This window comes from Sphaerodactylus townsendi, linkage group LG06 (genome assembly GCF_021028975.2).
Source record: "Sphaerodactylus townsendi isolate TG3544 linkage group LG06, MPM_Stown_v2.3, whole genome shotgun sequence".
NCBI classification, from domain to species: Eukaryota; Metazoa; Chordata; class Lepidosauria; order Squamata; family Sphaerodactylidae; genus Sphaerodactylus; species Sphaerodactylus townsendi.
Genome location: NC_059430.1, coordinates 103,931,055 through 104,072,359, shown reverse-complemented (window position 1 = coordinate 104,072,359; position 141,305 = coordinate 103,931,055). Strand labels below are relative to the sequence as shown.

Below are 141,305 nucleotides of genomic sequence, written 5' to 3'. Positions count from 1 at the left end.
TTTTACTTACACCAGAATTGGTTTATCTGACACCCAGTCTGTGTTTCTACCATTATTAAACCTATTGTAGGGCACTGGCAGGTACAGTGGATTTTTTTATCTGGAGAGCACTATTCAAAACCTTCCTTGGGTGAGTTACTATTTCTCACCAGAATTCCCATCCCAAGTAAATCATTCCTAGCCCAGCTATCTTTCCACCCAGCATTGCAAAGCGTGCTGCTCTTAAAGGCCCAGCCTGCTTCACAGCCTGGAGATGAATTCCAGTTTTGGTGGGCCAACAAACAGGTGCTGGAACACCTGTATCTATTAAAACATTACAGAAGTTGGCAGGTTTGGCCTTTTTTAAAAATAGGCTCAAAGTGTCCTTCCAGAGTGATAAGTTGTAATCCCAGCTGTCAGCAGGTGAAGATGGGCTGATTTTATAGACTCGGCAACCTTCTGGAGAGAAGTTTGGGGCAAGGTGTGTGTTTGTCAGGACCAGAGCGTGGCAGGCACCATGTACTCCGAAGTAACCTGCTTGATATGTTACCAGATCGATATGTAAAATGGCTCTTCTCTCTTTCCTTCCTTTACTTTCCTCCTTGATGTTTATGGCTTTGGCACAGATTGCAGATAGCTAGGCAAATGACCATGAGGAGCCTCTCTCCCCTGGAGAAACAGGATGTGCCTGTGGAACTGGGGAGGGGGGAGTGAGGCAGGTGGCTACATCTATCCCTAATCGTGACCTTGAGACACCTAGGCCTCCCAAACAACTCTCTTCACACTTTATCTGGGAAAGCAGGATGAGGGTAATGGAACCCCAGAAAGTCAGGTCGAGCAGAACTGGCTTTCTCAAGCTAGGTCCTTGCTGCCTTTCAGTAAACACTGCTGATCAAGGATCTAGAGTCTGTTTATTGGCTTCAGGTCCGAGACCAAATAGTGTTGAGCAGTGTCCACTGCCTACAACTCTGCTTAGCTTCCAAGCTCTGGCAAACTCAGGCTAGTCTGGGCTACTCAGGTGGCTAATTTAACAATTACGGATTGTAAAAAACCCTGCTGTGCTGGTAGGGGGATCAATTTCAGCCACAGGGACTAGGGTTAAAAAAAAACACACACATCTGGCACCAAGGGCAGGATTTTCAGAAATGTGTGCCTTCATTTCCACATAGGATACAAGCAGGCTTTGACTGTGATTTTCCGGGGGGGTGGGGGGGTGGTCATTCCGAAGTAGGTTTAGGAAAGATCAAAGCAAAGCACAAGAAAACATAGAAAGTGGACCACTGAGGCCCCTTCCATACAGGCAAAATAATGCATTTTCAAACCACTTTCACAACTGTTTGCAAGTGGATTTTGCTATTCCGCACTGCTTCAAAGACCACTGAAAGCAGTTTGAAAGTACATTATTCTGCATGTGCGGAATGAGCCAAAGTGGATGTTCCAGAAAAGCCAAACTGGGACAAACCATCCCTGTGGAAGTAACGTAGTTGTCGCAGTGTACAGGAGCGAATGTTGCATAACTCCTTGGGCAAAGTGGTATCCTTGGGGTGTCTGTGGCTTTTTCTTACCTAAAGCACCAAACAAGCAATAATTTCTTATACAAACACTTCTCTAGCTGCCTGCCCCTTCTGTGCAATTTGAAGGCTTGTTCTAGGAGTCTGGCTGAGCAAAAGACACTTCATTAGATTAAGTCCTACCAAGCCTGTTTGAATCAATTAGAAAAGGGAAATCCTCTTCCTTTGAGCCTATTGGAACACGGGTTGGTTGAGAATGCCTCTGATTGTTCCAGCCTCTCTTGCCCCTTGCCATAACTTCTGTGCAATGAGGCACAAGGTGGCAGCTGCCCAATTGGGCTTCTTTCCCTTGATTGCTGGGCAGATTTTGTTTTCCACTACAAAATGCCACCCCATTTACTGTTGATCTGCTCAAAAAGGTCACTTGTTGGTTAGAAACGCTTATTGAGAAAACATCCCTGCTGTCTCTCTAGAAAACCTGCTTTAGATAGCACATGATATAAAGCATGATAGAAGAATGATACAACTGTCAAGATTAAACAACAGATTATGAAACTACAGCTAAGAAGGCAGTGGTCAGGTCTAAGAGAAGAGCAGGAGGAATAGCTGCCAGGCGTGCACATTAGTGTCTCGGAAATGCCTGCTCTTGGCCTTTGTTCCGTATCTTCAAACAAGCTGAGCGTAGAGAGAAATGCTTCTAGATCACGTGCGTAGATGTCCCACACAGACCCGTATCCATTGTGTGGCTAACAGTTCCAGCAATACATTGTGTGGCTGGATCATGGGCCAGTTCTTTCTCCCCCTCTCCCCAAAACAAGGATCTCTTATTTACTGATTGGTATATCTGTTATTTAAAACATTTATTAGCCACCTTCCTACCTTGCAGAACACAAGGTGGCTTACAATGTAAATAAAACAGCAGTGCTAAAAAAAAACCCCACATAAAGTGCCACAATTTAAAATCTCAGGACCGCTATCTGGACTGCTAATAAATAAAAAGCTAAATTAGTTAAATGTCCTAAATACAACTCTTTTCAACTGCCTCCTGATGATCAAAAGTAAAGGGGTCAGGTGCAACTCCTGGAGCAGGGTGTTCTATAATTATTCTTCTGAGTTAGCGGACAGGTGGCTCAGCAGGCAGACCACTGGCTACTGTCCTTGTTACCGCGCTACCCGGGTAACTTTAATGCTTTCAGTGTGATTTCAGCTCTCGGTAGCACGGAGGAACAGAAATCGGGACCCAACACAGCGAGTATAGTAAATAAATAAAGATTCTTTATTGCGATGCTGACTTAAGTGTCAGCACCCTCGTTGCACAGCAACTGCGCTGCCTAGCAGCTTTACAAGGCACTTTAAACACTTTCTCCCGCCGGGAAAACCAGGAGACCACGGTACAATCCACCACCATTCATTAACAAAAGGAGAACCAATCACATTCTAGAGGGCAGTCCGTTCTTGAATTTTGCAAAGGTGGGATTCAAGGAAGCGAAGCGGCTTAGCTGGACGTGAGGGCGCTGATCCAAAATCCAAGGTAGGAGAAAAACACAAAGGATTTCCACTGGAGTGGATGAGATCAGGAAACGAAATCCTAGGGTGCAGCCCTCCCTATATCTGCTGGGTGATGAAGGATTAAAGGCAGACTGATGATGTCCATCTTCCTGTGGGTTTCGCTTTGTTACAAAGACTGGTCTCTAGCTCTTTGTGGAATGAAAAGGACATATACCACAGGTTAGGGCGGGGCTGGACTGTCACCGAAAGCATTTCTTGCCTTTATGCGCGGAGAGTTTATACCAGGGGTAGGGAACCAATTGGCCATGCTGACAGAGGCTGATGGGAATTGTAGTTCCTGAACATCTGGAGAGTCGCAGGTTCCCTACCCCTGGTTTATACAAACACAGAACAAATCCTATCTTCTATCTAATACAGCAACTGTTTCTATTTAAACTACAGAAAAATAAAATAAAGTTTCATATTATTTGGAAACAAAGATCAGAAATGGATTTCTTTATTTCTGACACCACTATCATCCTTGCCAGCTAATAGAACCACCAGTCACAGTTGTGCTAGCTTCTCTTGGGATTAATCTCGCCCCCCGCCCCACTATTGATATGGCACCAGGCAATTTTTTCATGGATCATTATTTCAGCTTGTGTGATGGGGGAGCACCAAGTTGCAGCAACTTGTGGCAACCCTGGAGGGTTTCCAAGGCATGAAATGAACTGAGGTGGTCTGCCATTCCCCAGGGATGGAGGGAGAGGGAACTGCGAGGCATGACCTGCCCGTGCGTGCATCCCGCCCATGCCCCGCCCCTGGGAGCGGAGTCTGGGGCGATTTTCCACCCCGTGACACCAATGATGCACACTTGGAGCACGGCACTCCCCCCATCCCGTCGTAGCTTCGCTATTGCCATTCCCTGCCTCCAAATAGCAGTCCTGGGCTTCCTTAGTGGTCTCCCATCCAAGTGCTAACTACAGTGGATTCTCTAAGCTTCCGAAATTTGAGGAGATCAGACTAGCCTGGGGTATCCAGGTCAGGGGTTATTTCAGTTACTGGCATCTCCCCCTGGCAGGTCTCAAGGCTTCCTGTCCCCATGTGTCTCTGCCCCCAGGAACCTACCACCCAAGCTCTGTCCCACATCTGGACACCCTGCCTCCCCTCTCTGTAACAGGACATTTTGCGGCCAGAATTTGGAGTATAGAGATAAACATGGTCTGATTTGGACTGTATGGAAGTCTTATTATGGGACAGTTTTGATGCATAAGGAAAAACTACGATCCCACTAGCCACTGAAGATTCTGCAAAGTTAGACTTATACGGGAATCTGGCTGCTTGTTTGTGGGTTTTCACATTAGTTTAATGATTATGTATTGATGCTTTCACATGAATGTTAAAGGGGCATGGTGTGTAGTAAAGCCCCACTGAAGACACTGTTCACGTGTTTGAATAAGTAAATCATACAGTTATTCAGCCCTTTTACTGCTATCCATTTTTGTGCAAATTGCTTTGATGCTGTCATCTCTCTGAAATGGCAGGGAAGGTCAAATGCAGCCGCTTTCCTGCTCTTCGCTGGTTCTGGAAAGGGATGAAAAACATATGAGATCTGGCACCAGCGCAACCCTCGCGTTCTAAATTAATGAAACGGCACCACTTTACAGTTTGTTAGTTATGTGGGTGAAACTGGGGGGAGAGACCAGGCCAATGAAGACCTTATTTTCCAAAGTTCAGAACTGCATGAAACATTTGTTCATTTACATAGAACCCTGGACTTCTTCCCTCTAACCACATCACTGCTTCTTGCTCTGCCGGAGAGCACTATGGCCTCTCCTTACTAAGCTTTGACCAAGGAATGTAGAAGGCTCTGATGCTGCTTTGCTCTTTGCCCGATCTTGCTCTGAGACCTTTGCCCTCCTGTAATCTACTGCCCTGACCTGGGTAGCCCAAGCTAGCCTTATTTCATCAGAGCAGACCCTGGCTAGTACATGATACAGTGGTGGCGAACCTTTGGCACTCCAGATATTATGGACTACAATTCCCATCAGCCCCTTCCAGCATGGCCAATTGGAAAGGGCTGATGGGAACTGTAGTCCATAACATCTGGAGTGCCAAAGGTTCGCCACCACGGTGATATACCATAGAGCAGGGGTAGGGAACCTGCGGCTCTCCAGATGTTCAGGAACTACAATTCCCATCAGCCTCTGTCAGCATGGCCAATTGGCCATGCTGGTAGGGGCTGATGGGAATTGTAGTTCCTGAACATCTGGAGAGCCGCAGGTTCCCTACCCCTGCCATAGAGCCTAAGAGACATAAAGTTCTAGAGCAGTGGTGGCGAACCTTTGGCACTCCAGATGTTACGGACTACAATTCCCATCAGCCCCTGCCAGTATGGCCAATTGACCATGCTGGCAGGGGCTGATGGGAATTGTAGTTCATAACATCTGGAGTGCCAAAGGTTCGCCACCACGGTTCTAGAGTGACATCACATTCCCACCGAGCTTCTGCCTTAGTCACACTCTACTCTCCCCAGGTGCCACCTCCAAATCCCCAAGAATTTCCCAAGCTGCAATTGGCAACCTTATCGAAAAGAGAACGAGCCAGTTTCACCTTGTAACTCAAGCAGCATTTTCTCTTGCAGCAACTAGTAGGTTCCCCGGCAGGGTTGCCGGAACACAAACCCTTTTGATGCCCTAAGGATGTCGCACCAACAAAGCCAGTATGAGCAGATACCACCTCGTACCCATGTAAGTCAGTCAAAATCAAGAGAGATCAGCTTGCAGGCAAGATTAATTTCTGGATGCCAGAACGACCCTGGCCATTGTGGGTGGGGGTGTTGCACAGTTGAAACCTTGTCTCGGCCCCGAATGATGTTTTGAGGACAGCTCACAACTCCTGAATGGAAACAAATGTAAAAAATTACAAGTACATTTGTAACTTATTACTGCCCTGCCTTTATGAAACCCTAACTGCCCTGGCAAGGAGAGGGAGGCAGCCTCCCAACTATTTCCTTTTAAAATGAGAAAGTCAACTTAGATCTAGTCCGTGCTTATGCAGCTGCCTCTTTCACTGAAGCTGAAAAACAAAGCTTGCGCTGCCCGCAAAAAACCTCATCGCTCACACGCCAGACACAGGCTTCCCTGCCAGAAGAGCAGTCGTGGTACCTTCCTAAATGCCAGGGCACGGGGCATGCCCCAGGAGGGGAAGAGGGGCTCTCCTATGGGTTTATCTTATCTCTGAACAAATGAACAAGGGGCCGGAATGACTGGTCAATGTATTAAGGGTCTCAAAAGATGGAAGGAGGCTGCTACCTTACTCCTGCTGATCACAGCCTTCCCAGCCCTGGTTGCAAAGGGATTGTGTAAACTACACTGCTACATTAATTCCACAGTCTTCAGGGTTGCCAACTCCAGGGTGGGAAATTCCTGGAGATTTGGGTGATTGTGGAACCTGAGGAGGGCAGGGTTTGGAGAAGGGAGAGAGACCTCAGTGGTGTTTAATTCCAGAGTGTCCACCTCCAAGGCACTCATTTTCTTCCAAGGAACTGATTCCTGTGATCTGGGGATCAGTTGTAATTCTGGAAGACCTACTGGTCCCACCTGGAAGTTGGTAACCCTGACTACATGGCAGGTATAGTGGCCCTGAGGGCCAGCAGATGAGTGAAAGGGTGAAGGGGAGCAGATGCCAGAATCCATGCCCATGCTCTTAAGAGCCAGCATGCTCTTGAGAGTCAGCGTGGTGTAGTGGTTAAGAGCAGGTGGATTCCAATCTGGACAACCGGGTTTGATTCCCCACTCCTTCATCTTAGTGGCAGAGGCTTATCTGGTGAAACAGATGTATTTCTGCACTCCTACATTCCTGCTGGGCTAGTCACAGTTCTTTGGAACTCTCTCAGCTTAATCTACATCACAAGGTATCTGTTGTGGGGGAAAGGAAGGGAAAGGAGCTTGTAAACCACCTTGAGTCTCCTTTCAGGAGAGAAAGGTGAGGTATAAATCCAAACTCCTCCTCCTCCTCCTTCTGGTGTTCCTCATTGACTGCTTCTATGGCTATGATATGGGATTTCATGAGATTACCATGAGCCAGTTGTGAGTCTACAGTAACCTTTACTTATACTTGAGGGCTCTGTGGTTAGAGTGTTGATTTTTAGAAGGGGGAGAATCATAGAGTTGGATCCCACTTAACACATGCAAATTACACTTGCAAGTTGCACCCTTAACACTTGTTAACCAATGCAAATGGTTCTTTCTCCCACCCTGGACATTCCATAGGTATAGATACTCCACTTGCTTTACTACCATCAGATCATCTGAAGATGCCAGCCACAGATGCAGGGGAAACTTCAGGAGAAAATGCTACTGGAACACAGCCATACAACCTGGAAAACCCACAACACCCTAGTGATTCAGGCCGTGAAAGCCTTCGACAATACAATGGGTGATTCCGCACATGAGTAAAATAGGTTTGACCCAGTTCCCTGAGAAGGGTACTGACCTAGGTCGAAGCTATTGTTGTTCCCCACTGCAACCAGCTTGATCCCAGCTTGGAGGGCGGAATCATCCTGTGCCTCTTCGCTGCTCCGTTCCGATTGGCTACTGTTCTACGGCCATGCTCCGTCTATCCCCACAAACGTTATTTAAAAAACTGCCACAGGAATGGAGGGACGAAGGTGGCATTTTTTGATTGGCCAGCTGTATGCATGCCCGAAACACTCAGCTGTGATTGGCTGAATGGGGGACTCCTGGCACCAGAGAGTCTGCACTTTACTGGAATCGAGCTGAGTTCAAGCGTGGTTCCCTGAAAAAGTAGTAGTTCTCAACTGGAGTCAGAAATTTGACCGTTACACGGGGCGAAGCTGGTACAAAACCACGTCGATCCCAGTGGTTGTGCGGAGCACTTAGGTCGAACGCAGCTCGAACTTAGGTCGATAACGCAAGGGCGGAATTGACCAATGTCTTATTTCCTAACTGCTATTTAATGCTACCCTTTATCAGGCAGCCCTTCCTCCAGGTTACCAGGCTTCATTAGGGAGGCCAAAGTACAGCTTGAGAAATTCCTTGACTTTGGGGGGTCGTGCCTAGGAAGGGCAGAATTTGGGGGGGGGGGGCAGGGAGGGAGCTCAGTAGGGATGTGAAGTCACTCTAGGAATTGTGTTTCCTCTGGACTCTTTGGTAAGCCACGGAGTCTGCCCTGCAAAGCTGCTGTTTCGTATGTAGCCTGGACATCAATTGTAATTCTAGGAGAACTCCAGTCGCCACCTGGAGATTGGCAACTGTAGGCGCCACACTTCTACCCAATCAGGAGCACATGCAGGGCCATGCTGATGGGGCCATTTTCACTTCCCAGTCTGCCCTTGGAGATGACTTTATCAACAGGCCTCCTTTGTAGCCCTGGACTGGTCCCCTGGGGCATGCTAAAGGCAGCCCTTCTTGAGTATCTAGCAAGGGTTATGATGAAAGGCATATTTATTGTACTCCGTTGCGGCAAGTGATTTCAGATGTTTCCAATCACTGGCTGGTTTGGACATCTGTTCCTGGTTGGATCAAAAAAAAAAGCTTCACTTACAGGGAAAAGTGTTTACTTTGGAAACATTTAAGCCCTTCCCATAATCCTAGTAAATTGTTCGCTATTGCTCTTGGGCAGGTGGGTGACAGTGAGAGCTGGGCATATTAGGCCAGCCGTTGTGTGTCCAACTGTTTAGTATAAACTGTTTCTGACTTGCCTCCTCTTCCAGCTGAATGGGAAACCTGGTGCCTTGAGCTTTTAGGTGCAACAAATGCTTCAAATTCTGTCTGCACAGATAATTAGGGGCACGAAAAAGGAATGCAAAAGGAAGAGGATTGTCATTTCAAACCCAAGGCCTGCTGCATTCCCATTCTGTTGAGAGCTAGGGTTCCACAGGTCACAGAGGCCTCCCCGCCTCTGGCAAAACCCTGTTGGGAGCAGATTGATAGTGCCGGGAGGGCACCAGTGGCTGGCCACTTAGACACAGGCAGTTGCCAGGATTGAGCCATTATGCTCTGCCTTTCTCCCGTTCAGGGACACATTCTCCACTCCTTCATATTATCTTCACAACAGCCCTATAAGGTAGGCTGAGTGACTAGCCCTAGGTCACCCAGCAAGTTTTGAGGGCAGGGTGGGGAGTCAGATCCTAACCCAACACTCTGACCCAGGGATCAACAACCTTTTTGAACCTGAAGGCACCTTTGGAATTTTGACGCAGTGAAATGGAGGCAACCACAAAATGGCTGCCAGAGGAGGCAGAGCCACAGACAGAGGGGAAGCCCAAGTGCAGGGGAGAAGAAGGGTAATTAAAAATACACTGGAAAAGAGAGGTGAGAGACAATAAAACAGACGCTGTGGTGCCAGCTGCTACTGAAACAATGTCATTTTAATCTGCATATCCAGTTCGATAATCAGTGGCAAATTATAAGTCCTGCTATGCAAGAGCCCTAGCTTGACCCACTCACTGAAAACAGTTGTGGGGCATCAGAACAGGTGTTGGCAAGCACCAAGGAACCCACGAGCGCCCTGTTAGGGAACTCTTCTCTACCCATTACGCCATAGTGGCTTGTTTTTTTTTTTTCTGATTGTAAGCCATTTTGAGCAGATGCTAGAAAAACATGTATTTAAGTACTTAGGCATAAAATAAACAAGTTAATGTGTCAGGGAAGGGAGATCAGGAAGTGGAGGGGGGAGCAAGAGGCTCAGGTCTGTCACTCACACTTCCCATTTGGCACCTGTGTCCTGGCTCTATCCTTTAGGTGCGGACAAGGCCCTGTCACTGCCAATTCCTCCTGGCCGCACTTCCTGCCCTGCTCAAGCATCCCGGCACTTGCTACAGCTGCTGTGTTGCTTCCAATTAGCTCACATCTGTTATAGTTCCAGTGCACACACCCCCCCCAGCACCTCCCCCCCCAGCAGAGAGCTGGGCCGCCTGCAAGTGATTTCATGTGGCAATAACGGGAATCACGAAACCCACAAAGAATCTAAACAAGAGAATCCATTCCAATTAACCTTTAACCTTTGAAAAGCTGGGCCACACCCACTGCTAATTAGGCTTCAGGATGATCTCAAGGAGCTATGGGGTTGGGAATCTGGGGCTCGGAGGTATCTGCTCCCAAATGGCTGTCTGCGTTGCAGCCACTGAGGAGGTCATGGGAAGATGGAAAGGGCTGCAAACCCAAACTACGAGGATGCACAGGCCAAACTGCCACCATCCTTTTTCACCCTTCCCCATAGTCCAACGGCGCCTCCAGTTAGAATTTATTTTATTTACTTCTTTGATACCCAGCCTTTTTCCCAGTGGGGACACAGAGCAGCTTACATTGTTCTCCTTTTTATTTTATCCTCACGTCAACCTTTAGAGGTAGACTAGGCTGAGAGCATATGACTTTTCCAATGGTGGCGTACCTGCAGAAAATGGCACCTGAGGCAAGTACTGCAATTGTGTCTTCCAAAATTACGCCCTCCCCCTGAAATTTCACCCTTTCCCCAAAATTGTGCTCCCAGGGAGGGGCAAAGGATGCTCTCAACTTCTTGCCTACCTCTTTAGTGGGTGGCGGACAGCGGGTGGGCAGAGGCTGGCACCCCCCATGTGATGCTCGTAAGTGGTGCCTAGGGCATTGGCCCCCTCTGTTCCCCCTAGGTACGCCACTGCTGTCCAAGGTTACCCAGTTAGCTTCCACGAAAGAGTAGGATTTCGAATCTGGGTCTCCCAAATTCTAGTCCAATAATCTAACCAACACAGTGGCTTGTGAAGAGCCAAAATTGGCTGCAGATCCGTGAAGGAAACACTGACACCCTACTTTATGTTACGTGATGACGCATCAAGTGTCTCCAAAGAGTCCAATGATTTTTATATTGTAGATTTCATTTCTCAACAAAATAAGGACATGAATGCAGACAAAAAATTCCTAAAGGTTCCAGTGAGAATTTCTGGCTTGGGGGAGGAATGGGGAGTCCATGTAACTGCTGATTTTGAACATGGGAAATCCTAGCTTCTCTCCAGGCCCAGCCAGATTTCAAAGGGCAGGCACAGTGCCTGGATAGAATCTCCTCCTTTTTCTCTCAGTCTGATAGAAAACACAAGGGGTTGTGTGTTCAGAGTCTGTGGCATTTTGAAGAATTAGATTATCAAATATTCAGGGTCCTGATTTAGATTGGGACCATACTGTGAGGGGATGAGGTAAACCTTCCCCTCTTGCTGTTTTTATGATCTCAAATTACCCCAAGGGAGTCATGAGTGTTGGATAGTAGATAAGCTTATGCATTAAGCTGGTCAAGATGCACCTGTGGTGTTTGCATCTGTGGCACCATTGCTCACCTGGTTGCCTCCCATAGGAGGTCCACACAGAGCAACTAACCTAGCCCGAGATGGACACTGAGGCTTGCAGGTGCCCCACCACTCCTGATGCAGGAAGTGGAATCCACATTGTGGAACTCAGAAATGCAGCAAGGGTTCCCTTTTATGACTCTGTCACAACCCATGAAGCAGAAAACATACACTGTAGAACCAGAAGCCACAAGACATTTGGCTTCTGGCAGCACTACTGCAAGGCAGCACTTAGTGCTTTTTGCAAAAAGGAACTTGATAAAGCAGGACTGGGAAAGGGTCTTGAAGGGAAGGCGTCATGGTGTAGCTCAATCTCATCAAATCTTGGAAGCTAAGCAGGGTTGGTACTTGGATGGGAGACCACCATAGAGCTTAGTAGGCAATGGCAAACCACCTTTGCTTCTCCTTTGCTTTGGAAGACCCCTGATGGGGTCACCATAAGGCAGGAGTCTGCAACCTGTGGCTCTCCAGATGTTCATGGACCACAATTCCCATCAGCCCTGCCACTTGGCTATGCTGGCAGGGGCTGATGGGAATTGTAGTCCATGAACATCTGGAGAGCCACAGGTTGCAGACCCCTGCCATGAGGTGACTTGATGGCACATACAGGAAAAGGTCTTCTCAAGAGCCATCATCAGCAGTATTAGGCCAGAGGACACAAAAGCCAGAGAGATACTCATTTCTGTTTCTTTCATCCACTTGAATTGCTTTCACTTGTGGGTGGATTTATAATATACTGCATTTGGGACTACACCTCATTTCAACATGGGATCTGTTCTGGAGGCACCTTGATGATGTTGTTTGTCCCTCAGTTTGTCAATCAATGAGTTTTAAATGTCCTCAGATGGATGAGTGCACAGACTTCTAGCCCTATCCACATCTTAATCTGTCATGCACCTGAATCTATAAACACTCACGCCAAAGTATCTGGTTTGCCTCGGAGTGGTCAGGGCTGATATTTCAATTTGTATCTACAAGGGGTCCATGCACAAACTCTCTTCAGTACCGTAGGAAAGACTGTGTGTTAACTTTCCATGCCGTAAATTAAAAATAGCATTCAAGTGTTTTTTGATCGTACGATATGTCAATAAAATGTTAATTGAATGGTGTAGGGCAAAAAAAGGAGGAGGGAAGCACATTGCAACAGATGTGGCAAAGAAAAACAAACAAAAGCAGACCCATGTGTTTCTTGTCAGCCACAAGAGTCATCAACTTGAAACCTCACTAAGAACGAGAATTCAGATGTCGACTAGCCTTTCTTTGTGAGGAGCTGCTGGAGGGAACCCACCTGGTTGCTCGCAGCAGCAAGAAGGTCTGTGGAGAGCAGCCACAGCAGCGGTAGAGGAGCAGGTGGCCACGGGCCAGGTCTGTCCAGACAACTCCTGGGGGCAGACATTCAGCTGCCAGCACTGGCCAAGCATTGCATTCACACAGCTTCTCAGGACAGTGGAGAAAGCAAAGGCAAGGGAGAAGATTGAGTGAGAACAACTAGAGAGGGCAGCAGAAAGAAGAGTGACCAGAGAGAGGGCTGGGGAGCAGGCTGCAGTAAGGAGAAGGACAGAGTGCAGGGGCGTATCTGCCAGAGGAACATGGGGTGTCGCATGGCCCTGGGCACACAGCGTCTAATTACGTGGAGGGGTGATGGGCTCAGGCCATGCTCGCCGGCTTCAGGCAGTAGACCTGAGCGCTGTCACTGGCTTCGGGCAGTAGACCTGGGTATATTGCTGGCTTCGGGTGGTTGACCTGGGTGTGAGATCGTGGGTGGGGGAGAGAGCCCATGGAGGCAGAAAACTCAGATTTTTGTCCTGGGCTCCATTTTTCCTAGGTATGCAGTGGAACACGAGGAAGAAAGATAGAAGAAAGAGTAAGGAGATGCTCCAAAGAAACTGCCGCCTAAGGACAAGGCAACAGAGGGGCCCTCAGCAAGGAAATTCTTTATGGGGGAGTTCTAATGGTCAATAAAGAGGGACATCCCTGGCTTGGCCATCTGCAGAAGGGGAAAGGGTCAACTGGACATGAAACCATGAAGAAATAATGTGCTGGACCCAGGGTTGCTGACCTCCAGATGGGGCCTAGAGGTCTCCCAGAATTACAACTGATCACCAGACTACAGAAATCAGTTCCTCTGGAGAAAACGGCAGCTTTCCAGGGTAGACTCTGAGGCATTATATCCTTCTGAGGTCCTTCCCTGTCCAAACCCTGTCCTCCCTGGGATCTAACTCCTAATCTCCGGGAATTTCCCAACTCAGAATTGGCAACCTCAGCTAGACGGAGACAATGGCCTTTATGTGCTTACCCTGAGGCTGTTTGCTCCACAGTCGGGTCCCCTGATTTCTCCATTTACACTCAAGGAAGTGTCCAGCTGATTCCTGCTGAGCCATCACCATCATGCCCACCCCATTTCCTCCATTTGGGAAGATTGCCTGCTGCCTTTGGAGAGGGGGGGCTAATGGTCTTTGCCCCTGTGATAGACATACAGTGTTCTTTTTCTTTTTAAAAAAGGAACCCCACTAATCTCAAAATGCCATCCCTGAACAGTGGATGGAACTGCTCCTGTGTGGATGAGGAAAGGCGAGGAGGAATGGAAAACCCAAAAGAAGCCGAACGCACACAGGTCTCCTTCGCTTTCCTTGTGAAATAAGACAAAAAGTTGCACTGGGGGGGGGGGGGGTTCGGAAACCCTATGTGGAGTCTAAACTGAGAGCGTGGTGAGTTATGAGAGACCTATTCATAACTGAGAATCTATCCCAAAGGGAATGTATGCTCACAAGTGAGTAAATGGCCAACGTCTTCGGCCTCTTCATTGAGCCACGTGTGGTGTTCTGTGGGCCTCTGTTGCTCAAAGTGTTATGCACTGTTGAGTCATTTCTGACATGGCAACCCTATGAATGAATGAATGAATGAATGAATGAATGAATGAATGAATGAATGAATGAATGACCTCCAAAATGTCTTATAACAGACAGTCTTTCCCAGGTCTTGCAAACTGAAGACTGTGGCATCCTTTATGGAGTCCATCCATCTCATTTTGCGTCTTCCTCTTTTCGTGCTGCCTTCAACTTTGCGTCTTCCTTTTTTCCTGCTGCCTTTTCAACTCAGTAGAAGTTCCACTGAAGAAGGCTCGCAGCGATTGCTGTCCACTTTCAGACGAAGCCTTGTTCTAAGTATAATACGTTTCTAAAACCACAAACAAAACAACAGTACCACAAATGTTATTAGGGTCTGTATCTCAGATACCGATTGGTATGGCTGTATTGGTTGTGGTTTTGGACACGTATTGTACTTATAACAAGACTTTATCTGAGAGTAGACAGCGATTGCTGCGAGCCGTCTTCAGGGTAACTTCTATTGGGTTGAACTGTGTGCACTGATCCCCACTTAATTCGCATGGTGGATTCAACTTTTCCTAGCCTGTTGCCCAATCACATCACAGATGGCAAGCACCGTTCCATGGAATGGCACCTCACATCGGCAGAGGGGCCCAAAACTAGGCAGGCACAGTTAGTAAAGCACCAGCTGTTCTAAGCACAAGAACGAGCACAGATGTGGCAGTGACTCACCGCCCAAATGTGGGACCAGATGTTGCAGGCACAGCAGTGCTTGCCAATGTGTCAGTGGGACTGGATGATCCAGAATCTGTGCCTTGTTTCAGTTACTTTTGGGGGTGTGCAGAAAAAGAAGCCATCGCAATTAAAGTGACCTCCAGGGGCACTGCCCCTCTAGGGATATCAGCACTGTGGCTCTCTGGTGATGAGGCCTTTGAGAGGATAGCTTCCACAGCATCCAGGCCAGAGGCTCAGTGATCTCTGGTCTTGATGTCCTGATCCTCGGGGACAGCTTAGGAGGCTGTGTGATACCCAAGTGCTTCACAGGGGTTGGAGACATGCTTGGAGCAAGCCAAGCCCCACCGGTGCTGCCAGAGTATCAAGGATTTGCCTTGGGCTCAACTTGGACAGGTTTGGGAGATGACGATGCCCGAGGCCTTCTGTCATACCGTTGGCACTAGATCTGGCCTTGGGTGGAAAAAATGCCCTGGTGTGCCACTGCCAGGACACATATCAAGGGTTGCCCATCCTGGATGCAGAGGCCATTATGAGCACAGGAACCATTATGGTAACTTGGACACTATTGACCATCATTTCTCAGTTGAGATTTCCTGAGATGATTTTTGCAGAGCAAGGCACAAACTTCATGAACAAAGTGGTTCAAGGGTTCTCAAACACGTTGAAAGTCACACAGTGTCAGACTTCACTGCACCAGCTATCTATGTACCTTCAGGCACAATTCAGAGTTTTGCTTATTACCTTTAAAGACCTTTGCAGCCAAGAGCTGTCAAACTGGAAAGACCTAGGTTCCTGGAAAACCATAGTAGATCTCTGATCACATCCAGACCAGGCTCCTGCAGTGTGTTCTGTTCTGTGCAGTACTGCCTTTGAAGGCTGCTCATAAGCTTTAACTGGTACAGAAAGCTGGGGCAAGACTGTTGACAAGCCCCCATTATCAGGAACACATCTTCTCTCTTAAAAGGCCAGCCCTGGCTTCCAGTTTTCTGAGCGCCAATCCCTGATGATAAACTTGAAAGCCTTGAACAGTCTGGGACAAGCTTAGGCCTTTTCCCTCATGCACAGATTACCACAGATTTCCCCCGTGGTCTGACCTTGTGTCTTGGAAATGTTTTCTGTGAAATCATTCCACACGCCTCCTTTCTCCCTGTTGGTTTGGGTTTTTTTCTCCATTTCTCTTCAGTTGCATTTATTCCACACACTACTGCTGAAAATGTATTCTTTCCGATGGTGGTGGAATGTCATCCACAATTCAGAAGAACACCCCCCCCCTTTTCAGGTTAGCTTCCAACAAAAATGCCTACAATTAAACAGTATAACTACCATTAAAAGCCCAATTTGTAGAACGCAATGGTGCTTTAGCACAACAGGGGGACCAGTCAAAAAGGGAAGGGCAGGCCAATTAAAACTCTTATAGGAAGGAAAAGAACTATGGTATAACAATATATAATAGGGAAAGGCAAGGGAAAAGTGGGGTGAGACCAGCAAGAATTCACTATCCTCAACTATAGGATCGGCAGAATATCTCAGGCCCCTTCCGCACATGCCGAATAATTGTTTGCAAGTGGATTTGGCTATTCTGCACAGCTGCAAAGTGAATTGAACGTGGATTGAAAGTGCATTATTCTGCATGTGCGGAAGGGGCCTCAGTCTTGTAGGCCCTCTGGAATTGCATCGGGTTGGCACTGGCCAACGACAGCCGGATGCTTTTTGGGCCAGGGACCACACACACCAGTAAATTGTTGCCTGCTGAGCAAAGCAGACTTTGTGTGGTATATTGGGGTAGGTGGTTCCACAAATACGAAGGCAGACAGCTGGTCCCGCAGATATGCAGATACCTGGAGATTTTGGGGGTGGAATCTGAAGAGGGCATGGTTTGGGGAAGGGAAGGACTTCAATGGGGTACAATGCCATAGAATCCACTTCCAAAGCAGCCAGTGTCTCCCCTCAGGGGTCTGGAAACTGCAGCTCTCCAGATGTTCATGGACTACAAATCCCATCAGCCCCTGCCAGCATGGCCAATTGGGGCTGATGGGAATTGTAGTCCATGAACATCTGGAGAGCCACAGTTTCCAGACCACTGCTCCAAGTGAACTAATCTCTTTAGGCTAGAGATCAGTTCTAATCCCAAGAGATTTCTAGCCACCATCTGGAGTTAACAACCCTAGAGGTAGGCATTAATGGTAACAACGGGAGCCTGGTTTTTTCCCTCTTTTGCCCCTTCTACCAGGGAGAATAGGGCCATTGGCTGCTGGGAGCCCCCAAGCAAGAGGGCCCTGTTGCCCATTGGCTAAAATCACCCGTGGAAGCAGGACCTTTGCTTCAGTTTTAGAATGTTCCCCTCACAACTGTCTATTTTGTGAATACCACTTTCAACTGCTATATATTGGTTTAGCTTGTTTCTATGTCCCTGGATTGTTTTTATGTCTTCTGCCGGCCTGCCAACCTCTATTGTTAGAGGAGGGGGAGTGGATGCCTGCCGCAGGCTGGCCGGGAGCCCCTCGAGTCAAGGGGCATTTTGGAAGACTTGTGGCACACTGCCAGCCCGGCACTGGCTTCTGCCAGCCTCTCCATGTCTATCAGGGTGGGGAGTGCAGGAGCCGGCGTCAGGTTCTCGCTGAGCCGCTCGCTGCCTCCTGAGCCTCCCCCCCGCCGGCCTCCCTGCAGGCTTGCAAAGGTAAGTGGCCTGCGGGGAGTGGGGGGGCACCCAGAGTACGTGTTGCCCCCGGGCATTACCCCCCCACCCCCACCCACCCCGATATGCCTCTGCTAATAATTGATCTGTTCTGGCATTATGTGGATTATTTTGGAGTTCCATAGTATTAGAGGGACAGGAAGTTTTAGGTATAGGCAAATCGTTTGTAATTTTATGCTGTGCTAATTGGTAGTTTTGCATTCATTTGTTTTTAAGGTTATTGTTGAATGCCATCTTTTCTTTCTTTCTTTGCTTAATTCATATATGCTTTCCCATTCCACCCAAAGTGACTGATATCATTCTCCTGCCTTCCATTTTATCCGAACAGTCCTGTGAGGTGGGTTAGGTTGAGAGAATGTGACTGGCCTCGGGTCACCTAGCCAGCTTCCATGGCAAGAGTGGGGATTTGAACCTCCGTCTTCCAGATATCAGTCCAACACTCTTAAAACACTCTACCATATTGGCTCTACAGCACTGGCAGATGTTGGAAAGTCATGATATCCTTTTTAAGTAAATACATTATTTTTTTTTTTAAAAAAAGCTTTATTTCATCTTGTCTGGTTGATTTATCTTGTGTTGGGCAGGGAGGGGAGCCGGATTCCTTTTAATGTTGATTCTGGCTCTCCATTTTGATATTTTATCAGCATTCTCTCTCTTCATGAAGTTCATTTGCTAGAGTTGGAATGTAATTGGACACATTGGCATTGTGAGATTGCTATTTCTTTAGTGTTTTACTGATGAGGAACAGAAATAATGTTAGAACCTGGGATCCCTCACAGCAGCCAAGCCAAATGCCCCTTTTTGTTCTTATTTTTTTAAAAAAAACCTTGATAGGAAAGTGGTTGGCTGGACGCCTCAGCCTCTCTAAAAAAGAATCAAACAAATGAAAAGCTGGGGTTTTTTTTTACAATACAAAACTTATCAAAATACCTCATAGAGAGGGTTGCCAATCTCTAAGTGAAGCCTGTCGATCTCTTGGAATCACATTCACAACTGATTTCCAGATTACCGTCCCCCTGGAGGACATGGCTGCTTTAGAGAGTGGATCTCTGTGGCATTGGCTGAGGTCCTTTCCCTTCCCAAACCTTTCCCTCTCTGAGCTCCGCCTCCAAATCTCCAGGAAATTCCAAACCTGAAGTTGGCAACCTAGGTCATACGTCACTGATGGTATCACTTGCCTTGGCCAACTGACCAATGTCCTTGTACAATTCCTGTCAAAAATGGCTACTTTAAGAACATCAGAAATTCTGGTGGAAAATGCCATAGTCACAACAACCCTGTAAGGTTTTCAAGGTAAGAGACTTAATAGAGGTGGTTGGCCGTTGTCTTACTGGACTTTCTTGGTGGTCTCCCATCTAAGTACTAACCAGGGCTGACCCTGCTTAACTTCTGAGATCTGACTGCCTGGGCCATCTAGATCAGGGCAACAGAAATACTAGCTGTAAACAATATTGTGTTTTCCAGCTTTGAGGCTCTAAAATCTGGGTGACTGGAAAAAAGATACTTTGAAAAACTACAGTGGATGTGTAACCTCAGCTTGTGGGTTCTGTGGGGCAGCACTTGGAATGAGTTGCAACAACAATTTTTAAACAACAAAATGGTTTACTTTTCTTTACAATTTACACTTTTAAAACATCAACATTTAACGTTACAATTCAAGGTCCTGTTCAGGTTGCATTTCAAGTCCTTCTATTTACAGTCTACTGATATTGCCAAGTCCAAATTCTTCTTTGCAAGTTGGCTGGCTCCTGAAGACTCCAAGGGCTTGATGAACAGGTTGCAACATGATGAAGGTCTCCAGGAGAACTCTCACCCATTACAACCACAAAAGAAACCCTGAAACAATGAACTCCAACATTTACAACATAGCAAAAACAACAACTACCTCCCCAGTAGTTCCCAACAATATTGCAATTACCTTAACAAGGTGTTAAGGGCTTATAGAAATCAAGGTCCGAGTCTGGTAGCCTTGTCTTCTGCAAAGAGCTCTTTCAGCCTTTCTGCTGCTCTGAGTCTCCACCCCCTTACTGGGTCAACCCATTCTGGGCATGGGGGTTACAGATGCACAGGGGTAAATGTTCGGCTTGCTTGCAAAAGACAAACTCTTTTGAAAGATGACTGAATTCTGTGAGAGAATGGCTATTCACCGCGATAGCTAAATGGAACCTCCATGTTCAGAGACAGTGTACTCTTGAGAACCAGATGCTGGGAACAAACAACTGACAAGAACTGTTGCCTTCATTCTCTGCTTCTCCGAAGCATTCAGTTGAGTACTTTGAGGAAACAGGATGCTATAGTACAGGGGTAGGGAACCTGCGGCTCGAGAACCACATGCGGCTCTTCTGCCCTTGCACTGCGGCTCCACGAGCCGAGCTGCCAGCTTCATCCTTGCCTGCCCTGCAGGCAGCAGGGCGGGCGCACCAACTGCCCATGGACGGCTGGGCCGTGCCGCAGGCTTCCCCTCTCGCCCGCCCCGTTGGAGTGGGGCGGGCGCTTTCCCGGTGGATGGCGAGGCCGAGCCGCCGGCTTCATCCTTGTCCGCCCTGCAGGCAGCAGGCAGCAGGGCGAGGCTGCACTTCACCCGAAAGCAGGTGTGGAGCATCTCTTCCTCGGGTGGGCCAGCAAGGCCAAGCCGCTGGCCCCATCCTTGCCCGCCCTGCAGGCAGCAGGGCAGGCGCATCCATGCGCTTCTCAGAATGAGTGGAGTAAAAGGTAAAAAACCCCAATATATACAGTGCTATCTTTATTTTAAATGTCAAAAATTATTTACAGCTCCAAGTGTTTTCTTTTCCCGTGGAAAACGGGTCCAAATGGCTCTTTAAGTGTTAAAGGTTCCCTACCCCTGCTATAGTAGATAGATCTCGTTTATGTTCCTAGTACATTCGAAACACCAAAAGAAGTGGCACACTGATTTTGGTGCAAAATCAATGTTGTTGGTGCTATGTACTTTTCTTCCATATGATCAAGTTTTCTGAATATATAGGTTTCATTTGCGGGATTGCCCAATAGGGCTGGAGAAAAATGTCCTAACCCTTCAATGCAGGCTTACTATGCAGAAATGGGCTGTTAAAACTTGACAAGACAGACAGCTCAAGTACATCACCTTGTAAATAACACCCCATTAAAGGGACTAAACTTTTTTTTCTCTAGCCCTATTAGCAACCTTAGTCACTTGGGATCAATCTACTATAGAGAGCCAAGCCCATCACTACAGGAAACAAAACACTGTCTTTTCCTTGGGGTTGCTACTGCAGTAACTGTTGCTCTGAAATAATTTTTTCTGACTTGATAAGCAATTACAGCACCATCCATTCCAGCACAGACTGGCAAAGTACCTCTTGGTGGCACATGGAGGGAGGAATCCTCTGCAAGGCCGATGGGATTGCTGTGGCAGCAAAGAGGAACTGGCTAATAAGAAAGCCAATCAGCTGAATAAAACTGATTCCTGGGATGATTGGCCCTTCAATTAGTTGTTTCTCGAACTTAGAAGGAGCATAGGCAATAAACCGTGAAAGAGCTGTTCAGTAATTCTCATGGAAAAGACCTATTGAAGGCTGCGATGGTATGGTACTTATTTCTGAGTAAACATATGAACAGCGGGGACATCAATGTGAGACTTATGCACATTATTTGTAAAAAATATTATTTGTAAAAAATAAAGAGTTGTTGTTCATATTTCTACCAATTGTCCCGTCGTGGCTTGGGAGAGCCCCCTCCCCGATCCAGGTGCCAGTACTATAAACCAGTGCTATGGCAGGGGATGATGGGAACTGTAGTCTATAACATCTGGAGGGCCGCGAGTTTGACACCTGTGCTCCAGATGGAGACTGGTGATGAGTTCCTCTGGAGAAAATGGCGGCTTTGAAGGGTGGACTCAATAGGATTATATCCCATAGAGTCCCCTCCCAAACCTTGCCCTTTCCAGGATGCACCTTGACATCTTTGGGAATTTCCCAACCCAGAATGGGCTTTCCTAGGTTCTGTATGTACCATCCTGTGCATATGCTATGTTGTGCAGAGTTTAAATTCTGCTTCCAGCAGAGCGTAGAATTGCAATACCCAGCAGCAGTAAGGAACCTCTGCCTCCCTGGACTGACAACTGAAACAGGAAAAAGGGAAACACTAAAGCTCGGGACATTTGTTGTTCGCTTTGTTTTGATGCTGCCTGCTGGCGGCCAGACTGGGAGAATCTGGTGCTTCTCAGCTGGGAAAATTGGCCCAGACTGGGTGAGTTAGTTGGGATTCAGTCTTTGGCCTCCATCCCTCAGCAAAGCACCTGATGTTAATTAAGTTGCCATTCTGTTCTTTTTAATGTTGTCAGAAGATGAGGGAGTAGCACGCAGCAAGGAGGCCTTGGCAAGTGAGCTAGGCCCAGGCTAGGTGAATGCAGAATAGGCTAAGACTGAATAAGAATCATGTTGGCCCAAGCATAGAGGGTGGTTAGCCTTCAGTTCCGCTCTCACCAGGTGTCAATCAAAGCTCCAGGTACAGGTTTGAACAGGGTCAGACTTGTCCTGAAGTGTACTCAGAATTAGTGTTAACTGAGTTCAGTGGCATTTACTCCACAAGTAACAGAGCTGAGGAGAACTGCAGCTTTACAGAGAATCTCTATGCAGGATTGGCTGAGCGTAAAGTACTATCAAGTTGCAGCTGACTTATGGCAATCCAGTAGAATTCTTAAGAGACTAACAGAGGTGGTTTGCCATTGCCATCCTCTGCATAGCAACTCTAGTATATCTTGGTGGTCTCCCATCCAAATACTAACCAGGGATGACACTACTTAGCTTCTGAGAGCTGACAAGTCAGATCAGGCTAGTTTGGGTCATCCAGGTCAGGGGAAAAAATGTTCGTGTCAAGACACATCTGATTTATGGCGACTGTGGTGGGTTTTCAAGGCAAGAGATGTTCAGAGGTGGTTTGCCATTACTTGTCTGCATCACGACCCTGGTATTCCTTGAAGGTCTCCCATCCAAATACTTGCCAATGGGGAAACCACAACATCCCTTCCCCACATTGAAGACACCAAACTGAAATGTAAAACTGAAATGTGACCAAACAGGCATATTGAATAGAACTACCACTGCAATCCAAACCAGAGTTACCCCCTTCTAAGATTATTGAAGTCAATGGTGTGAGAAGGGTGTAAAATCTAGATCTGAGTTCAATAGCACCTTAGAGATTTTCAGAGAATAAAGCTTTCAAGAGTCACATTTTCCTTTGTCAGATACAAATAAGAATGGAGATCTCTTATTGTACAGTCTTATTGGACAGTCAGAAGTTGGGAAGAGTGTTGCAAAGAAAACAGCATGAAAGGATCTAAGATTGCAATGTTTGCAGTGGGGGAATAAAATTAAAATTATGAGTAGCATTTCGAAATCAAAAGTTGCAGAAAATGTGTACCCACTCCTTCCCAGCAAATCCTTTCCCAAAAATCCATCTGCCACATGGCTCATTAGCAAAGCAAGGTGTTAAAAATACTGAGATGAAAAAAATATTTCTTTTACAAAATGTAAAGTTGTAATCCTGTGTTTACTCTGCCCATTAAAAAAATAAGACAGAAGGTTTCATGTACAAATACATCCCCCCCCCCCCTCCAAATCTTAACATTGTGCTTTCCACATCCTCATCCTGACCCTGATGCTGGGAAACAAAGAAAGGACAAAAGCCCAAAAGACAGACTCTTGTGGTGTCAATTTTAAACTGCTTTGGGAAAATTGCTAATGAACCGGTCAACAAACAAACAAATAAATGGCAGTATACAATTTTGTGGAAGAACTATTTTTATGACCCCAGTCTCAAAGGTAATATTTTGTGCAGAATAAGGCTGCCAACTCTGGACTGAGATGTTCCTGGATATTTTGAGGGTGGAATCAAGGAGGCTGGAAGGGAAGAGACCTCAGTAATGCAATATAGGCCACCCTCAAAAGCAGCCATTTTCTCCACAGGAACTGATTTTTGTAGTCCAGCAATCAGTTGTAATGTTGGGAGATCTCCAGTGCCCAGGTGCAGACTGGCGACCCTATTACAGGGTATTTCAGAACAGGGCTGGAACTAGGGGGAACTGTGCCTGGGGCACGCATACACCCCGCACCCCAGCCACGCCCTGGAATGCCCCTGGAATGCCCTCGCCACAGTTCACTTCTGTGTTCTTTAACCCATTTGTGGTACTCCAGGTCAACTATAGACAGACAGCTGGGTATGGGCTACCTGTTGCAAAGGAATATTTTTCCTAGCATATGGAAGGGAACAACAAAGGCCCATACAAGTAAGATATTCTTAAGTCAGAAAAGGCATCATTGATAATGGATTCCAGAGCTGAATCCAAAAGAAGTCGTCTTCAGACTGAAACGGATAACCTTCAGGTGTGTGGTGACCGCTGGAAATCCGCTTGACATCTCTGTCATGGTAGACACCAGCCAGATGCTTGTTGTTCATGGGGAGCTCAGCCAATGACTCTGCCACCTTCTGACTTCTCAGGCCCCAAAACTACTTCTTTGGGTTGTTGTTTTTTAAATGACTGCCTTGGCAAAGGCACTGAAATGGTCAGAAGAACAAAGTGGTACCAATTGAAATTCCATGGGTCACAAGCAAGTATGTCAGCCAGACGACGATGGCTATTTCAAAAGTTGTTTTTGCACCAGAACTCACAATATTTGAGTGAAGTCAGAAGTGAGCAGTCTACTCTATAGTGTACCACTGATGGGACCACATAACTTCTTCTGCTTCCTAAGACTCTCGCCCAGAATTCTGACTTATGCAGTGGACTTTCGTCAGATCCTGCACAGCACTCCTTTAGTGATGCCAGCCTCCAGGTGGTTCCTGGGGGATCCCTCAGAATTACTGGTCATCTGCAGATTACTGAGATCACTTCCCCTTGAGAAAAGGGAAACTTTGGAGGCTGGACTCTGTGGAACTGTATCCCACTGAGGTCCCTCACCTCCCCAGGTTCCATCCCCAAATCTCCAGGAATCTCCCAACCTGGATCTGGCAATTTTACCCCCTCCCCACATCCACACACACTGGTGGCCGGCCTCAGGGGATCTGGCAATCCTATTTCTTATGTGCAGGCAACAATGCAGCCAATCTTAACACAGCCAATCTGTGCCATAATACTTAAGAAATCTAGACTAGTCTTGCTTTCAAAATTCGAAACCAATCACTGATCCACAGGGATGGCACTTTGCAATCTACAGGGATTTTAAGAGATAGACCACATAAGAACTGTTGGATCAACCCCTGGATCTGGGAAGATTTGCTGGTTACAGCAACAACCTGGCAGTTGTCATAACTGCTGACACTTCCTCACTGGTTGCGCAGGTAGGTTCAGCGTAGATGTCCTCCCTATTTATCACCCAGTGACTCTCTAGACCGGCCATTATAGGCAAAGTCCTGCTCCGCCAGCCCTTGAATTCCTGTACCACTGGTACTTGCCAAAGGACTACTTGCAAGACAAAGCGGCTGAAAGGAAGGTAACTAGTGGGCCAGTCTTCGATTCTGACCCTCTGTTTCTTTGGTGTGGCTGATGCCTCCTTGGTCTTCCTGCCCAGCAGCTGGGAAATGTGGCAGCCATATGTTGGCAGAGACTGAATCCTGGGCACATTTTTCCCCTCTGCACAGGCTTTAAGCTGTGGGAAGCATTTCAAAGGAAACCATTCCCCATAACACGCTTGTGATCTGAAGATGGCTATTTAGAACGCAGCCCGGCATTAATTTAGCAATCCACTACAAAGTTTGGCGTGAGGTTGAAAGCACTAAAATAAATTGTGGTGAAGTTGTTTCCCTCAAACCAGATTGTGTGGTTTACATTATTTGTCAAAGTTAAATACAACTGGCAGGTTTGTATCATCCATGTGCAGCAGAAGAGCCCGGGGCCAGGTAGTCCTTTGGAATTGTCGCTGCTCCTCTTGAGATGTGGTTTACTGGAATACTGCAAGGGGCGGGGTCATCTGGAGGACAGCTCCATGTGCCTTTAGCTCACACAATAGCAGACATCCATCTCCTGGGATTGGTGGCGGAAAGTGCTGTCAAGTGGCAGCCGGCTCATGGCATCCTTGTAGGGTTTGTAAGGCAGAGATAGACCGAGGTGGCTTTGCCATTTCCTGCCTCTGAGTAGCAACCCTGGATTTCCCTGGTGGTCTCCCATGCAAATGCTAATCAGGGATAACCCTGCTTAGCTTCTGAGATGCGATGAGATTGGGTCAGATCAGGGCCCTCTTGGATTTAATTTAAGATTAATAGCATTTTGGTTGGAAAAAGATGGAGCCCAGTGGATTGTAGTATACACCCAACCACCATCACAGTGACTCTTGGGGTGCTAAGTATTACTTGCTGTATGCAATAAACCATTCATTAGAATACTTACAAATACTTGATGAAGTACATAGGACTTCCATGCCCTACTTTTCATAATTTCAGTAAATCTCCATGGTAAACATCATCATCATCATCAACATCATCATCATCATCCAGGACACCCCCTTGTCATGGGGAAGGGGTTTGCATGTTTCAATGGTGTTGAGAGCTGTACTAGAAGTAGTGTATTCTACCAGAAGGATCTCCCAAGCCAGACAGGTCTCAACCGAGAAACCAGACTAAGATTGTCCACCAACAAATACAAAAGAATCCTATACAGCATTGGTCATTGTATGGGTTAAAAAGGGCAACATCACATGCTGAGGTTGCACAGTATGTGTTGACAACTGGACTACAATTGGGCCAACCATCAAAAAGGCAGAAGTATAGTACACAAGAAAATTGTGCAACATGACCTTTTACTACAACTCAAAGCCAGAAAAAAAGAGGATACTTGAAGCGAATGTATGAACTGTGGAAATATCCAGATTCGAATATCACTGAGGAAAGAGTGGCAGATCAAAGGCAGTTCATCATAAGGAATAAAGTATTTACAGAGATAGAACTGGAATAAATTCAGAACAATTGCGAAAAGGAATTAACTGTAACACCCGAAGAAAGAACAGTACATACTCCAGAAACATCAGGAAAAGTAATAGTAGAACTGCCAGATGAAAACGCCAGTACAGGAGAGAAAATAATAGTGCAATCACCAAAGAAAGTCATCATGGAAACAACTGATGAACTGACTGAAAGACAAAAAGAACTGAGGAAAAAGATCCGCTGTCAAATGTAGAAAGACGATGACTGCCAGCATTGACAACTGTGCCCTCAAAAGACCTGGCATCCATAATGAGGGATGCGTACAAGGCACTGATGACAACTGAAATAACTTCCATCAAACAAACCAGTCAGCTCATGTACAGTATGGCTGTACACAAGAACTGGACACTGAAACACCTACACCCAAGATAAATCAAATATCAAAACCAAAGGGGAAATTTCGACTGCAACAGAAAATAAAAAAAACTAAGATCAGATGCCAGTAACCTGAAAAATATGAAGGAACAAAGATTAAAGAATGGCAAGATCGTGAAAGAACTGATTAGATTCGAACAGTGGTTCTCAACCTGGGGGTTGGGACCCCTTTGGGGGTCGAACGACCCTTTCACAGGGGTCACCTAAGACTCTCTGCATCAGTTTTCTCCATCTGTAAAATGGATAAATGTTAGGGTTGGGGGTCACCACAACATGAGGAACTGTATTAAAGGGTCGCAGCATTAGGAAGGTTGAGAACCACTGGATTAGAAGATACTGGCTGAACACTAGAACAATTGAAGAAGCACTGGAGAGTGCCAAACAAAAAATAACAGCCACAGTGAGGAAAATTGAAAATATGAAGCAAAAATCACCCAGCACAGACAAAATCAGCAATTTTCATCAACTAAAGCAGACCTGGGCATTATACAGCCCGCGGGCCGTATCCGGCCCGCCAGATGACCCTGACCGGCCCTCCTGCCTTGCTGGGGAGCACAGGCGTTTTTGCCTAGGGACAGTACCTCTTGTCCCCGGGCGCATCCATTTTGGTCACGTGGGGGGCACCAAAACGTCCCTGCACACAAGCTGATTCAGTAGGCCTTAGCAAGAGGCAGGGACTGTTGCCAGTGCCTGTTGTAGCCCCGCCCACTCTGTACGGTGGCCTGGAGTGTCCAGGGGGCGGGGGAGAAATCCCACTGTGCTCCCAGGAGCAGGACTGGGGCGCTCCGCCTCCCCTCCCTCTGACCCAGTGTGCCTTATTCTCCCTTACTCACAAGCCTTCTGGGCAGACTGGCTCAGATAGGCACAGGAGAGGGGAAGCTGAGCTGGATCCCAGCAGCAACAGAACTGATGATGATGCTGGCATTTGTTTGGTAAACCTTCAGATGGGGGTGATTTGTGAGAGATTTATATGCTTAAAAGTTAATTTCCCCTTGCACTGGCTTGGAGCTGTTTCTCAGGCCAGCCTACCTCACAGGGTTGGTGTAAGGACAAAAATAGGAAAGAGAGTTGGTGGGGAGAGAGCCATGTATGTTTTGCTGGGGGTGGGGGGTGATCTGTGAGAGATATTGCTGACATTTGTTTGGTAAATCTTCTGATGGGGGGTGATTTGTGAGAGATTTACATGCTTAAAAGTTAATTTTCCCTTGAACTGGCTTGGAGCTGTTTCTCAGGCCTACCTCAGCTGTTTCTCAGGCTAACCTACCTCACAGGGTTGGTGTAAGGACAAAATTAGGAAAGAGAGTTGGTGGGGAGAGAGCCATGTATGTTTTGCTGGGGGTGGGGTGTGTTTTGTGCAGTGGTGCAAAAAATCATTGTTTGGTCGTGGTGGGGAAGGGTGGCCGCCCATACCGGGGGAGGGGTCGCCAAATTCAGGTTTTGTCCCCGTGCTCCAGTTTGCATAGATACATCTCTGCTGGGGAGTGAGGCGCCTTTGAAAGCCCCGCAGAAGCCGGTTGCCTTGGCTGCCGGCTTCTGCGGGGCTTTCAAAAGCCGGTTGCCTTGGCCGCTGCCCCTGCTCTTGAGCTTGCTAGGGCGGTGTCTTTGAAAGCCCCGCAGAAGCCGGTTGCCTTGGCTGCCGGCTTCTGCGGGGTTTTCAAAACCACCTCGCTCCCCTGGCTTGCTGGGGAGCGAGGCGCCTTTGAAAGCCCCGCAGAAGCTGGTTGCCTTGGCTGCTGGCTTCTGCGGGGCTTTCAAAACCACCTCGCACCCCTGCCTTGCTGGGGAGTGAGGCGCCTTTGAAAGCCCTGCAGAAGCTGGTTGCCTTGGCTGCCGGCTTCTGTGGGCTTTCAAAACCACCTTGCCCCCCCTGCGTTTTGGCCCGGCCCTCCACAATATTTTCTGTTTCTTATGCGGCCCCATGGAAAAAATAATTGCCCACCCCTGAACTAAAGGCATTTATACCAACACAACACAAGTAATGTTGTGAGCGAAAAAACAGAGCAAAATGCAACATTTCAGTTTTGGAAAGATCTGTGGGAAAACGAGAAGGATTACACCAAGAAGGCATAGTAGATACAAGATTTTGAGAAAGGTGTTGGCAAAAAACAACTGATATGATTAAAAAATCGAGTCAAGAAAGTGAAAAACTGAACTGTACTTGGACATGATCAACTGCATGGCTTCTGGCTCAAAAATCTGACCAGTTTACACCCAACAATAGCCAAGCAGTTCAATAAAACCATGCAAAATGGTGAAATTGATGCATGGCTAACAACTGGGAAGACATACTTGATTTGGAAAGATCCACTCAAAGGGACGACACCTGGAAACTACAGGCCAATAACAGGCTTGCCTACAATGTTCAAAGTGCTCACCGGAGTAATATCAGATAACATCATGGGCTACTTGGAAGCAAATAACATTCTGCTGGTGGAACAAAGAAGGAATAAAAGGAGGAGCAGGGTTACAAAAGATCAGTTCCTGATAGACAAAATGATAACGGAGAACTGCAAGAATCAAAAAAAGGATATACATATGATCTAGATTGATTACAAGAAAGCATTTGACTCACTGCTTCATAGTTGGATTATGAAATGCTTGAAAAGAATTGGTGTCAGCAAAAACATATGAGCATTCACTGAAAAAGCAGTGAGACAGTAGAGAACAGAACTGAACTGACAGTCGGAAATGAAAACCATGGAGCAGTTAACATCAAGCGAGGAATTTTCCAGTGATTCACTATCACCCTTACAGTTTATCATTGCCATGATTCTACTAACAGTGATTTTAAAGAAAGCAAAGTCGGGATATTAAATGGTCAAAGACTCGGAGAAAAAAACCTCACATTTACTGTGTAAGAATGATTTTAAGCTCTATAGGAAATCAGACACAGAAATCCAGTCACTAGTGAACACAATCCGAATATGTAAGCACAGGCATTTCGATGGAGTTTGGCCTGGAAAAGTGCACCTCTGTGGCGATAACAAGGGGCAAGATCACTGAGAGCGATGCCATAGGAATGCCCAGAAAGCTCTAAAATATCGTAAAAACAAATGCAAAGCCCTTGTTCTTCATAAGTCCCTTTAAATGCCATGAAAATGTTTTAATACGATAAACCAGGGTTTGCCAATGGACTACAATTCCCATCAGCCCACTTCCAGGTGGTGGCTGGAGATCTCCCACTATTACAACTGATCTCCCTTTGGGGGAGGGGTGGTATAAAAGCCGATAATAAAAAAAAAGAATCAACAGTCCTGGAATGGGAGGCTCCACACAACTCTTCCAGGCACTGTGAGAGGCGGTGCAGATGGCATGGCAGGGCTGGGCCTGCCTCTGAGTGGACCCTCCAGACCACAGGTGTCAAACTTGCGGCCCTCCAAATGTTCATGAACTACAGTTCCCATCAGCCCTTGCCAGTATAGCCAATGCTCATGTTGGGAAGGACTGATGGGAATTGTAGTTCATGAACATCTGGAGGGCCGCGAGTTTGACACCCCTGCTCCAGACCCTCTCTCCAGCTCACCACCAGGGGAAAACATGAACCCTTGCAAGTGGTTGGATAGCAGCCTAGGGCCTTCACTTGCTATAACCGTGCCCGCCATTTAGGTGAACAACATTGTTACAGCTATTTTGAATCCCAGTGAGTTCAGAGCAGAGGGGAGATGTGTAGCTCAGTCTTTTTGATCTGGGTGTGATGGAGGCTCACAAAAAGTTACTGCACTTCAGTGTCAGTATTCAGAAAGACTAAAAAGGAGGTATGGCAATAATTAGCTGCCCCCCCCGCCCCCCCACCCCACCCCGCCCGGTTGTATGTACTTGACATCAGTCAGTTTAGAAAAAGTATTTGGGAACTGAAATTAATTCTTTCCACTCAGTTGTCCAATATGATCGACAGCGCTCTGGAGGATGCGGCACTAGTGTGCGTAAAGCACATACTTAAAAAAGATAAGTCTGTCTCAAGTGAAAACATTTCTTGTGTATTCATGATACAGGAATTAGACTGCCAATGTAGAAATGTCACATGAATCATTCTGCAGACAAGATAGCCGAAGGAGCTCAAACACACTCAGAGCCTCAAGGTGGAGGACTGCCCACTTTCCCTGGGGGCTGTATGGAGCCCACTCTGGCTCCAGAGAGCACATCTGGCATGGGGAGACACAGTTTGTCTCCCAAAAGAATCAGCAGCCAGTTTCAGGGTTTGGGGGGCCCTGGGCAAAGAGTGCCCAGGGCCGTCCCTCATCCTCAACCCACCATCAGGTCTCTTCCCTGGCATCTCCCTTCATGCCAACTGACTGCTTCAGTGTTCTTCCTCTGTCGGCAAGTTTGCCCAGCATCCTTTCTCTGATGGCACCAGGCAGCATGTGGCAGGGGAGGGCCACTTCTCTTACTGCCAATAACGACATTGCTCTGTCAGAGGAGTAGCAAGGGAGGAAAGCGCCCGGTGCACTGGTGCGTCCTCCGCCCCCTGTGCTGCCCCTGCCACGCCCCCGGAACGCCCCTGCAACGCCCCCTCAGGGGCGTGCGCCCAGTGCGTCATGCACCCCCCGGTCCCCTTGGAGCTACGCCTCTGCACTCTGCCCTTCTTGTGTACCAGTGATACTGGGCAGTCCATGAGGCAGGAAGCATGGAGGTGAAGTCCCAAGCAGAAAGTGCACTGGCAAGTGGCATGGCGGGCACACAGGCAAGTGGTCGGTGGCAGTTAGCACAACTTGGAAGCCCTGGGCTCTGACAGCTGCCCCATACCAGGATATACTGACACCATCCTGGCAACAACTGCAAGCATTGTCTTTTGTTGTGACGGCTTTGTATTTGCATATGAAAAACTATGAAATGTTTTAATCAAGGCGTTTTTCTTGAGCGTTTCTATGAGCTCCCAAATCCTGCCCATGTCGATTTTGCAAACAGCTCTGCATTGGTTCTCTGGGATCTTTGATTGTGAAATTCAGAATGACGGGAGAATGAAAATGCCGTTTCTTTCCCAAGGTCCCAGATTACGGCTTTGTTTTTTCTGTTTCCCACAGAAGAGCTTTCGTTACACCAGACAAACCTCATGCGTTGCATGCGGTTTCCAAATTTTGTTCCTGATGAATACACATTAGATATTTTGCTCCTTGGGGGTCGGGTAGTGGTTTGTCGGGGAAATGGTGAGTATTCCAGGGGTTGTAATATCAGTTGGACAGCTACCACAGGAATGAAGGCATGCGGCCTCCAGAGCCATTTCGCTTCCAATTACCTTCTTGAATTGCAGCATTTCAGATTTCGCCTGAAAATGAGGTTGCCCCCATCACACAGAAAAGGGTCTCTGAGGAGCCACTGCTGCTGTGCCTGACGCAGTGTGCCGCTCGCCTGTCCGTGAGACGGCTGTGACAACCCCTGCAGCCTACACTAAATGTCACCGTTTGTCCTGAGTAGAAGGCATATTGTATTGTCCCTGTTTCTCCTCCACTATGCCTATCTTGATGGAATCGACTGCCAACTTCTTAACTCAAGCCATGTAATGGGCACATTCCGAAACGAATGGCAAGGAAAACACAAAATCGAGACGTAATTTCAGGCATGTTGCTTTTTTGCCGCAGAAGGTAAAAACACCCGGAGGCCAGACTGTTTGGAGATATTCAGACACATGGCTTGCTACAATGGCAACCAGTCTGCCATGACAGACCAGATGGAGCTGGAATGGATGCATGCCTTTGCATGTCTTTATTTAGAAGAAGAAGAGTTGGATTTATATCCCCCCTTTCTCTCCTATAGGAAACTCAAAGGGGCTTACAAACTCCTTGCCCTTCCCCGCTCACAACAAACATCCTGTGAGGTAGGTGGACCTGAGAGAGCTCAGAAGTGTTGGAAGAGAAGGACTTTACAGCTTTTATGCTGTTTCCTGCCTCATCCTACAGAGGGTTTTTTTACTATAGATAGCCAGTGGCTAGATAGGGACCTAGGAATTGACACCTTTACTCTATCACGCTGGCGCTATCCCTTTGATACTCTCAGGGACTTCCTTCCTCCCGGCTTCTTCCTCGACCCCTCTCCATTATCTACTCTTCTTTCAACCATGCCTAGAGGGTGGACGGGTGCTCCGTGCATCCATCCCCATCCAGCTAGATTAGGATAGCATAGTGAATCTATCTACCTACCTTTCTATCCGGAATGGAGTTCACTAATAAATACTCTTTTTATTAGACTGGAAACTACAACTGACTCCAACTTTCTTTTGTGTAAGCTTGCCGCACATTGGGATCCATCACACGCACATACACGAGGTAAGGCTTCTGCTGTGCTGTTTAAGCTCCCTGAGCACTCTGCTAACTACGAATAGGAATAATCTCCAAATACCAGGAGCTCTTATCCCAACAAGAAGAACTGTGACTAGCCCAAGGTCACTCAGCTGGCGTGTGTTGGAATGTACAGGCTAATCTGAATTCCCCAGATAAGCCTCCACAGCTCAGGCGGCAGAGCGGAGAATCAAACCCGGTTCCTCCAGATTAGAATGCACCTGCTCTTAACCACTATGCTCCTGCTGCTCCTGCTTTTATATCCTGCTTCTATATATTTATATCCTGCTTTTCTCCCCAGTTGGGACTCAAAGCGGCTTGGAACATTATTTGCATCTCCTTCATTTTCTCATAATGACAGACCTATGATGTAGATCAGGCTAAGAGTTTGGGGTAGTAGGCCCAAATCTGGCCCTAGCAAGTTTCCATAGCAGAAGTGGAGATTTCACCACAGTTCTCCCAGGATCCTAATCCAACTCTCAATCCACTACATCAGACCTGATCTTGGAAGCAGAATGGGCTGAAGTGGAAGACAAGTACATACAAAGCCCATGACTGATTGTGACTCAGGATTCGACTTAGACAATACCATGTCCCCAAGTCCATTTAGGCTCTTGAAAACAGCACAGGGGAAGGAGGAGAATGGAGTCCTGGGGAAAAGAATTAGGACTAATAAAAGGAAACATTTATTCACGCAATGCGTGATTGGTGTTTGGAATCTGCTGCCACAGGAGGTGGTGATGGCCACTAACCTGGATAGCTTTCAAAGGGGCTTGGACAGATTTATGGAGGAGAAGTCGATGTATGGCCACCCATCTTGATCCTCCTTGATCTGAGATTGCAAATGCCTTAGCAGACCAGGTGCTTGGCAGCAGCAGCAGCAGCAGGCCATTGCTTTCACCTCCTGCAGGTGAGCTCCCAAAGGCACCTGGTGGGCCACTGCGAGCAGCAGAGTGCTGGACTAGATGGACTCTGGTGTGATCCAGCAGGCTCTTTCTTATGTTCTTAGAGTTTGCAAGTGTCTGTCACAACTCAGTTATAAAAGAGTTAGCTGTTTGTATGTAAACAAGTTGCTGAAGTCACTGTTTAAGACCTGATCTATTGATTACCTATTGGTCCTTCAGGCAGCCATTGCTTACATATTAGTGAGCACGTACATCTGAAGTTATAAAGTTAACTCTGTTTGAGCAGACATGACACCACCACCACCATGAGCTCGAGACAGCAGGTAGGTACCAAGATGTTACCAAACATATAGTAAAGTAGATGTGTAACAGAAAGAAAGCATTTCTTATTTTAACTCTGTGTCACCCTTCCTTTATAGTTAGTAAACTCATATATAAAAAGCAACTGAGAATCTGTGTCTTCTACTCTTCTAATACACACACACACACACACACACACACACACACACACACGCCCAACAAGTCCCTCAGCTCCCTGCTCTGCAGTCCCCAGCAAGATGAGGCCCCTGTGGAATTGGAAAATGTGAAAATCAAGGCATTAAAATGGGGCTGTGTCCCCACAGTGCAATTCGGGATGCTGCATTATCTAATTTGGCCCTCTCTCCCTAGCAGGAATGGGACAGCATCTCTTATATTCTGTGATGATTCAGGATAATTTTCTGTTTGCCTTTAGCAGGCATGGACACTTTTGCTCAATTTGGGTTCGACCATCAATGCAAGTATGGACAAAATCAAACTGGGGAGCGGGGAGAAACATGATTTGTGCTGTTCTCTTTTCCAGGCTGTGGCTCAACAGATTTGATGGGTGCTCTGGCCACACCTTCAGGCCTAGTCACCCTCCAGGGGCTGCCTGCATCTGTCAAGATGTTGCTCGAGGGATCCCAACCCTTTTTGAGCAGCGACCGCATTGCTGGGGATGGGGACTCTGTCCTAAGAAGCCCCTTTCCTGCTCAGCTACAAGTTTTTCTCTTGTTTATGAAAGAGCATTCTGGTGGGCTGGACCCCTTCAGAAAGACCCAGAATATTTGCTGTCTGCAAGGGGAGATAACGTCGAGATGGATATGGAGGGTGGCTGGGGTTAACTGGAGGGAGGAGAAGAGGGGGATGTAAAGGCAAGGCACGGAGCGGGTGGTCTTTTTTCCTTCCTTTCCAAAAGCGATGGGTGGTCAGCCCAGGGAAGAAACACACTTTCTGGGGAGAGGATGGTGGGGGGAAGAGATAAGGTTCCCCACCTTGTTGTAGCGTATTGCTTTCCTCATCTTTTTTCCTGCAAGATAGCTGCAGGTTGGGCCTACAAACCCACTTTACAAAAAACAGTGTCCCACTTCCAGTTAAGCTTGCTCTGTTCATGTCTACTTACTCTAATGTTGCCAGTTCTGGGTGTGAAATTCCTGGAGATTTGAAGACACAGCCTGGGGAAGGCAGGGTTTGGGGGAAAGAGGGCCCTCAGCAGGTTGTAATACCATAGAATCTACCCTCCAAATCTGCCATTTTCTCTAGGGGAAATGGAAACTACAGACTTCTCTGTTGTCTGGAGGCCTGCTGTAATTCCAAGAGATCACCAGGCAAGCTGGCAACCCAATTCTACATACATGCGCGAGTACATATTTCTGCACTTGCTCGGAAGATCACAATTAAGAGGCAATCACAATGTTTTGCTATGGTTGTGTATCACTTGCTTCTTCATGGATGTTGGTCATGGGACAATCCCCTCCAAATCTGGCATTGCTCATTTTCAACACCTGGAAATGGGTTTGTGTAGGGATGAGCCGCTGACCCAGCAGCACCGTAGGCAGAGCGCTGGCATGCTGGCCCAACTACGGCCTTCTGGTCGCACCCGCTCCCCCATCCCCCGCCCCCCCGGTGAGTCACAGGTCATGAACTGCCTGGCTCACAGCTACCAGGTGTCCCAGACAAAGGGATAATGGGGCCCTTGCCCCCAGGTGTGGATTAGGCCCAGACACGGACGCTTCCTCCCGCACGTACCAGCCCGATGAGATCATGCATCACCTGATGATCTCCCGCTCTCCCGCTCTCCCGGCCTCCCGCCGATCCACCCCTTTGCCCGCCCCCAGAGAATGCCTAATAAAAGGTGCCAGGAACTAGCACGCGGCAGAGTTGCCAGGATCACGGACCCCCGCGCTCCCGCTGCTGGCTCTCTCCACCAGATGATATCTCCGCGTCTCGTCTCGTTCTTACGGTGACTCCGCGGGCACGACTACAAGCTGGTGCCGAAACCCGGGAATCCTCGAACCTCCACCCTGCTTACCGTCGCCTGGGAAAGGGCTGCGGTACCCGGCGATCCGCTGGATCGGCGGATCCAGGGACTCACAACACCTTTCGGTACCGCCCGTCCCGGCTGAGATCGGGCGCATCCAGGGGACCCGAGTTCTAGGACACTCTCGTCCGGACGTAAACAACGAGCAAAAGTATGGGAGGCTTTGCAAAAGCAGGGCTTATGACAAGCATCGCTATAGCGAATTGGAAAGAGTTAGCGGTGCGGCAGGGATCTCCATAAAGAGAGGGGAGCTGGCGCAGTAATTGGTTGAGGAGATTGAAGCTCAATGTCCCATGGTACCCAGAAAGGGGGACATTGAATCTTTATGAATTGGGAGAAAACATCGGGCGCACTCTTCACAGAAGAGCCTCGCCAGCGCGCCCGATGTCACTGCTACTGACGTGGAGGCAATGCTATGTCGCCATCAGCCTGCAGGTCTATGGCTCTCTTGCCATAGATCGCCCTCCTTTCGACCCTTAAGCTTCAGTTTCACCCCCGGAACTTTCTCTATTCACTAAATTGGACGCCTGTCCTGCTTCTGCCTCCCTTGCTTCCCCGCCTCCTTCAAATCCTCCCGCGGCTGCGACGCCCTCCTCCCTTCGCTCCTCCTTCATTTTCTGAAGCCACTGCGACCTCTCAATCGAAGCGCCATCGTAATGCATGCGAGGGTTTCAAAACCCTGGCAGAGCGATATTATACAATCTGCAAAAAAAGGAAACCCTGACGGAAGATCGCATGCCGATATACTCTGCCATGTGCCCCCGGTCCATCATTACACCCGACTTCAATGAGGAGGATGGCATCGTTCGGGTAGTTGTCGGTCAATACCACCCCCCTAGAGTTACAAACATTCTCACTGGGAAGCTCCATAGCGAAGCAATGCGGGACTTTAGGAATCACCAGTCCCTGTGTGAGAGAGGCATGTTGGAAGCAGTCGCTGAGGAATCACCTAATGGTTCCGGAGGACTGGAAAACCGCCTTCGCGCATGCTCCTAAACCCCGCACAGTATGTGATCTGGGAAAGCGAGTACCCCGGCCAGCAGTGCATAAGCAGAGGAGCAGCCTCTGGCGAGCGCCTACACCGCTGGCGCAGCTTTACGGGCTGCGAAGCCTTCGCTAACCCCAATGATCAGATCGGGTCCTGCCAGAGGCCACCCTTAGAGGTCGCCTCTGACTGTGCCTACAAGGCTGCTTACGTGGAGTCCCCAGTGCCGGGCAGCCGACTCCAAAGTTTCTCTTACTGCATCCGGCTGGGAAAACCCCAAGAGCCTTATGCTGAATTCGTGAACAGGCTCCAGGAGGCCCTCAAAAGGCAAAGGTAGATAGCGAGGTGGCCCAGAACGAGCTCCTTTTTACACCTTCCGGCCAAAGCAGAACGCCTCTACGGAGTGCCGCCCAGAAGCCCGGTATCACAGGCCTAGGGAAGGACTCCCCGAGCTGGCAGCGAACATGCTTAAGGCTTCGTCAGGACATCGGGTCTCCTCCTCGGCCCACCAAGCCAGCCTCCTAGCCAGAAAAGCACTCTCCACTACCAGGGGACAGCCCCAGGGGTGGAGTGCTTCAATTGCGACAAGCCAGGACACTTCCCGAGGGAATGTAGGCTGCCCTGCCGGAGGGGGGCCTACAAATCCGACGGAGACGTGGGGGTCCTCCTCGGAGGCGAAGACCCCCCAAGACAGCTCTAGGACCAAGTGCCCCCCAGTGCCAGAGAGGCTTCCCACTGGAGAAGCGAGTGCCTGTCGGGAAACTCGCGCCCGGGCATCTCCCCAGCTCCAGGACCAAGGGGAGGAGATTACTAGGAACAGCCCCCCAAACACCGGCCCACGCCCAAAACCACCTCCTTCTCGTGGCATTCCTCGCCGCCACTGCACTCCAGCCTATCTCCCCTTTTAAGTTCCCCACAAGATTCTCAAGCGTTGCCCCGACTCCAGTATAATTTATCCCTGGCCCCCACGGGGACCATTGGGCTAGTGCTACTCAAAGGCTTCCGCCCAGCTGAGCAGGGATTGTTCATCATCCCAGGGGTCATTGACTCCCAATGCACTCAGGGACCCATCCACATCCAGGTATGGGACAAACATCCCCGCGAGGAGGCTGCCTTCCAGCGGAACCAGCTGCGCGACAGCTGATCCTCCTGCCCCATGCGCCAGTCTGCCTCGGGCCATCAATTCAGTAAAGGCCACGAGCCCCAGCAGCCATCAAGGCGGTAAGCCAACACCACCATCGCGAGCGGTGGAGACACTCCATCGGAAGCTCGCCCGCCTGCATCTGGAGCCTCACCATAGAGGGGTATCTCGCTTCAAAGGACTGGTGGACACCGGGCGCCCGGACGTGAACCGGGCTATCAAGAGCAGCCGAAAGTGGCCTGATCAGTGGCCAACAGAGGCTTGCCCGCGCATCTGGGGAGTGGAGGGAAAACAAACCGCGAGACGGAGCATCCGCCCGCTCACGGTCTACAGCCCGGGACTCGAGCGGCAGCTCACAGTCCGCCCCATCGTCCTGGACATTCATGTTAACCTTTGGGGAAGGGATCTCATGAGTCAAGTAAAGACGACACTAGTTTGGGATGGATAAATCCACTCCCGCCATGGCTGCACCCCAGAAGAAGAACAGATAGCAGCTGGCCACGTTGAGATCCCCGCCCCCCAGCTCTGGTTGTGTTTCCTACTTTCACCCCAGAGCCCCCGCTCTGGAACGCCTTCCTTCTCTCCCATTTTGTTCTGTCTTTTCAACCAGCAAAGGCGGGAGGGCCAATTGGCTGACTGGATTAAAAGTCCTGGATTAAAATCTGGGCCCATCCTGGTACCGCAGCACTGCCAGGACAGGCCCCAGGTTAGAACTATAGTTTAAGCACTATCATAACTTCTAAATCTATTAAAGACCCTAGGCTATTCCGGCGTCTCTGGCCGAGACCGCCCCTTAAGGAACGGTCTCTGGCCGGCGCCAAGCCAAGATAAACTAATCACAATCTAGCACCCCTACAGCCTTTGTGAGCCAACCACCAAGGTCACGGTAAGTACATTCCCCTTTGCAAGGGAAACCCCCCCTCCCCTTTGTGTTGAAAATTTACTCCTAAGTGCCTGATCGTTTCATTCCCCTGATGCATTCCGTACTCCAAAAGCGCCCTCAAAGTCCTTTTGTACTGCAAATTAAGTATGCATACCCACAATTCCCTAATGGTCCGCTCGCCCCCCCTCCTCCGGGGCTCGGACCTTCACCCCGACGCGCCCTGATGACGTTTTGAGGCCGACCTCCCATCAGGATCGCCTACCCCTTGCCCTCCCTGTCAAAAAATTAAAGAAAGAGGAGTAGGTGGCCCCCTGCGCCATCCACGCAGGCGGCAAACTTGAGCAAACTTGATATTAACAATCACTTAAATTTGATCAATCAAACCTGAACTTGGCCGCCCATCAAGCGGTCGAGACCTTACCCACATGCTCAGGCCCCTCGCCGCCAGCTCCAAGACCGAGCCTGGCGGGACCCATAACCAGGGGAAGGGGGTGTGCTTCAGTCCCTCTTCCTACAGGTCCCTTGTGGATTCCATGTCCGACCAGCCCATGGAATGGCGCCAGGAAGAAACCAACCCCATCCCGGAGATGGAGTGGATCTCTTTGGAGGATCCTGTCCTGCGGCCTCGACGGAACCGCCGCCAGCGCCCGGACGGTCCAAAGGCCCGGATGACCTGGGGGGATGTCAAGGCGACCACCAGCCAAGCTCGGGAGTTGCTGCAACAGCGAGGCTACCCCGAGACACCCGAGGATCTCTGTGCTGCCATATTTGCGATCATCACTGCCAATTCTGCAGTCACCATCCTCTGCCTGTTCTACTGCCTCCTGCCGGTGACAATCAGTCACCCCCTGACGAGCCTTGGTCAGACCAACATCTGGGAACGATTCGCTGCCGCTGCCAACGTCTCAACCTTCTGCCTGGGCCAGTACCTAGGAGTAGGAAGTTTGCTAAGCTCCTGCCTGCTCCCCGTTTGCAAAGCCCCTGGAGATTTCCTAGAGGAATCTGGCCTGAGCCCCTTTATGAACACCTCGTCCATCAAGTACTCCATGAGCGCTGACTGGGGACCCATCGTTCAAACCCTCCCGGCCGGCGCTCTCTCCCTTATCACCAAGACTGTCGCTAACCACAAGTCCAACACCTGCGCCCGCATCGCCGGCGTGGCGGGACGAGAGACCGGCCCGAGCCCATTCACCGGCTCGGCTAGCTGGAACTGCACGCACATGGAGGACATCCCCCCCGTGTACGGGAACATCCTGCTCCCCAAAGGCTGGTTCTGGACTTGCGGGGAAAGAACCTTTAACTACATCCCTGCTCGACTTTCTGCCGGAACCCTTTGCTGTCTCAGCCGCCTCACCATCGTCCTGCCCCAGGCTCCACCCCAGGAGCCCCGGCACCGCCGCCGCTCCGCTCTCCCTCTCGACCCCTCTTGCCGGAGCGACGCGGTCGCCCTCTCCGAAGCAGAGTTCGTCTCCCTCGCGGCTTCCCTAGTGGGAGTCCCTGGACTTGCTTCTTATAACGCTAAGACTATTGGCCGGCTGGCCTGTGCCCTTGCGAAGTCCATTAATTCCACTTCCATCGCTCTGGATGCTCTGGCCTCCAAGCAACAAGAACTTCGCCAAGCGACCTTAGATAATCGTGCCGCTATTGATTATTTGCTGTTGCTGCATCACCAGGGTTGTGAGAATGTACATAATATGTGTTGTTTTAATCTCTCTGATAATTCCCATTTAATTCATATGAAAGTGCATGAGTTGCAAGACGTTGTATCTAATCTGAAATATGATGTATTGCCTCACTGGTGGTCAGCCCTTTGGAGTTGGCTGCCAGGGGGATGGTTAAGTACTATTGTACAGTTCTGCATTGGTTTGATTGTGTGCCTTATCATCGGATCCTGCCTTGTTCAGTGTGTTTCTAATATTGCCTGTAACGTGTGTAAGAAACCCTTTGACTTCCCCTTACGTCGCAACCAAGTTCTCATGTTGCACAAGCAGCTCCATCAGCTCGGGCAGAGTGCTGTGGAGGCGAGCGTCCCCCTGAGTCATCCCAACCAATTCGGCTTCCTTCCTAAAACGTAAAAAAGGAGGAGATGTAGGGATGAGCCGCTGACCCAGCAGCACCGTAGGCAGAGCGCTGGCATGCTGGCCCAACTACGGCCTTCTGGTCGCACCCGCTCCCCCATCCCCCGCCCCCGGGTGAGTCACAGGTCATGAACTGCCTGGCTCACAGCCACCAGGTGTCCCAGACAAAGGGATAATGGGGCCCTTGCCCCCAGGTGTGGATTAGGCCCAGACACGGACGCTTCCTCCCGCACGTACCAGCCCGATGAGATCATGCATCACCTGATGATCTCCCGGTCTCCCGCTCTCCCGCTCTCCCGGCCTCCCGCCGATCCACCCCTTTGCCCGCCCCCAGAGAATGCCTAATAAAAGGTGCCAGGAACTAGCACGCGGCAGAGTTGCCAGGATCACGGACCCCCGCGCTCCCGCTGCTGGCTCTCTCCACCAGATGATATCTCCACGTCTCGTCTCGTTCTTACGGTGACTCCGCGGGCACGACTACAGTTTGTTTTGGTTTCCCCTTCACCACAAGCTCATCTATTTCAGCATCTTTTGGTATTTCTCCCACAGAAGTTTCTGCATTTGCTCATCATTTCCCACTCACTTCCTGTCTCTTCTTCCCCAGACCGTTATCAGTTTGAGAATGCCAGCAACTTGGGGCAATTGGAAGCTGTTTGCTTAAAAAACTCCATTCAGAGGTGTCAAACTCAGGACCTCCAGGGGTTCATGGACTACGATTCCCAGCAGCCCCTGCTAGCATGGCCAATTGGCCCTGCTGGCATGGGCTGATGGGAATTGTAGTCCATGAACCCCTGGAGGGCCTGAGTTTGACACCTGTGCCGGGTATAAATTATCCTTCCAATGGCAAAATAATTTGATCTTATGGAGATATTTCCCCCGCCCCATGTTCCAACACCCTAAGAGAATTCCACCCAGAGAGAGTTCATGCAACCTTTGATAAGACAAACATAGCCCACTTAAGACTCCTGAAAAAGAGACCAGCGAACATCACGCAAGGCCGTATGGAATCATCTCCTGTGCTACTGAGTCATTCCAAAACCTCTCAGTCATCTCTGTCATGGAGGGCTGCTGCCAGTTGATCTCCGCAGCCAACGGAAATGTGTCCAGCTTGTGCCTTGTCCAGCCCCCCGTCTGCTCTTTCCCCAACATTGTACAGCTCCTGGCCTGGCTCACAGACACAGGCAGAGCGGCCTGCTTGTGTTCCCTTCCAAAGCTGCATTACGGAACTTCCGATGCTGTCTTCCTCATGGCGGGAGGCTCGTCAGCTGATTCCGCACATCATCGGAATAATATAATAGGGGATCAGGCTGCTGCCCAGACACATTAATCCCACGGCAATTGTGTGGTGTTCCTGGTGGGGTTAGAAAGCTCAATGGAGGCTCTGCAACTGTCGCACACATTGTAATCTATGCAGAAGGAAACAAATTAAGTCCTCTGTCCCCCCCTCCACCCCATCCTGAAGGGTTCGTGACAAAGTGGGATTCTGTTTTGTAACAGTGGATGGAAAATATTCCCCAAGATGTGAAAGGTCTGGTCGGGGGTGGGGGGTGGGTCTTCACTCACAAGGATCTTTGACCCTGAATAACCCTGAATAATTATGCTGTTGTATGGTCCCTGCTTGCCAGATATCCCAGGGGCAATACTGTCTTGGTTTGGTATCCTCTGGATCAAAGAGTACTGGTACTAAAGTGCTAGGACAAATATTCACACATAGTCCCTCAGGAAATAAGAAGTGCTCATTAAGGATTGATTCATGAATGCTAATTTGTCCTGAAGAGCAGGAAGGAATTGATGGAGCTGAAAACACAACAGAAGGATCAAAATTTAAAGTGCCACTAGGCCCCAAGAAAGATTAATAGCACCTGGACACTCACACAGGACAGCCTGGTATTACAATGAGCTTGACGTTTTGGTTAGTCATATCCCCAGTACAAATCCAGTTGAAGGGGGAAATCAATGTGCAGCATGCCGATAGGATGGGCTCCAGAGATTTCCCAGAATTTCAACTGATCTCCAAACTAAGGTGGATTCCGCATGGGCCAAAAACAGTGGTGTGAAAACGGTGTAAAATGGTTTTAAATGGTGTAAAAGGTTTACACTGTTTTCACACTGCTGTTTTTGGCCCATGCGGAATCAGCCTAAGAGATTGATTCCCAAGGAGAAAATGGAGACTCTATGGTATTATACCCCACTGAGGTCCCTTCCCTCCCCAAACATTGATGACCCTAGGCTTCATTCCCAGATCTCTAAGAATTTTTCAACTCCAAGTTGGAAACCCTATTAAGGCCTCTGGCCAGAAGCATAGAGCAGCAGTACCTCAACTTTTGTCCCAGATCTAGAACATTCCTACAGCTTGGTCTTTTTATATGGAGTCCAAAGTGACGACTGCTAGATGCAATTTTGGAGAATAGCAATGGCATCCTTTCTTCCCTCAGCTACTGTCAGAATTTGCTCCAGATGGCTTTGCTCTGCCATCTTTGAAGTCATCTGGACACTTTTGTGTTTATTTTCAGTGGAACATCCACTTAAGCAGAAGCTGTAACTCGTCTGTAATGAGCAGCAGCCCATTTCTGCCTCTAGGGCTGGTGATGTAATGCTGAGCCCAAGTCTGGTGACTCACCCGCCAAAAACACATTCAGGGAGAGGAACGAAACTGGAAAAGGAAGGGTTGTGGACTCTGTTTCCAAGAGATGGTGAGGTGGCTGCTAGGGTGTTGTTTCTTCTTGCTGTGGCATAAAAAAGGAGAACCACAGCCAGCTGTCCATTTGGCACTTTTCCCCTCACACCTGATAGTGCTGTGATGGTCAGGGATTGCCTTGGGCAATCTCCCGACAGCTAGGTTTCCCACCTACATACAGTAGAGAGACTCTAGAGAGTCAATTGGGTGGGAAGCAAGAGCCCAAAGTCTCTTACGACAAACAAGCAGACACCAAAATCCTCACATACCTAAAATGAGAACCAGATCTTGGAGACGGGAAGACTGTTGCCTGGGCAATGCCTAAATCTAATCCAGAAGCATTTCAGAGCATATCAAGAGAAAGATACGCAAAGGCACTTTGAAGTCACTCTGAACCTTCCAGGATGAGGCCTGGAGATCCCCTGGCATTACAACTGATTTCCAGAAGACAGAGATCAGTTCCCTTGAGAAAATGGCTGCTTTGGATGGTGGACTCTATAATATTATACACTGCAGAGGACCCTCCCCCTCCAAACTGCACTCTCCCCGGAGTCCATCCCCCAATCCCCAGGAATTTCCCAGCCTGGAGTTGGCAACCGTGCTGTAAAACCATGGAGTTGGGATGCATAGTCATGAGCACGTTTTCCTTTGTAGCCCTGACTGCAAGCCACGTTGGAGCTTTCCCAAATGGAGCCCCCACGCACAACTGGGCTGGTAAACCAGTAAGTCCAACTTCCTTTATAATCCGCTTGCCAACCTCCAAGGGGGTTCAAAGATATTCCAGGACTACCATCCTCCAAGGGGGCTCAATATCCTCCTTGAGTCCTCCAAGGGAGTTCAAAGATATCCCAGGACTACAGCTAGTCTCCAGATGGCAGAAATCACTCCCCCAGGAGAAAATGGCTACTTTAGAGAGTGTGGCATCATACATTGCTGAAGTCTTCCTCTTCCCAAAGTCCACTATCCCCAGGTTCTACCCCCAAATCTCCAGGAATTTCCCAATCTGGAATGGCAACCCTAAAACCTGGAAAACTACTTATTTTTTCGCAAAGCTATGTGTAGGTCTGACCTGCCCGTACACTTCAAATTCCACCTGTCAGGCTCTGAAAGCAATGAAATCCTCCTCTTCGTTCGTTGGTGCCAAACTATCCGGAGGTACGACTCAGCTCCTTTTCCCTCCTGTTTTTGCGAACCAGATCTGCCGTTTTGCTGCCCAGCTCCTACTACTGACAGAGATCTCCTTGTAACTTCTCATAATCTCAAATGACTTAAAAATCTTTAAAACAAAACACATGATGCTGATATTATCTTACTGTTTTCTCCACTATTAAATAATAGTTTACCAAGAAAAGCCCGTACCAAGAAACATCTGGAGTATCCCCTTGTTTGCCTCTTTCCTTTCCTTTCTTCCTTAGTGCCTGATTTACTGAAATGCAACAGTGTAAAAGCTTACAGATGTCTGAAGGACACCTAAGCACACATGGATTGTGTCCACACAGCTGGTTCCTGATGTTCTGCAGGACATTCCCTTTTGTCTTTTTAGAAGATGTTCAGAGAGGTCCTTTTAAAATAATCTGTTACGCTTGAGAGCCAGAACCGGGATTGATTCCCACACCTCTGCCACTCAGGTGAACCAGATATGTTTCCCAACTCCTACATTCCTACTGGGTGACCTTGAGCTAGTCTCAGTTCTCTCAGAACTCTCTCAGCCCCACCTACTTCACAAGGTGCCTATTGTGGGGAGAGGAAGGGAAAAGAACTTGTAAGCCACCTTCAGTCTCCTTACAGGTAGGAAAGATGGGGTATAAATCCAAATTCCTCCTCTTCCTCCTCCTCCTCCTCCTCCTCCTCTTCTACTACTACTAAAAAGTAAAGGTAAAGTTTCCCCTTCAGTTGTGTTCGACCCTGGGGTACCACTGCAAGCAGTGACTTCATAGGCAAGCCGTTTTTGTGGGGTAGTTTGCCATTGCTTTCCCCGGCTATTCTTTACCCCCTAGCTGTGTACTAGGTACTAATTTACTGATCAAGGAATGGATGGATGGCTGAGTTGACCATGATATCTGACCCACAGGGGGCTCGAACTCCTGACTGTGTGAGTGGCAGTGCCACTAACCACTATGCCACGCCATTTCTTCTTCTACAGATTCAATAAAATACAGAAAAAACTGTCAATGTACGGCAGGAAAGTTTCAATCTCCCTCCCTGTATCCTAGCATATTTACCTTCTTTTTTGGGAGAGCAGCAGGCACTCCAACTGAGCAAACATTCACATCTCCTTTTGCTCTGATTTCGTACTATGTAAGCACCATCAAGTCACAGCCAACTGATGGTGACCCCAGCAAGGGGCTTTCAAGGCAAGCGAGAAACAGAGGTGACTGGCCATTTCCTTCAGGGGTCTGCAACCTGCGGCTCTCTAGATGTTCATGAACTACAATTCCCATCAGCCCCTGCCACCATGGCCAATTGGCCATGCTGGCAGGGGCTGATGGGAATTGTAGTTCATGAACATCTGGAGAGCCGCAGGTTGCAGACCCCTGCGTCTACCCCATCCAAGTACCGATCCTGCTTAGCCTATGAGAGCTGATGAGCTCAGGCTATACCAATTAGGGTTGCCAGCTCTGGGTCAAGAAATACCTAGAGATTTTGGAAGTGGAGCCTTGAGAGCATGGCGTTAGGGAGGGAAGGGACCTAAGGAGGATATCATGCCATAGAGTCCACCCTCCAAAGCACAGGTGTCAAACTCACAGCTCTCCAGATGTTATGGACTACAGTTCCCATCATCCCCTGCTAGCATCATGCTGGCAGGGGATGATGGGAATTACAGTCCATAACATCTGGAGGGCCGCGAGTTTGACATCAGTGCTCCAAAGCAATCCTTTGCTCCACAGGAACTGATCTTGGTCTTCTGGAGATCAGCTGTGGAGAGTCCGTTGCTGAGTGGCCAACCAGTTTCCTGTCATGGCCAGAACACTGCCACCTAGTGGACAAACTGGCTGCACCCATCCAGTGGCTCAACCCCATCCTTACTGTTTTACGTGTGTGTGTGTGTGTGTGTGTGTGTGTGTGTGTGTGTGTGTGTGTGTGTGTGTGTGTCATTGCCATGTGAAAGAGACAAGGGGAAGTGATCATATAAATATGCATAAGATTTGTTTTATGCATTTCAATCTTCTATATAGAGAAACAACATGTTTCCTCTCTGTTTGAGTTGCTGACACAGAAGGAGAGACACTGCAATGTTTAGATTACAATTAAACTACAAAAAAGGCACTTTTCACACATCAGAAATCTCCAGCTATATGACTGGTTATTACAGAACAGGAATCAGAAGAGGACATTTGTAATGCAAATAAGCATTCTGGCCAATGTAAGTTTTATACTCGCATTAGAAAACTATTAGAGGCGAAAGACATAAGCTTCTTGCATGAAATACTCAAAGGTCGATCTGAGTATTGTTTTCCTACACAATTGCTTTCCCATCTTGTCAGAGCTTGGATGTTAAGCAGGGTCAATCACAGGGTACTTGAATGGGAGACCATTATGGAAGGCAGAGGTTGCATTGCAGAGACAGGCAATGGCAAACCACCTTTGCCCATCTCTTAACTGGAATACCCTGTGGATGGAGTTGCTAGAAGGAGGAGGAGGAGGAGTTTGGATTTATATCCCCCTTTTCTCTCCTGTAAGGAGACTCAAAGGGGCTGACAATCTTCTTTCCCTTCCCCCCCCCCCAACAAACACCCTGCGAGATGGGTGGGGCTGAGAGAGTTCCAAAGAACTGTGACTAGCCCAAGGTCAACCAGCTGGCATGGAGTGCACAAGATAATCTGGTTCACCAGATAAGCCTCCACAGCTCAAGTGGCAGAGGGGGAAATCAAACCCAGTTCTCCAGATTACAGTGCACCTGCTCTTAACCATGCTGACTGTCAATTGTGATTTGACAAAACCTTCTTCATTCAAACCATGTGCACATTTCTTCTCATTTCCATCTTGTGCTTCACATTCAACTGACCCTGGAGGGGCCACAGGAAAATCTCCTCCCCTTCTTTATCAGGGGTGATATATTAAGGGCGAGAAGCTTAGCTAAGATTGGTCACTGAGCTTTTGGCAAAGTGGGGATTGAAGCTGTCTGGGACTGAAGTGCATACAACAGGCAATAAGGATTTGATTTTGCTACTTGATACTGCTGTTTCTTCAGGCAATTCGTGGGTTAGGAAAAGATAGCTCTCTCTCTCTCTCTCTCTCTCTCTCTCTCTCTCTCTCTCTCTCATACACACACACACACACACACACGGCAATTAAATGTCAAGAGATGTGGAATGTTGGTTGGTAGCCCACTAAGCATTCCCTCCACTTTGTTACCATTTAAGAAGTTGATGTGGTAAGATTTATTGGCTACTATGCTAAAGTAAATCGTTTCCTCACACTATAAACATTTGAAAATCCTTTGTCTGAAAGGAACTCAGCTTGTACATCCCACTTGCTCTGGAATGTCAACTTGGTTGTTGCTTGCTCCTCCCATTTTAACCCCTCCTTCTGTTGAGATGGAAAGGGAGGACTATTGCTCACAGATCACTAGCCAGGGGCATGTCACTGCCATCAGCCAGAGTTTCCAGAGGCCAGGTGGCCTCTCCTGGGGAGAAATAGAGGATGAGGCCTCCAATCCAGAAGCAGGGGCAGCTTATAAACCTGAGAAGCACTCACCTTTCCTCAACTCACTCCCCCAGGCTCTGCCTGCTTCCCAGACTGGCTTCCTGCTTCTAGTCTTTGCAGCTCTGCCTGCCTGCCAGCAAGCGCAAGAAACACCTTTGCCTCCATCGTCTGGAGGGCAAGGCAGAACAGGGCAAAAGGGGTTTCGGTGTCGGTTGTGAAGACCTAGTCTCTACCTTGATCACCCTCTCTTAGTTTTCAGTCATGGTGTCTGTTGTGGATTTGGGGGCAGGTTAAACTTTATGGCTCTGTCCCTCCCCCAATCATTCTGCCAGTGGATACAAGCAGGTTTTGACTGCTAGCAGGCCTACAAAATAAAATGCCTCCTTCAAACAAAGGAAACATGCTTATGGAGAATCTGAAAGTCCTTTCAAAACCAATGAAGCAATTGCTTCTGTTTAAGCATCCATGTATGGAAAACACACAGAACTTTCCCCTGTTCATCTCCATTATTGCAGCCTCTTTCATTGCCTCCTCCTCTTAGCAGATCTGTGTTTGTAGAAGACAGTGGAGGAATGTTTTCACTGCCTTGTGCTCTCTTCCCTCCAGCCCTTGCCCCATCTGGCTATTGTTCCGTATGGGCTCCATAATCCCAGACATGATCTTTTCCAGGGCTCAGAACGACAACAGGAATGGAGAAGAATGCTGGGAAATGCCACGTTCCAGGCACAGATGGTTAGATACAGGCCAGCACGATTGGTGGAAAGAAGAAAGTCTTTGCAGAAATGCCAACCAGAATAGTTCTGTTTGGAAAGATGACTGGCACAGGATTCTTGTTGGATGACACCCCAGTCTTCTCTTCTCGACGCCCCTCCCGCATTCCACTACCTGGGAAAATAAAATCAGACAGTGGGGTGCCAGAACAAGCAGAATCTGGGAGCCAGCGCTGGACAAGGCCTGAGATAACACCAAAAGGAGAGTGTGCCTCAATAGCAACAAACCAAAAGAACCACCAGTAAGCAAGTGCCAACAATCTCAAAGCCCACAAATGCCAAGCCATGGCTCCAGCAAGTGATAAGAAAAGTTGTGCACTTCAGCACTTGGCAGGTCTTGGGCAGGGCCAGGCTGGCAACACTGATGATACCGAACTAGCTGTGGGTGTTAAGAAGAAGAATAAGAGGTGGATTTATATCCCCCTTTCTCTCCTATAAGGAGACTCACAGGGGCTTACAAACTCCTTTCCCTTCCCCCCTCACAACAAACACCCTGTGAGGTAGATGGGGCTGAGAGAGCTCCGAAGAACTGAGACTAGCCAAAGGCATGCCACCCAGATGGCATATGTTGGAGTGCACAAGCTAAACTAGTTCACCAGATAAGCCTCCACAGCTCAAGTGGCAGGGTGCAGAATCAAACCAGGTTCTCCAGATTAGAGTGCACCTGCTCTTAACCACTATACCACGCTGGCTCTCTTCTTAAAGGAAGACGGGGTGACTGGATGGTATGACAGGTATGTGAGGAGACATTTGAACCACGGCAGGGCTAGATGGAGGAGGACTCTTCGAATGTGGGTGCTCAAAGAAGCAGGAAGGAGAAATGGGGGATAAAGTGTAGTACAGCAGGCCTCTCCCATGCCCAAAAGTAGAAAGGAGTATCCAAGCAGAGGGCATCTGAAAGCTCCAGGAAGAGCTTTGTTTATTTATTTATTTATTTCATTTTTAAACCGCCCTCCCCCGAAGGGCTCAGGGCGGTGTACATCAACATCATATAACACAAATATAAAACAATCTATAACAATTTAAAATTAATAAAATTTGAACAACCTAAAATTTGCAGATGGCGACTTATCCCAACCCCATTCCATACGGGGGGAGACCAAGATGGTATGGGGTCAGATGGTCATCCCAGCTGGCCAAAAGCCTGGCCGGAACAGGTCATGCTACAGGCCCTGGAAACCTCTGAAGGAGTCCGCAGGGCCCTGGTCTCTAGGGAGCCTGTTCCACCAGGTAGGGGCCAGGGCAGTAAAAGCCCTGGCCCTTGTTGAGAGACCAACCCGGCGGATCTTTTTTTTGGGCCAGGGATTTCCAGCAACGGCTCCTCCAGAGCGTGAGGGGCCCTAGTAGGAGCGAAATGCGGAGATCACGATCCCTCAGATATGTAGGCCCAATGCCGCTAATGGCCTTAAAGGTCATTAAAGGAGGTCATTAAAGGAGGTGTGGCCTCCAAGGTGACATTTCTTACACCGGTCAGACAGGAAACTTTTTAAACACTCCAGATTCAACGGAGGAAATATGGGGCACCTGCAGGTAGAACCGTCTATGCGGTCACTTCACCCTCAACTAATCCAGAGAATGGGGCAGAGCTAGGCCCACATGCACCCAGACACAAACATGACAGGAAGGAATATGAGCCAGGAAATTTTAGTTGAAGAAAGTGACCTCAGAGGAAGGAGTGGGTCAGCCAGACCTCCCGCCATCAGCCCTAGTTGTCTGCTACTATTCTGAGTAGCAGCAGGAGAAAAATAACTTTAAAAACCAATGCTAGCTGCACTGCTGTGGTCACTTCATGCTGTGGTGGGAGCCTCCGGGCCTAGAACCACATTCCCCACCACTGGTCAACAGGGTGGTGGGGGTTGGCATTGCATCAATGTGCGATGTCACTTTTGGTACAGAACTGGAAGTCACATCATTGTTTCAGGGTGATTCTCCAAGATTCACCCCCCAAAATCTATGGTTTAACCATAGTGTTTTGGGTAATTCCTAGAGTGATCCTATCAGTGCAGTGACATCAGTTCTGGTTTCAAGTTGGAAGTGATGTCATGCTTAGCACAGCACTAAATCCCTTGTCTCTCCTCCCCAAAGAACCTGCTGGCAGCCCGACTCTGGAAAGATCAGGCACTTGAGTAATGATAGGCAACATGGATCAGTGTGTGACCACAGTGATAGTACCAATTTTGAGTGAACCTTGGTAATGCCCACACTGCCATGTTGGTTGGTGGCTTTTACTTCCTCCTCTATTGGAATAGCCTCAGCAAAACTTTCTCCTTGTCCTGTACTTGAGGTCACTGTGTGGACTTCCATCCAGAGGTGGGATCCAGAAGTTCTCACAGGTTCCCGAGAGTAGGTTACTAATTATTTGTGTGTACCAAGAGGGGGTTACTAATTGGTGATTTTGCCACGTGATTTTTGCCTTAGTTACGCCCCTCTTCTCAGCAGTAGCATGCAGAACTTGAAGCAGTCTAGCAGGAGGTGAACCGGCATGCATGGCAGCTTGTGCCTGTGTGCATTCGTTTCCACCCAAGGACCAGCACAGTGGCTGCGTCCTTGCCAGTGGCTGCGTCTTTGCCACAGCCCCACCCAGGAATGCCCCGCCCCCGGAATGCCCGGCTACACCCCTGTTGTGCCCCGCCCATCCCCACTGGCTCTATGCCACAGTTTGAATCCCACCACCATGGGAACCTGTTACTAAAATTTTTGGATCCCACCACTTGTTCCATCTTATTTGGTCCTATATTCTCGTCAGCCTCTCCCAGTCTTCTGTTCCTGCCTATTGCTGTCTTGTTCATTTCAGACCACTTGCCTGAAATTTGCTTTCTCTCTGGTTGCAAATTACTGATTTCTTCCAGCCGTTGGGCAACTTGGCACAGCCTGATCAATGGAAACAGATTCCTTGTCTTCCTGGCCACAGTGGCATCTTGCCTGGAATATGTTCCTCTTGATTTGGCTCAAACCCTGCATAGAGCGCCAGATCTGGCACAGCGCCTACCAAGCAGAAGGAGAAGGTGCCACATCCCTGGGACAGAAAAGGCATCGGGCTGTCTTGGGTAAAAGCCAGGTTGGGAAACGAGAATAAAGACACCCTGACAATCAAACCACGGCCTCACGCAACAGGGTGGCATCAATTAATTAAGTACTGTTGCGATAACACTACGACGCCTTCAGAAAAGCCTCCTGGGTTTTTCCTGGCAATTAATCTGATACCAGAGCCCCTGCAATGACATCCAAATGGGAACAAATGAGTTGGCCAGACACCTACTAAAAGTTCCAGCACAAAACCCCTTTTGTTATTCGGAGAACCGGCAAATCTGCGGCGCACTCCAAAATCCATATCAATTAGATTGCATGCGCTCCCTGTTGCTGTGCGGTCACATCCACATTCCTATTTAAACGAGATGTTTTTGACAATTTGTTTTGAACTAGTTACGCGGCTTTGTGCCAAGCAATGAATGAATAGCTCGATGAAGGATGATGAAGGACGTCAGAGACATCCTTCCAAGACTGAGACATGGGGAGAGGACACAGGAATTAAATCCCCCTGCCTTCATTTTTTTCATGGATTTTTTTTTTAATGTTAAAAAGTTTCGGTGCAATTCGGACACACCCTGTACCCCTGCATCCTACATAAATAATTGGAAAAACCTAGCTGGGCAAGACTAACCAGTTTAGCATCTTCAAGCAGTGACCAGGCAAATGTTCCAGTGAGGACCATACAGTCAGGACACGATAGCAGCCCCTCCTTGTTCACTCCCAGGAAATGATACCTGCTATAAAGGACATGCTAATCCCGTCTTTTTATTTAAATAATAAATAAGTGGGTGCTGTCAAGTCACAACCGACTCATGGCTGACCCTGCCTAGCTTAGAAGCTCCGACAGGACTGGGCGAGCCTGGGCCATCCAGGTGCACAGAAGTGGTTTGTCACTGCTTGCCTCTGCACAGCAACCCTCGTCTTCCTTGGTGGTCTCTCAAAGATTAGCCAGGAGTGATCCAGCTTAGCTGAAGCTTTGACAAGATTGGGCTAGCCTGGGCCATCTCGGTCATGACACACAGAGGTGGTTTGCCACTGCCTGCCCCTGCAGAGCAGCCTCTTCCTTGGTGGTCTCCCATCTAAGTACTAACCAGGGTTGACCCAACTCAGCTTCCAGTCTCTGACAAGATGAGACTAGTCAGGGCTATTCAGACTGCTATTTAAACACTTCTATCTATTTTTTCTTGCTGACAACAGCAACTCAAGGGGACTTGCAGAGCCAGTAGTCACTTGCACTATATTATGTTTAAATGCCTTTGAAAATCAGCTGCAGATCTGGTGCTTCAGGGATCAACACATCCATCACCGAAAGGCAACCAAACTTGCAGAGCTTTTGGAAGTGGGTCAGTGAAAGACACGTCTTAACCACCTCTGCAGGCCATTTCCGAGGGCTGATTTCACAGCTGAGAAACACCAAGTTGGCAGGGGCATAGCTGTGTGCAACCTAGGGTTTACCCTGGGTGCTGCGCCCCCCACTACTTCCCCCAGCTGTGCCTCACCCCCTAATTCCACATGGTGTTTGGGGTGGGGGTAGAGTTGAATGCTGGCCAGCAGGGCTTACCCCGCCCCCAAATTCCACCTGGAGTCTGGATGTGGCATAGGTCGTTTGATGCTGACCTCATGGAGGCCAGGATCAAGCTGAGCAACTGGGGTTGACCAGCTCCAGTTTTGCACTGTTCGCTCTCCAAGCTCTACTCGTGGGAAGTGGCTCTAGCTCCCCTATGTCCCTCCCTCGCTACATCCATGCAAGTTGGTTGTAAGTGGGTAGCTGTGTTGGTTCATAGTAGAAGAGTAAGATTTGAGTCCAGTAGTACCTTAAAGATCAACAAGATCTCCTGGGATTAACTCTCAGAGAGTACTGGCAAAGAAATGTTGACTCTCAAAACTTATACCCTGGGAATGTTGTTAGTCTTTACGGTACTACTGGACTCGAATCTAGCTCAAATTAACTGTGTGGAAGACGATCTAATCATAATCTCGCTGAAGGTAGAAGCAGACAGGAGGGACCTATGAAGGATTCACAAAGGTCCATATTAGGAGAGATAGCTTAGGTCAGTGTTTCCCAACCTTTTCAACATCATGGTACCATTGACCTCACTCTTCATATCTCACGGTACCCCTGCCACACACCCCCTTCCCCTCCCAGGGTGAAGGGAAGCACGGGTGTGTGTGCGGGAATTGGCTGCTGACCTTGCGGCAGGCCCTGCCTCCTTTGCCAGCTCCATGTCCTTGCTGGCACCGGCGGGAGACACCACAAATGTGAGGGGGGCCACTAGTGTTGCCGCAGTACCCCTGGAACATGCTCACGGCACCCCCAGGGTACCACGGAACCTTGGTTGGGAATCACTGGCTTAGGTCCTAGGTCATATGTGGCTTTAAAACATAGATGTCAAACTCATGGCCCTCCATGTTATGGACTACAGTTCCCATCATGATGATGGGAACTGTAGTCCATAACATCTGGAGGGCTGCGAGTTTGACACCTGTACTTTAAAGGGAACCACCAACAATTTGAATTTAACTTGGAAAAATCTGGGGAACCAATGTGTGTGTGTGTATGCTGTCATATCACAGCTGACTTACGATGACCCCGTAGGGTTCCAAGGCAAAAGATGTTCATGAGTAGTTTGTCATTGCCTGTCTCTGGATGGGCTGAGAAAGTTCTGGGAGAACTGTGACTGGCCCAAGGTCAACCAGCTGGCTTCATGTGGAAAAGTGGGGAATCAAACCCAGTTCTCCAGACTAAAATCCACTGCTCTTAATCATCACACCATTGTAGGTAGTTCTCGGGGTATGGATACTATTGTTTTCAATGGCGGTTGACATGGGTCTTTTCCTGCGTCTGCACAGTTTTGTAGTGCATCTTTCTGCATTCTTTGCAAAACCTTCTTTTAGAAAAGAACACAGCAAAATGGGGTCACCATTGAATGGATGGGAATGTCTGGATAGTTCATGGTCCTGTTCACATGGGCTCTATTTCCCTCATGATGGCCATTCCCTCTCCCATAACACAAGGGAGATTTTTTAAAATTCTGCAATTGTTTCCTTGCTTTGAAATGTTTTTACAATCTATCAGTCTACTCTACTAGGTCCTATGATTTCCCAGCTTTGATTTTTTTAAAGTAATTCTTCTGCTTGGGGAAAGGCACCTGTCTATAACAAAAAGGGTTATGTGGGTGGAAGGAAGGAAGGAAGGAAGGAAGGAAGGAGGGAAGGAGGGAGGGAGGCAAGCAAGGAAGGAAGCAAGGAAGCAGGGAAGGAAGGAAGGGAGGGAGGGAGGGAGGGAGGGAGCAGGGAGGGAGGGAGCAGGGAGGGAGGGAGAAAGGAAGGAAGGAAGGAAGGAAGGAAGGAAGGAAGGAAGGAAGGAAGGAAGGAAGGAAGGAAGGAAGGAAGGAAGGAAGGAAGGAAGGAAGGAAGGAAGGAAGGAAGGAAGAAGGCAGGCAGGCAGGCAGGCAGGCAGGCATTCATAGGATCTAGCAGATGGACTACAATCACATTTTAATGATACAGTGATGTAGCAATTGCCTTTTTTTAAAAAACACAGATGGCTAAGATGGAGGGGGAGGTGAGCAGGAATGGCTTGGACTGTGATAGAGAAAATGCAAGAAAACCAGTTGCCATTGCACATTTGGAAGCCATGCCAGCAACAAGGAAACTCTGGGAAATTGTTCCCATGTAAAAGACTTTATGGTCACACCTAAGGGCTCTAGTCACCAAGTCACCAGGTGAGCAACTCCATTTTTGTATTAATTGAGTCTCGGGTATTATCTTCAAGGTCAACCCCATGGAGAGTACATGGCAGTAATCAAGCCTCAAAGTTCCGTAAGCGTGGTAAGAGGGACAGAGTAAGAAGGCATTTGCCCCACAAGATTCAGTTTAAAGAAAGCTGTCTTCACCCCCACATTGATTTAATTTGCAACCCACAAAAGAAGGTCTAGTAAAATTGCCACACTTTTTACAGAGTGAGACTGGACACGAACTATCAGCCAGTATAGCTGTTTTAATACAGAACTTATAACGGGCATACCTACTGCATGCACTCAGGAGGTATGACCAGGGCATAGCTATAGAAAATGGCACTAATGGTCAGAACTGAAATTGCACAGCTCCAAGGAGGGGTGAAGAGAAGGGGCACCCTCAACACCCTCCTTTGGCACCCGGGCATGGGAAGGAGCTCTATGATGGCTGGGCTGCTTCACTGGCTTGTTGGGCCAGGGCAAATCAGGTGCTGGTTGAGTGCAAATGGTGGGGTATCTGAGTGTGCCCCCACTCCAGCTGTACCCAGGGTGCATGCCTGGCTTCCCCACCTTTTTTACGCCTCTGGGAGTTACTGCATTTCTGGGTTACTCCAAGGGGAGCCTTATGTGTAGGGTGTCATAATAATCTGTCCTGGAGGTTATGACATCTTGGATCAGTGTGATCAAATCAGCAGAGATCAAAGATTTCCTAATAAGGTGTAACTGATGGAGTGTACTTTTAGCAACCCTGCCAACCTAGTGTCCAAAGAGCAAAGTAGGTCCATGAGAAACCCAAGACTCTCCACCCCACTCAGTAGGTTCAACCTGACCCCATCCGAAATGGGCGGGTCTATCCCCGAGGCCTTCCCGATCAATATCACCTCCATCTTGTTTGGGTTCAGTTTCAGCTTTCGTGATTTAATTTGAATACTCCAGGCCACACCTAGAGGTTGGCAAGCCTGCCTAGTGGGCCATTTGAAAACCAAACACCTATGTATAAGCAGTGGCAGTAGTACAGTCAAGAGACGGGTTGCGGCCTCCCGCATGAGGCCACTATGCTTCCAGCAAGTTCACGTGCTGATCTTTTGGACTGCTTTATAATGATCACAGCAAAATACCCCAGTCGTAGGCTGTTTCCCTCCATTTCTTCCTTCCTTCCTTCTAAGTGGGTAACAAGCTTCACTGAAAGTGTGACACGTTCATTAACACTCATGGCAGTGGCCAAGCCACGCTACGCAGGGTTACTACTAAAATATTAGCATCCGCTCCTTGGCAGCTGGCTCCAAAGGGGACTGTGCCGGCTCCCCCATCCCTCTGCAGGCTCTGGGCAGAACTCTGCAGGCTCCAGTCCAGGTTTTGCAACAGTCGCAATATTTTGGCAGGATATTGTCTTAGGAGGTGGTACGAGTGGGGTGGGATTCCCTTCTGCCAGAGTTTGCACTGGATGCCTTTTGCAAAAGCGGAATAATAGATATGTATGAAGGAGTGATAACAGAGATGCCAGAACCACTGCCCAGGTGAATAGAGGCTGGGATCCACAGCCAGGAGTTCATGAATAATACAAATGGCTCAGATATGATCACATTCCTGTTTTGCTTAGCATACACCGAGAGCAGTGTGGGCTGATGGGGTGCAAACGAGCCCAGACAGTCTTTGCAAGCTGCAATCTGGCTGATCGGAGGGATCGCGTCTGTCTGCAAAGCTGGAGAAATCTTTAGCTCGCCTGGTTTTGGAAGGAGGCAGGCGAACCCCCCTTTTTGTTTCTGAAACCCAAACTGAAGGTACACCCAGAAACGGACAGAGAATAAAACCAGTGGTGCTGGATAACTTTTTTTTTCTCAAGTTGCGATGGCCATCGGATTTGGAGGCTAACCAGAGCAGCTGAGAGAGTTCTTTCAGGCAAGCTGGGAGCAACTGACAGCTCACAGGTAAGGGTTTTGAAGTGCGATGGTTCAGAGGGACCTGGAGAAGCTGGCAGGAGTGCACGCTTGAGGGGGGATGTGCCTTGCGAAACAGGGATCGCTCCTCTGGTGAGGCTGAAAAGCCACTGGGGTGTGCAGGATTCATCTTCTTGCCATCAAAATAAGAGAGGTTTTCTGTTGGGAAGTGGCTGGGAAATCCTGTTCATGCTGCTAGACAAGGGATTTCCAGTGGGAACCACATACAGAGATGGTACACTTTCTAGGAACAGTGGCTTTGACGTGCTTTCTCCTCTTTGCTTATCTAAGGAAACCGTTCAGGCTGACAAACTCTATCTTTAGGTGCGTAAGCGGTAGCAGTCGTAATTGCATGTTGCATCTAATGACATTCTCCACACTCCCCCCCCCCCCCCCCCAAGCCAGGGCTGACTTTTTGCTTTTGTCCCTCAAGCTAAAGCTCAGCAGTTTGCCATCCAAGGGTGGGGACAGACAGTTGTCTGGAAGAGAACTTAAAAGGGCTCCCTGGGGTACAAAGTCATTTTCCTTTTGCCTTCAATTAAATGTACTGTCACTGTACTGAGATAAGGATATTTCTCACTGCTACCTCACCAGCCCTTGGCCACAATGATCCACCTGGACGTAGTCCATTTCCTCCAGTCAGAGGATAAAGGTGAAGGTGGGTAGGGAAGCTCCCTTCCCCAAGAGGGCCGTGCTTGTTTCTGTTCTTCCACTGTCATCTCTGGTTGAAGAGGTTTTTGTAGGAACACACTAGTGGGGGGTATTAATGCCACTTGGCCTGCCTTCTTGCAAAAGAACCCCCAAAACACTATCCTGTATCTCCTGTCTTGCCTTGACTAGGATGGTCCAGGCTAACCTGATATCATCAGATCTTGGAAAGTAAGAAGGTCAGCCCTGGTTAGTATCAGGATGGGAGACCAACCAGAAATACAAGGGTTGCTATGCAGAGGCAGGTAACGTTTCTCCCTTGCCTTGAACACCATATGAGGTCACCATAAAGTTGGATGGGACTTGGCGATGCTTTCCAGCACTGTCTCCAGGTGAAACTGGACAGAGTCTTCATACAAATGTCGTGCCGTTCTCTTGGACGGTAAACGAGAGTGCAGGCTTGCAGATGGCGTGGCTAAAATCAGTCCCCAAATGCTGGGCTTTGCCACCCTCCTGAAAATTCATCACACCTGTGCTCGCAGATGGGGTGTGAATCACAACAATGTGAAACAGACACTGTGGCCCCCAGGTGAACAGCAGGTGTGTGGCTGGCACCAAAGACCCGGCTCAACCTCTCCCCCAAGGGCTGATCTCATGAAGGATCTGACTGCATCCCCACCTGCTGCATCCTAGAACCCGGGGTGATGAGTGAGGACAGAATCCAGCCCCGAAGCGAGATTTCCCACACCCAAAGAACCACACCTTGGAATCTGGGGGCGGGTGGTGAAATATCAGCACGAACTATTTGCAATTCCGCAGCACTTCTCACACAGAGATCCTCCGGGAAAGAGGCAGTCTGGTATTGGGATCGGGAGGGGGGGGGGGATGGGGAAATGGGGGCAGGTACAAAATCATGAGAAAAAAATCAGTGGGAAAGTAAGAATTGGTGGGAAAGTGAGAATTCGTGGAAAAGGAACAATTTTATTGCTTAAAAATGAAAAGACTAACTCTCAGCCATGGGAAGCTTTGAAATCTGTGGTAGTTAGAAAGTGGCTGGAAAGTGCCACCAAGTTACAGAGTTTTCAAGTAAAGAGACAAACAGAGGTGGTTTGACATTGCCTGTCTCTGTGTTGCAACCTTAGACTTCTTTGGTGGCTTCTCATCCAAGTATCCACTGGTCTGATCCTGCTCAGCTGCCAAGATCTGATGACGCAGGGCTAGACGAATGTGTCGACAGCCAACTCCCCCTCCTTCATGCCTCAAATCTGAGCGTGTGGACCACAGGCCACATGGCTTCATTCAGTGACAACCCACACAAACTACCTGCAAACTCTTAACCAAGGAGAACATTTGCCCCTTATCCCCAGCACCACCAAAGATGAATTATCTGTTGGTTTTGTCACATTCAGTCAACCTTGCAAAGCCATCAGGACATCCTTGGATCACTGCACACTGTGCAGAGAGAATCTCTTTGCAAGAGAACGGATGTGTGAACCAGTCCTTAAGGCAAACCATCACTGTTTAGCACTGCTGTGCTTGTGGCCAGACTGGGCATCTGCTTCCCATAACAGGTTTAAGAATAATCGATCAGAGCCCTTTTGAGTTAATTGTTCCTCAAACTACCCCAGGAATTTGGTAACTCTTCGCCGGGTGTCTCTTTAATTTTAGAGCTTTAAACTTGTGTTCGGCAGTCAATTCCTTTGCTGCTAATGTCAAAGAAGAAAGTGCTGGGAAATGTCCTAGAGTTCTCAGCCCTTTTCTCTCCAGGACATCTGCCTAAAATCACAATTGGAAAGAGGCAAATGTGCCCAGAGTGGCATATATCTACAAATCTGAGAACGGAACCTTATATCAAATTCGACCATCTTTCCGTCAAGGCCAGTATTATCTATGACTGGCAGTGGCTCTTCCGAATCTCAGGCTGAGCTCTTTTACATCACCTACAACTGATCCCTTTAATTGGTGTTGCTGGGGATTGAACATGAGTCAGCAGTGTGGTGCGGTGGCCAAGAAAGCCAATGCAATTCTAGGCTGTATCAATAGGAGTATAGTGTCTAGCTCAGGGGTCTGCAACCTGCGGCTCTCCAGATGTTCATGGACTACAATTCCCAGATGTTCATGGACTACAGTCCCTGCCAGCATGGCCAATTGACAGGGGATGATGGGATTTGTAGTCCATGAACATCTGGAGAGCCGAAGGTTACAGACCCCTGGTCTAGCTCGAGGGATATAATTGTACTTCTGCATTGGTCAGACCTCACTTAGAATATTTGGTACAGTTCTGGGCACCACAATTCAAGAAGGATATTGACAAGCTGGAACGGGTCCAAAGGAGGGCAACCAAAATGGTAAATCCATGCCCTATGAGGAGAAACTTAGGGAGCTGGATATGTTTTCTTTGGTGAAGAGAAGGTTAAGAGGTGACATGATAGCCATGTATAGATATTTGAAGGGATGTCATGTTGGTGAGGGAGCAAGCTCGTTTTCTGCTGCTCCAGAGACTAGGATCAGGAGTCATGGGTTCAAGGTGAGGGAAAAGAGATTCCATCTAAACATCAGGAAAAGCTTCCTGAAAGTTAGGGCTGTTCGACAGTGGAATGCATTACTTCTGAGTGTGGTGGAGTCTCCTTCTTTGGAGGTTTTTAAAGAGAGGCTGGATGGCCATCTGACAGAACTGCTTTGATCATGTTTTCCTGCATTGCAAGGGGTTGGACTTGATGGCCCTTGGCATCTCTTCCAACTCTATGGTTTTATGATTTCTATGATCCCAGTACCTTTTTGAATGTCAAGCCGATGCTCCAGTGTTTAGCCATAGCCCTTCCATGCAACGACTGCTCATAGGACCCTTGGAACAAAGTGTGCTGGCTACATTTGCTTTGGTTGCTGTATGCAATATAGTAGTAGAATTGCTTGCATGTTTATTCTGCCAGGTGGGGAAGGACCACAGCTTTGCGCATTCCCAACCCTAAGGCAGGCAAAGAACCACACAGCAGGGAAAATGAGAGAAGAGATGGTGACTCTGAGAATGGATGCCCGTTCAGCTCACCCTTAAAGGAACATTTTGCCTTTTTATTAATCCACATCATGGACCTTGGATTTCCATGCTCCAGTTAGAGATTCTCTAGGAATTACACGGGATCTTCAGACTACAGGGATCAGTTGGTCTGGAAGAACGGAGGGCAGCTTCACAGAATGGACTGTATGGATTCATAACCCTGTTGAGTTCCCTCCTCTACCAGAACTCTGCCTTCCTAGGGTTGCCAGGTCCTCCTTGGCTACTGGTGGGGAGTGGGGGTCAGGTGCCAGCTCCAGGTCGCAGGCACCCTCCACGGCATCCGTTTTCTCCAGGGGAACTGATTTTTGTAGTCTAGTGATGAGCTATAATTCCAGGCAGGGCATATCCAGGTCCCACCCGAAGGTTGGCATCCCTCTGCCTTCCCCAGGTACAGCCACCAAAGCTCCAGGAATTTCCCAAGCATGAGTTGACAGCCCTACCTGGACCAGAGATGGTGGGGGGAAGGTTCTGGAGCTTAGCCCCGGACTCAAATTGAATCCTGTGGATTAATCAGGATAAACTGACCCTGGTTGCCACATGGGTGGCTTGCAAGGATCAGCTGTATCAGCAGATCAGAGCTTCCCGCACCCATCTCTATGGGGACATGCCCTGAAGTGTCCCAACTGATACTGGCAATAAACCTGGAGGCTTCTTCTCTGCTTCCTGATATCAGGGTTGGGGGCTGATATGAAATGCTGCATGTGAAGGATCTCCGGGGGTCTTGAGACCACTGGCAAGGGATTTCCTCTTTCCTTGAAAAAGAGAGAGAGAGAGAGAGAGAGAGAGAGAGAGAGAGAGAGAGAGAGAGAGAGAATCACCGACATGAGAGAGCAAAGCAAAGGGGAACTCACTGGCTGTAAACAAGGGATGAATCATCTGGTGAAGCTGGCCAGGAGCTTGTTTAGTTGGCGGAAATTTATTGAAATCTCTATTTCTGAAAGGGATATTTACTGATGCTGAGGACAGGACTGTTTTGGCAGGAGAAAGATTGCGAGTCTGTACCAAATACGCTCTCTACGCCGTGAGCTCGGTGAGAGTCCGTGGGCTGCAATTCTGCGGCTGAACGGAAAGGCGCAGAGAAACCAGGTCACAGGTGCGGTGGTCAAGGCAATAGTGAGGTCGCCCTAATGTTGCATGTTGAGTTCTCAATGGCACTTTTGTTTGCATTCCTAAAAAAAATAAAAATGGAGGGCCAGACATTCACCTCTTGGGCCAGCCACTTCGGGAATCACCTGCTGTTTCATGCATTTGCTGCTTCTGGTTTATCTCAGGGCTTTGCTGTGACATTTATAGTTCCTTATAATATGCACTTATACACATGGTTAGGCAACAGGATTACCGACGTCCAGGTGGGGCCTTGATCCTCTCAGCCAAGGCCTCCTTCTCAGTCATAATGCATAATGCATCATCACTTTTCCCATGCACAAGTATTTGTGTGCCATGCCTGCTCAGAGGAGCTTCATGGTGGCTGGAAATGAGGGATGTGCTGGTCTTCTTTTTTACCATCTCCATTTCATGAGTAATGAATGCAGCTTGTTTGGACAAGTTCTGAATGCCTACCAAGTGGTGCCAACCTCCAGGTTGGGCCTGGATATTTCTTACTATTACAATTGGTCTCCACTCTCCAGGCAACACAGATCCTTTCCCCTTAGGGAAAATGGCTGCTTTGGAGGATGGACCTTATGGACTATACTCTGCAGAGGTCCCTCCCCTCCTCTGCCCATCTCAGCCTCCACTCCCCACCACCCACCCAATCTCTGGGTATTTCCCAGTCCAGAGCTGGCAACCCTAGGAGAAGACCAGGTCTTGGAGAAATGCCAGGTGGGATTTATGGCTAGTCTGGAATGGACGGGGCTGTCTGAAAAGGAGTTAGGAAAAGCACTTTCACAAAACACGCCAATGGCAAAGGAAAACCCAGAGATCTCTAATGAAGCTAGTGTTGACCATATAGAAAGCCACAGAAGAGCATCGGGCAGGGCCTTCATAGGACATGAAGGTGGGAGAGGTCACCTGGGAGGCTCTCAGATTACCAGTCAGGGCTTTTAGGGAACATGTTGGGAAAGGCAGATCTCAGGCACAAAGAAAGGAGAAGGAAAGAGGGGAGGGGAATGTTACTGGGCGAGAAAAAGAGGACAAAACTGCCCCTGTCCTGTTTTACCTCCACCTTCCTCCAAAAGAGGAACTGGATGCAACCAAGCAAAAGTGGGTGTGCCTAGTGAAGGGACAGGATTCCAGCAGGATTTAGAAGGTGTTGGTCAGGGAATACTTTAAATGAGTTCATTAAAACTTTCATGGCTAGATGTCTTTCATCCTTAGGCATTAGGCTTGCCAACCTCCAGGTGGGGCCTGGAGTTCTCCCAGAAGTGCAGCTGATCTCCAGACTGCAGACATCAATTTCTCTGGAGCAAACGGCTGCTTTGGAGGTTGGATGTTATGGTGCTATATCCTGCTGAGGTCCCTCCCCTTCCCAAACCCTGCCTTCCGCAGACTTCACCGCTCAAACCTCCGAGGATTTACCTACCCAGAGTTGGCAACTTCATGATGTGCTCTGAGAACTTCTGTTGTATTTCAGACATTCTAGAAGACTAAACAGACCAGGAAACAGGCAAATGTTGCCCCGAGCTTTGCAAAGGAGGATCTGAGAAACTACAGACACATCAGCCTGACTTTGATCCCAGGTAATGTACTAGAACAGATGACAAAGCAGTCAAGACTGTAAGCATCTTGATACCCGTGCACCAATTGCAGGAAGCCAGCATGGATTCATCAAGAATGAAACCAGCCACATTAGTTATACCAGGTTTTTGATCTGGTTACTAACCTATATAGATCTTGGAAATACCATCGATGTAACAGATCTTAATTTTTGCAAGATGTTTGACAAAGCCCCCCTGCAGCCTGACAGTAGGACATGTGAAAAGGATCTCTGGTATAGGCATCCATATAAACGCACAACAGCCTCATGCCAGTTAAAGAGTGGGGAGGCATCCAATAATAGGAAGTGATTGCCACTTAGCATCCTTGAAAAACAGCGCCACTTGGCCCCAATGGTTTGCTCTGTTAAAGACAATATCTGTTAACAATATCTGTTAAAGACATGGCGTGACACCCACTAGGAGTTTCCCAGTAGGATTCTTCTTTTGCACACTGCATTTGCAGTTGCTTAAAATAGAGATACGTTTCCAGAGGTTAATTTTATTAAATGTTAAAAGTATGGTAAAAGTGTCTATAGAAGTCCATGTGAATACAGACATGTGTTAGGTTCTCCTGGTCTAGACGTCTTCTCAGGCCTCCCTGCCTAACATTCTCTTTTGTCTTCCCCTTAATGGTGCAAACTCCAAAAGCAAACTCCTTTGGCGATGCCTCCTTAGATTTCTCCGGGCATGAGTTGTCTGCCCCTTCTTGGTTTACATCGTCATGAAGCAGGGAAGGCCAAAGACGTCCAGGCCTTTGATAGGGTTTGCTATGCAGGCTGCCTCAAACAGCTTTCCAAGTCCAAAGCCAGGCAGGATTCAATTTATACAAGCAGCCCTTGTTTACTTGAAGTCTACGAACACACGCTCACACACACACAACATACACACCAGCCGAATGACGCAGTGTCAGCCTAAGCGCAAACATATGCTTGATCCCAACAGAGCACAGCAGCCTTGCCTGGGCAGTGACGGCAGGGGGAAAGGACCTGTGCCCTCACTTGGACGGCCTCTGCCCACAGTGAACCGTGCTTCTTTTGCCTGTAGCTTTCACTGTTGCTGAATTTCCCAAGCTGGAGCTGGCCATGCTAGTTTGGGGAGGGGCCTCAGTGGGGTATAAATGCCTTAGACTCCACCCTCTCAATCCAGCCATTTTCTCCAGGGGGACTGATCTGTGTAGTCTGGGGCTCAGTTGCAGTGACAAAGGGAGGGGGAACTGCACATGAGCTGCCCTCCCACCCCCTCCTCAACATGCCCCGCCCCCTAATGGCAATGGCGGTGCCCGGAACAAGCTGCCCCAGATGTCCCCATTGCTGCTACACGTCTGCTCAGTTGTAATTCTGGGAAATCTCCAGGCCCCACCTGGAAGTTGGCAACCGAAACAACACAGACATCAGGCCACAACAGCAGGCATTCAATTTGGGAGCTCCATGTTTTCCTGGAGGCAACTGTCCGAACCACCTTAGCAGGAAACAGTCCAGAGATCTAGATCTGCAGAGAGGGTGGGGCAGGGACAAAGAGGCTTCACTTTCCAATTAACCCTTTCTGTTTCCCTTCCAGCTTGTCATTTAGCACCTGCAAAGAAGCTCCACCTCACTCTGGGCTCACTGTGTGTGGGCACTCCAGATGGGATTCTCCCACGCAAGCCCTCAGACTCCTTATGGGGACTGCGACCGAAGACTGCCGTGGCTGAGATCCTGGCTTGTGAAGATTGTCTTTTGTCAGGTGTCGTGTACAGACTCGTGCTTCTGATCCACCTCCAAAGACACCAGGGGAAGGGGTGAACCCCCCCCCCTCCCCGCGCCCTCCGCCGCTTCTGCCACTTGTGGATCGCAGTCTGCCAGTCACCACGCTGCTGGGAAGTTACTATGCAGCTAGGACTATTCATAGCGGTGGTTTTTCTAAACTCGGTGGATCTTACAGGCAGTGGCGGCAGCAGCAAAGCACTGAAAGGCAAGAGGCAAAGGCGAAGTACGTATGAGAGCGCTTTTGAATGGCGAGCCACTCTGAAACAGGCCTGTGCTGCCCTGCCCTCCTCCCAATACATTTGCAGGCTTCTTAAGAGTCAGGGTGACAGAAGACACGTGGAGGTCAGCAAGCAACAGAGAATCCTGCCCTTGCACCCTCACTTGTATGGCCCTCACTTGTACGGCCCTCACTTGGATGGATTGGCTTCACAGCCAAGATGGAAAGGGAGCTGTTCAGAAAGCAAGAGCAGCCCTCTTGTACTTAAGGCACCACTAAAAACTACTTTCACATACGTTGGGTCATGCACTTGCCATGCATGTTAGCAATCCTTGGCTGCCAGGTTTTCTTGCATGAAACAAGAGCGTCCAGCTGCAAACAATTGCTGAAGTGTCCTGAAAATGCATCGTAAGTGCATTATCCAACATGAGTGACAGCAGTTGCAGCGTAGTCATGTTTTTAGTGTTTGGCACTTCAACCACTGTGGAGAGGAAAGTGTGGATTTAATACTGCAGTGAGAAACATTGTGCTTGATCAGGCATGGCATTTCTAAGGGTGAGGCTCATAAACCAAAAGGAGCCCATGTCGGTCTTATGGTATATAAACCAGGTGAGGGATACCCTATGTGCGAGTGTATGTGTGTGCAGGCAGCAGCAATAGTTGGACAATCCAAGGCATTTCAGCATCTGACCAATGCACAGGCTGCAGGATTCCACATGAATAACAGGGCTTTAGAGAGCCAGCGTGGTATAGTGGTTAAGAGCAGGTGCACTCTAATCTGGAGAACGGGGTTTGATTCCCCGCTCTGCCACTTGAGCTGTGGAAGCTTATCTGGTGTATTAGATTAGCTTGTGCACTCCTACACATGCCAGCTGGGTGACCTTGGGCTAGTCACAGTTCTTTGGAGCTCTTTCAGCCCCACATACCTGACAGGGTGTTTGTTGTCGGGGGGGGGGGGAAGGGAAAGGAGTTTGTAAGCCCCTATGAGTCTCCTTACAGGAGAGAAAGGGAGGGATATAAATCCAACTCTTCTTCTTGCCCAAAATACTGAAGCCTGGTTTTTTTCACTGGCTGGCTATTTGTAATGTCTGTGGCCTTTATGGGAAGAGAGGGTATAATAAGTAGGGTTGCCAGTTCTGGGTTGGGAAATCCCTGGGGATTTTGGAGGTGGAACCTGGGGAAGGTGAGGTTTGGCGAAGGGATGAAACTCGACAGGATATAATGCTAGAGGACCTGCCCTCCAAAGTAGCCATTTTCTCCAGGGGAACTGGTTTGTGACATCTAGAGATCAGTTATAATTTGAGGAGCCCCCCAGGCCCACCTGGAGAGTGGCACCCCTAAACTGGATGCTACAAAGTGGAAAAAAAGAGGTACGAGGAGAAAAAGAGATGTTTCAGGTCATGCTTTGAGAGGCCTTTTCTTGCCAGCATCCCTTCCCTCTCAGTCACTGGAAGTATTCCAGAAGTTCCTTTTAACATCAGTAGTGCCTGTAACAGCTGGAGAATTTGCTCTTCCCCACCAAAACCATCCTGCCCTAGATCGGCCCTCGTGGAGGCAAGTGCTTCAACAAAGAGTTTTAACCACTGCTCCCCATAACTAGAAGTTCACTTGATGAGAGCCTTTTTGTGGGACTCTTAGGACTCTTTGGCATTCAAGGCAAAAACATCTGTTTAGCTGTGCAGTCATCCCAGACCAATTTCACACCAGCACTGAACGGTGGCAAAGGATTATTTTTCTGCAGATGCAAAAGAGTTGTGTTTCGAGAGCTCAGAAATGGCGACCTTACGTTTGTACGTATAAATGGGAGTGGCTCTGACCTGGATGGGCTAGGCTGCACCGATCTTAACAGATCTGAAAAGCTAAGCAGAAGTTGGCCTTGTTCAGTACTGGAATGGGAGACTGCCAAGGAAGTCCAGAATTGCTATGCAGAGCCCAGCAACAGCAAAGCAGCTCCTGAGCACCTCTTGCCTTGAGAAACCCTGTGGGGTTGTCATAAGTTAGCTGCCGCTTGATGACACTTTTCTGTAAACACTGGATTGGGGGATGACTGTTGAGCAGAAAGAGGAAATGGTGTAGACAGGCCCTGAAAAATCCACAAAGGGGGTGGGGGAGAATTCAGTCTGATATGTGAAATTGCTTCTTTAAAGCATGAATCTGTACAACTGATGTGACCGATCTGGTCAGTGATCTCCAAAGTAGCCTTGAGTTGAAGAAGAGCGCCTGAGCAGCAGTGGTGTAGGAGGTTAAGAGCTCGTGTATCTAATCTGGAGGAACAGGGTTTGATTCCCAGCTCTGCCGCCTGAGTTGTGGAGGCTTATCTGGGGAATTCAGATTAGCCTGTGCACTCCCACACACACCAGCTGGGTGACCTTGGGCTAGTCACAGCTTCTCGGAGCTCTCTCAGCCTCACCTACCTCACAGGATGTTTGTTGTGAGGGGGGAAGGGCAAGGAGATTGTAAGCCCCTCTTCTTCTTCTGATGCTGTGGCTGCTGCCAACTTCCTGGAGATCCTGCAGAATTACAACTTCTCCAGATGACAAACAGATGTTCCCCTGGAGGCAATGACTGCTCTGGAGAGTGGACTCTATGGTATTATACCCCACTGGGATCCCTCCATTACCCAAATCCCACCCTCTCCTGGCTTCACCCCCAAATCCTCAGGAACTTCCCAACCCAGAGTTGGCAACGCTACTTGTGGTTGTTGCCATTCACTGGAACTGGGCTGGCAATTGACGCTGCAGCTGCCCCAATGATGGCGTGTCATGGAAGCCCTTGGTCGCCTTTTGCCTCCAGTAGCCCCCGGCCCCCGCGAAACCACCCTTTGACTCCCAGGAATGTCCCAGCACTTGCTTTAGGGGAATGATAAGTAATGTGTTTAAAATAAAGTTCAAAAGATGTTGACGGGCTATAAACAAAAGGCAATACTTGCATAATTAACCAGCATAAATAACCTGAGACGGTTTGTTTAAAAACTAGGCCGAGTTGTCTGTGGTAATTGATACCAGAAAGCAACACAGACAAAGAAATGGATGTTTTGGTTGGCCGAAACCGAAAGGCCCCAAGCGAGTCTGTGCCTAGAACTGGCCTTGTGCCGCAACGAAGAGAGGCTGGAGTGTGAAGCAGAACAGGAGGGAGCAATGTTATGGCTACACAGCCTCTGTCTGACTGGACTGGCCAATTCTTTCTGGACTGTTGCAGTAACTGACCGGAGAAGCTGGCTCTAGGCGGCAGGGTTGCCTGGTCCTCCCTGGCTTCTAGTGAGGGGTAGTTTTGCCAGTTCCAGGTTGGATCGCTCTTGGAGGGCAGAGCTTGAGGAGCTTGAGGAGGAAAGGGACCTCAGTGAAGTGTGATACCATTTCATTCACCCTCCAAAGCATCCATTTTCTCCATAGGAATTGATCTCTGTAGCCTAAGGTTGCCTTTTCCAGGTTGGGAAATACCTGGAGATTTGGGGGGTGGAGCCTAGAGAGGGTTGGGGTTGGGGAGAGAAGCGAACCACAGCAGGATATAATGCCACAGAGTCCACCATTCAAAGCAGCCATTTCTCCAGAGGAATCGAGCTTGATTGCCTCAAGGTATAATAGTAGGAGATTTTCAGGTGCCACCTTGGAAGTTGGCAACTCTATTCCAGAGAGCTCTGGAAAAAGCTGTGCGTTCTGTTCCACCCTCTTTTTTGCATGTTTACTGTTCCTGGTTAGGGTTACCAAGTTGGTTGGAAAATGCCAGGAGATTCTGAGGGTGGAGGCCAGGGACAGCACGGCCTTGGGAGCCAAAAGACCTCGGTGGGTTTTAATGCTCTGGAGCCTTGCTTCCAAAGCATCCATTTTCTCCAGCGGAACTGATCTCTGGGTCTGGAGATGTTCTAATTCTGGGAGATCTACTTGGAGGTTTGCAGCCCTATCCAACCACCCAACTTTGCCCCTTTCCCATCTTAGACTGACCCCAGCAGTAAAGGATGAGAAGATGCCTTTTCCTTGTTGGGTGGTGGAAGTGCAGTTGCCAGTAGCATTACCAACTTCAAGGTGGCAACCTGGAGAACTCCTGCTATGACAACTGGTCTCCAGATGACCAAGAACAGCTCCCTGGAGGAAATGGCTGCTTTGCAGGGTGGACTCTATACCCTGCAGAGGTCCTTCCTTTCCCAAAACCCTGCCCACCCCAGGCTCTAACTCCTTCCCCCAATCTCCAGGTATTTCCCAATCCAGAGCTAGCAGCCTCTGTTGCCAGCACTGTTTTGAGACATTCCTGGGGGATGGAGCCTGGAAAGGATATAGTTTGGAGTGGGGGGAGCTTAGTGAGTATATGATTCCATAGACTGCCTTCCAAAGCAGTCATTTTATCCAAGATAACTGATCTCTGCAATCTGGAAATCAGGTGTAATTTCTGGAGAACTCCTGGCTCTATCTGGAGAATAGCAACCTCATGTGGATGGGTTGTACTAGAAGCCAGGAGCCTCAGCAAGCTGGCCTCAGTTCATTGGGTGGGGCAGCTGCATCTCCCTAAGAGAGTATTCACTAAATATGATAGCAATAAAATGGATTGGTAATGACAAATCCTACTAACTACAGCCCTATCTATTGTGATTGCAGCAGCTATTCCCTTGGGTCTACCTGGAAACAGTTAGGAACCATATGACAGGAGGGGATGCGGCTGGTCTTCTTCTTCTTCTGCTTCGTCTGCTACTGCTTCCTCCTCCTCCTCTTCCGCCTCCCTTTTCTTCTTCTTCTTCTTCTTCTTCTTCTTCTTCTTCTTCTTCTTCTTCTTCTTCTTCTTCTTCTTCTTCTTCTTCTTCTTCTTCTTCTTCTTCTTCTTCTTCTTCTTCTTCTTCTTCTCCTTCTCCTTCTCCTTCTCCTTCTCCTTCTCCTCCTCTTCCTCCTCCTCACTCCACCATCCCAACAGTGGAATGGGTGTAATACTCCCCACACACAAAGTCACAGGATCCTATTGAAGCATTTATATGCATCGGACATTTTTGTTCTGGCCAGAGTTGGCCACCTTCACACAGGACTGGTGATTTCCTGAAATTAAATTGACCACCACTCAATGTATATCAGTTCCCCTGGAGAAGATGGCTGCTTTGGAGAATGGACTTTGGGCACTATACCCCGCTGAGGTCCCTCCCCCAAACCCCACCATCCCCAGGCTCCACCCTAAATCTCCAGGAATTTCCCAACCCAGAGTTGGTAACCCTGATCCTGCCTTCCCATGAAGCTCAAGGCAACCTGCGTGCAAAACCTCCGTTCCAAAGACTGGCTTCCTCGATCGGAGAGCTGAAGTCGCCCGTGCCGCTTAAGAGCTCCTCTCCCACTGCGCCATGAAAAACAGTCATTGTGCCTGTACCGGCTTTTGGGACTGATTGGTGGCCTTGAAGAGGAGTGGGTTCCCCGTTGCATACTAACTTTCCCGTGTATTCCTTATTGTGTGGATTCACTACAAAGAACTGGTGGTTGAAGAGCAGCCATTCAAGCAAGTGAGCTCAAGGCAGGCCTCTTGTGAGGACTTTGCTGGGCAGCAGTTTTGGCGGCAGTTGACTTCTCTGTCCGAGGATCTAATTTACTTGCTTCTTTTCAGTGAAGAAAAGCTTAGGCCTCCTCAAAGAGAGAGAAACACCAACAGTCTTGTTGGTGTCAAGAGAGGCTGTTTTCTAGACATGATATGCTGGGTTGATAAGAAGATGCTGTGTTCCCAAGGTGTTGGCACGTGTGGTTGAAATGCAGCGCTAATAAATATCTCCCTCTCTGCCTCTCGCTCTCTTCCAGTCAGTACAGAGATGAGCCAGGGCTGTGCCAAAGGATGTGAGCTGTGCTCTGAATTCAACGGGTGCCTCAAGTGTTCGCCGAAACTCTTCATCCTCCTGGAGAGAAATGACATCCGGCAGATTGGAATTTGCTTGCCCTCGTGTCCCCTGGGCTACTTTGATGTGCGCAACCCAGACATGAACAAATGCATCAGTAAGTGGGGAAGCGGAGGGAAGGCGGGAGCGGGGTGGAGGTGGAGGTCTGTTTTTAAGCCAAGCTGGTGGGAAAGGCCTGTGGCAACATCATTGTCTCGCCTGAGTTGAGTGCTGTCAAGTCGCTTGTGACTTATGCACTGTCAAGCCGCAGCAACATATCGCAACCCTTTGTGGGTTTCCAAGGCAGCAGACTAAGAAAGGTAGTTTGCCATTGCCTGCCTCTGCATAGCAACCCTTGAATTCCTTGGTGGGTTTAATCACCCTCAACAATTGAGCCAGGTGTGAACTAGCTAATGCAGTGAAGGCTGCAGAATAAACCTTCTTTACGGCCTTCACTGCCACCTTGTAGAACCTCATAAACACCCTATAACAGTGGTTGTGAACCTATGGCACTCCAGACTACAATTCCCACCAGCCAACTGGCCATGCTGGCAGGGGCTGATGGGAATTGAAGTCCATGAACATCTGGGGTGCCATAGGTTCGCCACCACGGCCCTATAAGATGTTCTTGTAGATTCGATACAAGTGCACAATCAGTCCCACTCTAGTTAGCCTCACGGTATACCAAGGGGCTAACTTAGAATAAGAACGAAAAGGACATCAGGGAGCAATCTCTTCAATGGTTTTAGAGAGATGGAATGGTGGTCCTCTACCTGCACATCTAAGACCGACCCCCCCCCCCCCCGAACTATCAATCTGGGGCTCAGCGTGACAGTACCTCCAATATGCTCGACAGTATCTGTTCGTGCGCTAGGTGGCCAGTACACCAATAAGACATTCACATTCTCCTCAGTGTCCAACCATTAGAACCTCACACTCTATGCTGGAGATGTCTGGGGTGGGGGTTGCTTTGAAGGAGAAAGAAACTGTTTTCTGAATGTCTTTTTGTTTATTTACTCGTTTATACCCTGTCTTTCTTTCCAATGGGGATCCACTTACACTACTCTCCTCCATTTTTCTTCCAATAACAACCCTGTGAGGTAGGTTCTGCTGACAGTAGCTTACAGTCATCCAGCAAGTTTCTAGGCAGAGTGGGAATTCAAACCCAGGTCTTCCAGATCCTAGCCCAGCACTCTAGAGCCTCCACCACACCAGCTCTTTGTAGCAGCATGCCTTTCAGCAGGAGTGGCATAGTGGTTAAGAGCAGGTGCATTCTAATCTGGAGGAACAGGGTTTGATTCCCAGCTCTGCCGCTTGAGTTGTGGAGGTTTATCTGGGGAATTCAGATTAGCTTGTGCACTCCAACACATGCCAGCTGGATAGAAATCCAAACTCCTCCTCCTCCTCCTTCCTTTTCTTCTAGCCTTTCCTTGCTCTCACCCATCTTTCCTCTCTCCTTGTTCCTTGATGACCTTGTATGAAATGAGCGAGTGGGGTCCAAGTAACTCACCCTCAGCCTTTTGATGGAAGCCAAATTACAAGCATTGCAAGCAAGAAATGTTACATTTGGAGGGCTAATTTGAGCTCTCTCTCTTTTTCTCCCGTTGGACACAGAATGCAAAATTGAGAACTGTGAGGATTGTTTCAGCAGAAACTTTTGCACAAAGTGTAAAGAAGGCTTGTTCTTGCACAAAGGGAGGTGTTACGCAGCCTGCCCCAAAGGCTCCTCTGCTGCCAATGGCACTATAGAATGCAGCGGTCCTGGTGAGTCACGTGATAGACAGCAGGGCGCCGTCTATCCATCTGTACTGGTAAATCAAGCCCATTTCATCTGGGAGACAGCCAAACAGGATAGGAAGCTTTTGTTGGACTGCTCCTCTACACCACTTTTCCTGGACCACAATTTCTCAGAGATAGAGGCAATACAAAAAGCTTGAAAGTGCCTCAAGGGAATAGAAGGCCTGCAGAAGGCCAACACAGATTCCAGATAGTGTTCCTAGCTCCAGGTTAGCTGGACATTTTGGGGTGGTGCTTGGAAAGGGATCTCAGTGGGGATCGGATGCCACAGAATCCACCCTCCAAAGCTGATCTCTGGAAATCAGTTGTAATTCCAGGAGAACTCTAGGCCCCACCAGTAGTTTGGGGATCATAGGTGAAAATGCAGGACATTTGGAGCATCATTAATGGGGGCTGCCGAGTTCAATGAAACTCCTTGTTGCAAAGTTGATAATTCTTATACGGGGGCGGGGGGGGGGAGTTAAACATTTTACAAAGTACTGGAATTTCAGAGAATGAAAATATTCCAGACTTTTGGAATGTTGAAGATTAATACCTGGAGTTTATTATTTGTGTTTATTTTCATAAGATTTCACTAGCAGTAGCTCACTTTTCCTCCCATCGGGACCCAAAGTGGCATACAATCCCCCCCCCCGCCCCGCCCAAGGAACTATAATAGAAGTGAACATGAAAAAGAGAGGAGGAGAGGGTTTAGAGTACAGATTAAGCCTGAAGCACCTGTGAAGTAAAAAGAGAACAATGCCTGCCAGATGTTATGCAGCTGCTGCTAGCCACACTAGTGGGCAGGGCAGGTGCTTCCCCCTATTCTCCCCTGCCATGTTGATCTTCCACTGTCCACATCTGGATGGCTATCAGCGACATGGGGAAAAGCATACTTCTGATTCCTCAGAAATCTTATGCATATCTCAGACTCTTTTTCAACCAAGGGTAAGAAGGGCAGTGGGAGCCCGTTGAAGCATCTCAGTGTTCCAGAATGTGGTTCAGGGTATCCCGCTGTTTGGAGGGAATGTCTTCTTCTCCCAAGCAAGCAGGCTGAAAACGAACACACAGTTCTTCTTCTGTTCTTTGGAATAGCACAATGTGAAATGAGCGAGTGGGGGCCATGGGGCCCTTGCTCTAAGAGAAGAAAACGGTGCGGCTTCAGGAGGGGCAACGAAGGGCGTTCCCGCAAGATCCTCCAGGGCCCCGCTGGGGATGCGTCTGTGTGTCCAGCTACAACAGAGCTCCGGAGATGCACAGTGCAGAGGACCCAGTGCCCAGAAGGTGAGTAAGATGCCCTTTAACCCCACTGAGACCCCGTCCCTTGATTGGCAGGAAAACTTGGTCAGACAGACCCAATCCTTGGACGTTTGTTTTGCCCACTGGAAAATGTGGGCAGATATTAAAGTCTCATACATTCTGAAAATGGGATTTAAAAGGCATACCCACAATAGAACTTGTTCTTCCTACCTGCTCATGTAAAAATTTTAAAATGCTGCTGCAGAGGGCTAAGGTAACTGTATCAGGCAGACCTGATAAAGCCACTATTTTTCTTTCCACTCCTTTCATCGCTAAGTTGGTGCAATCAAGGCAAGCCTTCCACCAATCCAGCCCCTCTGGGTGAGGGCAATAGCAGGTCTGCCGTGCTGCCCCAAAGCCCTAAGGAGTCTGTGCTCTGAGGCAGCACAATCATTCTTACTTTTCAGAGCCAGGTCAGATGCAGATGCTATGGTCCTGTCTGTGGATCCAGCTGATGGGCTTAAGGAAGGGATTCCCAATGCAATGGCATAGCTGTCTGCCAGAGGAACATGGGGTCACCCATAACCCCAAGCACCACCTATCTGGTCACATGGGGGCACAAAATTGTTCCCCCAGACCAAAGGCCGGCCCCTTTTGGAGGGCGTCAGCCAGCCCCACCAAACATGCTCCACCTTCCACTGCTGTGGCCCAGCCCGGTCCGGCCCCATCCATGTCTGAGGCCAGGGAACACTTGCCGAGGGCCCAGGAGGAGGCGCACGTCCTGTTGGACCAGCCTCTGCTGCCCAGCACCCAGCTATGATTCTGGGTGTGGTCTCCGATAGAGGTAGGTGGGGAGAGCAGCAGCTGGCGCCAGGCTGGGAGCCTGCTGCGGGCAAGGCCTTGTTTTTGCACCCCCCCATCAGAGGCTTGGGGGCATGGGGGGTGGGGGTGCAAAAACCCGGCCTTGCCCCCCGGCGCTGTTTTATGCCCCTGCCCCAATGTGATGCCCGTGGGTACTGTTGCGCCCGCTGACATTTTTTCTAGCACCTGAGGTTTTTTAAAAGTGGGTGGGCCAGTAGGTCAACCACCAGAGAGCATTATTTCATCTTACCGAAAATAATGGAGAAGGCCGCCTGTCTCTCTGTGTGTCGGCCAGGTTACAGACTACATTGTAGGGTGCTGATCCTACACTTTCACAATCCTGAACATTCTCCTACTGAGCAGCAGGAAAAGTGTTGTGAACAACCATGCGGTTCCCTCCCTTTAGCCAGTTCATCTGCCCCTTTTGCTTTGTTACAGGACAGAGAAAGAAAAAAGATGACCAAGGCAGACGAGACAACACAAACGGGGACCGAAACCGAAAAGATGCCAAAGACGGCAGGTCTGGCAACAAGAGGAGAAAAGGCCAGCCACGGGGGACAGTTGTGCCGGTGACCTCTGCTCAGTAGCTGTCCCACCACAGCGGTGCAATGGCAAAACTTCATTGCTGCTATGTATATGGAAGCTTTATTGAACCAGGACACTGCAACATGACACCACAAGACACACCCGGGCTTGGCGCACAGGCAACAGCCCATATCTACTCAACGTGTACCTGAAACTAGCCTGTGCTTCAGGAGAGCAGTGAGGGACTCTCCCAGGTGACTCTTAAGCACCACAGACTTTCCGCTGGGGCCTTGAGGGAAAATAACATTTCCAGCAAGGAGGGCCTTTTGAGACTGAGCAGAAGATAATTTCCGATGCAGACAAAGAGACTGGAAGCTACTTGTTCGAAGCCTGGAACTGCACAGCAACCGCCTTTGCGTCTCAAGCTCTGTTGTTGATAATATATTTTCAATGTTTGTGATAAACATTCAAAACATTTCAAAAGAATAAAAAAACCCAAAACAGTCAAATCCCGATGTCTGCAGATCGTCTTCCAAGAAGCAAAGCGGAAAAGGTTATGTACGGAAAGCAAAGTGGAGAATTGCTTGAGGCCTTTTTTTTAAAAAAGATGTTTTAAAAAGTAGGATCTTCACCCCTATTCATATATAACGTGGTAATATTGAAGTGGTAGCTGGGGGGGGGAGGGGGTTCATAAACTGTAACATCCTCCTCTGGAAAATGCAATAGATGTCAAATCTAATGAGAGTCACAGAAGGATCAGAAATAATTCTAAACGATAACGCAAAAACCACGGTGTAGTGAAGAGAGTGACAAACTAGGATTTGGGAGACTAAGGTTAAAGTCCCTGCTTTGCCATGGAAACTCAGTGCTAACCTTGCGTCAGTCACTCTTAGCCTAACCCTTCCTCTCCCCACAACAGACACCTTGTGAGGTAGGTGGGGCTGAGAATTCCAAAGAACTGTGACTAGCCCAAGGTCACCCATCAGGAACATAGGAGTGGGGAAACACATCTAGTTCACCGGATAAGAGTCTGCCGCTGATGTGGAGGACTGAGGAATCAAACCAGTTCTCCAGATGACAGTTTACCGGCTTTTAACCACTACACCAGTGGTGGCGAACCTTTGGCACTCCAGATGTTATGGACTACAATTCCCATCAGCCCCATAACATCTGGTGTGCCAAAGGTTCGCTACCATGGCACTACACCATGCTGGCTCTCTGCAAAGAATGAAAGGCCCACATAGATGCTTAGTGTACCAGCAGGGACCCAATTCAGGCTAAAGGACCGTGGACTTCTGAAGCAGCACAAACTCTTTGCTTTTCTTATGGAAGGGTTATGGCTCAGTTGCGGAGCATCTGCTTTGCATGCAGAACGCCTCAGGTTCAACTTCATCAAAAGCATCGGGCAGTAAGGGCCCTGGAATGCTGCTGCCAATTAAAGATTAAAGTGACTGCTGCTGACCTGAACCTGCTCATCAAGGTCAGTGTTATCCACTTGGTCTGGCAATGGTTCTCCAGGGTTCTCAGGTTGTGGACTTTCACACCGCCAGCTCCTTGATCCTTTTAACGGGAGATGCTGAGGATTGAATTTAGGAGCTCCTGCATGGAAAGTAGATGCTCCTCCAGCACAGTGTAGTGGTTAAGAGCAGGTGCACTCTAATCTGGAGAACTGGGTTTGATTCCTCACTCTGCCCCTTGAGCTGTGGAAGCTTATCTGGTGAATTAGATTAGCTTGTGCACTCTAACACATGCAGGTTGGGTGACCTGCTAGTCACAGTTCTTCAGAGCTCTCTCAGTCCCACTTACCTCACAGGGTGTTTGTTGGGGGGAAGGGAAAGGAGTTTGCAAGCCCCTTTGAGAAAGGGGGAATATGAATCCAATTCTTTTCCTTTTTCCTCTTCCTCCTCCTCAGTGAGCCACGGCCCCTCCCTTGGAAACACGAGTAGTCTGGCTCAGGACAAGGCAGCTTCATTTAGAAAGGGGCCCAAGGACAGAGCATCTACTTTGCATGCAGAAGGTCCCAATGATCTGGCTCGGTATGATGCCATTTCACGTGATATCTGAAATGCCTCCTCTTCATTGCATCCGTGGGTTGTTTTTTTACTTTCAAGGGTTAAGAGGGTTATCCACCCCATGCAGGAGGGTTGGAAGTCCATTTGTGCTCCATTTGTTTGTTGTTTTATTATGTTGTTAGCCGCCCAGAGCCCTTTGGGGGAGGGGCAGTATATAAAATTGATCGTAAGTAAGTAAGTAAGTAAGTAAGTAAGTAAGTAAGTAAGTAAGTAAGTAAGTAAGTAAGTAAGTAAGTAAGTAAGTAAGTAAGTCACATAGGCCCAGAGATCCATGCAGAGTCAAACCAAGAGCCAGTCTGATCACCTATCTGGAAATTTCCAGGCACAGTCCTTCTCCCAGCCAAGGGGTTTGACAGTGTCAGGAAAAACCAACCAGATTGTCTTCCTGGCGCTCTGGGGGTGGGTGACAGCGGCTGTAGAGCTGTCTCATTTCAAAAGCTGCTCCAAAATTCCCTAGACTCCTTTCCCCACAAAGGGCTGCCAGACCCATCATCCACTCAGCACATAAGTAAACACTGTGATGTGATCCCTTTCAGAGAAGATTCCATTGCAGCACAATGATAAATGAGCAACATACCAGGCCACAAGTGGGCAAGAGCTCCTCCGGGTTCAGCCTTTGAACTACTTCATGCTAGAGCCTCTCCCTGCTGGGTAGAGAGATAAGTAGCTGACCTCAGCAATGGGTCTTGACCCTTCAGAATTCTCAGCCAGCATCTTTGCTTGCGTAGACGCTCCAGTTGCCACCAGCCTTGCTGGCAAACTGCTGGAACGAGGACCTGAGGTGGGGATTGCTTCCAGCGGGTGTGGTGCAAAAGAGTAAGCTGGCCTTGTAATGCCATAAAACCAATTCTAACATCAGGCAGACCAGCACACCTACTGACAGTTGGAGAAGAATCTACACACAATAGGTGTGAAACAAACAAGAGGTAGCAGTGGTGCTGTCAAGTACAACTTTCATAAGTGGGAACGTGAAATCTCTCCGGTCTTTTGCAGTCAAATCCATTAGACAAAGAGGAACCTTGTCTTAAGTTCCTTGGGGCTTCGGAATTCTAAACCCAACATTTTGCATTTATAAATCACCTTAATTTTATTTTTTTACTTGAAAAGCTTGAATAAATAAATGAAAGCACCTCCTTCCTCCCCTTTTCAGGCATCCCAGCAGCAATCAGAATGAAAAAGGCACATGGGTTCAAGGTAAAGGAAAAGAGATTCCACCTAAACATCAGGAAAAACTTCCTGACAGTAAGGGCTGTTTGACAGTGGAATGCACTACCTCGGAGTGTGGTGGAGTCTCCTTCTTTGGAGGTTTTTAAAGACAGGTGTGATGGCCATCTGCCAGGTGTGCTTTGAGTGTGTGTTCCTGCATTGCAGGGGGTTGGACCTGATGGCTCTTGGGGTCTCTTCCAACTCTATGATTCTATGACCCCTGAGAACACCCCACAGATCTTCTTCAAACTGGGCCAGAACTTTCCATTGCATGTTTTTGTACATTTAGGTAACACTCAGTACAAAAGCAAAATCACACTGAAGTATATTCACTAGGATTATAGGTAAACACATAGGTAAACTAATAAAGAAACAGCAGTCACCAGCAAACTATAGATTGTGTAGCACTCAGCACCTGACACTCACTTCAGCATAACCTACCCAGAAGTTCAGCCCAGCATCTGACCACTGCTCTTCCATCCCCCTCACAGTGACAGATGGAAAGGATTAGCCTCTCCCTTCCCTGTTTCATATAAATCCCACTCTGCTGGCAAGCTGGGGTTAACACACTTGCCTGCCACCTCCCAATAATAATTTACTAGCCTTCCCGCCTCCATAGCAACAACAGGGAATGTATATACCTTGCTCACTTATGTTTACATTAAAATGAATTTTCACTCCGAAGAAATCTCAGTTTATACGTTAAAAAGGCCAAGGGCTTCGTTTCTCAGTGGCCTCAGCCGAGGGGCACAGGAGAAACATACCCTCTCGCGCACACAGGAAGAAAAGATGACACCAAAGCAATTCCTTTTAAGTATCAAAAATCGCTGCTTTGTGCAAGCAATCACCCTTAATGAATCATTCTGAAGGTATTTATGGGCAGAATAAATACACTGGGCCCCACCTGGTTACAGAGAAGCAGTCCCACAACCTGCTGTCAACAGCAAAGAGAGAAAGGGAAAAGAGCTGTTGGCTGGAGGAAGAAATTCATCTTTTCGGGAGAGCTGGCAGTAGTTTGAAAGGGACTTTGCTTCCTGGGTTTGTACATACATTGCTTTTTCATGGCTGGTATTGCAAATAATAGAAGGACAAGTGGGAAAGTGAACATACATTCAATCAGGAACACTCTTCCAGAGTGGCCTCAGCTCCTCTCTAACGTCATCTTTTGAGAGAGCAGAGTGTGGCCATGCCTGCTTCCATTTCCAGCAGCACAAACAAATTGAGTGGGCAAGAGAGCTCAGGCTCACTCATAGGTGTAGTGAGGGGGTGAAGGGGGCTCTTGTCCTGAGCACAAGGCGCCCACCTGCCCCCTGCAAAAAAACCCTGTGGTTCCTAACAGTTGCTCAGCCCTGGAGAGCACACATGGCACTTGCCACAATATTCTACTCCAATTATCTGTAATAGGATAACTCAGCCCAGTGTGGGGCAACTGGTAAACACACTGGGAATTCAGAAGCACATTTTCCACTACAGGGCAAAAAAAATGCTAGTGACAGAGCACAAAGGATGAAGTGGCACAAAGGTACAAAGGAGTACTTGGCACACACACAAGACGCAATTTCCACAATCAAAAGACATGCTAGAATGGAGTGTGCATTTCCACATCACTGACAGTCCCTGTTCCCCATTACCAAGTTTCCTTTGGAACCAGTAGCGGGGGCCTAGCCGCTTCTGGTTGGTTAACCATTCGCCACACTCTGGACTGAATTATGTGGTGATGGAGCAGAACGTAGCAGGCTCTGGTGCCCCATGGTTTAACCTGGAGCACTCTCTGAGCAACCCCAAGGGTCAGTCACTGCTGGGAAATTATTTCCATTTGCTGAAGGAAGGAACACAGAAGAGAAGAGATGAAACTGGAACTGTCTTCAGGAAGAGGCAGAAGGAAGTAAAGGCAGCAGGCCAGCCAATTCTAGGCCAAGGAAACTCTTCCTTGGAGCTGTGGGAAGCCTGGGTCAATGCATTTGCCCTATTTGGAGCAGCCCAGATTCCCCCATGGATGCCAACCTCCAGGTTATACCTGGAGATCTCCCAGAAATATAACTGATCTACAAATTACAGAGATTAGCAGAGAAAATGGCTAAGGTCTCCACTATTCCTAAACCCTGTCCTCCCCACGCTCCATCATCAAATCTCCAGGAATTTCCTAATCCAGAATTGGCAACCATACATGATGAGACAGCTAGATGTTCTCCCCCTTCCTCCCTGCCAGGTGCGTTGTCTAGTCCTATGGCAGTAAGGCAAACATATGACACATGTGTCAAAGGTGACATGCCATGATGTTTTGGGTGACACTAGCATTCACCAACACCAGACAACGCCTCTCCCTTTGAGTCATTCCTGTAATTCTTTGACGTTTCTTTATATAATACATAGCACCACACATGATTGGTATGTGTGTGTGTATACATATATATAAAAACTGGATATAATAAACAATTAAAACAGCTATTAATAATTAAAATAAAATCCAAGCTAAATACAAAACAATAAAAATTTAAAATGTACCTTAAAAATTTTTAAAACAGAATTAGGATTAGGACACATGGGGCAGAATTAGGATATATGGGGACAGTTACCCTGCAGCAGAGTCAAACGAGGCATTGTCTGAACTCTTGACATTCTGAGCCCAGAAGCTCTGCCCTCGCTGCCCGGCATGGCGTCACGGCAGCCGGTTGGGTGATAGGGAGGGTTCGCAGGAAGTGCGTCATGGCATTACCGGAAGTCTCCCTCTCGTTCTTTCCGGCCTCGCTGCTGCTTCTGTACAGCGCCGGAGCCAGGGCCGCCTCCGCCTCCATCATGGTGAAACCGCGATTCAAGGGCCGCGCGACCGTCAACCGGTCGCGGGCGAGCACGAACCCCGGTAAGTGGGGCCCCCGCGCCGCCTGGCCTTCCGCGGGGCTGGACGGGGGCTCGCCTCATCTCCTTCTGTCTTTTCTCCCCAGATCGACCGGCGGAGGCTGCAGGCGGCAACATGAGGGACCGGGCGACCATCCGGCGTCTTAACATGTACCGGCAGAAGGAGCGCAGGTGAGAGGGACGGAGGGAGGGAAGGGGTTTTGGCGGAGCGATCCTCCGCAGGGCGGGGACTTTCCTGCTCCGGCAGGCTTTTCTGTTCGGGATCTGAACCCGCTGAAGTCGGGCGGAAGGCCTTTTCTGACGGTTTCAAGGGCCTTGCTCCGAAAAAGTGCGGTCGAGATGCAGCTGTCAGCCCCGGTCGCTCAGACTCCCCATCCGCAGACAAGAAGTCCGGCCAGTGGAGCTTCGCCTTCCTCTCGCCTGGTGCCCGGGTCGCAGCCTAGGCTGGACGAGTTGCTCCTGCTCATGTGCAGAGCGCCGCAAGCGAGACCTTTCTCCCCTCAAAGTGGGGGGGACATGGGGGGGAACACACATGATATTTTAAGTATTTAAGTATTTAAGGACATGATTTTTAAGTATTTGAAGGGATGCCATGTCGAAGAGGGAGCAGAGACTGCCTCAGAGACTGGGACACAGTAATGGGTTCAAGGTACAGGAAAAGAGATTCCACCTAAATATTAGGAAGAACTTCCTGACCGTCAGGGCTGTTCGACAGTGGAATTCGCTGCCTCAGTGTGTGGTGGAGGTTTTTAAAGAGAGGCTGGATGAACATATGCCAGGAGTGCTTTGATTGTGTGGCATTTGCATGGCAGATAGAAACGACGCGATTGTGGACAACAGCAAGTTGCTGCTGTAGCAAATTATTCTGCGGCTTGATCCACTGTAAAAAGGATTTGTCCCTCCTGCCTTGCTTAGGTGCAGTTTTCAAATTCAAGTCACTTATTGGCATATAAAAAGGCTCCAATGAATTAAAATCTTAATAGAATAAAATCCAATCAATAAAATTCAAGGTTTAGGCATTAAGAGAGTGATATATTACATTCACGACTTCTCGTTGCTTCCTACAAGAACGTATCAACTGAGTTTATTATATCTGTACCCTGGGCAGTCATAAGAAAAAATACCTTATGCTCATCAGAGCGTCATTTGTTGCTCTCAAGGAATGGGGTTATAAGCTTGGACTGGATAACCAGGTAGAATGAGCTGCACAGGAAAACATGTGCCACTGATTCTATGTGGCAGTGGCTGCACAGCCTAGCTGCGAGTGGAATTTTCTGGAATCTCCAATGTAATATTTCTGAGGGTCGCAGATTTAGTCTTGCCCTATGTTGTGTACGCCCTATGTTGTTGCAGACCAGTCCGATGTTAAAAATAGGTTGCCAGTGACTGACTACTTAGCGAGATCCCTAAGCTCCAGTCGGAATTATTCCTGGCTTGATTACTGAGTTCTTGAAACTCAGTGTCTAACAATCTGTGTTTAATTATGTCAAACACTGGTTTTTCTGAAAGGCAACATAAGGAGTCTAGAGAGATTCCTATTGATTTGATTTTTGTTTTAATACATGTAAGCCACACCAGTGATGTCAGCTAGTGAGATGCAGTTCTGGCTCTTTCTGAGGCAACAGTCTTCACACTTCTTTCAGGAGCATGACCCCTGTCTTGAGCTGCCCTTGAGGATAGCTAAAGGGCAGCTCTGTTCTTGCACCACAAAGCTTGGGGTGCCTCTGAAGGCTTTTCAGTAAGTGAAATCCTGTGGAAGTATATTTTGCTGTTGCCGAGTGTGTTCAGCATCTGCTTTAATGCTTTAAAGTTGATTAGATCAGGGGCTTTTAGGACTTGACCAAAAATCCTTTAAATTCTCTAAAGTTTTTGGCTGTTTCTGGATTTTTTTTTTACTTCAGCTGGGCTTTTTTAGCCTTTATATCATAAAGTTGTCTGACAGGCACAGACAAATGGGTTAGCTGGAGAAGGAGCCTTTAGTGTTGTTCAGCTGTTCAGTTGAGGTTGACATCTGCTCCCCAAAAACTTGGATGCTGCTTCTCTCCCATCAGTAAACAAGTCAGTTGCATGCCCCGTTGGGTCCCAGCATGTGCTCTGTACCCATCAGCAGGTGCTAAATGGAAGCAGCTTTGCTGTATTTTCCAAAATCTTTGTGCCTCTGAAAAGGTGCCAACCGTGAAATGTGGAATCTCTTAGCAATGTGTTTTTCAGAGGCTGTGCTCCATTACTTGGCACAGCCTGTGGAAAAACGTCGGCCCTGAATAACAGACGTTCTTGTGTTCACCTCCGGGACCTGTTGCCCTTTTGCCTGACATGCGGCCAAGGAACCCTCATTACTTCCAGTTGTTCACGGAGAGGTGCTCTGCGCCTAGCATGCTTCGGGTAGCGACTGAACTGTGTTTTGCTTGGGTGAGCAGTAGATACACCAGCTTTGAGCCTTGCTCTCTCAGTGCTCACTTGTATGATTTGCAGGACATGCTCTTTATGGTTGGGAGAAATCCAACCTGACTCCTCAAATTCTGTCCCATGTCTCTGACAACGAGTCAGGTAGCTGCCAACCTGCTGGGCAAATTTCCTTCTTGAACCATCTGCCTCTGCAGCATGAGAGGGAATGAAAATGTTCTGCCATCTCCCAAGTTCTAACCTGAGACCTTTAACTCTGGAGATAGTTTATGTTTTTTATAAAAAAAACATTCACCAAATGAGGTGAATGTTGCTATTGCTATTGGGGGGCTGTGTGGTTTCCGGGCTGTATGGCTGAGTTCTAGCAGCATTTTCTCCTGACATTTCGTCTGCATCTGTGGCTGGCATCTTCAGAGGATCTGATAATAGGAAAGGAAAGCAAGTGGAGTATATATACCTGTGAGTAAAGGTCAATAGGTGAGGGCATCTGAATAGAAGTGGCCTGGCAAGTGATCATCTGAAGATGCCAGCCACAGATGCAGGTGAAACATCAGGAGAGAATGCTGCTAGAACACGGCCATACAGCCCGGAAACCACACAGCACCCCAGTGATTCCGGCCGTGAAAGCCTTCGACAATACAAAGCTATTGGTATTCTCAGGTAGGAAAGGTTAGAGGTGGTGCATATTTGATGTAGTTCCCCTTAAGATGGAAAAATGTGACAGAAAAATGTGTGTAAGCTTTTAAGTTGTCTGGAACTATTAATCAATCTGGATGTTACAGAAAAATAATAAAGCGGTGGGGTGTTTTGAATTTGAGGGAGGCCATTGATCTGCTCCTTTTGGAGAGTCATGCAAACTTTGAAGGAACTAGGATACATGGCAGAGTTGGCATTGGTCCCTCTTGGCTGGGAGATCCAACTCATGTGCTGACTGAGGCCCACTGGGCCACCAGTGTCTCGCACCAATTCTGCCCTGTGCTCTAGCACATCTTAAGTCTGCATTATTCTCCAGCACAAGCAGATGAATATCCGACAGATTAACATCTTAGGGACCGTTTCTCCCCTAACGTCCCCACTCGGCCTCCTCGATTTGCAGAAGTCAACTTGTTGGAGACTCCCGGCCCCTCGATGATACGACTGGCCTCTACTCGGGCCAGGGCTTTTTCTGTCCTGTGAAACATTCTTCTCCCTACCATCAGGGCCCTGCGGGACCCTGAGCAGTTCCACAGGGCCTACAAAACTGAATTGTTCTGCCGGGCCTTTGGGGAGGCCGGTTGTTGAGATGCCAACTCTTCATAATGCTATAGTGGGCTATGCAATACCATCATGTCCAGTCCCCCCAGGTTGGAAGGATAGACTATATTTGAGTCGCCATCTTGGTTTATTTGTTGTTTTGTTTTGGTTTAAAATTTTAATCTGTATATTTATTTGTTTTAATGTTGTCGTTATGCATTTTTGTATTATAATAATAATAATTTTGAAAGACTTGAAAAATGGTGCACTGTTTTGTGTCTTTTTGGTTGATTTTAGTAGGGGGTGCTACGCGGATTTTGTTTCCATATTTTTTTTCAGTTGACCAGCGTTGTTTTTGAACTCGCATCTTCCAAATCCAAAGTCAGCTTTGTTTTATCCTTAGGAACAATCGTGGGAAGTTGATCCGGCCGCTCCAGTTCCAGTCCACCGTGGCACCAGGCACAGTGGCAAGAGTGGAGCCTAACATCAAGTGGTTTGGTGAGTCCTGTGTGCCAGTTTTCCCAGGAACAAGATCTACCAGACCACGGCCACATGGCCCGGAAAACCCAGAACCACCAGTTCCTGGGATGTGTTTCTGAGAGGCACTGGGCAGTTTCCCATGTCCTGCAGCTGAATTGGGTTGGCCAGAATGAAGGGTGACCCAGCTGCTTTTGTGCACTGTTTTTCATTATTATTGTTTCCAGTAACAGTGGCTCTGCGGTATGTTGCCCCATGCAGGAAACACTCGTGTGATCAAGCAGTCATCCCTCCAGAAGTTTCAAGATGAGATGGAGACTGTTCTGAAGGACCCCTACAGAGTGGTCATGAAGCACAGTAAGCTGCCTATGTCCCTCCTCCATGACCGAGTTAAGCCTCATGTAAGTCCTGTAGTCATCCCTTGAAACTAGCCACTGGGCCCTTTTTCAATAACATAGGAAGTGTGGGATGTGTCTGGAGGGGACTGTGTGTGTCCTAGGGAAAGCCTCTTTACCTATTCATACATGAGCATCCTCTTGTTGTGAACTTGGAATCTTTGGGAGTACAGGAACTCCTAGTGGAGGTGAGTGACTGTGTTTTGCAAAGGAAGAAATGGACTCTGGGTTTCCTGCTCAGCTATGTTTGCGACATGAAAGGGAAAACAAGCCTGTTTTTATAAAGCTTCATTGCCTGAAAGAGATACAGAGTGTTCACATATTGCCCAGGCGAGTGACACATCTGGTGCAGCCTGCCTTCCCAATGCAGTTTTTCAGAATGGTTTGCCAACAGAGTGCCCCAGTGTGGTTTTTCTTTCTGTAAACTTTTCTGGAGCTCCTTCCTGAGACTTAGCAGAACCTGGTTGCTCTCAGTGCCTCAGGAAGAGGTGGGTGACTTTTTTGTTGGAGTTATTATTTACCTGTCGTATTTCTCTCCCACCTTTCTGCACTGAAGCATTCAAGGCAAATCCAAAGTATATATTGCTGGCACATTTGTATTCATGGCTTTCCCTTGGATGTAAACTGAACTGGGATGTGGCTGCCTTCACTGACCCTCAGCTATGTGTAGATCCTTGCCGGAATTGGGTAATCTTGGTGGCACTCAACTGGTCTTGAGTCTAAGTAACCCATTGCCCTTGTGTTGGATACTAATAGTACACATTTGGGGAGGATTCATTTTCTTGGCAAAGGGACCCAGGAGGGCATGTCTGTAGGTTTCCCTCCAGCATTAATTATGGGGAGTACTTACTTTGCTAGGTCCAGCCCCCCAAGTATGTGTGTCTTCTCTAGCCTGGATTTCTTTATCTTAATTTTTTTCTCCTGGTTTCTTGGGCTCTCACTGTATAACTTTGTTTTCTCAGAAGTTTCCATGTGTCTCTAATAAAAAGAAAACATTCCAAATTAAGAAAAGGGTTCTCTGTAACCCGAGCGCACATCACAAAACAGGCCATTCCTCCTAGCTGCAGAAGATGCTATTCCCAAGAAAAGAGCTGGCACTCGCAGCTGACCTTTCAAAGAAAGAATTCCAAAATGTGAGCCAGATTATCCTTGACAAATCTGGATCCTGACAGGGTCTGGAGCTTTGTTGATGAAACAAAGGAGCCGGCAGAGATAACAGTTGGGTTTCCATTGTACAATTTTGAGGTTGTGGGTTAATGAGAGGAGCAGGATTGCCTGGCAGAGTGAGGTCCTTTTTGGGTTTGCTGTGCCACCCCTTCAGCATTGAAGCCCCTCTTGTATGAAAGTGCTGAGATTATAGTTGCTCATATTGTCTTGATGCAGCGAGCTCAAGAGGCATGGTGTGCAACTTCTCCCTACTCCTCTCCTCTTTCAGAATTCCAGAGTTCACATTCTTGACACGGAAACCTTTGAAACGACATTTGGACCCAAAGCACTCAGGAAGCGGCCAAATCTGTCTGTGAGTGATGTGCAGACATTGCTGGACAATGCTGCAGCCGAGGCTGGCAGCTACGATAAAGCCAAGGACCGGGATTTAGTGGTGGAGGATACAGGAGTGAGGTAAGGAGCTGGAGAACTGGAACTCTTTACTTGTGTCCTTATTTGCAGATTTACTGTAGCTTGAGCAAGTATTGCAGGGGATGGTGCTCAAGGAAATGCAACAACCCCCTCCCAAGGGCGAGTTTTCCACCTATCTAGCAGTGGGGACTTTGTGCCCTGCACTGAATCCCTTCCTCCCAAAGAATAGGAGGAGTTTGGATTTATATTCCCCTTTCTGTCCTGTAAGGAGACTCAGAGGGGTTTAGAATCTTCTTTCCCTTCCCCCCCTTCCCAACAAACACCTTGTAAGATGGGTGGGGCTGAGAGACCTCCAAAGAACTGTGACTAGCCCAAGGTCAGCCAGCTGGCATGTGTTGGAGTGCACAAGCTAATGTGATCCACCAGATAAGCCTCCACAGCTCAAGTGGCAGAGTGGGGACTCAAACCCGGTTCTCCAGATTAGAGTGCACCTGCTTGTAACCACCACACCACGCTGGCTTTCAAGTGCTTTCACCTCCAGGGCATTTTGCCATAAGCCCCTTTCATTTCATTACATAATCTTAATCTCTATGCAGCCAGTTGTGCCAAGATGGACCACCCCAAATGGAAACACATGCCTTATTTTGAACATGTTTTTAGCTGCATCTCCAAGACTGTGTTTATTGCTTTCTGTGGAAGGGCCTATCCTGGAACAGTGCTAGTTTTCTCTGTGTGTGCCACGCCCTATCTGTACTCCCAGGTGAGAGAGGGGCCTCAAACCCAGTGGATGATTGTTTTGACCTGGTGCCCAGCAGGTGTGGGCAAACAAATTTATGTCAAAGGATTGGGCGAGCAAATCTATGTCAAAGGATTTTCTTCCAGTTTTTGTGATAGGAGATATGGAAGGAGTTTTCAAGAAAAAAAGACTCCCTTTGTAATGAACAAAAAAACGTTTAAACACTGTTTTATTCACTTAATGTATGCAATATGAACAATGTATTGTCAAAGGCTTTCACAGCTGGATTCAGCTGACTGTTGTGGGTTTTCCGGGCTGTGTGGCTGTGGTCTGGTAGATCTTGTTCCTAACGTTTTGCCTTTATCTGTGGCTGGCATCTTCAGAGGTGTATCACAGAGGGAAACACAATTCTCTTTGTGATACTCCTCTGAAGATGCTGACCACAGATGCAGGCAAAACATTAGGAACAAGATCTACCAGACCACGGCCACACAGCCTGGAAAACCCACAACTACTAATATACAACGTTTTGGTGGTCCTTAACCCCAGACCATCTGGCTGTCCTTGATCAAGGCAAGAGCCTTTTCAGCTCTGATCTCAGCCTAGTGAAACTCTCTGTGGAGAGACTATGCATGGTGGGACACAGTTCAGTAATGCAGGGGCTGTAAGGCACAGAAGTGCTGCCCAGCATATGGTTGAAGACAGCAACGGCCAAGTAGATGAGCCGGCTTCTCCTTCCCTTCCTGTTCCCTTGTTCCTCTTTTTTTCTCCTTGTTTTCTTTCCCTCTTGTCTCCGTCCCCTGGAGAACCTTTGAGTTTCTTTGTTGTTGTTGGTCTCCTGATTACCATCTTAAACCAACTTGACCATCTGCTAAGTTAAAACTGTGTTCTCCGTGGTATGTTTTAATTTTATATTTTATACTTGTAATTTACTAATGTTGGAAACCTGGCCCGGCTTCGCCAGGAAAGGGCAGGTATAAAATAAATGAGTTCACTTGTCGTTTGACTCGAAGAAAACAAAGGTTTTATTTTTAAATTCTATAAATATGCCAATTAACATAATATAATGCCTAACTAAATTATAAATTTTACATCTCTCGGGTTGGGGAGAGGTTTTTGACATTTTCATTTGCCCCTTTTGTAGGGAAGAGGCACAAGAAGAGATATACAAGAAGGGGCAGTCCAAGCGGATCTGGGGAGAGCTTTACAAGGTACAGTCAGGAAACAGGGCACCGGTGTCTCTTCCTGCTCCTTGAAAGTGTGGCTTATTGTGGAACTGCAGTTGCTGCTTCATATTGGTTGATGATCCTTAGCAGCATCTGGAAAGACCAACCCTGACCTGTTGCCTTCACAGTTGTCTATATTCTGCTGTTTGGCCCTTTTATGAAGTCTGCAGATGGCTGGTCTCCTAGATATGTTGGTGCCTGTGTCAGCTCTGAGAGTCAGTCTTTGGGAGGAGACATGTAGCTTCAGGGAATCTGTCTTCTGAGCAGTTGCTGTTTCCCTTCTGTTGCCTCCCTGCTCTGCAAGATCTCAAGGGAGCTTGCATGGCAGAGAGCGGTTGTGAAAACTGGGTCTTCCAGATCCTTGGCTGACACTCTAACCACTACCTCGTGTTTCACTTCATCAGACCCACGAAGTCTGCAGCAGGGCTGTCTGTCGTGACCCTCTCGCATCTTCCTTCCCTGTTCCTTGCTTTCAATCTCTCTGGGCCATGGCTTCTCTTTTGAGAGAGCTCCTTTGTTGGAACCTGACCTGGATGGTCCAGGCCAGCTGGATCTCCTCAGATCTTGGAAGCTAAGCAGGGTCAATCCTGGTTAGTGACCACCAGGGAAGTCCAGGGTCGCTACTCAGAGGCAGGCAGTGGCAAACCACCTCTGAGCATCTTGCCCTGATAACCCTATGTGGTTCTCATGAGTTGGCTACGGCTTGACAGCATTTGCCACCACACCACTTCATTGGAAGTCTCTGGTTATGATAAAACATCATAAGCAATTCCACAGTCAGATGTCCGGGGAGAAAGACATGCTGGGCTTCTCTGCAGTGAAATGTGACCCACTCTTCCTAGTTGGGTCTTAGAAGGGGTCCTATCAGATACTAGCTTCTGGGAAGCCGCTGGGTGGGTTTTCTGTTTGGGAAGCTTGGCTTTTGATGCAGCTGGGACTGTCAGTTGCTTGCATTCCACTCTTTGCTTTGCTTTTAAGTTTTGATGCCAGTAAAGGCGTATGTATATACGTGTGCTTTCAAGTCTCTGGACCATGGTCACTCTTTGTTGGAAATCTCCAATCACAATAAAACAGCTTGAGCAACTCCACTGTCAGAACTGCTTGCCACAGTGTGAAGCCGAGCCTGGAGAACCAGGAGGCTGTTTCTTTCCTATTTCCCAATAATCAGAATCATGAACTTGTTTTCACTGTAATGCTCCGAGGGCTAGAACTTGAGGGAGGTGAGACCAGCTATTCTGTGGGACAGACAGAGCAGTTGAAGCCATCCTCTTACGATAGGTAAGAGAAGGCACGCAACGCCTGTATTCTGCAGAGCTCTGTTTGGCAGACTGAGGACCCAGCCTTGTCTCCCTTTCTCTCTCAACTGCCAGGTGATTGATTCATCAGATGTAGTGGTGCAGGTGCTGGATGCAAGAGATCCAATGGGAACCCGCTCCCCGCACGTGGAGAGCTATCTGAAGAAAGAGAAACACTGGAAGCATCTGATTTTTATCTTGAACAAATGTGACCTCGTGCCTACCTGGGTCACGGTGAGTCCCAATTTATTTCCCTCGCAACACCACGCGAGCAAGGATTTCCTGGTAGGAGAGGACATACACTCCCACACTTGCTGTCACTGCTGGGCAAACACTGTGCTTTGGGAACTGCCCGTGTGTGAAGGGTGAAGCGCTAACTGGGGTGATTCCTGTGAACCAGAATGGAAGGTTTTGGCTTGGCAGCAGTTTTTGTTAAAAGCTGCTGGACTCTCCAGGGCCTGAAACACAGTCTCACCTGTGGTGAAGGGCTGTGAGTCAGGCTGTGGCCTGGCAGTCATCAAGCAGGCCCTGGAGGGGTCAACAGTACCAGGCAAAATGCTTTCGGTTTTCACAGTGTAGGCCCATACAGTGAGGCATCTTTATCGATGTCTTTTGACCTTGGCCATTCTGGCATTTTTGCCTTTTGCGCTGTCTGAACCGTGGGATTGTATTACGTAGGAGGGAGGGGGGGAGGAGGTATGAGTTTCATATGCTGGTGTACTTTCTGATTCCCACCAGAATCAGCTTTTTACTTCCAGCCTATGTGTCTTTTCCCTAATAAAGACTTCTTAACCTTATTGGCATAAAGTCTGATTTGGATATTGATCTGAGGTTTGACACTGTGTGAGGGTGGATGTTGAAAGATGGGCTCTGATCTCTTCCAGAGACGCTGGGTTGCCCTTCTCTCCCAGGAGTATCCCACCTTGGCCTTCCACGCAAGCCTCACAAACCCCTTCGGAAAAGGTGCCTTCATCCAGCTTCTGAGACAGTTTGGCAAGGTACAGTTCGTCTCTGTGCTGACGAGGTACAGGCTTTGTTGGTCAATCTTTAATTTGTGGAGAGATGTCCTGAATCTCCCATTGAGATGTGGGCAAGAAATCACGTTGCTTTCTCCGAGAGTTAGCACAGGTGGCATTTTAGTTGCTGGCATTGGGAGCCTGACTGGGGACCTGTTGGACCAATCAAGGCAGATACCACCTCCTCACATATGCAGGAAGAGGAGAAAGCAACAGATTTGTTCATCTCCTGGCTCTTGGGAGTTCCTGCCTGCGAGCCCCTGAAGCCTTCCTGGCTTCTTTCTCCCACTGCCAATGCCACAAGAGCCTCAGCATCTCCATTAACGTTCAGTGTGCAATGCGACAGTGTGCAAACCACTTCTGCTGCTCACTTGCATGCAAACCACTTCTGCTGCTCACTTGCTGACGAAGGCCTTCTACTTGGGCAGGATACAGAGGGAACTGAACTGCTTAGAAAACAAGCTTTCTCTGATTCGTCCTTTCCTGTCCTCCCATGGAATGTGGCACTCTGAAAGACCCCTGGCAATGAGACATTTAAAATGGGCATGCATCCATGAGACCTTTACTCCTTTCAGTCAACCAGTTTCATACTCTGCTTCCCTTGACGGAGCATTCTAGCGAGGAAATGGTTGGTTGCAACTATGCTTATTTATATTTAACCATTTTTTACCCTTCAGTGGCACATAACGGCTCTCCCCAGCCCAGCCCTTTTATTCTCACAATGCCTTTGTGAGGTAACTCAGCAGAGTCTAGTTGTGGAGGGATTTGAACTTGCGTCTCACTAGCTGTAACCCAAGGTTGTAATTAATCCTATGATGTCTATGGCAAAGACCAAACAAAAATGGGGCAAAAATTTTAACCCAAAGGGAAAAAACTGTCTGTAAAGACTCATCCCTGTCAATTAAAAAGCTACAATTATAGTACAAAAGCTTTAACCAGATTACAAATATTAAAAACTGTGCATCACAATACAACAGTCTTTATGCGATTTGGAAATGTACCTGGTTGTTGGAATGATGCATGCAACTATATGACTTCCCAATGAATACAAATGCACTGTTGCTAAAAAGGTTTTATATACTAGGGGAAGGCACTCACGCACACATGTAACCAATGATTGTTGTATTGTGATGCACCATTTTAAAATTTGTTATTTGGCTAAAACACTTACCTTATAATTTTAGTTTTTGATTGGCAGGGATTCCGGACACAGTTCCTCCCCCCTCCCTTCATCTTTTCTGATTACCTGAGCCTATAGCAGCCCTGACCTGGATGGCCCAGGCTAGCCTGATCCCCTCAGATCTCTGAAGCTCAGCCTTGTTAGCCCTGGTTAGCAATTGGATGGGAGACAACCAGTTAATGGCAGGGTTGTTGAGTAGAGGGAGGCAATAGCCAACTACCTCTGTTAATCTCTTGCCTTGAAAACCTTACAGGGTTGCTTTAAGTTAGCAGCGACTTGATGACTGTGGCAAGCTTGCTTTTCAGGCGTGTTTCTTAAACATGTTTCTCAACAGCTGCATGTGGACAAGAAGCAGATCAGTGTGGGTTTCATTGGCTACCCCAATGTGGGAAAGAGCTCAGTGATCAACACGCTGCGCTCCAAGAAGGTCTGCAACGTAGCTCCAATTGCTGGCGAAACCAAGGTGGGTCAATCAGCCAGGTGTCACCTTAGTGGGGTCAGGCTTAATCTCTAATGTGACCAGTGCTAAGATGCTGCTAGGAAAGGGTCTGGGCAGATACTGTTATGAGAGGTCCTGGTGCAGGACCGTATGTAACCCTGTCCTTCCTGAATGTGAGAGGACCAGTCAGATGAGCTTGGCCTGGACAGACACAGAAATTAGACCCTGATAACCCAGGCTTGGCTGATATCATCAGAGCTTAGAAACTAAGCAAGGTGGGTACTTGGACAAGAGACCACCAAGGAAGACTGATCTTCTGCCTGGAAAACCATATGAGTCCATTGCAAATCAATTTCTTGCTTTACTCAGGAAAGAGATCCATTTTCCCCCACTAATTATGACAGTATTTTCTGTAATTCAAAGCCTTGAGGAAGAAGTAAAATAGGCTGTTAGATGGTGAGTATCGTAGCTGAGCCCTTGCTGGAGCAGCAGCAGCATAGTAGTTAAGACCAGGTGCACTCTAATCTGGAGAACTGAGTTTGATTCCCCGTTCTGCCACTTGAGTTGTGGAGGCTTATCTGGGGAACTAGATAAGCTGGGTGACCTTGGGCGAGTCACTGCTTTTCGGGGCTCTCTCAGCCCCACCCACCTCACAGGGTGTTTGTTGTGGGGGCGGGGGGAGGGAAAGCAGATTGTCAGCCCCTTTGAGTCTCCTTACAGGAGATAAATGGAGGGTATAAATCCAAACTCTTCTTTTTCTTCTACTCACCGTTCCATCTCTCCTTAAGGCATCCAAGCTTCCCCTTTTCCCCAATTTAAGGAACCTTTTCCTTACCCATCAGATGAATCTTGCTCTTTCTTCCACAGGTGTGGCAGTACATCACCTTGATGCGCCGCATATTCCTCATTGATTGTCCAGGAGTGGTGTACCCATCAGGAGACACAGAAACTGACATTGTGCTGAAAGGAGTGGTGAGTGTTCAGGCAAACTTTTTGAGGCTCAGGAGCCAACTCCTGTTTTAATGGGGCTTTTAACCCCATTATGTAAGCCACCCTGGCACTTTGGTATAGGGTGGGGTATAAATGGAACAAATCAATAAATACTAACACTCAGGTTTGCTTTGCATATTTCTGGATGAAGATGGTAGTGACACTGGGGATGCTTGTACAGTCTTCATACAGACTTATTGTCCCTTGATGCAGTATGATAGACAGTTGATAGACATGCAGGCCCATAAGGAGTGTACCTAGCTCCCTGTCCATCCGTTATTTTTCTGCACCTGTTCTTGAATGGAGGTACTGCACAAAGGTGGGGTGGGGGAACCATGTTCTAATTTCCTGGTTCTTTCCAGGTTCAAGTTGAAAAAATCAAGTGTCCGGAAGATCATATTGCCGCAGTGCTGGAGCGAGCCAAGCCAGAGTACATCAGCAAAACATACAAAGTAGACACCTGGGAAAATGCAGAGGACTTCCTTGAGAAGCTGGCCGCCAAGACTGGAAAACTGCTCAAGGTGATGGAGCCAGGTGGGATACATGGGGGAGTGTGATGCAGAAGGACTGCCATGGAGCAGGTGGACTCTGCTCAAAGGCTATCAGAGTGGGGAGTAGAGAGGGCAAAACTCACTCTCAGGAAGCAATGTTAGGGGGGAGATGTTTCAGCAGAAGGAGATCAAGCAGGCAGGCACTCTTTGAACTCAGGGTTGGGCTGGAGTCTGGTTCCGGAAATCCAACAAGGACTATGAGCAGAAAAGAATACTTTTCCCAATGAGCCAGTTGTCATGGCTGCAGCCTTGCTTGACTGATGGGACCCAGAAGAGATTCTATTCCCTGCGTTTGCTCTTCTGCTTTTTCTCTTCATTGTGGCTGTTGGCTTAGTGGGCTTGAAAAAGCACTCCTGTCGTTTCAGGGGGCAGAGCCCGATGTGCGCACAGTGAGCAAGATGGTGCTGAACGATTGGCAGAGGGGCCGCATTCCTTTCTTTGTGAAGCCCCCAAATATGGAGCAAGGCCTTCAGGTAAGGTGGGGTGTACAAAAAGGGAAATTGCACCGGGAGGAAGATCAGTTTGACCACAAACAACATTTGAGCAAATAAAAGGAGCCCTGGCAGCAACCTGGCTGGCTTAATGGATGACTGCTGGCTAGTGACCCTTTCATAAAGTCAAGGATCCCTGTCTAACCTTTGGATAAAGAGGATTGGACAGAAGGGAATGAGGGAAGAGGCCCGCAGCTACCAGTCTTGTTCCTCTATTTTCCTGCAAAACAACCCCCACTTCCGTAGAAGTGGCTTGAGGCCTCAATCTGAGCACCTGTTTAGATTTCAGAAATTTCCCATGTCTCCAGCTCCTTCTCCTCTCCATGTGCCAGCCCTTTTCTTTTGAAGCCCACATAGCAAGCTGTGCATGCCTCTGACCTCCTGAATCCTCAGACAATATGGCGAACACCATATCAGCTGACTTAAAACTGGGGAAATCGCTAGAGTTGCTTACAGAAATGGAAAAAGATCAATGTCTCATGGTGATTAGCGATGTCTGTCTGGAGATAAAATGGCATCTTGGTTGAAATCCTTTGCGCTGGCTGAATTCCAATTTATATCTAAATAACTATGTTGGCGACATTTGGACCACATATTCTTGGTGCTATGCCGCCAGTTAGCATTCTTGGCAACCAGCTGGCATGTTTTGTGGTTAGTGCTGCAACATAATGTGGAAGCTTGGTCACTGTGGTTAGCAGCAGCTTGATGAGCTCCTGTTTGAAAATAGGAAGAAGATTCCATCTCTTGTTGCTGCTCGGAAAATTGGCAGGGCCATGTCTCAATCCGAAGGTCATGGGAATGACTTTCTCTGTCCTTGCTAAGGATCCCTTGGAATGCTCTTGCTGGGCCCCCTGGGATCACGGATAGAAAAGTGCTAAACTAACAGAAGTCATTTCAGTTGAATATTTCCCTGGTCTTGTAGTCTTTCTTACCAACCACAGAAAAGACAGGCAAGCCTAGCATACCCACTGAGAGAGACAGTTGTCTTCCTTGCCAAGTGTGACGGTTAAGACAGCTGACTGCTTGTGAAATAGAATTGTTGGTCAACAAGTGGGGCTGAAATTCACACCCACTGATTTGCAATCCATGTCACCCAGATGATGATAGCACCTACCGTGTTTCCCAAAAAATAAGACAGGGTCTTATATTAATTTTTGCACCAAAAGATACATTATGGCTTATTTTAGGGGAAATACAGTACCTTCACAATTCATTAAGGCGGGCTCTCGGCAACTCCTCCTCATGTGTGATGCAAGCTGCATCCTCATTGGCAGGGAGCACCCTGCTGGATCACACCATCCGGATCTGTAACTACAGGTAGGGTTTATTTTTGGAGTAGGGCTTATATTTTAATCCTCCTCCAAAAATACTGAAAAATCATGATAGGGCTTATTTTCGGGGAAACACGGTGGTAATGTATTTAGCGCCTGAGAAATTCACTGATTAGACTTCAGGGTCGTGGGAAACCATCAGCTGGGCTTAGGTGTATTTCATTTCGAATTAATCCCTGATTAAAGGCATCTGAGAAAGTGCCAAGAAATTCTGGAGTGGAACAAGCACACTCATGGATGGGGTGGGGGAGACGTGCTTTGATTATCATCACTCTCAGAGAAGTTTCCTTTCCATTCTCCAGGCCACAGCAGCTGATTCAGTGCTTGCATCCACAAGCCAGTGTGAGGAGTCTGGGGAAACCGTGGGGTCAATGGAGACGCCCAGCGAGCAGGCTGTGACGGATGACTGCCCCAGTCCAACAACGCAGTGGCCTTTGTCCCATTTGCGGCAGAACTTTAAGGAGATTCGTGTGGCTCCTTATTTCTCGCAAGAGGACTTGGTCCCTGTGGATGCATCAGATGGCAACGAAACAGACAGTGACCTAGAGGAAGGTGGCCAGCTTCAAGAAGCAGACAGTGAACCTTCAGGCAAGGCAGACAGCAGGCAGGATTCCAAGGCAGCCCTGAAGGCTCTGGAGGAGAAGATTGCCAAGTGCAAGAGATTCTTGGAAAAGGCCAAGGCCAAGAGGTTCTCTGCAATAAGGTAACCCTTTTCTTCTCCCTTGTGGAAACAGAGGAGACCTGGTTGAGCTCTGTAGGTCGCAGCTGGCAGGGCCATGAGGCTGAAGATGCCTTTCTGCCACAATCAGTGGACTGTCCAGCAATAATTCTCTGTGCATGCCCCATGTGTGGCCCTCATGATCACAATGAGCCACATTTAGTGAGCAGGTAGCTCTTAATGAGCCAAGCCATGTCTTTGAAAGAGGGGACTACTTCCTTCTCTGTCTGGGCCAGAGGTGTGGCTCTGAGTCTAGGCTTGGTTTTCCGTTACATCTGGCTGTTGTGCAAGTATTTATGTTATTTCTAGTCTGCCTTTGTTGCTGAGATTCAAGGTGGATTACAAAATGCAAGTCAATGCAGTCAAAGGGGTGAGGGTAGGGGGAAGGGCTGAATGCTTGAGTGGGAAGAGTAGGACTTGGAAAGTCTTCCAATGCCTCTTTTGCTGTTTGTGTTGTAGGATCCCGAAAGGGCTGAGCGAAACAGTCTTTGCAACGTCTCAGTTGAACATGGTGACGGCTGGGAATGGCAACACCAGAGGTGAGGTGGCTTAAGTACACGGGGGCGGGGGACCTGTGCTTTGCCATTTCACTCTGCAACCCCCAGTGATTCCTGTCCCCACATTCCATGCCAGAGAAGCGCATTTGAGGCTGTACTGATGATTACTGATGTAGTGATTGGCTGATTTTTGTAGTGCTGACTGTGCACATCGCACTTTCTAGAGGGCAAGAAGTGCCCATAACCTACCATTTGAAGCAAGGGAAGATAACATGAGGAGGGAGGCAAGGAGAAATGGGAGGGCTCTGTATTTGTTCCGGTTGCTGTATGGGAATTGATTCTCATGTGGGGACTAGGAGCAGGGTAGAGAGGTGTCAAAGAGGAAGATGATAAACCTAAACCTCATGCAAAAGTGGGAGGTGGAACTCCCACTCAGACTGTTGCACAGAGTAACAGAACAGCCTTAAACTTCCAAAACTGGTCTTTGTAGTCCTTCCTTCATTCTAGGGGAAAGGTGTTGCGGTACTTGAAAGGATGGTCCAAGCCAGGGGTCTACAAACTACGGCTCTCCAGATGTTCATGGATTACAATTTCCATCAGCCCCTGCCAGCATGGCCAAGTGGCAGGGCTGATGGGAATTGTAGTCCACGAACATCTGGAGAGCCATAGTTTGCAGACCCCTGGTCCAGGCGCAGAGCCGGACCTAAAGTTAAGTATGGGTGAAGCGTGAATCTGCCAACCAACCACATGCCAACCAACCACATCCTGAGCCTAAAAGCTGAGCAAGAGAGCTGCCAGGAACTGGCAGGATTCAGAGGTGTGGCCAAGGCCACCAATGCAACCTCCTGGCTAAAGAATAGGAAGGACCTCCAAAAGAGGACAGCCATGGTGGCCATGTCAGGGCAGGAGAGACCCCTGAAAGCCAGTAGCTGGAAGCCACGAGAAAGGAAGAGAACCTGGGGGTGGCTGCTGCCTCAGTCATGGAGAGGCAGTTCTGGGAGGGGATTTGGAGGTGGGCAGATGCCGTAATGCTGGCAGGAAGCACCAGGAACGTAAGCAAAAGGGAACCAAAGCAAACTGGCTGCATGCAGCAAAGATGGTTTGGGCAGACATGGGTGACAAAAATTCTATTTTGAAAAACTGAACTCAAATGCACCCTCAATAAGTGGTTCCTTTCAATAGCCTTTTAACCCTCTGTATTACTGAGCTACATTCCTTGTGCTGAGCAGTCTGGTGCTGTGTGCTGGGCATGTCCTAGTAAAAGCCCTTGGTGGGAAGCTTTACAGGCCCACTTTCACATGTGAGGCTGGTAGTTACTGGTTGACACGTTGCAGCCACATCCTGCCATATCTGATTCTCTGAGAAAGTCCAGGCCGTCTGCCATATGAGGGCTGTAGAAAGAAGATTTTGCCACAGTTTTTAAAATCCTGCTTTTAGGGAACCAGAGGAAAGCTGAGAAAAGGAGGATACAAGAGGAAGATGAGGAGGCTGATGCTCATCAGGATAAGAAGCCTTGCAAGAAACTAAGTTCCAAGGAGGTAAGAGGCAATAACCATCTTAGAAGCCCTGAGACTTTTTACTTACACCCTTCCAGTGCAAACTATCAGTTTTAGGCCTTGGGAAGGCTTCATTTTATGCAGGTGGCTCTGCAAATAGGCCTTCCCCCCCCCTTTCTGTTAGCTAGCATGATGTGGGGGGGGGGAGAGGGGAGGTGTACCTTTTTTTTGCTTTTGAGGCGAGCAGCAGCCCAGTTTGTGGCCTTTTCAGTTAGGCTTTCTAACTTAAATGAGACGAGTGTTTGATTTTCCTTTTACAGCGGAGAGCAGAAGAGCGGCAGCAGCGCTCCAAGAAAACTGGTGTCCGTTATTATGACACTCACAACGTCAAAAATAAAAATCGGAACAAGAAGAAATGTAACACAGAAGGTCAGAGGTCAAAAACAAAGAGAAATAAAGGCAAACAGTAGTTTCTTACTTTGTGAGACGAGTGAAGTATCTGTGCCAGAACTATGCTGTGTAAACAGCTGCACCTTGCTTGCTGATTTTCCCTCTGGCATGCTAGGCTGAAGGAATCATAGGTCTTTCACTTCCAGAACTAATGTTTCATCTAGACTAGTGAGAAAACAAGAAGGCATTTTACGCCCTTTCTGAATTTATTTTTTTTTTGCCTGTCAAGTTGCATTTGACGTGGCGACCCCTGGTGAGGTTTTCAAGACGAGAAACATTCGCAGGTGATTTTCCATTGTCTGCCTCCACATCATGATCCTGGTATCTTTTGGAGGTCTCCCATCCAAATACTTGCCAGGGTTGGCTCTGCTTAACTTCTGAGCTCTGATAAGATCAGGGAAGCCTGGGTCATCCAGGTCGGGGATGTTGTGAGTGACAGTTGTCTAAATTATCAGCTTTCTGGCTGAGGCTTGAAACGGGGTGAGTTTACAGGCTGAAATCTCAAAACAATCTCCCTATTGAGATGCTCCAGCAACCACACAATAAGGTTACTGAGTAGACAAACAAAAAAAGACAGTTTTGCTATTTTGTGGGGGGGGGGGGGGGGGGCACGCAGGGGACTTTGTAAATTAGCTCAAAGTAGGGAAAACCCCAGAAATAGGTTTGTGAGAATTACACATTGTTATGTGTGAAAGCTTATTCCCAGCTTCCATGCCTCTATTTAGATTAGGGTGTTTCTGATTGTCTGAATGTGTAATAAGAGGTGAACCCAGAGATGGCCACTTCCATGGTTTTACTATATGGGAACTTTGAACACAGTTTTAAATGACATATCTGCAAGCGGCGATAACAAAAGAGATAGAATTGTCTGTGATATTGGTACTCCCCCCTCCCCTCGACAATGCATGTGTCTAAACTCATCCTGCAGCCATCATAGAATCATAGAGTTGGAAGGGGCCATACAGGCTATCTTGTCCAACCCCCCTGCTCAATGCAGGATCATCATAAAGCATCCCTGACAAGTGTTCTTCCAGGCACTGCTTGACGACTGCCAGTAAGGGGAAGCTCACCAGCACCCTAGGCAGCTGATTCCACTGCTGAACTACCCTCACTTTAAATGTTTTTCCTAGTGCCCATCCACTTTAGCTCCTTACTCAAAAGCTCATAGAAGGGAAAACAGGTGGAATTAGCAAAAATATGAAGGGAACCTTGAGGACAGCTTCTGTCTCCCCAGAGGAGTTTCAGAATTCCGATTTATTCTCTTAAAAATCTAGACAGGCTCTTTGCCTATGTTTTGGGGCTGAGACCTACCCAGCCCCCCCCCCCTCCCCCCCAAGTGTATGAAACATCTCCAATCATTGTAATCTGGGAGACAAGGCCCAAAGCCTTGAATTCTTGCTTGAGAGATGATGGAAAGTCTATTTCTTTGGTGCAATGATGCCTTCGAGCTGGGCCTGAATGGCAAAACAAGGAACAAAAACAGATTAGTTAAGGAGTAATCATATCTAATTGTTATAGAAGATTCACAACTGGCTGCTGAAGTACTTGAGGAGGACACTAGCCAGGGAACTCTGTTGATTCTTACATTCCTCTTTCTGTGTTTAAAACGTTAGCTGCTCTCATTCATGGCATGTGGACCTATTGCATTATGAGAAGCAAGTGGAGGGTTGCCACTGTTTCCTGGCAATGAAACTCACTGAATGTAAAGCACCAAAGAGGAAATTGAATCAAAGCTACTGAAGTGGCAGTTTGCATTCTCCACTTTTAGGCCTGGCTGTGAAACCACTGCCTGGAAGCAGCAACTCAGGGACTGGGTCAACTTGATGGCCAGGCAGTCAAAAAGGAAATCCATGGGTGCTATGCAAGGGGAGCAGCTGGCAGATGCTACACTCAAGTACCTTGCTAGGCTCTTGTTTGGAGCATCAGAAAAGGTTGTTTTGAACAAGACTGTGATAAACAACAAACCCAGCCCTTTCCCACAATCATCATGCACCAGTAGTCTCAGAACACCACACCTCAGGCCTCTGGGACTATTCCAGCCTCTGTCACGGTTTGAAAACCAAGTCTTTCTTCATAAATGTAGACCCCTTCTTTAAGTACGCCACAAAATATGTCTCCCCGTATATCCCTTTCCTTCTCCTGTACTAACCTTCAGCTGCTGATTGGTCCGCTTAAGGAACTGGACTTCCTCACTGTGCTTCTTCTCCTCCACCTGCCGCCTTTCAAGCTCCCTTTTCTCAGTGGCATCGCACTTGGCCTTCTGCTCATTGACTTGCCGCTCCAAATCTCTCTTTTCATCCTCTAATTCTGCAATCTTGGGACAGAAAATTTTTGTTTTATTAGTCACTTAACCACTGAAAAGCAATGACCTATTTGTTCAGGGTTCCCAGAAGCATCTTCAACACCACCTTTTTCGGGCAGGCATAATGTGGATGCAGTTTTGATTAAAGCACTTTTCCTCATTGAGGCTCCATGAGGCAATACTTTCGAGCAGTAGAAATAGCTAAAAAGATGGAAGGAACTGAAAAGAAATTAGCTACGGACAAAGTAATTTTGGAGGTTTTATCATAAGGTACAAAATTTAAAGGGCTAATAAGAAGAAATCTATGATCCTCATAAAGTGGAAGCTCAAGAAGAAAAGAGATGCCAATCTTACCTAAAGGTGATAGACAGAATCAATAAATACGTGATATTCATAAGTCTACTTTGGTGAAGTTGAGAAGGATTAGCATTTAACCTAGTCAGTCAGAAGGCCATCACATATCAAGGATGGTCAAACAGTATACACATGATAGGGTTTAGTGGAAATACCAAAATATTGAGGAGTAAACACAACATACCCTGAAACCTGGTACTTTGATAATCAAAGTTAATGATACATTTCTTAACCAGAGCACAAAAGTTGTGTTTCTCACGCCTTTCAATCAAATCTGATGTTACACTAAAACCAACTGTCAAACTTTTCACCAAAGGAGATCTAAGAGTTCAGTTTCAATATATGCAGGTATCTCTTCTCAGTAAAGACAAGCAGTTCCCAAAGCAGCTTCAGGACTTTTCTGGGAAGTACTTGCAATACATGTTTTATCTCCTTTCTGGGATCCCTTTTCTTATTTTTGTATTGAGGAACTACTCCTTTGTGGTGGTGTTGTTTGAAAGATACAACAACATAATATAGCCTTTTGAATGCTTTCCTCAAGGAGCCTCCCTGTTCCTGGGGCCCCTAGCTACAGATGGACCCACTTACTCTTCTTTCCATATCGGACTTGCCCTGCTCAGCCTGTAGCGCCTTCCGCATGCCAAACGCAACACTGCTCTCATACAGGGTCTGGTAGGCTGCTATCGTCATCCGGATCTCATCCCGCACACGTAGCAGCAGGAGCCCCCGCTCAGCACAGTTGATGGTCACTTGCCGTATCAGCTCATCTGAAAGTGGAGAGCTAGCCATCAGGCTGTGTGCAGGGGTGCTGAGCCAGCAGCCATTTCTTTCAATGCCTTCTTCCACTAAGCAAAACTTTGCAGATGCTCAGGGACGCATCGATGCCCAGGAGAGCGGTGCATGTCTCCTATGATTCTGGAGCAAAGCACAGGCTATTTTTCAGCCCTGCAGTGGCTACTGTGCAAGCTTCATGGTTATGCTTACAGGAGAAATGCAAAGAAACTGGGGCAGATCTACAATACAACAACCTTTATTAGGCATATTAAAATAGGCTCCAGAGCATTACAGACATTTCTGAAGTACAAATCAAAAGTACATTCAAAACACAGACAGATAAACTGTATCTAGCATTGGACGTTAGAAAATTCTGTCACTTGTAAAAGAAATTTTGCTACTTTTTCCAAGAGCATGGCCTCTGTGTTATTTAACAAAAGCTCCACAACAGAGTTGTCAGTCTCTTTCAGATTTGTCTAAGACCCGCCCAGGAGAGAAATTCCTAATACCCACATATCTCGGACAGTCAAGTATAATGTGAGGAAGAGTCTCCACTTGGTTTTTACAGTGTGGACAGACCCGATCCTGGAGAGGGATAGATAGGTAGTGACCCTTTGTAATGGCCGATGGGAAAGTATTGCATCTGGCCCTTGTAATAATCCATCTCTGTTGGGGTTCAGTTAATAGTTCAAGATATTTGGCTATGTGCCCCTGTTCTGGTACTATTCTGCCAGAAAGGGGTGAGCATGATTTATTTCCTTGGCCCAACAAGATATGGTATTCCTGTTCTAGAAGTCTGCTTTTTAAGGTTTACAGAATCTCTCTGGGTGACAGCATACAGAGGTCTTCAAGTATTAAACCTAGAGAGTGGATTTTTGATTTAAGAAGTTGATACCATTCGGAGGCAAATAGGTCTGGGCGCACAATATGTGTTAAACTGCGCTCATCAGAGTTAAAACATAGTTTGATCCAATACTTGAATGTATTCAGCCATGCTCTTGTTTCAAGTAGGTTCTGACCAGTTTCTAAGCATAGTACAGCATATGGTACAGAGTGTGGTACCCCAAGTATTTTGTAGAGGAAGCCAGATTGTATTCTTTCAACTGAGTTGTTCCATGCAGCTATCCATAGGGGAACTCCATTGAGAAGTTGCTGAACTACTTGGAGTTGAAAACCTTTAGAGCTGCAGGAACATATCCCCTTCCCCTGGAATGAAAAAAACTTACCACTGCTGAAGCAGTGTGATAGCTTCCTTTTATAGCAGTGTCTCTGTGTCTGGCCCAAGTGGCTTTGTGATGAAAGGTTAGGCCTAAATATTTAAAGGACTTGGAGTGTTCAACCTTAATCCCATTGATAAGCCATCTGGAGGGCTTAAACACATTGGAAAAATGACAATTTTTTATTTTTCTGGGTTTAAGGATAGGAAGTTAGATGTACAGTACTCCATAGTTTTTCTAAGAAGCCTTTTAAGACCCACTGGGGCAGATCTCTTTCACCTGAAGGCGCTTAGATGTGGTAAGATGCTCTGGAGCTGTTTAGTAGCCTAAGCATAAGACAGGAGAGGGAAGAAGAGAGAATGTGCACTCTTCTGTTTGAGGGATACGTTTGGAACAAGGTAGGTCACCTAAGCCCAAGGGATGGGGGAGAGGTCTCATCCCACCCATGCTCACCGAAGCACTGTGAGTAGAGCTCCCGCCGCACAGGGCAGATGCCTGTCTCCCGGGCTTGGCGCTGTTGGAGCTTGAGATCCAGCTGTTCCTGCAGATGCACCACATCCATGCGTGTGCTGGGGGTGCTGGATACCTGCTGGATCCATAGCTGGTTTTCTTCCACCCATTCTCTACAAGGAAGCAAGAAGACAGAGCAAAGACGCGCTCCCCACCCCGAACTAAGCCCAACCCACCTCCCTTCCCTTCACAAGTCTCCCTCATCCCGGGGCTCACCTGGGCGGCAAGATGGCATTGAGGATTTCCTCCGCTTGTTTGCTGGGGTCTACAGTGGGCGGCGGCACCTTGCCTTTGGAGGGAGGGACGGGCACGGAGGGCAGCACCAGCTGCGGGGTGGCCTTCAGCGGCCGAGCCTGCGGAGAGGGCGGCAGAGGCGCGAGGTCGGCAGATGCGCCCGCAGCAAAGGCGACGCTCGCTCGCTCCCCACCCCAGCCGGCTCCCCACCTACCTTGGGCGATCGCTTCTCAGTGTTGCGGCTGACCAGCACCGGCGTCTCATAATGGAGCAGCGAGTCCGCGGGCGGAATCATGACTGCTCTGGTGCCGCTCTCTCTGCTGTGGAGCCTATTGTGGCGCCGTTGCCACGGCGACAGGGACGCGCTATCAAAACCACGTGACATTGTCGCCCGCGGCGCTTGCGTACTAGAGCGGCGCCGGGAGCGCAGATAGGCGATCACGTGGCCTCCATCCTACGAGTCGCGAGGGATGGATCTGGCCTCTCCTGTAAGTGGACTCTGTTCCCTTCCTCACGCTTCCCCCGCTGCCCTTCTGTCCGGTCGCACAAGCCCCCTGAGCCCCATCGCCACGGCTTTTTCCCGCCAGCATAGCGGCCGCAGTAACGGAAACCGGCTGACCAGGAAGTTCCGCCAGCAAACGACGGAAGAGTCCGCTCATAGAGATGGGTGGTAGAACGGCCCCGAGTGATGTCACAAGCGCTTCCGGGTAGTGACGGAAGCAGAAGTTCGAGGACGGCGAGCGGGCGGGTGTTATGGAGGAACCGGAGCGCCGGCGGCGCAGGAAGCGGAGCCCCCGCGGAAGCCGCTCGCCGCCCAGCCCGCCAGAGGAAGCCAGGTAGATTGCCCCCCCCCTTTCCTGAGGTGGCTTTCAGGTCGGCCCCCTCCTCTTCGAGGCCGAGGCTCTGTTCCACCTCCGACGGTTGAGGGAGCCGCCTGGCTCGTTGCCCCCTCCACAGTCGATAGGCCTTCGATTCATGTCCTGAGCCGCGAGTTGTGCCTTTCCTTTCGTCCGTGGATGTCCTTTGGCGCCGATTATCAGCCGATTTGGGCTCGCCATTGTAGTATTATGCTGAGTTGGTGCTGTGTTTCTTTCCAGGCTGACTTCTAAAAAGAAGAGCAAGTCCTCGAATAAACGACGCAAGAGGAGCCGAAGCCCCCGTCACGTGATAAGCAAAATAAAGCAGGTGAGAAGGATGTGGAGGACGGTTTCTGATGGGTCGCAGCATGGCGGGTGGAAAGAGAATGGTGGCCGAGGAAAATGAGCTGCAATCCTGACGGGCCCTGCCAGACCCATTTTGTGGTCTTTGGGGAACTGTGTCAGAAGAATAAGAAACAGGATAAGAAACAAAATCGTATTAAGGCTATTAAGTAGCTCTTAAATGTTATAGTTTTTGAGTCAAAAAGATTTACCATGTAAAATTATGTATTGATGAGATATTAATGGTACTGGTTGATTAATTAGTTAAATGGCTGATTACATGTCAGCAGTTTGGAAGGAATCAAGTGGTGGTTTCTTGTGTGGCCATTTTTAAAATAACTTGTGATTTATCACATTTGTGAAGTATGCAATACATTTGATTCTCTTAGGGCGTGTGGCTTAATACCAGTTTCTAATTAAAGCTGATGGGGAAAGTGACTCATTATTTTCTTCATGACAACATATGAGTACAATGAGTAGTTCAGTTGGACAATCCTGGGAAGCATCCTTGAAAACATGTATTTATGTACCCATATTGGATTGGTTGTTTTTATTGTTTCTGTTGCAGGAGCGACAGGATCACTCTCGGAGGGGGCATGAAGAGCGTCAACATCGGGACCATTCTGATCTGGAGCACAGATGGGGGAGAAGTGGAGATAGAGACAGACATCGAGACCATTCAAGCCGGCGGAAACCCCATAGAGAACGCCCTGGTAGCCATGAAAGGGAAGCTGATCATTTCCAGGAGCAGCAGGCGCAGAGGGAGATTTATAATGAGCGACGACGTGAACATCGTCAGCATATGGAAGCAAGTGGTGATGAGGAGAATCGGAGCACGGGGAAACCTGGTAGTAAGAACACAGAAAAAGAATCAGGGAATAAGGAAAAACCAAGCTTTGAACTGTCTGGTGCACTTGTGGAGGACACCAACACTTTCCGTGGAGTGGTGATCAAATACAGTGAGCCCCCTGAAGCACGCATCCCAAAGAAGCGGTGGCGCCTCTATCCTTTTAAGAATGATGAGGTCCTTCCGGTCATGTACATTCACAGGCAGAGTGCCTATCTGCTGGGCAGACACAGACGCATTGCTGACATTCCTATTGACCATCCCTCCTGTTCCAAACAGCATGCTGTCTTTCAGTACCGGTAAGTTTCAGCTCATGTGGCAGAGAGTAAGCTATGAATGATGTAAGGTTTGAGGTCAACTGTTTAGCATGCCTGGCTTGTTGTCAGAAATCTCTGGTACAAAGCAAGGGGTTAGTCTAGACCTGTGGTTCTCAGCCTTTTGTGACTTATACCAACCACTCTATCAGAGATCCTGGATCCCACCACAAAAAGGCCCTCATTCCTCAAGAAAGATATTCATATATTTATGGGCATTGTATTACAATATTTATCATTTATTAAGTAAATATCAGAAGCATAGTGAATATTCCCTGACAGATATGACTGGCAGAAAACAGCACGTTAAAGATTCTTGGTGGTACGCAGTAGAATGGTTAATTAGATGATCTGCCAAGGGTCCAGAGTTGTTGTTAGCCTGCTAAAAAATCACAGATGGATAATCTGTGGCAGGTAAAGACGACATACCACACTTGCAGGTGGACCTGGGTATTGATGGAGAGAAAATTCTTAGTAATAGTCATGAAAACTGCATTGCACATTGTGCCCCGCTGGTGGTACATGCACCACTGGTTGAACAACATTGGTCTATGATGTTGTTATTTTTAGCACTACTTTCTTCCTGCCCTTTTTCCAGAAAGTCTGTTGTAAAGACATAGCTTATCACTTTGATCATATTACTTGCTTTCTTTAATTAACTGTCTTGATTTATTGAGTATGTCTGTCAAGAGAATATCCTTTTCTTGACAACTTTCTTCCTGCCCTCTTTGTCTCTCACCTTGTTTCCCATTTAAAGCTCGCAAGTTCCCTCAACTAGTTGTCTAGTTGTTTTATTTCTTTTTGCAAAATAGGAAGACTGGAGGGTGGCTGGGGTGTGACCCTAATGTTTCTATTTGAATAGTTGAGAATTCAGGTGAGTTAGCTCACTTAACAAGGATAACATCATATTTAAAAAATGTTGGGAGACCTCTTGTTTTGTGATTTATCAATTCACATAACTTGTGATCTAGACAACTCAAAATGGCCTTTCTGATGGGATCTTACTCTTCACAAGTCCATATTGCTATGGAATGCTCCGGGAAGAAGAAGTAATGCAATGTTCCAAGCAGGATTGGTTCCAGGTTTCATTGGGCCCTGGGTAGAGCATACCTGGGGGTACCCTCCCCTCCACTGCTTGCCATTGCGCCTCCCCCCACTCACACTTATATTCTCTCCTCTCCCACAACTGCCTAGCTATCCATCCATCACCCACCCTCTTGCTGATTTTCCAATCCTCCCGTTTCTTGCATACTCTTCTTTGACTGTTCTGGTCAGTATATGCAGCTGGGAAAATGGTTGGTTGGAAGGTTCACAGATGGGCAGCAGGGGTGGGGTGGCATTCACTCTATCAAAAAGACTTGGGCAGCAGCCCAGTCTCAGAATATGCTGATGCCAGCCCTGGTTCAGAGACATGTATATATCTGGCATGGCCGTGTATCTAATATCTATGCTGCTAATAATCACAAATCTGTTTTGGGCCAGGCTTGTGGAGTATACTCGCCCTGATGGCACAACAGGTCGAAAGGTAAAACCCTACATCATTGATCTCGGCTCAGGTAATGGCACATTTCTGAACAACCAGCGCATTGAATCTCAGCGCTACTATGAACTGAAAGAGAAGGATGTCCTGAAATTTGGGTTCAGCAGTAGGGAGTATGTTCTCTTACATGAATCATCGGACAAATCTGAGGTGGACCAGAAAAAGGATGAGAATGAGGAAGAAAACGAAGAATCAACATGACAATAGACTGGAAAGGTGGACAGAACTATTCCTGCTGTGGAACTCGCATCCTTGTTGTGATGCCAGAGTCTCGCTACCCTTTTGTCTTTCACTGCCTTAAAGTCTGCTGTCTCTTGACTTTTTATTTTAGGAGTTCTCTGTACACACGTGGCTTTAGTGGTGCTGGACTTTTGGGTAGTAAAGAAAATCCCTGTTTTTAAGGTGGCTTTTGATAATCGAAAAGTATTTTGGATGCCACATTGCCTGGCAGCTTTTCAGTGAAAGATTTTGAAATAAAACTTTGAAGCAACAAACTGTTGTGCATACCACAAAGCTGCTGCTTTTCTCCCTCCTATAAATCCCAAACTTTTTTCTTTTGCTTGCAAACTACTAAGGTAAGTGTAGGGTCTTGAAATAGGGAAAGCCAGATGTTGCTCTGTAATAGCTATGTGTGTCTGATTTATTCATATGTTAAGTTGGGGATTTGTATGATTTTTTTAATGTATTGTGTAGAATAAGTTTTCAAAGATACAGTTTGCAATGTATATATAAAGTATTCTCAGTCTTCTCTCTGGCTTTGAGCTGGTTTCTGGGGCTCCTGTTCATGAATATGTGATAGAATGGTATTTTTTAACAAAACATTAAGGATAGATTCCTTTGTACCTAATGTTACCCGGAGGCAAATGGTGCATTATGGTTTGGGAATAGGAAAAGTTTATCTCACTGAATTGTTTTGTACCCTGGAGCCACTCATTGTACAATGCGATTTGGTATGCTTGGTTATTAACTTTCTTACTACCCCCATTTTCTGAGAGCACTTTGTATTCACTGAAACCTTTTGTGTATATATATATACACACATATATACCTAGAACTAGGGTGTTTGAGCTAAATTGCAATTCTTTAAAAGTAGCAGAGTGGGAGGCTACAAGACAGCAGCATCTTCTTTACTATGCTTCCTCTTTTTATTTGAAATAAAAGATTTGTAAATTTAACGAACATATTTCTTCTGGATTTTTATTTTCTCTCGCTGAAATGGATAAACAACCTGAGTAGCCCTGCCACAGTTAGTATTTGGATGGGATACAACTGAGGAAGACCATAATTGCTATGTAGAGGCAAATATAACATAATATTGAGAGCCCAGAGAGTTAACATGGAACTCCTTGTGACTGGCTAGAGAGCACTGTCGAGAGTTCTTAGCCAAAGCACTGAGAGTTTTGAGGGGAGAACTTAATTGAATGCCAAAGGGAATGGGTGTTCTGTTAGAGCTTCATTCTGTGGTGGCTGAGGGCCAGTTCTAAGTGAGATGAGCTATTCTAAGTTGCCAGGAAGGACAGATTTAAAGTAGGGAATCTGTGCCAAGGTCTTGGAGTTAACCCAACACAGTGACACTGATTCATCATACGGGTGGCTTGGTTGATTTCTCTGCAGAGAACCTACCAAGCTTTCAGTTAGTGTCTAAAGAATTGTGTAGATTATTCTTACCTGTGGTCGAAATTAAAGGTTTAGCACATAAACTAGAAAGCTAAACAGAAAACTATACACCTATACTGGTGGGTCCTTGTTGTGTGTATACTTGAAGTGATAGTAACAACTTGAAAGCACTAATGACAGTGACCTGTGTGAACCTTGTATCAAATTCTAAAAAGAAACTGAAACAACTTGTAAATAGTAACCTCTCTAAAACCGGCTTCTTATTCATATAGATATAATCTTTTTATCATTTTCTGGAAAAAAATCCTGATTTCTTGTAAATAAAAACATTTGATTCTTTAACTTTATAAGCCTCTGGTGCAAGTTCATTATTACTTTATTTTCTTACATTAAGGTTATTTAGTGGTCCATATGGAGCTGTTAATCTTCCTGTCTGAGAAGTGCCCAAGCTGAACAGCTAAAAAACACTCTTACAGTTTGATTTAGTTTGTAGAAGTGGGAAAGTGCAAAGTGTATACACAAATTCTAAATCACCGCATTCATGCTACTGCATAGAAATATTAATAGACTAAAGGCCTGCTCAGTCAAAGTATAACTTACCATTAGAATTTTGGAGGGGAAAAAATCATCAGGGCATGAGACAGTGGGAAGGCGCTGAAGGGCATCTGATGTTCCTCCCTCTCATCATATATTTATTGGCCGTGTTTTAATATGAAAAAACCCACTCAGAAGTATTCTCACAACTTTTAGTTATCACTATAACAAAGCTTTTATTTCATTTTATTGAAATTTTTAAAAAAAATTCTGTCAGAAATGGCATACCAAGAAAGGTAAAAAGGCAAAGGGGGATAAGGAAAATAATAATCAGGAATTAGAAATGATGAAGTTAAAGGTTGAGGTGGCAAAGGTAGAAGCTGAGAGAGCCAAATTAGTGGCAGAAGTTGAGTCAGCCAAAATTCAGGCTGAGGAAAAGGAGCCATTAGCCAAAATTGCACTGAAGGAGAAAAAGAGTGGGAGAATCAAGAAGAAGACAAGACAAGTTAGCTTACGAAAAAGAAATGTTTGCCTTAAAAATGCAAGAGATACAGCTTAGGGCTGAATTACCCAAGCCCCTCAGTAATGTAGAAATTCCTTCAATAGATACAAAACTACTTTCAAAGTATCAAAAAGGAGATAATGTGGAGGCATATTTGGGTGCTGTGTGGTTTCCGGGCTGTATGGCCGTGTTCTAGCAGCATTCTCTCCTGACGTTTCGCCTGCATCTGTGGCTGGCATCTTCAGAGGATCTGATGTTGGAAAAAGCAAGTGGAGTATATATCTGTTGGAGTGTCCAGGGTGGGTGGGGAAACCTTGCCTGTGAGTAACAAAGGCGGCAACCAGGTCAATAGTTGAGGGCATCTGAATAGAAGTATGAGTAACAATGAAGACTATAGCCTGGGAGTAACCAGGTCACTGGTGGGAGCATCTGAATAGAAGTATCTTGGCCTTTGTTTCTTTTGTCTATGGTCATCCTGTGTTTGTGTGGAGCTGGTTTGACACAGTCTTGACCCTAGTATTTTTCAACACTGGCAGCCAAGTTCTGTTCATTTTCATAGTTTCTTCCTTCCTGTTAAAATTGTCCATGTGCTTATGGATTTCAATTGCTTCTCTGTGTAGTCTGACATAGTGGCTTTCAGAGTGGTCCAGAATTTCTGTTTTTTCAACATTGTCTCACTACCAGCTACTTCCAGTGGGATAATGAATACTATGAACAGAAAGATGGGGTAGCCATGGGTAGTCCTCTTAGCCCTGTAATAGCTAATTTTTATATGGAACATTTTGAGAAACAAGCCCTGAAAACAGCACCAAAAAAGCCCACCATATGGTTCCGGTATGTGGATGACACATTCACCATTTGGAGCCACGGAGAAGAAGAACTAAACAAGTTCCTGGACCATATCAACAAGATCCACCCAAACATCCAATTTACTATGGAGAAAGAAAATGAAGGAAAACTGCCATTTTTAGATGTTTTAGTCATCCGCAAACCAAACCAGCAATTGGGACACACGGTATACAGAAAACCTACTCACACAGACAGATATCTACACAAAAACTCCAATCACCATCCAGGGCAAAAAAGGAGCACCATCAAAACTTTGGTACATCGCGCAAACAGAATCTGTGAACCTCACCTCCTACAAGATGAATTGAATCACCTAAACAGGGCTCTACAGGCTAATGGTTACTCTAATACAGAAATCAGAAGGGCTGCAAGACCAAGAACAAGCCACATGAACAAAGATAAAGAGCCATCTAGAGGGAAAGTGTTCTTACCATACATCAAGGGAACCACTGATCGCATAGGAAAACTGATGAAGAAGCACAACCTACAAACCATCTACAGACCCACTAAGAAAATTCAACAGATGCTACGTTCAGCAAAGGATAAGAGGGATCCTTTAGGTACTGCAGGAGTCTATCGCATACCATCCAGCTGTGGACAAGTCTACATAGGAACCACCAAACGCAGCGCACAGACACGTATCAAAGAACACGAAAGGCACTGCAGACTATTTCAGCCAGAAAAATCAGCAATAGCAGAACACATGATAAACCAACCTGGACATAGAATATTATTTGAAAAAACAGAAATTCTGGACCACTCTGAAAGCCACTATGTCAGACTACACAGAGAAGCAATTGAAATCCATAAGCACATGGACAATTTTAACAGGAAGGAAGAAACTATGAAAATGAACAGAACTTGGCTGCCAGTGTTGAAAAATACTAGGGTCAAGACTGTGTCAAACCAGCTCCACACAAACACAGGATGACCATAGACAGAAGAAACAAAGGCCAAGATACTTCTATTCAGATGCTCCCACCAGTGACCTTGCTATCTACAGGGTTACTCCCAGGCTATAGTCTTCATTGTTACTCATACTTCTATTCAGATGCCCTCAACTATTGACCTGGTTGCCGCCTTTGTTACTCACAGGCAAGGTTTCCCCACCCACCCTGGACACTCCAACAGATATATACTCCACTTGCTTTTTCCAACATCAGATCCTCTGAAGATGCCAGCCACAGATGTAGGCGAAACGTCAGGAGAGAATGCTGCTAGAACACGGCCATACAGCCCGGAAACCACACAGCACCCAAGTGATTCCGGCCGTGAAAGCCTTCGACAATACATTGGAAGCATATTTATTTAATTTCGAACAAATATGCCATGACTTGGAGATAGCTGATGAAAAAAGATTGTATTTATGTCTACTATTGTGTGGACTATTGAGCAAAGTTTATGACGATTTAGGAGAGGAGGAAACCTCTGATTATGATTTATTTAAAGAGGAATTTAAAGTCAGATTTGGCTTGACAGCTGAACAAAGTCACAAAGCCTTTAGAGACACAAAGCACAAACCAGGTGAGATATTCCCAGAAGGGCAGTTGTCTACACAAAGCACTGGATTGGTGGGTGGAAAGGAGTAAGATTACTATATGATTTTGAAGAGCTGAAGCAACTGATCAGCTTAGAACAATTTTACAAACAAGTCCCTTACGAGCTCAGGTTCGTCAAAGAGAAAAAAGTCAATGGCAGAAGTTGCCTCTTTAATGGATGAGATTGAGGGAGACTTTGAGGGAAACCTATTCCCAAGTCCATGTAAGAAACCCCAAGAGTGGAGTCCAAAAGAGAAAGTTGGAACTACATACACCAACCCTGCAAGGTGGGCCCCTATGGCACAAACTAAGTCCAGAGTGATTGCTTGCTTTCATCGTCAGGAGGAGAGACACATTAGATCTGCCCTAAACTAGAGAAAACTAGTAACAAGACTGTCAAATTAGTTCAACGAGAACATGCACAAAGTTGCAAAAGTTTTGAAGGTTTAGGGTAGAAGAAAATCTAAGTAAAGACTTTACGGAAGCAGTGACTTAATAAAGAGAACCTCATGGGGTTAAGAGACACTCGTGCTGAACACACATTGATAAAATCTAAATTAGTGGCTCCCAAATAATATGTTAACAACAGATTTTATCGCATAAAGGACATAAGTTGGTCAGAGTTTGAGGTTCAATTGCTGAGATTCCCATCCAATGTAAGCATTTTATTGGGAAATAGCTTGTGGGAGCTTTGGATGGGATAGTAGTGCCCATATTAATTGACAATGACCAGGCCAAGCATTGCAAAAATATTAACACTGTACCAGCAAACAATGGCAAACCCACCTCTGCTCAACTCTTGCCTTGAAATCCCCCATTTGGTGGAACTTCATGGAATCACCATGAGTCGGTCGCGACTTGATGACGGTTAATTACTATTAACGTGGAGAACAACTTCTGCTGTTTTTAAAATATAGCTAAGAAAAATGCAGGAAAGAAGTCGCAGGATGAGAAGGAAAATATTTCCTTTTTTCCCCAGTGAAACTTGTATAAAAAACATCAAAGTGCCTGACAACCCTCATTTTATAGTTTGTGAATATGGGGGGGGGGGGGGCTCTCTTCACTCCCCTTGTTTCTAGACAGATGAATGCAGTTTTGCAAGTCAAAACCCAACTTCGTGTGAGCAACTCCACTCTTCAGAAACTGTATGCTGAGAACGATTTTGGTCTGATTTTGGTCTGCAGAACTTTGCATAGGAGTACATTTTTCTCTGGAGCAGTGGTGGGATTCTAATAATTTAACAACTAGCTCACCCACCCACCCCGCCGTGTGCCCCCACTGCCTTGCACCCCCTGCTGCTTACTTACCTGCTGCGGAGGAACTTCTTGTGGGGGTGGAGGGGGGCAATGGGGGCTTGTCACCGCTGCTCTGAAAGCCCCTTCACTCCCCTGGGAGAGGGGGCTCTGAAAACCCCCTCGCTCCCCCCCCCCCTCAACAAAAAATTAGAACTCAACCAAAAATTAGGTACCGGTTCTACTGAACCGGTGCGAACCAGCTGAATCCCACCACTGCTCTGTAGGTGGCAGTTGGATCCATCCTCCCTGGCAACTATATAACACAGTTCACATATTCTGAATGTATGGATATGGACTGCCATGTATGATGAATCACCATTTGAATGGCTTCTATGCAGCACTACACCACACTTATAATAAAGTAGGTGTTGGGTTTACCTGCACAAAACCTTCAGGGTGATTAAAAAAATTGCTTAGTTTAATTACCCCCAGTCTTGCATTCATCATCTTATTCAATCCATGTCACAGCATGCACCAATTGTCCCATTTTACTGTCTTGTCCACTGTGAGTGCTGAACATGCCTTGAACAGAACTGCTTCTCTGCTTATGTTTAGCCTCCAAAGAGCAGAGGGGCTCAGAACAACAGGGGCAAATTTAATTGGTTGGAAGGGGTAGTTCGCCTCACCTCTTGGGTTAATTCTGGTAAGCTGTACTCACAAGCACCGAGTCCAAAACATCAGGTCTTTAAAGTAGCCAAGATTTGTTCAAAGAGATATTTCAAACCTCATTCAACAGTAAAATAACAGAATAACAACTAAAAAAAAACCCCAGGTAAGATGTTTTTTCTAAGGCTCAGCAACAACCAGGCCAATTGAAGTTAGCCACTGATTACCATTCTCAGCTGTCCTTAGTTAAACAAGAAAATTACTAAATTATCACCCTGTGGTTTACAGGAGTCACTTCAGCAGGTCAAGCTAGATTCCTCAGACACACTGAACAGTGATGTCACTGGAAGCAGCTTCCTATAGGGTTACCTGCCAAGCCAAATGCAGGTTGACGCAGCCATCCTCCTGCCATGGTCAGTAAAATGAGTCTCCAGCTTGCTTGGGGTAAGGGTAGACGACTGGGAAAGGCAATGGCAGATTACCCCCATAAACAAAGTCAGCCTAGTAACCGTCATGATATGACATCACCCCATGGGTCTATTTTGACCTGGTGGCACACAGGAGACTAACTTTACCTATCTGCTTTGATGGTGCTGTTTTGATTGTGAGAAGGGGGAAATGGTAGAAGAAGGAGAGTGGAAGAGACCAGAAAAGGGTCAGTGGATAGTTTCCATTTTTACTGCTAAAGGAGAAGGCAAAGTTTTGAGTGAACAAAGAGGTGGTCACCAATTGTAATGATGCCGAGAGTTCACGGGGAGGTGTAGTTATGTTGCTTAGCCCATTAACCTTACTTAGCAGTAGATGATGATGACACAAGCCAAGCTGGTGAGCCTAAAACTTTGGAGTAGATATGGAGCTGGGGCAGTTTCTGAAACTAGGAAGGGAGCCAAGGTCTCAGCAATCCTACTTCATGAGTCCCACAGTTTAGAGCTGCAGAACCCACACGATGTTCCAAATAGCTTGGAATGCTGAGGTGGAGAATTCCCCTTTTGTATCTAACTGCTTTGCAGATCCAACTGGGTTACTCCATGCTGCAACACTGCAAGACCCTGCATTGGATGCGACCCTTTGAGTGGCTTCCGAGTCCTTTGAAGGAGGCCCTGACTTGCAAGGTGAGGCGAGGCTCAATTATGCCCTCTTATATTTACCACAGGCTCCGTCTGCAGCACCTAAGTTTCGCCCATGGGCTTTGGGTCTGGCTAGGATTGCCAGCTCTGGCTTGGGAAATTCCTGGAGATTTGGGACCAGAGCCTCAGCAAAGTGGAATTTGGGAAAGGGAGTGAGCTCAGTGGGGGTGGGATTCCACAGAGTCCACCTTTCTAAGCAGCCATTTCCTCCAGAACTGATCTCTCTTGCCTGGAGATCAGTTTAATCCCAAGAGATCTCCAGCCACGGCCAGGAGACTGGCAACCCTATGCCCACCCTGAACCTCTTGGCCTGGAGGTTGAGCTCCAGAAGTCACTTAAGGCTAAGCTGCCCTTAAGGCAGAGGGGGCTTTTGGTAGAAAGTATTGAGACCAGAGTGGAATAACAGGCCAGAGTCTCTATCCTGGACAGCCAGTTCTTATATAGCTAAGCAAAAACAAAGCAACAACAAGAAACCTTAAGGATTTTTGTACTTTTTAGAAAAGGATTTTTTTTGGAACATTACATGATAATGCCCCATTGTGAAGGTATCACAATGTCATTCATGACAGGCAGCCCATGTGGATATTATTCAATGTTGATTTGTTGCAGTGAGCCCTTTGTAGAGGGACGACTTGGTTTGTTTCCTTTGGTAAATCAGCACGCAATAATAAACCCGTGTAGATACTGTTTGTGTTATATAAGCTTATTTATGATTGTTTAGTGTATGTATATTGAATATTAGAGACACTGGCACATTAATACCATTAGCCATACAGGTGCTTGCTTGCTTGGATTGTTAACCTTTCAGCAACCGACCCCACTTTCATTAGGGTCGACTGCCAGGAGGCTGGCAACCCTACGTCTACCCTGGACCTCTGGGCCTGGAGCCTGAGCTCTAGAAGGCACTTAAACCACAGAGCGGCCGTGCAAGAACCGCCTGCCCGGGCAGGATGAGCGGCGACCTCCGTCCGGGGCAGAAGCGCGCCTGGGTCCGGCTTTCCTGTCCGAAAGCACGTGGAGGGCAGGGCGCCCCTGGTGCCCGGAGGCCGCCTGGCCGAGCCGGAATCGAAGCGCTCGGCGGGCCAGGATAGGCAGGGCTGGCGGCTGCGGCTGTTGCTGCCCCCGGCGGCGCGGCAAGGCATCGCCACTCCCCGGTCGGGCCGGCCATGGCGGCGCTTCACGGGGCGGCTGCCAAGGCCGGCGCCCCGCCGCAGATCCCGGACACCCGCCGCGAGCTGGCGGAGCTGGTCAAGCGCAAGCAGGAGCTGGCGGTGGGTGAGCCGGGCCGCGAGGGAGGGAGGGAGATAGGGAGGGCGAGCTGGGTTGGGCTAGGCCGCGGCGGTGGGCCTCGTCCTCGGGGGAGGCGGGCTGGAGGAACGAGGCGGGGCGGGGCAGGGCGGCCTGCTGCTGCTGCTGCCGCTGCTGCAGCCGGGCCACTAAGGCTGCCTTCCCGCCCGGCAGGAGACGCTGGCCAACCTCGAGCGGCAGATCTACGCCTTCGAGGGCAGCTACCTGGAGGACACGCAGATGTACGGCAACATCATCCGCGGCTGGGACCGCTACCTCACCAACCAGAAGTGAGTCCGGGACGGGCTTGCAGGGGAGGAAGGCAGCAGGGCTAGGCGTTGCCAATTCAGAACCGGGGAATTGCTGGAGATTTGGGGGGTGTGACCTGGAGAAGGCAGGGTTTGGGCAAGAAGAAGGAAAGTTTGGACTTATACCCCGCTTTTCTCATCCGTGAGGAAACGTAAAGTGGCTTACATACCCATTACTTGCCCCTCCCCAGAACAGCCACCTTGTGAGTTCTGAGAGAACTGTGACTGGCCCAAGATCACCCAGCAGGTTTTCATATGGAGGAATGGGGAATCGAACCCTGTTCACCAGATTAGAGCCCACCGCTCTTAACCACTACACCACACTGACTCTAAGGTGGAGTTTAGCATGAACGTTGTTTCACAGAGCCCATCCTCCAAATCGATCATATCCTCCTGGGGGATTGATCATAGAGTTGGAAGAGACCACAAGGGCCATCAAGTCCCCCCCCCCCCCATGCCATGCAGGAACACACAACCAAAACACTCCTGTTCATCTGTTTTAAAACCTCCAAAGAAGGAGGCTCCTCCACTCTCCGAGGCAGTGAGTTCCACTGTCAAAAAGCCCTGACAGTCAGAAAGTTCTTCCTAATGGTACAATTACTTCCCTGGATCTAGACACTATACTCTTATTGTTGCATCCCAGAGTTGCATTGGCTTTCTTGGCTGCCATATCACAATGCCAACTCATGTTCAGTTTGTAGTCTACTAAGATTCCCAGATCACTGTACATGTACTGCTGTCACACATCCTATATCTGTGCATTTCATTTTTTCTGCCTAAGTGTAGAATCTTACATTTATCTCTGTTGAAATTAATTTTGTTAGTTTTGGCCCAGCTCTCTAATCTATCCAGATCATTTTGAATCCTGCCCCTGTCCTCCAGGGTATTAGCTACCCCTCCAAATTTGGTATCATCTGCAAATTTGATGAACATGCCCTCTATTTCATTACCCAAGTCATTGGTAAAAATATTGACTAGCACTGGGCCCAGAACAGAACCCTGAGGCACTCCACTACTCACTTCTCTCCAGGATGAAAATGAGCCATTGATGAGCACTCTTTGTGTTCGGCCAGTCAACAGATCCATCTAACAGTTGCATTGTCTAGTCCACACCTTTCTGGCTTGCTCGCAAGAATATAATGAGGCGCCTTGTCAATGGCCTTGCTAAAATCAAGGTATGCTATGTCCACAGCATTCCCTTCATCTATCAAGTTTGTCACTCTGTCAAAAAAAGAGATGAGATTAGTCTGGTGTGACTTGTTTTTGAGAAACCCATGTTGATTTTCAGTGATCACATTATTCTCTTCCAAGTGCTTACAGACTGTCAGTTTAATGATCTGCTCTAGAATCTTTCCTGGTATTGATGTCAGGCTGACTGAGCAATAGTTGTTTGGGTCCTCTTTTTTCCCCTTTTTGAAGATGGGGGCAACATTATCTCTCCTCCAGTCCTCTGTTCTCCAGGAGTTCTTAGATTATAGCAAGCAATTCTGAGATTACTTCTGCCAGTTCTTTTAATACCCTGTGATATAGTTCATCATGTCCTGGAGACTTGAATTCATTTAAAGTATTCAGGTATTCCTGTACTACCTCTTCATTTATTCTGTGCTGAATTTCCCCTTCTGTATCTTCTGATCCATTTCCCCCCAGTTGAGCACTGTTTTTCTTTTGCAAAAAAACGGAGGCAAAGAAGGTGTTGAGTAGTTCTGCCTTTTCTCTGTCCCCTGTCAGAATTTCACCAGCTTCTCCACACAGTGACCCTATCACATCCCTTTTCTTCCTTTTGCTACAGACATAACCAAAAAAGCCCTTTTTATGTCTTGCAAGTCTGAGCTCACTGTGAGCTTTAGCTTTTCTGACTTTTCCCCTACATGTCTTGGCTATTTGTTTGAATTCCTCTTTAGTAATTTCCCCCCTTTTTCATTTCTTGTACATGTCCCTTTTATATCTTAGCTCACTTGAGAGTTCTTTAGACATCCATCCTGGTTTCTTTAGACACCTCCCATTTTTCTCTGTTTGAAATTGTACCTTCAAGATCTCACTTTTAAGGAACTCCTAACCAACTTGTACTCCCTTCTCTTTTAGTATTCTTAACCATGGGATCACACCCAGTAGTTTCTAAAGTTTACTGAAATCAGCTTTCTTGAAAGTCTAGAACGCGTGTCCTACTAGACTTTGCATCCCCTTTCCATTGTATAATGAACTCCAGGAGAACATGGTCATTCCCACCTAAGGACCCACCACTCCCACCCCATTAATCAGATTATAATTGTTGGTTAGGAGCAGATCTAAAATAGCCGATCCCCTTGTTGCCTTGTCCACATTCTGAACCATTAAATTGTCTTCAAGGCGAGTGAGGAAATTGTTGGACCTGGTAGTCTTGGCAGAGTTTGATTCCCAGCAAATATCTGGATAGTTGAAATGTTCTATTACTACTATTTCTTTTCTTTGTGAAAGTTTGGTCATCTGCTCCAGGAAGGCATCATCCAACTCTTCAGTCTGGCTCGAGGGTCTATAATAGACCCCCCCACAGTGAGATCACTGTTGTTCTTCTCTCCCTCAATTTTTACCAAGATGCTCTCAACCTGGGTACCAGGATTTAAGTCATGGGCCTGCTCACAAGTGTAATCATCCCTGATATATAGTGCTACTCCTTTGCCTTTCCTTATTGATCTATTTCTCTGGAATAGGTCATGCCCCTCAATTATTACAGTCCAGTCGTGAGATTTATCCCACCAGGTTTCAGTGATTTATTTATTTATTTTATTTATTTTTTGAACTTATATACCGCCCCATCCCCAAGGGGCTCTGATGCCTATTATATAATATTTATTATGCCATGTTAAGAGTTCAGTTCATCCTCTTTATTACCCATGCTTTATGTATTAGTGTAGAGACATCGAACGCTTTGGTTCATGCCCTTATTTAAGGTTTCATCCCGCTCACTGTTGGGTTTTTGAACTATTATCTCAGTTCTCTCTATAAACTTCAGCCAATTCTCTCTAGTACTAGGTGAACTCTTTCCCACTTGAATATTGACTCTCTCCCCAACTTCACTGAGTTTAAAGCCCTCCTGATAAGGTGTGTCAATCTCCTGGCAAAAATGCTCTTCCCTACAGCCGTGAGGTGTAACCCATCCCTTGCCAGTAGTCCCTCTTCATGATACAGCAGACCATGGTCCAAGAAGCCAAAATGTTGATCTCTGCAGTGTGGAGATCAATTGTAATTCCAGAAGATCTCCAGGCACCACCTGGACGTTGGCAGCACTAGGAAGAACACATCTTCTCTTCCCTTATTTAATAAATTTAATAAATTTAATTATTACATTTATTTCCTGCCCTCAGGGCTCAGGGCAGCGAATAATTAAACAATAAAAACAACCAAAGAATAATACAGTGAAATCAATTAACAGTAGCAACAGCAGATGGCAAAGACCCACCCCCCTCCATGCCCACGGGAGGCCAAGATGGTAGTATGGAGGTCGAATATAGCAGTCAACCCAGCTGGCCAGATGGAAAAGTCTGGCGGAATAGCTCCATCTTGCAGGCCCTGTGGAAACCTTGTAAATTCCTCAGGGTTCTGATCTCTAGGGAGCCTATTCCACCAGGTAGGGGCCAGGGCCGTAAAAACCCTGACCCTTGTGGAAGCCAGCCAGATGTCTTTTGGGTCAGGGGCTTCCAACACGTTCTCCTCCGAAGAACAGAGGGCCGTATGGGGAGATCTGGTCCCTCGGATATGCAGGTCGAAGACCATTCGCAGCCTTATCTTGTTTCTGTGCAGGGGCTGCCCTGCCCAGTTCAATGGCCAAAAGACCTCCAGCCAAGCCCAAGTGCTGGTGTTTCCCTTGGGGGGCTGCTGGGCACTCTCTTCTCTACAGAGCCTTTCTGGGCCCTCAAAGTGCATCTTGGCAGGTGGAGCGAGGGCTTCCTTCTAAAGCTCTGTCCTTCGTTTATGGCAGTTGTTCTCTGTCTAGGAATTCCAACAGCAAGAATGATCGACGGAACAGGAAATTCAAAGAAGCTGAGCGCCTTTTTAGCAAGTCCTCGGTCACCTCGGCTGCTGTGAGTCCCCCCCGTTCGCATTCACCAAGAGCAGCCAATTCCCTCGGCTTGTGGGAGGCGTGCATAGGATATGTTCCATGTCGTGTCACACCAAAGCCTGGTGTTGCTGCTTTTGAGCATGCCCACACAAGGCTTTCAGTGTCAAAGAAAGTAGCAGGCTGCCCACCAACCTCTATATCACTTTCCCAGGACTACTTTTAGCAGAGGCAATTTCGTGGTAGTGGCAAGAAGAAACCACTGAACTTGTTCGTCTGTGTTTTTGAATGATATGGAGCCCAGTCAGGATTCTGCAGCCTGTTCACAGCCAGCAAACCTCTGAAATAATGGGCTTGGAGACAGCATTGAGGGCTTTAGCCCAGAGGCGTAGGAGGGGAAAATGGTGCCCAGGGCAAAATGGCACCCACCCCCGCATCCCTCCACTTAGTTTAAAGCAACCTGGTGGGAACTACACTTCCTGGTGTAGAAAAAGCGGCCTGGTGGGAACTACACTTCTCAGGTGACCTTGCGTGTTGTTCCTACCAGGCCGCTTTTTCTACACCAGGAAGTGTAGTTCCCACCAGGCTGCTTTAAACTAAGGTAAGTAGGGATGGGGGGAAGGAGGAGGGGTGGGGGAGGAAGAGAGGGCAGAGGCAAAGGTGATATCCCCCCCAGGCGCGCGCCCTGTGCGCAGCGCACCCCCTTTCCCATTATAGCTCCGCCACTGCATCTGGCCTGCTTTTTTGGCCCTCCAGGGCAACTGACTAGGCACTGTAGGTACCTGATGGTCTGATCCAGCAGGCCTGTTCTCATGCTCAATCATGGGAAGTTCCACCCATCTATACAGTGTTGCTTTTGAACCTCCTCTGCCTGCCACCATACTTTACATTCTATTGTCACTTCTCCATTCGTCACAACCAGCTGCTTCTTCATTGATAGGCTAAACAGCACATATTGTACCTGTTCAGAGCAGCTAAGCTCATAGATGTACCTGCCCCCAGTGATAATGTGCAGAATTTTTATTCTCCTGGATGCCGTTCCTGGGGGTGGGAGGTGGGGGTGGGTCCTCAGGATGCAAAGGCTACACTCATGTATTACAGTTGCAGAGTATAGTTAATATTGCTTGTTGTTAGTTATACGCTTTTTTTTCAGATGTAGCTCACGGTAACTCACAAGTAAAACAGCGCAAAATAATGTGCTTGTGAAAGTCACCATAACATCCAACAGCAGTTAAAACTAGTAAAAAGAACAGCATCTTTAGTTTGCTCCAGGGCTTTCTGCAATCAGTTTTGCAGTTGTTTCTGGAAAGCCCCCAGTGAAGGAGCTAAGATAATTTTTCTGGAGCCAGATAAGAGTTCCAAAGCTCCAGGACAGCACCTGGTTACTTTTTCAGAGATCTGTAGTTGGGGCTTCCAGCTGATCTCTGAGCAAGGGCAGCAGTTTATGAGGCCCAAGAGATCAGCAGTCACCTGCAGCTGCCTTATACTGAATCAGCCCATCAAAGCCGGTATCTTTTACACCACCTACTACTTGATCCTTTAAACTAGCAATAATGGGGATTGAACCTGGGACCTTCTGCATGCTGAGCCACACCCTCTCCTTTAATCTAGCCTGGAAATTTACCAGAAGCCTCTGCAGTTGGCATAGAACTGACTAAACATATTAATTGCAGCAGGCCCCCATTAACATTATGGCTACCATGTTCTGGTTTGGATGGAGTTTCTGGACAGTCTTCCGAGGCCGCTTCATACTTAGGTTCCTGTGGGAGTGCTGGGAGAAGTGAACAAAATCTACCTGGAAGTTTCAGTTCTACTCACTCTGATCTTTTCTGGTTTTGTAGGCAGTCAGTGCACTGGCAGGAGTTCAAGACCAGCTCATTGAAAAACGTAAGTTGAGCCCCCTCTCCCACAAGCCGGTCCTTCCCCTGGTGGATTTTGTTTCCACACTGTAGGCTTCTGAGCTTTAAAAGAGTGGAGTCAGTATCCTGCAGAATCCTGCAGTGAAATGTGACTGATACTCTCTCTGACACGAGTCCCTCTGAGGAGAGGTTTAGATGCAGCCTTGCATTATCCAGCCCTCTCCAGCGTGGTGTATGGTTAAGAGCAGGTGGATTCTAATCTGGAGAACCAGGATTTGATTCCCCACTCCTCCACCTGAGTGGCAGGGGCTTATCTGGTGAACCAGATGAGTTTCTGCACTTCTACATTCCTACTGGGTCACCTTGGGGTAGTCCCAGTTCTTTGGAACTCTCTTGGCCCCACCTACCTCACCAGGTGTCTGTTGTGGGGAGAGGAAGGGAAAGGAGCTTGTAAGTCACCTTGAGACTCCTTACATGAGAGAAAGGTGGGATATAAATCCAAACTCTTTTCTTCTTCTTCTGTCTTCTCCTCCTCTTCCTCCTCCTTCTTTCTCCCTCCTCCTTCTTTTCCTACATGTTTACTGCTTCTTATTCTGCTCTGAACTTTAGAAGGGTTAAAAATATACCTGACCCTAACCAATCAGCTAGATATGAGTAGAAACTTACCATCTGCTCTGCTCGGCGCTCGGTGGTACCAGTGGGATGACTCTAACTGGGGGAAGGGGGGGGGGTTCTAGAAGATGGCTTCGTTTCCTGAGCTGCACCTGTTTGGCTTTGTCCCATTGCAGGGGAGCCTGGTAGCGGGACCGAGAGTGACACTTCCCCAGATTTCCACAACCAGGAAAACGAGCCAAGTCAGGAGGAAGCGGAAGAGCTGGACGGCTCTGTTCAAGGTGTCAAGCCCCAGAAAGCCGCCTCTTCCACCTCCACAGGCAGCCACCACAGTAGCCACAAAAAACGGAAGAACAAAAACCGACACAGGTGAGCCAACCGGGCAAGTGCGGAGGGGGGAGGGGCTGGGGAAGGCTCTGTCTTTTGGAGGATGTCTGCTGGTTTTTCTCTGGGTCCTGAGCTGTGCTGGAAAAGGCTGCTGATGTCAGGAAAGAGACCTATTGTGCAGAAGGTAGTTGGGGGGTGGGCTGGGGGGAAGAGGGCTTACAAAAACTGAGGGGTTTTGAGCAGTAACACTGAGGTGTTACTGTTCAAAACACCTCAGATTTTGTGTTACTGCTCAAAACACCTCAGTTTTTGTAAACACCTCAGTAACACTGGCCAAACTGAGGTGTTACTGAGGTGTTTACAAAAACTGAGGTGTTTTGAGCAGTAACACTGGTCTAGAGTTCCTACCCTTGGACAGAAGAAAGCCTTTTCCTTCTAACTCCGATTATTGACGCTGCTGATTAAATGAAATGAAATGGCAGCTGATAAGCAGTGAGTTCCGTTCATCATCATGCATACAAAGGAGACTCTTTTTAGAATCACCAGCAAGAAGTTATTCCCATCACAGCAGCAGGCGAACTTGGCTCAGATCCAGGCAAAGCCACGATCAGGAAGACAGTATTTTTTGAAAGGGAGGAAAGTCTTCATGCCAGTAACTTTGGCCATGGGGTGGTGGTGTAGACACAAAATTGCAGGTGGTTGGGCCCTTATATTTGTGCAATGTCTGGATCTGATCATTTCTATGATCCTGGCAGCTGAAACTGACCCGTTTGCCATCCCACACCCCCGAGTTATGCCTGACGCTTCCAGTTGTGCCCTCTGCTTGCTTGGTTGCCGCCAAAATACTGATCAGTGAATGAGTCCGCTCGGGGGGGTGGGGGGGTGGGCTCAGGTTCTTTTTTTCTCTTCAGCAGTTGCAGAGCCCTGAAATCAAGATCTGTACAAATTTGGGTTGCGGTTTTTGTAGGATGCTCCGCCTCTCCTCTCGTCTCTTGCTTGTGGATTTTGCTGTGTTTGACTTTCTTGTCTTAGTTTTCCCTGACAAATTACCCACATGTTTCCTTAAACGTTTTCAAATTCACATGTGGCCAAAGCAGGCCATTGCTTTCCCTATGGGCTTGTGATTTCAAAATGGCAACACCCCCCGCAACCCGGTTCTTTGCTCCTTCCTGCCGCCCCTGCAGGTTTTCTAACCTTGCTGACTCCCGCTCCTGCCCCCAACGCTTCAGGGTGTCAGGCAGAGAGAGCTCTTCACGGTGGTGTTGGGGCGAGGGATTCTAGGGGGTCTGACTGTGTAGCGCCTTGTCATTGGCTGTCTTTATTTTGGAATACTCTTGCTAGGGTGGCTAATCAACTAATGGATTTAATTCCTTAGTCAATTAATTTCTGTTGCTTTCTTCCTTTCAAATGCTGCCCCTCAGTCCGTCTGGCATGTTTGATTATGACTTTGAGTAAGTTTGACTTGACTTTGCTTTTTGTGCTGTGTCGTTAGTGTGCCGACCCTTCTTCCTCCCCCCCTCCCCCCTCCCTCAAGTCCTCTCTCCTCAAAACTATTCTAACCCATAGTTTATCTGTTTAATTGTAGGTATGTATATTAGGTTAGGCTGGCACGTTTTTTAAAAAAAACAGACAAAAGCGTTAACGGAGGTAATACTTTATTTAATAACTTTGGCAAAAAAAAAGAATAATCATAATTCAGTCGGCTTCATTCTTCCGCTTCTTTACATCGTTTTAAAAAGCAGATAAACTTCTCTTGAGTTTAACTGATTTTTCCCCCTGCTTTGCTTTCTAAAGTTGATTAACTGGGCAGATGTGGTGATTCCCTAAACATACCAGGCGCCCCTTGGGTGACTGCGGGTGTATCCAACCCCTCTTTACTTCTGACACTTAGTAAATGAGCTGCATTATTAACATGCTAACCTAGTGCATGACTTGTTCTCTCTGCCTGATTGTCTCTGCGTGGGTAGAAATCTGCCCTTCTGAGCAGGGTTGGGTGGGAAGTTCTGCTTTGGCTTGGCTGTGCTGGTGAGTGGGGAGGAACTGACCACCTGCCTTATGCAGCCGCTGGGGCTTTTAAGCTCTCTGCGACCCCAGTCTGGCCTGACCACTCTTCTCTGCTTTCTTCCCTTCCAGGATTGATCTCAAGTTGAACAAAAAGCCCCGCACTGTAAGTATCAGCCTGGATGTCAAATATTTGGGGCTCCCCTCCCTCAACCTTTGGTCGTTTTTCTGAGGCTTTCTGTCTCAGGCCACATTACCAGAACCGACCTCTCGTTTCATCAGCCGCTATCTTGGATTGGGGACTGAATGTATCTTACATTAGCTAGAAACATTAAGGAAAAATTCTTTAGTTTGCCCTTGACTATTTCCTTTCAATTAATTGGAGGGAAAGCATAGGGAGCAGCTGTGGCGTAGTGGTTAAGAGCAGGTGCACTCTAATCTGGAGAACCGGGTTTGATTCCCCGCTCTGCCACTTGAGCTGTGGAGGCTTATCTGGTGAACCGGATTAGTTTATGCACTCTAACACATGCCAGCTGGGTAACCTTGGGCTAGTCACAGCTCTGCGCGGCTCTCTCAGCCCCACCCACCTCACAGGGTGTTTGTTGTGGGAGGGGAAGGGAAAGAAGATTGTCAGCCCCTTTGAGTCTCCTTACAGGAGAAAAAAAGGGGGGTATAAATCCAAACTCTTATTATTTATTCATTGTATTTACTTCACAGCCTTTCTCCCAAAATGGCTCACGTTAGTTCCCCTCCTTTGTTTTATCCTCACAATGACCCTATGAGTTATTTAGAGTGTGTGAGTGACCCACAGTCACCCTGCAAGCTTTCGTGAGAGAGTGGGGATTTGAACTTGGCTCTCCCAGATCTTGGTCTGACACTCTCCCTCCTTCCTTCCCCCATTTTTTGGCAAAGCAGGGACTGGAATCTGTGTCTCCCAGATCCTAGTTTAGTTCTGTATTACGTTGCCTTTCATCAAGAAGTTAGGGTCTGCACTGTATTTCCCAAGAACTAGTTCTGTTACTGCTGTTTGGAACTTCCCTTTCCTCTTTTTGCCCCCTTGGATCAGTGGGTGGGAGGATCAAGTTAGGTCTCCGTGTATGCCTTCATTGACGCCCTTCCTTCTCTCCTCCCTACAGGACTACTAGGCTCTTCCGCAGCGAAACCTCCAGGATCGACCTCTCCCCCACTCCCCGCCCAGTAGTCCAGGCCAAGAGACTGAATAAGCACAATGCCAGCTCCTTTCTAGACCTACGCACCTCCTCTTGCTTGTAGCCCAGATCTGGTGGTGATAATCCCTGGCTCCTGGCGCATCTTGTTTCCTCACTGATCGGAAATAGAAGCCCTCTTCTCATTGGCCGCACTTACCGTTTCATCGTGTATGTAAAAGAACCCCTGAGAGATGCTCCTGTTGATGTCTCCACGTGCCACTGCCGCCTCTTACTGATGATATTGGGGGGGGGGGGTGTCTCATGTACGTTGGGTGGTCGTCGGTTGTCTTTTTAAAATAAATCTTGGTATTTAATTTTCCATTTTTGAAAAAAAAATGATCCAAACATTACAGACCAACAAGGGGGTCAGCCACAGGGTGAGCTGCTGGAAACTAAAAATGGTGCCTTTAAGTGTCCTGGTGCATCTGCTTCACACTGGAGAGAAAGGGGCAGGGGGATAGCACTTGGGTGAGCCTGACTTTAGTCCACTTACCTGCTTTTTGGAACTAAAATACTAAAGCGCACCCCCCTCCTCTGAGCTGGAGGTGACTCTTTTCCCTGTGACAACCAGACAGTGTGTTGGGAAAATGTAGCCCGGTGCAAAATCTGAGTATTCTGCCCACCCACCCCTCTCCGGTAAAGGTGGCCACCCTCCCTTACCACGACCAGACAACATTTTTTTGCACCAGGTCTTGAAATCAGTGTATGAACCCGGGGGGGGGGGGGGGCGGGGGAGAGAAGGGGGAAGGTTTGGTGGGCAATTTTCCGGGGGGCCCCCACATGACTAAATGGCCACGGCCTGAGGACATTTGACCCCATATGTCCCCCTGGGCGGAATGTCCCTGCAGCCATACCTAGAAATGTACATGTTAGTGTGAGGCTAGTTCAGGGGTCTGCAAGCTGCGGCTCTGCAGATGTTCATGGACTACGAATCCCATCAGCCCTGCCAGCATGGCCAATTGGCCATGCAGAGCATCCGGTTGAAAGGGGACTTCAAGCATTGCAAAAAAGTAGTACAGGTCTCTGTGCGCGTACAGAGTCCCCCAGGGGGAGAACCTTTGCCTCACCTCCCAGCTGCTGAGATCGAGCCTACATTCCGACCGCTGCTCCTCTGAAAGCCACTGAAGGTTCCGGGAGTTGCTCTGCCCGGCTGGTTAGGTCAGTTAGCTTTTGCGGTCCCAGCCTTTGACATCTTCAAGGGCAGCTCAGGACTGGTGCCACAAGCAAGCCCTATGTAAGTGGGTGTCAAAGCTTAGAATTAGGGAGAGAATGTGTTCATTATGCGTGGGAAATTCTGGAATGGGCCTAATTTTTCAGACCTCGATTATATGTGAAAAGGGGGTTAGGTTGATTCAGGCGCCTCCAACATCAGGGAGACCCTCAGCAGTGTTGGAATTCCTCTAGGGAAGGTTTCACTTACCTTCTGGGTGAAGTTTCCCATTGGGCAAGGCTTGTGTTTTTCCCTAGAGTCAGCAGTCTCCTTCCTGAGAGCCAGCATGGTGTAATGGTTAAGAGCAGGTGGACACTAATCTGAAGAACTGGGTTTGATTCCCCACTCCTCCACCTGAGTGACAGAGGCTTATCTGGTGAACCACATGTGTTTCTGCACTCCTACATTCCTGCTGCATGACCTTGGGCTAGTCACAGTTCTTCAGAACTCTCTCAGCCTCACCTACCTCACAAGGCATCTGTTGTGGGGAGAGGAAGGGAAAGGAGCTTGTAAGCCACCTTGAGTCTCCTTGAAGGAGAGAAAGGTGGGGTATAAATCCAAAACTCTTCTTCTTCTGTGGGCTGAGTTCTCTGGGGCATGGGGTGGAGATGGCGTGTGATTTTGGGAAGGAATACGAGCAGATGGCCTTCCAAGTCCCAATCTGTGCAAGAAGCCGAGGCCATCTGCAGTTGCTTTTGCGCCCGTTGGATGATGCACTTTCAGTACTCTTCACCCATCATTTGCAAGTGGATTTTCCTGTTTTGCACAAGGAAATCCTGTTGTGGTCACTAAAGTGCAGAGAAAGTTCATTAACTGAAGTGTGTGAAAACAGCCTGTCTTCCTGGAAGGCAGTAGCTGGCGTGACCAGGAGATCTGTTTGGGGTGGGCAGAGAAGGGTCACCAAAGCATAGTGTCTGTGGCGTTTTCTGGTCTCTGCAGTAGGGCCTGGTTTTGGTGGGAAGTGCCATCAAGTTGCAGCTAACTTATGGTGACCCCGTAAGGGTTTCAAGGCAAGAGATGTTCAGAGGTGGGTTGCCATTGGCTTCCACTGTGTAGCAACTCGGGACTTCCTTGGTGGTCTCCCATCCAAATACTAACTAGGGCTGACTCTGCTTAGCGTTTGAAATCTGATGAGACTGGGCTAGCCTGGGCCTACAGTAGAGTCCATGCTGGGATCAATCAGCTCCTGAGGCACCCTGATAACCCACTTCCACCCCTCGGGACCTCCTGAGAACCTCTAGACTGACCCACTTAGTCTTCCAGCGCAATACTAGAGCAATAACAAAATAACTTCCCACCAGCCTGGTAGCACATAGGAAAGATACCATGAGAAATATCCCAGAGAAATAGATTGTACTAAGTGAAACCAAAAAGAGACAAAACCAGAGGTTCCTCTTTTGGGGCACGTGTTTTGAAGGGGGGGGGGGTGAGTGTCAGATCCTTTCTTTGGGTTCTGCCAGATTGCCCCTGCCTTTTTCAACTCTACAGGCATATATGCCCCTTTTTGAGCCCTTGAAACTGCACTGAGATTCTTCACAGGACGTAAACACCCCCTGCCCCAGTGACACTAGGCCCTGCTTGTGGGTGCAGGTTTTCTGGTCACATGGGATGCTCCTCTGGATGCATAAGAACAAAAGACCCAAATCTGTGCTGAGGGTAAGACATTTTCCCCACTGGTGCTATTTCTACAGACTGATTTGCAAGATGAAAAGTGAAAAGTTGGAGCAGAACTTCCAGTAGCCCAAACAGCCAATATTATGGATGTTTTAAGTTCAACAAGGCCCGCACCCCACCGCTTGGGGCTATTAAGCCAGTCTGTTTCCAATTTGCCTAGAACAGTGGTTCTCGACCTTCCTAATGCCATGACCCTTTAATACAGTTCCTCATGTTGTGGTGACCCCCAACCCTAACATTTATCCATTTTACAGATGGAGAGCACTGATGCAGAGAGTCTTAGGCGATCCCTGTGAAAGGGTCGTTCGACCTCCAAAGGGGTCCTGACCCCCAGATTGAGAACCACTGGCCTAGAACATCTCCAAGGCCAGAAACCAGGGGAGGGGGAAGAGGAACAGCCACTGCTGGTTTAACATGCAGGCGGGAATGAATCCTCTTCTGCTACATTTATCCTCCTGGTTGAGCAGAAGTGTATTCCTGTTAAGGCAGCTGACTGGGCGGGGAATCTGCAAACCCAACCGAGGAGCCCTGATTCACATTGGCAGCAACCTTGCAAAACAGGTAAGTAGATAAGGGGGAGCTGCCTCCATTGCAGACTACAGAAGGTCTGTAGGGCAGCAGCACAGATGAGAAGCCCAGCTGAGTTATTTGAAGCCAGGCCTGCCTGGGAAGATCTGTCTATGACAAAGGGGATTGGGGTGGGGGCTTGACACTTCCACAAAGCTCATGGTGGTTATTGGTGGGATCTCATTTCTTCCTCGTGGGGCTGCTGAAGCTGAGAGTGTGGTTCTCCCAAAGCTGAGCTCAGTGGGGATTTCAATCGCCTGCATGTGTGAACTGTTGGGGTTTCTTGCATCCGATTTGAGACTCCTCATGGTTGAGAAGAATGGGGTATAAATCCAGATTTTTCTTCTTCACTGAAGTTCCTCTGCCCCCCAAATCTCCAGATATTTCCCAACTGTATGGGGGAGTCCACACTAATGGCCCAGCTTCATTTAAGAGAAGGGTCAACTCCTGGAAACTGTTTTTAGTTGCCCCAGGCTCATCCGTGAGGCCATGGATTATCCTTTTGCCTTAAGCAGAGCACCAAGCCATAGCCAGCCCTTTGTTCCCTCCACAGAGGCCTCCTCTCTGTTTTCAATCTCTGCCCTAGGCTTGCACCTCAATGATCTCATGGCTAGAGGGCATCGGTGAGGTCCATCGGAAGGACAGCTTTTTCTCCCCTGATCTGAATCCTTGGCCCCCACAGGCAGGTGTCTGGCATGATAGGGGTATTATAGGGAAGAGGAGAATTGAGAAGTGGAGTGTGCGTGCGTGTGCACATAGATCCCCCCACCTCCTGGCCATTTAAGGATGTCAACCTCCAGGTGGGACCTGGAGATACCTCAGAATTTCCATTCATCTCCAAACTACAGAGACCATTTCTCTTGGAGATGGATGCTTTGGAGGCTGGACTCTGTGCAACTGTATCCCACTGAGATCCCTCTCCTCCCCAGGTTCCATCCCCAAATCTCCAGGAATCTCCCAACCTGGATCTGGCAACCCTACCCCCATCCCATGCTGTTGGCCAGGGGAGACCTGGCAACCCTATGGCCATTAGACTCATGTGGCTGGGGGCCGCCAGTGAGACAGGTAGGGCAAATACTTGCAGGTCCTGTGGGAGGAAGCTAGGACTGTTTTGGCATCTCTCCTCCCTACCAGTTCCAGGAGGCAGCATCAAATGAAATCCTTGGCCTCTGTGCCCTGTATTCAGAAAATAAGAACATAAGAACTAGCCTGCTGGATCAGACCAGAGTCCATCTAGTCCAGCACTCTGCTATTCACAGTGGCCCACCAGGTGCCTTTGGGAGCTCACATGCAGGATGTGAAAGCAATAGCCTTCTGCTGCTGCTGCTCCTGAGCACCTGGTCTGCTAAGGCATTTGCAATCTGAGATCAAGGAGGATCAAGATTGGTAGCCATAGATCGACCATAAATCTGTCCAAGCCCTTTTTAAGCTATCCAGGTTAGTGGCCATCACCACTTCCTGTGGCAGCATATTCTCTAGGGGTAACTGGTGGGTTACTGTGTGAGCCAGGATGCTGGACTAGATGGACTACTGGTCTGATCCAGCAGAGCTCTTCTTACCTTCAATGTAGGGTTTAAAGTTCCAGTCCGGGGCAGAAACATATGAAGGTTCTCCTTCTCCACAAATACTTGGCTGGAAGATAAAGACACCCAACCTGCACCATGGCAGATATGTGGTAGAAAGGATGGCTTCAGATTCACTCATTGCCAGGTCGGGGCCCTTGAGAAAGGGGAGTCCTCTGCGGCCAATGCCTCGGTGTTTTCAGGTGCTGAAGAGCTGGAGGAGAAAATATGGAAGTTGCAGGAGTCCAGCAGTGAAGCCATGGAGAAACTTACAGTGCTGGAAGCAGAAGTTCAGCTCATTGGGCAGGAGCTGCGGGTGGAGAAACTCTTGTGGAATACCTGTTACCTGGACCTGCTGAGGGAGCACAAGATCTACTTGTGCAGGTGGGCCAAGAGCAGGGGTCTGCAACCTGTGGCTCTCCAGATGTTCATGGCCATGCATGCTGGCAGGGGCTGATGGGATTTGTAGTCCATGAACATCTGGAGAGCTGCAGGTTGCAGACCTCTGGCCTAGAGCAATGGTACTTCAGCACTTGGTTTCTGGAAAAGACCCCTCCCAGAGGATTCGTCTGTGAAGTTTGCTCTGATGGGAGGAAAATCTCATCTGCACATGTTCAGAGGTACTCTTCAGTCTTCTTCATATTTTATTTAATATTTTTCAACTTTCATGCTGGTGGCCACTGACCAGGAGGATTTTTATGAAATTTGGGACTGAGGAGAAACAGGGAGCATTCCAGAACGTTCTCCTGTACAAGCACCAGGGAAAAGAATGGGTGCTTCACAAGAGCGGGACAGGCCTGGTTCACTTCTCTTGGACTATGTCTTCACCCTGTTGATTCTCCAGGCCATCTCAGGAACTTTTGATACTGTCCACCAGGACAAAATAAAAGAAGGGGAAGAGGGAGGCCCTTTATATGGAATACTGTTGCTGCCTCAACCACCAGGCCTATGATTGAGGCAACAATGGTTTTCCATCGAAGAAGCCACCCTCTTCCTCTTTCTCTTCCCCTTTCTTTATTTGTTCTGTTTATTTCTTTCCTTTACCCAGTAGGAGTGAAGGGCATGGGGAGACCTAGCTGTTTTAACCTGTTATAATTTTGCCATTGGGATGAGTTATTATCGATGATGAGAGGCTGTATTTGGCCAATGCTTCTGCCTGTGAGTAACTCTTTATTAGCTCCAGACTAAATTGAAGCTCTCGGCAGCGCTTCTTTGTTACAGAAACATGTCGCAATCCACGGAAAGCGGCGGCGAAATAATAAAACAGTTTATTGAGATGCTGACCTACGTGTCAGCACCTCCACACCACGGCAACTGCACTGCCTAGCAGCTTTACAGCAACTTTTATACACAGTCTCCCGCCCGGGAAATCTGGGAGGGTACAGGACAACCTACAATCATTCATTCACAAATACACAGGAACCAATCATTCATCTACAAACACATAGGAACCAATTAGAATCCAGTAGAGTTCTTGAATTTCGTGGCCGAACCCGGGCAAGGCGATGACGTAGGCACAGGCGAGAAAAGCACAAAATAGTCCTTTGGGTGCTTGAGGCCAGGAAATGAAACCTAACGATGACGGCACCCTTATCTGCCTGCTGGTGGGATTAAGGCAGATGGAGGCGCTTCTTCTGGGGTCCCTTTTGTCAACGTCCATTCAGAGTTTTTGCAAATGAAAGGGACATGCCCAGGTGGAGCAGGGGTGGATTCCTGCCTTGAGCAAAGGAGGTTCCATGCAGACACAAATACAAAATACAACAATAATTCCTACATTCTATCTAATACAACTTGTTCCTACCTAACTTATAAAGAAATAAAACATAATTTCACCTTTATTAACAACAAGATCAGAAATGGAATAATTCATTTCTGACTCCGCTATCATATTGAAGTCTTTGTTAATTATTATTTTATGTTGGAAGCTGCCCTGAGCCCATAAGGAGAATGGCAGCCTATAAATAGAATAAAACAAACCATGCCCCTTCCGGAGAGGCTGGCTAGCCCAGGAGCTAGGGGCACCGTGCTTTGCTGGTTTTGCTCTTGCCTGACCAACCAATTCCATTAGGTGGTGCTTTTCCCACGGCTTCAAATACACAGATAGACAAGGGGAAGGAACTGATAAACAGCGCTACCTTTGGCAAGAGACTCTATTTTTATTACTTTATTTGGAATAATTTGAACATTTACAAGAAGGTGCATGATATAAGTCTACAAGGCAGAAACCCCCTGGCAATAGGGAAACCAAATGTCCTTTTGGTTTTCATTACCTGCAAATGACTACGGTTGCCAGCTCGGGGCTGAGAAATACCTGAAATTTGGGGGGTGGGGATTGAAGGTTGTGATGGATAGGATTTATGGAGGGGAGGGACCTTTGCAGGGTATAATGCCATATTCTCCAAATCAGCCATTTTCTCCAGGGAAACTGATCTTGATTGTCTGGAGATCAATTGTAATAGTGGCAGCTCCCCAGGTGTCATGTTGAGGTCGGAGGCACTACTAGTTAATGACCGCTATTCTTTCCATCATTACTAGAACAAGGAAAAGGTGGAATGGGTATATTTTCCCACTGTATACTTTCAGCTGCATACTGTAGAGTGTTTCCTGCCTCCTGGTGGCGCCTGGAGATCTCTTGGAATCACAGCTGATTTCCAGATGTCAGAGATCAGTTCCCTGGAGAAAATGCTATGGAAGCTGGACTCAATAGCATTACGTGCCGCTGATCTCCACTTTAAAAACCTCCAGGAATTTATTAACCCTGAGCTGGGAACCGTATGTATAAGGTACACTGTCTTCACATTTTGCCTTCCAACCCCAAAAATAGCTTATGGGGCTTGCTGGTTTTTTTGTTTTGCTTTTTTAAATAATGGAAGCTGAGGATCTGGGTCACTTAACTGACCAAGTAAGTACTAGGCTTACAGTACTTCTTTGTCATATAGATGGTTTGAGCTGAGGTATTAATAATAATAGTTCATTATCATTAGCTAGTAATTCTGGCTATAACTGATAATTCAAACACGCATATCCTCTCCCCGGCGCCTTCTTCTATCAGATGAACTGATGGGAGGAGTATGAAACTAAATAATTTACCTGAATTAATACCACGACCCTGAATCCATTTGTTCCACCAGCCAACGTTAAAAATACGCCGAACTTACCTGTTGGATGTAGTCGCCTACAAACATCGCATTTATGCAACGGATGAAACATGTCGGTTGGCAAATTCATGTATACAGATATACGGATTTGAAATATTAGTTACAGCCAGCCATGCAGCACAGTGGTCTCCTTTTGGTCAGCTTCACCAACATTCACCATTGCACTCCCTTTTCAAAACGCCGGAGCTGAGGTATCTCGATTACTTAATTTTGGTTATTGAGACCACTGCATTGGCTGTGTTTATCTATTGTAAAAGAAACTCATGTGGCCTTCACAGTTCCCATGATCCCTTTTAAAGGGTATTATAGGGTGTCATCACAGGTTGAGCTGTTGGAAATCCTGTCAGCTCAGACACTGTCCTGGGAAATATACAAGTCCTGAGTTTTGGCCCTGAGAATAAAGTTTGCTTCTAAGTTCAAGTCCAATGATGGCTTTTGCTTTATCCAGTTACAGAGACCAGGGACCAGACTCTGTGGTTACAGGATGTGGACGGAACAAATGGATGCACTGTCTGCAGGAGTTTGTGGCTGGAGGACTCTGGCACCTACAGGTGAGAATTCCCATTGAAATGCTTGTCATCTTCTCAGAAGTAACTTGCTTTCTCATGGAAGCAGAAATTTGGCAGCATCAAGGGTTGTAGAACATATACTAGAGTTGCTGGTCCTGGAAGACTGGCAGGAGTGGGACTTACCCAAGTGTGTCACTGGAAGTGATGTCACTGCATCCACTGGGCACTCTAGGATGCACTGAGACTCTAAGGTAAAAGCCATAGATGAATCATAGAGCATCCCATGTTATAGTGACATCACTTCTGGTTATGCAGCTGTAAGTGATGTCATGGCAGAATGACATTCCACCTTTTCCCTCCACCACCCTATTGAACATTCAGGATGCGGTGGGTGGGTTACTAGGTCACCCTATTATGTGGCTAGAAGCACAGATGAGGGCTTAAAGAGATGAGGGCTTAAAGAGTAGAGCCATCAGAAAACACATGGCCTATCTAAGATGGTAATAGTAACAAGCCTTTATTGGCATAAAATAAACATATAAAATAAGCATACAGAATTTGCCCATTATTGCTCACAGTTATAGACACTGGTACTAAAATATATACATGGTCCTTCTGTAACCATAGGACATTCCTTCAGCTAAGTTGACTCACTTAAACATCATCGGATACTGACAGAAGCTAGAAAAATTACTGCTGGCTATATGTGGTCATAATACATAGACATTGATTGGTATTCATCTAGACTCTTCACCATTACCCGCAGAAATTTATTTACATTCTCGCACACCGTGGGATCCATGCTGTTCGCGCCATAGGTATCTTAAGAGCATCGATTAGATTGTTATACAGAAATGGGATAAGTGCAGATTGCAACATTCTGATTTTTGCAAACCTTACACAATGAAAGAGGGGATGATCGAGTGTCTCCACCTGACCCATATTGCATGGACATAGCCTCCTCTATTTACTTCAATTCGCTATTATTCTACCGTAGAGTTGTTAAGAAGGCATTAGATTGAATCTGGCCAATGTTAAGGCTCTTCTTAATTTAGGGTTGGTGATCCAATGTAAATAATTGGCCATGTGTCCTTGTTCAGTTGGAATAAGCAGGGTCAGGGGGGAACACTTTTTCCTCGCAGCCGTTATCATATCCCGATACTCTTGTTCTAATAGCTTAGTTTTCAAGCCGCTATATGCTTCTGATAGGGAAAGAGGGACTATCTAAGATGCACAACTGTTCCATGTGCTTACATGTCCTACTAGGTTGCCAACCGCCAGATGCTGTCTGGATATCACAATTGATCTCCAGGCAAAATAGATCAGTTCATTTGAAGAAAATGACAAGAAAATACTTGCCAGGCCTAGCTGAGGGCAGGAATACATTCTTCTCGCCCCCATAATCTTTCCTGAGGACCAAAACTTCCCAGAATTCTAAGTGCAACTTCAGAGTCCTCCTGGGGGGTGATGCTATGAATATGAAGGTCTGTGGAAGGAAAAAGAGGGAGTCAACACTAGCAACAAAAAAATGGCACTGCAGCGGCTGAATTTCACTGTTTGTGCAGAAGGCGCTGAGGCTATAGCACCCTCCATTTACCTGTTGTTGCTGTTATTGCTGGTTCTTTGGTACTGCAGGGGATCCTGCCAGTAAGTGGCACCCACATTGTGTTTCAAAGCTTCAAACTGATCCTTGGTGAACAGTTGCCAAATGAGTCAGGCAACCTCATACCGTGGGGGTTGATGGGGAGACACCAAGACTAGCCTGCCCCTGGGGGAGTAGGGTTGCCACCCTCCCAGTGAGGCCTGGAGATCTCCTGGTTTTACAGCTGATCTCCGGAAGACAGATATCAGTTCTCCTGGAGAGAATGACAACTTTGGCAGGCTGGCATTATATCCTGCTGAGGTCCCTGCCCAGGCTCTGCCCCTCTCCCAAATCTCCTGGTATTTCTAAGACCCAGAATTGGCAATTCTCTGGAAGAGAGGTTGATGAAGAAGAAGAAGGAGAAGAGGAGGAAAAGTAAGGAGAGTCAAGGAAGCTTACAAACTCCTTTTCCCTTCCTCTCCCCACAACAGACACCTTGTGAGGTCGGTGGGGC

General features: G+C 47.8%; 5 protein-coding genes and 1 long non-coding RNA gene across 15 annotated transcripts; 4 read left to right on the top strand and 2 right to left on the bottom strand.

Moving 5' to 3' along the window:
- Positions 1-65,194: 65,194 nt before the first annotated feature.
- LOC125435907 lies at positions 65,195-82,859 on the bottom strand. The gene is made up of 2 exons (XR_007244937.1): positions 82,754-82,859; positions 65,195-66,646 (listed from the first exon to the last, which is right to left on the bottom strand). It is a non-coding gene; the product is annotated as an uncharacterized LOC125435907 (long non-coding RNA).
- RSPO1 (R-spondin 1) lies at positions 66,547-77,399 on the top strand. Of its 2 annotated transcripts, none has more exons than XM_048502397.1 (5): positions 66,547-66,671; positions 72,425-72,616; positions 74,113-74,262; positions 75,370-75,558; positions 76,813-77,399. In XM_048502397.1, the coding sequence occupies exons 1-5, from the start codon at positions 66,569-66,571 to the stop codon at positions 76,959-76,961; spliced, it is 783 nt and encodes a 260-aa protein (XP_048358354.1). In that variant the 5' UTR covers positions 66,547-66,568; the 3' UTR covers positions 76,962-77,399. The 2 variants fall into 2 exon arrangements, with proteins under 2 accessions (XP_048358354.1, XP_048358355.1); XM_048502398.1 differs by lacking the exon at positions 66,547-66,671 and adding an exon at positions 66,781-67,073.
- A 41-nt stretch (positions 82,860-82,900) lies between the features above and the next one.
- Positions 82,901-101,562, top strand: GNL2 (G protein nucleolar 2). Its single transcript, XM_048502394.1, has 16 exons — positions 82,901-83,037; positions 83,120-83,204; positions 87,073-87,167; positions 87,408-87,547; positions 88,977-89,161; positions 91,000-91,066; positions 92,452-92,610; positions 93,261-93,374; positions 94,907-95,035; positions 95,879-95,983; positions 96,364-96,522; positions 96,918-97,025; positions 98,677-99,077; positions 99,552-99,631; positions 101,027-101,127; positions 101,406-101,562. Exons 1-16 carry the CDS (start codon positions 82,974-82,976, stop codon positions 101,553-101,555), a joined length of 2,142 nt encoding a protein of 713 aa, XP_048358351.1. The 5' UTR covers positions 82,901-82,973; the 3' UTR covers positions 101,556-101,562.
- Positions 101,563-102,749: 1,187 nt separating this feature from the next.
- DNALI1 (dynein axonemal light intermediate chain 1) lies at positions 102,750-107,446 on the bottom strand. Its single transcript, XM_048502396.1, has 6 exons — positions 107,141-107,446; positions 106,909-107,045; positions 106,636-106,805; positions 104,780-104,958; positions 103,685-103,849; positions 102,750-102,989 (listed from the first exon to the last, which is right to left on the bottom strand). The coding sequence occupies exons 1-6, from the start codon at positions 107,309-107,311 to the stop codon at positions 102,954-102,956; spliced, it is 858 nt and encodes a 285-aa protein (XP_048358353.1). The 5' UTR covers positions 107,312-107,446; the 3' UTR covers positions 102,750-102,953.
- A 61-nt stretch (positions 107,447-107,507) lies between these two features.
- Positions 107,508-112,005, top strand: SNIP1 (Smad nuclear interacting protein 1). Its single transcript, XM_048502395.1, has 4 exons — positions 107,508-107,762; positions 108,024-108,111; positions 108,694-109,271; positions 110,769-112,005. The coding sequence occupies exons 1-4, from the start codon at positions 107,680-107,682 to the stop codon at positions 111,025-111,027; spliced, it is 1,008 nt and encodes a 335-aa protein (XP_048358352.1). The 5' UTR covers positions 107,508-107,679; the 3' UTR covers positions 111,028-112,005.
- A 7,972-nt stretch (positions 112,006-119,977) lies between these two features.
- Positions 119,978-130,848, top strand: MEAF6 (MYST/Esa1 associated factor 6). Of its 9 annotated transcripts, XR_007244907.1 has the most exons (9): positions 119,987-120,165; positions 120,356-120,471; positions 124,445-124,547; positions 126,364-126,409; positions 127,170-127,362; positions 128,742-128,771; positions 128,906-128,967; positions 129,454-129,487; positions 130,458-130,848. XR_007244907.1 is itself a non-coding variant. In XM_048502094.1 (8 exons), the coding sequence occupies exons 1-8, from the start codon at positions 120,061-120,063 to the stop codon at positions 130,464-130,466; spliced, it is 636 nt and encodes a 211-aa protein (XP_048358051.1). In that variant the 5' UTR covers positions 119,990-120,060; the 3' UTR covers positions 130,467-130,848. The 9 variants fall into 9 exon arrangements, 6 of the variants coding, with proteins under 6 accessions (XP_048358055.1, XP_048358056.1, XP_048358051.1 ...); XR_007244909.1 differs by lacking the exon at positions 124,445-124,547 and having other exon boundaries at positions 119,983-120,165; XR_007244908.1 differs by lacking the exon at positions 128,742-128,771 and having other exon boundaries at positions 119,988-120,165.
- The last annotated feature ends 10,457 nt before the right edge of the window (positions 130,849-141,305 follow it).

Coding starts and splice junctions, on each gene's coding strand:
- RSPO1 (XM_048502397.1), top strand. CDS start 66,569: ATGCAGCTAGGACTATTCATAGCGGTGGTTTTTCTAAACTCGGTGGAT. Junction 72,617..74,112: donor AGACATGAACAAATGCATCA/GTAAGTGGGGAA, acceptor CGTTGGACACAG/AATGCAAAATTGAGAACTGT. Junction 75,559..76,812: donor GAGGACCCAGTGCCCAGAAG/GTGAGTAAGATG, acceptor GCTTTGTTACAG/GACAGAGAAAGAAAAAAGAT.
- GNL2 (XM_048502394.1), top strand. CDS start 82,974: ATGGTGAAACCGCGATTCAAGGGCCGCGCGACCGTCAACCGGTCGCGG. Junction 95,984..96,363: donor ACATTGTGCTGAAAGGAGTG/GTGAGTGTTCAG, acceptor GGTTCTTTCCAG/GTTCAAGTTGAAAAAATCAA. Junction 96,523..96,917: donor AGACTGGAAAACTGCTCAAG/GTGATGGAGCCA, acceptor CTGTCGTTTCAG/GGGGCAGAGCCCGATGTGCG.
- DNALI1 (XM_048502396.1), bottom strand. CDS start 107,311: ATGTCACGTGGTTTTGATAGCGCGTCCCTGTCGCCGTGGCAACGGCGC. Junction 104,959..106,635: donor GCTCTACTCACAGTGCTTCG/GTGAGCATGGGT, acceptor CTCCACTTTCAG/ATGAGCTGATACGGCAAGTG. Junction 102,990..103,684: donor GGACCAATCAGCAGCTGAAG/GTTAGTACAGGA, acceptor TTTGCCATTCAG/GCCCAGCTCGAAGGCATCAT.
- SNIP1 (XM_048502395.1), top strand. CDS start 107,680: ATGGAGGAACCGGAGCGCCGGCGGCGCAGGAAGCGGAGCCCCCGCGGA. Junction 108,112..108,693: donor TGATAAGCAAAATAAAGCAG/GTGAGAAGGATG, acceptor TTTCTGTTGCAG/GAGCGACAGGATCACTCTCG. Junction 109,272..110,768: donor CATGCTGTCTTTCAGTACCG/GTAAGTTTCAGC, acceptor GTTTTGGGCCAG/GCTTGTGGAGTATACTCGCC.
- MEAF6 (XM_048502094.1), top strand. CDS start 120,061: ATGGCGGCGCTTCACGGGGCGGCTGCCAAGGCCGGCGCCCCGCCGCAG. Junction 120,166..120,355: donor AGCGCAAGCAGGAGCTGGCG/GTGGGTGAGCCG, acceptor CCCGCCCGGCAG/GAGACGCTGGCCAACCTCGA. Junction 126,410..127,169: donor AGACCAGCTCATTGAAAAAC/GTAAGTTGAGCC, acceptor GTCCCATTGCAG/GGGAGCCTGGTAGCGGGACC.